The sequence below is a fragment of the Oncorhynchus keta genome, chromosome 23, assembly GCF_023373465.1.
Source record: "Oncorhynchus keta strain PuntledgeMale-10-30-2019 chromosome 23, Oket_V2, whole genome shotgun sequence".
Taxonomy (NCBI): domain Eukaryota; kingdom Metazoa; phylum Chordata; class Actinopteri; order Salmoniformes; family Salmonidae; genus Oncorhynchus; species Oncorhynchus keta.
The window spans coordinates 27,160,183-27,304,361 of record NC_068443.1 but is presented as its reverse complement, the minus strand read 5'-3'; the positions used below and the strand labels follow the sequence as shown (position 1 = coordinate 27,304,361).

Genomic DNA, 144,179 nt, shown 5'->3' with positions numbered 1-144,179 from the left:
AATTGGATCTCTCTGGCCTGATTGTGCTGGTAAATGGAAGAGTGTGAGTTAGGTTTGTGTGTGGGAATTTGCTGTGTGTGTCTTCTGTATGTGTGTGTGTTCAGTGTGTGTTCAGTGTGTATTCTGACTGTCTGAAGGGATGGTAGTAGCCTGCAGTTAGAATAATTCATCCAGTTTCAATTTAAATTGTACAGAAACTTTTTCATTTCTTTTTTTGTTGTTTTTAATTTACTTTACAATGATCTTATAGCAGCTCCAGATTTCTATGAGACTTTCAATATAGAGAGAATGATCAAAACTATTCTGGATAAATGTTTCCTAGAAAGAAATATTTTTTTTAACCCTTTATTTAACTAGGCAAGTCAGTTAAGAACAAAATCTTATTTTCAATGATGGCTTGTTCAGGGGCAGAACAACAGATTTTTACCTTGTCAGCTTGGGGGTTTGAACTTGCAACCTTCCGGTCACTAGTCCAATGCTCTAACCACTAGGCTACCCTGCCTAGTTATTGGTCAAAGTCTTGTTAGATCTTCACTTATGAGACAGTACTGCAAAGAATGACTGCAATAGCCCTTGACTGTGACACTTTCTCTAACTTGCCAAATTAGTAAACGGTACACTCTTAGAAAAAAAAGGTACTATCTTGAACTAAACAGGTTCTTTGGTTGTCCCCACAGGAGAACCTTCTGAAGAACCCATTTTGGTTCCAGGTAGAACCCTTTTTCGTTCAAGGTAGAACTCTTTTGGGATCCATGTAGAACCCTCTGTGGTTCTACATGGATCCCAAAAGGGTTCTACCTAGAACCAAAAAGGGTTCTCCTATGAGAACAGCCAAAGAACCCTTTTGGAACCCCTTTTTCTGTACACTTTTTTTTGTATTTTCTTCTTTAGAATGAATGGACTGCTTGAGCTGAACAGTATTGAAATGATAAGCGATCCTTGAATTACAGAAAAACCAACATGAATCAAGAAAAAAGAGAAGAAAATCTGTAGGAAAATGCATGATGCAATGAAATACAGTATGTATGGACGGGTGAGCTCTCCAGAAATGGCCCAGCTTTAGGGAGCCTATGTCGGATTGGCAGAATCCCCCGATTATGCCATTGTGGTGGCCTGGGCCAGCACAGTCTCTGTCACCGAGCTATTATTATGAATAGTGAGCATAATGCATTGCTATGAATAGGATTGTCGGCCTGATTGTGATGTATAGTTTTTCATTACTGTTCCCCAGCCCCTGCCATTAGGCATGTGGAAAATTCTATTTATCCCCTAATTTGTAAAAATCCCCTCCCTGTCTGATAGCAATCAGAGGGCTGTAATTGTCTGTGCAGCTTTGACGGCTGGGGGCTGATGAAGAGCTATGTGCCGGAGCCTGGCCGCGGAGACCGGCCGCCCTGTCGCCCTGCTGCCGCCACCGTCACCGCCCAGCCCGCCCGCCCGCCCGCCACCCCACACTTCATCCCGCCATGCAATTAATAACCATTTGCAAATGGCAGACATGTAACAGCTATCCCTATCCTGCATCCTCCTCCTGCACACCACCACGGCCACCCCTTCACAGGCTCACAGATACCCATTTACCTGTGTGCAGGGGTAGGGACAGGGATTGAGATAGGGATGGAGATGGGGAGGAGGTATGGGTGTTTTGGTGTTCAGGTTGGACCTAGACAGGCAGGGTAAATAAAGATTTAAGGGGTGCAATGAATGAAGGCGTGTGTCCTCTGGATTCTGTGAAAGAGATTGTTAATTGTGGGTACATTAAAAAATATATGTGAGGAGAGAACAAAAACGGTAGAGCTCCCTATAGAGAATTTGTGTATTTTATTGAAATCAAGTGTTCTTTTTTAGGTTGTGGCAATTAACTGAATATATACAGTACTTCTCTCCTCTTAGCTTATAAAGGTAAAAGCATAGGAAATAAAATACATTAAGTACATCTTCCTAGCTCATCATTCCTCTCATCTAGATCTATGTATGTACTGTATTCTGAGAGCTTTGCCCGTTAATTCAGTTACTGTAATTTATGATACAACATTATGCAAAACAATACTGAATTACTTCTTGATTGAGGACCACTAATAACACTCCTTACCAACCCCCCCAAATCTTAGCTACAGAGCTGTTTTTCTTCTACCCCTGTTTACAGTGACGTGGCTCAGCATTTTAGTGGATCCTTTCTAAGTGGACATTGTCTGTCTTGATAAACACTTTATGCATATCAGCCTCCACTTGTAGCCTGGCAGTGAGAATAATGGCTGTCTAATTGTCTCATTTGGATGTTTTTTTTGCCTACAGGAAGGAGGACTTTGGATTAACTGTTTGATCGGCCTAATTTCCAAGCATATCATTAGGTCCAGCTCGCTCTCCTCTCTTAATAAGGACTTTATGAGCCTCTCTGCTTTAAAAGTCTTTGTCTCTTAACGCCAGTTCCGGGACCATAATTAAGTCAAATATTTCAAAATATGGTAATGCCGGACCTGTTTGAATAAGTGTCTACCATTTCCATAATTTCATTATCACGTAAAACACACTAATTGTGTGAGAGTGTGGGGCAGTGCTTTGGCAGAAATGTTGTACTAATTACAATGAGTGGCTGGCCTAGCTGCACTCCAAGCCAGTAAGCAGCCAGACACCATTGAGACATGTTTGGACACAGTGTCTTGATCAACCATTATTCTATCTTCCATTATTTGGATAAAGGACAGACTCAGAGCTTGTTTATGTTGATCATTATTCATAAATTGACTTCCTTAAAGGTCAATATTATTGTATCCAGTATGAGAGAACAATTGAAAACAGTTAGATTAGAATATCCAAGACCGCTAATTAAAAAATGTTTTAATCTGAACATAAATATACACCTCTAGTATTATTTTATCATGACAAAATACAGTATCTATCATTTTCAATGGATCTGTCTTGGTTGTTGGCCATGTGTACTCAGTTCTTTCCTCCACTTCCGCCAGTGAGGGAATGCTGCTGACAACCTGCCTTCCTCGATCCGTAGGATTATTTTTGCACAGCCCACAGCTGTGACTATTGGTTCAAGTAGAACGTCACCATACTTCCCCTATACCCAAATGACTTGGACAAAAATAATCTGCTTTTTGTTCAGTTTCCTTATTTACTAACTGCCTGGAAGTCTGCTGGAAACATCTTTATATGACTAAATGGAACTGGCCATAATTCTCAAGCTTAAAATGATATGAAAATGGTTCATTTGATGTCGGTATCTCAATTGGTATTCTAAAGAAAAGCAAATGTAATTTTTTATGAAATTGTGAAATATTTGAATGTTTAGTATAAAGGTTCAGTCAGATGTTTGAAAAAAGGAGCTAAAATGGTGTGTTTCCATTCATGGAAATGTCACCTATTCAGAAATCTTAAAGCTTTCACTATTATCAAATTTAGTGACCAGGGTTTAAAAACATGGGAGGAAAATGTCATTCTTGAGTGGGGTTTCAAATAAATTAGCTTTTAGCCGTTCAGGGTTAGGCTAACCGATTATAATTTCCCATCTGCTCCACCTAAATCATCTCTGACTCTGCTTAGCACAAAGGGCATGCTTCTCATCTCTCACTGCTGGACAGATTGCATTACAGAGCAATATATACCTTCAATTTAATCCTTACCATGTAATGGAGGAGTGCAAACTCCAGTAATAAGCCACAACAACCAAATGTAATTTTTAATCAGTCGCCTGGGCGATTAACTTGGTACTGTTTACCCAGTGCATTGTGTTACAGAGACCGTGTCAAAACATTCTCGGTGAGGGGGAGACAAACAGTTAAAAAACACCTCCTGCACCGCCACCTACGGCTTCTGCATCTGTAATCAACCTTGATGCTTAGTGCTGTTGTTTCCATTGAGTTTTCTGTTTCACATGTGGGTGAAAATTGCACTTTAAGTTACCCTGAGTGTTAAATTAATAATGAAACCGCAAGAGTGCCCTCCTCTGACTTTCAATTAAAATGATCAGGGTTGGAGGAGGCAGAGGCGAGGAGAGCCTAGTGGAAGAGAACAGACTACTCGGTCCAGTAGAAGAGATTTAACTTGTAGGCCCAGTGGAAGAGATCAGGCAGGTAGGCCCAGTAGAAGAGATCAGGCTGGTAGGCCTAGTAGAAGAGATCAGACTAATAGGCCCAGTAGAAGACATCAGCCTAATAGGCCCAGTAGAAGAGATCAGACTAATAGGCCCAGTGGAAGACATCCGACTGGTAGGGATGGAGGGGGGAGAGGACTGGAGAATCCAGTGGAAGAGAACAGAATAATAGGTCCAGTAGAAGAGATCAGACTAATAGGCCCAGTGGAAGACATCAGCCTAATAGGCCCAGTAGAAGAGATCAGACTAATAGGCCCAGTGGAAGACATCAGCCTAATAGGCCCAGTGGAAGAGATCAGCCTAATAGGCCCAGTGGAAGACATCAGCCTAATAGGCCCAGTGGAAGACATCAGCCTAATAGGCCCAGTAGAAGAGATCAGCCTAATAGGCCCAGTGGAAGACATCAGCCTAATAGGCCCAGTGGAAGACATCTGACTGGTAGGGATGGAGGGGGGAGAGGACTGGAGAATCCAGTGGAAGAGAACAGAATAATAGGTCCAGTAGAATAGATCAGACTAATAGGCCCAGTAAGACATCAGACTAGCAGGCCCAGTAGAAAATATTAGTATTGCATTCCCATATGAAGAAACAGACTAGTAGGCTCAGTAGAAGAGATTGGATTAGTATTGATATACCCAGTAGAACAGATCAGACTAGTAGTGATAGGCCCATTTGAAGAGATCAGATTACTAGGCCCAGTAGAACATATGAGACTATTAAGCCCAGTAAAGGAGATGAGACTTGTAGGCCCAGTGGAATAGATCAGTCTGGTATGTCCAGTAGAAGAGGTCGGGCTGGTAGTGATAGGACTAGTAGAAAATATTAGACTAGGAGGCCCAGTAGAAGAGATCAGACTAGAAGGCACAGAAGAAGCGATCAGACTAGTAGTGATAGGCCCATTAGAAGAGATTAGCCTAGTAGGCTCAGTAGATAAAATCAGATTTCTAGGCCCATTAGAAAGAGATCATTTTAGTAGGTCTAGAAGAAGATATGAGACTATTAGGCCCAGTGGAAGATATCAGCCTAGTAGGTGTCACGTTCTGACCTTTATTTCCTTTGTTTTTTCTGTATTTAGTATGGTCAGGGCGTGAGTTGGGGTGGGCAGTCTATGTTTGTTTTTCTATGATTTGGGTATTTCTATGTTTCGGCCTAGTATGGTTCTCAATCAGAGGCAGGTGTCATTAGTTGTCTCTGATTGAGAATCATACTTAGGTAGCCTGGGTTTCACTGTGTGTTTGTGGGTGATTGTTCCTGTCTTTGTGTTTGCACCAGATGGGACTGTTTTAGGTTTTCTCACGTTTGTTGTTTTTGTTAGTTATCTCATGTGTAGTGTCTTTATAAATTAATGAACATGAATAACCACCACGCTGCGCTTTGGTCCGCCTCTCCGTCAATGGAAGAAATCCCTTACAGAATAATCCACCACAACAGGACCAAGCGGCGTGGTAACGGGCAACAGAAGCAGGAGCAGCAGCAGCAGCAGCAGCAGTGGGAGAGGCTGCACTATTTGGAGGAATGGACATGGGAGGAAGAATTGGAAGGTAAAGGACCCTGGGCACAGCCTGGAGAATATCTCCGCCCCAAAGAAGAGCTGGAGGCGGCGAAGGCGGAGAGGCGCTGGTATGAGGAGGCAGCACGGCGGCGTGGATGGAAGTTCGAGAGTCAGCCCTAAAAATGTATTGGGGGGGAACACAGGAAGTGTGGTGAAGCCAGGTAGGAGACCTGCGCCAACTTCCTGTGCTTACCGGGGGGCTGGAGAGACCGGGCAGGCACCGTGTTATGCTGTGAAGCGCACGGTGTCCCCAGTGCAGGTGCATAGCCTGGTGCGGTACATTCCAGCTCCGCGTATCGGCCGGGCTAGAGTGGGCATCGAGCCAAGTGCCATGAAGCCGGCTTTACGCATCTGGTCTCCAGTGCGTCTCCTTGGGCCGGCTTACATGGCACCAGCCTTGCGCACGGTGTCCCCGGTTCGCCTGCATAGCCCAGTGCGGGCTATTCCACCTCGCCGCACTGGCAGGGCGACCGGGACCATTCAACCGGGTAAGGTTGGGCAGGCTCGGTGCTCAAGAGCTCCAGTGCGCCTGCACGGTCCGGTCTATCCGTCACCACCTCCACGCACCAGCCCTCCAGTGGCAGCCCCCCGCACCAGGCTGTCTCTCCGGCTCATCCTTACAGAGGCTCCCGCCTCTCCAGCGCTGCCGGAGCCTTCCTCCTCTCCAGCGCTGCCAGAGTCTCCCGCCTCTCCAGCGCTGCCAGAGCCTTCCTCCTCTCCAGCACAGCCGGAGTCTCCCGCTTGTTCGGCGCTACCAGAGCTCCCGCCCCTCAGTCCAGAGGCGCCAGAGCTACTCAGTCCAGCGCTGTCAGAGCCTTCCTCTCCAGCGTTGCCGGAGCTTCCCGTCTGCCCAGCGTTGCCGGAGCTTCCCGTCTGCCCAGCGTTGCAGGAGCTTCCCGTCTGCCCAGCGTTGCAGGAGCTTCCCGTCTGCCCAGCGTTGCAGGAGCTTCCCGTCTGCCCAGCGCCGCCTGAGCCACCCGTCTGCAAGGGGCCGCCAGTGCCGCCAGTCAGCCAGGGGCCGCCAGTCAGCCAGGGGCCGCCAGGGGCCGCCAGTGCCGCCAGTCAGCCAGGGGCCGCCAGAGCCCCTCAGCCCAGATCCGCCAGAGCCCCTCAGCCCAGAGGCGCCAGAGCCCCTCAGCCAAGAGCCCCTGCCCCTCAGCCAAGAGCCCCTGCCCCTCAGCCAAGAGCCCCTGCCCCTCAGCCAAGAGCCCCTGCCCCTCAGCCAAGAGCTTCCGCCCCTCTGTCCAGCGCTTCCGCCCCTCTGTCCAGCGCTTCCGCCCCTCTGTCCAGCGCTTCCGCCCCTCTGTCCAGAGCTTCCGCCCCTCTGTCCAGAGCTTCCGCCCCTCTGTCCAGAGCTTCCGCCCCTCTGTCCAGAGCTTCCACCCCTCTGTCCCGAGCTGCCCCTCAGTCCAGTGGGGTCATTTAGAGGGGTCGCCGTGGTTAGGAGGCCACGGAAGCAGACAATAAGGCGAACTAAGACAATGGTGAAGTGGGGGCCACGTCCAGCACCAGAGCCGCCACCGCGGACAGATGCCCACCCAGACCCTCCCCAATAGGTTCAGGTTTTGCGGGGGGGCATTCTATGTTGGATGTCTTGTTTGTCTATTTCTATGTCTGGCCTGATATGGTTCTCAATCAAGGCAGGTGTTAGTCATTGTCTCTGATTGGGAACCATATTTAGGTAGCCTGGGTTTCACTGTGTGTTTGTGGGTGATTGTTCCTGTCTCTGTGTTTTGCACCAGATAGGGCTGTTTTTGGTTTTCCACGTTGATTGTTTTTGTTAGTTTATTCATGTCTAGTGTCTTTATTGAAAAACATGAATAACCACCACGCTGCGTTTTGGATATGAGACTATTAGGCCCAGTGGAAGATATGAGACTAGTAGGCCCAGTGGAAGATATGAGACTAGTAGGCCCAGTGGAAGAGATCAGGCTGGTAGTGATAGGACTAGTAGAAAATATTTGACAAGTCGGACCAGTAGAATAGAGTAGACTTGTATGTTCAGTAGATAAGATCAGACTAGTAGGCCCAGTATAACAGATCAGACTAGTAGGCCCAGTAAAAGAGATCAGACTAGAAGGCACAGTAGAAGCGATCAGACTAGTAGTGATAGGCCCATTAGAAGAGATTAGCCTAATAGGCCCAGTAGAAGAGATCATTTTAGTAGGCCCAGTAGAAGAGGTGAGACTATTAGGCCCAGTAAAAGAGATCAGCACCCAGGCCCAGTAATGTAGACGAGACCAGTAAGCACATTAGAAGAGATCAGATTCTAGGCCCAGTTGAAGAAACAGACTAGTAGGCCCAGTAGAAGAGATTAGACTTGTATGCTCAGATGAATAAAGAGACTAGTAGGCCCAGTAGAAGATATCATATTAGTAGTAGTGGTAGGCCCTTCAGATGAGCCTCTACAGGGCTAGACAGCTGGGTCCCGTGACTACAGGAAGCCGGCCAGAGCCAACAGGCCAACAGGGATACAAACAACAGTGTTCCAGAGGAAACAGGTGCCTGCTGCTGCCTTGTAGCAGGGGCTCTGGAGCATGGTGGTTCAGTCCGGTCACAACTTCCTAATTAGACTGCTCTTCAGCCAGGTGCTTCCGCAACGGAGGAGTGCCAGGGTCCACGCTGGCAGTCCGGCATGAGCACGCACATTGCAGGAGAGAGAGTGTCCTATTGTCATTGGTCAGTGTCAGTCAGGAAAAGAACATTGTCAGCATTGCCATGTGGTCACTCTCTGACAGTCAGCCCAAACATGAGTCAAGCACATGTAGACAATAGACATGCGACTCATACAGTGTAGGACACTGCCACAGTCGTGGAATTAGTGAGCGACTACACACAAAGGCAGAGATCTTGTGTAGCACCACGTTAAAAGAGATGTCTTCTGGAAAGCCCTCTGGTGAGTCACTCCCTCGGTGTGGGTGTGCAGGTGAAGGGAGAGTGTTGTCATGACATGATGAGCTAAAAGTCCATCATGTGGTCAATAGACTGAGAGTCAGGCTAATGTCTTCCTCTTCCTGTTGCCCTGGTGCGTCCTGGTGTGTCCTGCTTCCTGGTCCAAGCAGCGTCCACCCTCTGGGCCACGTGGAGCTATGCCCATAAAAACACACAGACAGACCCCCCTCTCCCCCCACACATTCCCCCCATCCGGCTCAAACAGTCAGGGAGAAGGTAGCAGGAGGGCTGGATGGAACAGAGTGGAAGTGTGTGTGTGTGTGTGTGTGTGTGTGTGTGTGTGTGTGTGTGTGTGTGTGTGTGTGTGTGTGTGTGTGTGTGTGTGTGTGTGTGTGTGTGTGTGTGGTTTGGAAGTCATTTCAGAGTTGTTTGATGATGAGACATCACATGGGAGGATGTTTGTGTCTAATGTAGCCTCCTCTCGTCTCATTAAAGCGCAGTGTGGTCAAGGGAAATGACATCACAGTGAGGTAATGCTGCTTCCTGTGTGATTGATACGATGTTGACGCTGGTCAAAGGGAATGAGGTCTACTGTACGTACATAGAGGGAATTCATATTCAGTATGATGAGCATGCGTAAAACAGGGTTGTATTATCTATCACTTACTTACAAGAAAGCAGTGTTCATTGTTTATTTGGTCTATAATTTACTTTACTCAACCTTTAGAAATGTTTGTGTATGATCTGTTGTATTTTGCTGTTTGTGCCTTCTCAGTAGTGAGAAGGTAGGTCTTCCCTCCTGTCATGGGCTGATGGCTGAAAGGACCATAGCTGTATAAATTGCCTGGCACATTTGCTTATGGGTGAGTGACATCTGCTGGGGACTTTTATGAGGGAGCCTTATCACTCTCCCTGACACACTTTGAGTTTAGAGAACCACATCTGGGTCTGGATTGTTCAAACCAAGAGGACGAAACCAAAAAAATATAGTTATTTTGGCCCGGTAAGGAGATGGGAGATGTGCAGGGTGGTGGGGATGATGAAAACATTTATCTAATTAAGTGTAAAAATATTTGGTTATTTATGCATGTGTACCATTAACGACAGGTTAGTTACTGTATCAACAGTGGGAAATGTATTTCGAACAGCCAAGTCCTTCCCCTGCCCTGTAGGAAGGAAAACTTCCCATTTCTCTTATTCCTACATCATCAGGCACTCTATCATTACAATCTGGCTAAGACTAGTGTGCATTTGAATGTTCCCTCATAAGAAGTTGTGGGGAGTGGATTATAGGGTTCCACAGCCTATAGCCTGCCTGAGTGTCCCGGCTAGCCCGGCAGTTATTAAGCACAGTTAAATATCACTCACTAAATGAAATCCACTCTCAACACTGTCATATAAAAAACTGATGGAGGGGAGCAGGGAGGGTGCATTGCGTGTGTGCAGACAGAATCGTGGTGAGGAGAGGTGGAGGGGTCTCTCATGACATACACGCTGAACACAAATATCATTCATTAACAGTAATCTGCTATTTTAACACTGATGTATGGCCCCCTGGTAGCTGAGCCACTGATTCACATCCCAGGCTACAATTTCAATATGGACCTGCTATGCTGGGGCTGACTGGCTATCCGTCTCCCGACCCCCATCCTGCTCTCCCCCCTCCGTCACTACCCCAGAGTCTCAGGTGCCACGCCAGCGCGCCGCAAATGAACACATTTCCAGCAGCCGGCACCTTTGATGGCTCTATGATTCCTAGTGGGTCAATAGCTGGCAGGCAGTGGGAGAGGAGAGGAGACAGCAGCACTGGAGTGGCTGGCCGACAGCATGGTGATGATACAGAGACACTGGAGGGGAGAGGAGGCAGGCAATAGAAACCACAAAGCTGTAGTGGGCCCCAGGGAGTAAAGGCAGAATATGTCTATGTCTAGGTTCAGTTTGAGTTTGAGAACACAGCAATGCGGTAGCTAAAGTAGTGTTTATACTCCATTACACTTTATGCTGGAATGCAAACAATGTATTTAGCTACATTTGTTCAGGCATAGAGATTACATAAACAGTACCGCTATTACTCTACTATTTTCAGTAACTATACTGTAACCATACTCTATGAATAAAAACAATATTGTCAGTAAAAGCTCAATTTGGCTGCCATTTTCATCTATCTACTCAGTCCACTTTACAGCTTCCGTTGGTCTTTAACTTTGTCTCACATTTCAATTCACACACTCTAGTCAGCGGCATTAATCAGAAAGCAGAATAACACTCCTGCCGGTCCCCAGGTGACTTATATGAATACCTTGGAGATGTATTCCTACAACAAGCCTGAAGTCCCAGAGACCCCTGGACAGACAGACAGACAGTAGATAACCAAGCTGTCTCTTCCCTACAGGCCTTGTCTGCTATATTGTTGTACAGCCGTGGCTCTTCCCCTGTCAAGCCCAGTAAAAACTCTCCCCCCACTACACACCCAGCTTGTCAGCTGAAATGAATTAGTAGACATCTTAATTATCTTACCGGTCAGGTATTCGAGGTTCCAAATAAATATTTCTATAATGTGATCCATGGCTGTGTTTCCCATCAGGCCCGACTAGCTATTAAACTGATTATATTAGAGAAGTGATAGTTTGAGAGATGGCTACTGCCATGTTTATGTGCCAATGGGCCTCAACCACCATCCACCAGGCCATTATAACACCTCAAGTAATTCGGCGAGACGCGTGTGGTAATATGAGAATTTATGCAGTCAGCTGACCTCTTTGTCCTCTCATTTCAATGCTGCCATTTTGTCGTGAGGATGGTGAGGATCCATCGTGGTGTCATGGTGGTAGTTTGTCCTCATTAGAACCGCCTCTGAATAGGAGAATAGAATAGGACTAGTCTACGTGTTGTCGGACACATCTGATAACACAGCGCTGTGCAGAGTGAAAAATCTATCTGCAGAGGCTCTGACAGCGGAAATGTGTGGAGAAATTGCTTTCGCGTTGCGGGATGAGTCAGGAATGTATGTCCTCTTCTTGTAGAGAGAGAGAGAGAGAGAGAGAGAGAGAGAGAGAGAGAGAGAGAGAGAGAGAGAGAGAGAGAGAGAGAGAGAGAGAGAGAGAGAGAGAGAGAGAGAGAGAGAGAGAGAGAGAGAGAGAGAGAGAGAGAGAGAGAGAGAGAGAGAGAGAGAGAGAGAGAGAGAGAGAGAGAGAGAGAGAGAGAGAGAGAGAGAGAGAGAGAGAGAGAGAGAGAGAGAGAGAGAGAGAGAGAGAGAGAGAGAGAGAGAGAGAGAGAGAGAGAGAGAGAGAGAGAGAGAGAGAGAGAGAGAGAGAGAGAGAGAGAGAGAGAGAGAGAGAGAGAGAGAGAGAGAGAGAGAGAGAGAGAGAGAGAGAGAGAGAGAGAGAGAGAGAGAGAGAGAGAGAGAGAGAGAGAGAGAGAGAGAGAGAGAGAGAGAGAGAGAGAGAGAGAGAGAGAGAGAGAGAGAGAGAGAGAGAGAGAGAGAGAGAGAGAGAGAGAGAGAGAGAGAGAGAGAGAGAGAGAGAGAGAGAGAGAGAGAGAGAGAGAGAGAGAGAGAGAGAGAGAGAGAGAGAGAGAGAGAGAGAGAGAGAGAGAGAAGGGAGAGTACAACATGAGAGAGAGAATGAGATAGGGAACGCGAGAGAGCTGTGAATCATCTCTCTCCATAGTGAATACTGAGGTTATCACGACACCACATCAGTGATATGTAGCCGCTATGAGCATTATCATACAGAGCCGTATCCTGATATACATAAGTTCACGTCGTCTTGCAGTCGTTATTGTTATTGATTGGGCACATTTCATAAATGCGGAATACATAACGTAGGATATATAGAGTTTATCACTGTAGATGAATTCATGTTAGAAAAGGGGTTAGCGAAACTGTTAATCATTGACTCTGGTAGATATCCTCTTCATTCTCTCCAATACTTATTGCGTAGAGATCTGCAACAAAATATGCTTGGCCAAGCGTTGCAAATAATTCAAGAGTGTGTTTTGCCCAATACTGTTGTAGGCTATGTGAAGTGGATTTTTTTTTTATTCCACTACCCACCCTTCTGTCTTTTCTCCTTTTATTCTCCCTGTGGACTCAACCCTGTTTGATGTATAGACAGGAGAACACAATCGTAGTGTGGCTTTTTGAAGATCTAGTCATGTGCAATGTGGTCCACTGCGTCTTCAATATGCCTGTCAAGGGTTATTTGAGAGCACTGGACACACACACATGCACACACACACACACACACACACACACACACACACACACACACACACACACACACACACACACACACACACACACACACACAGTAGATATTGGTCAGTGACAAGTGGTGACAGATTGATTTAGTGAGCATGCAGTCTGTGATAACCCCCACAAACATCATATGGAGTCCTGCTGTTTTGTTTAGGTTCCCCCCCCTGAAGGAAATACAGCCATCTCCATGTGGATAGAAATGTATGAAAATGAAATACAGCCATCTCCATGTGGATAGAAATGTATGAAAATTAAATACAGCCATCTCCATGTGGATAGAAATGTATGAAAATGAAATACAGCCATCTCCATGTGGATAGAAATGTATGAAAATTAAATACAGCTATCTCCATGTGGATAGAAATGTATGAAAATGAAATACAGCCATCTCCATGTGGATAGAAATGTATGAAAATGAAATACAGCCATCTCCATGTGGATAGAAATGTATGAAAATGAAATACAGTCATCTCCATGTGGATAGAAATGTTTGAAAATGAAATACAGCCATCTCCATGTGGATAGAAATGTATGAAAATGAAATACAGCCATCTCCGTGTGGATAGAAATGTATGAAAATGAAATACAGCCATCTCCATGTGGATAGAAATGTATGAAAATGAAATACAGCCATCTCCGTGTGGATAGAAATGTATGAAAATGAAATACAGTCATCTCCATGTGGATAGAAATGTATGAAAATGAAATACAGCCATCTCCATGTGGATAGAAATGTATGAAAATGAAATACAGCCATCTCCATGTGGATAGAAATGTATGAAAATGAAATACAGCCATCTCCATGTGGATAGAAATGTATGAAAATGAAATACAGCCATCTCCGTGTGGATAGAAATGTATGAAAATTGCGTTTCTAATATTCACCAAGCCCTGCCCATGTGATGGCCCTATTAAATCAATTGGGGATGATTACATTGAGAGGAAGAAATCAATGCCACCCTGTAATTGCATATTACAACGTTATTTTCTGCATAGATATTGATAATACGTGTGTTTACATTTCATATGATTAAAATCAATGTAGTAAAGTGAGTTATGACAGCTGCCCCTGATGATACATATTTATGGAGCAGGCTTAATGGGGTTGTTGATGCTTGCCATGGATTGCCTTCATCCATCTCCATACAGAATGCTTCCGGGGGTCCTAGCCATCCAGGGTGCTCTACAGCTAAATCCTGCTGCCTGTATCGCACATGTACACCACTTTAACAATGCATTGTCTCTGGGGCCTGGTTATCAAAGCTGCCCTGGTAAATCTTTGGCCTGCTCTGACTGTAAATATTAGATATGGATCATCTAAATATGAGTATGGATTTTGGCTTATTTTTGTTGTTGTAAAATTACTGTCAATACCCAAATTTCCCGACATTTTATTATATTATATTTTTTTACCTACCCGGAGCCATGTTCGACCCTCAAATTTGATTTGATGATATGTCCATCACTGAAATTAGATTGAGTTCCATTTTAAGATGGATTCCACTTTCTGAATGTTTTTTTCTCCCTTAAATAGCTGTCATTTCACACCAGGACCACTGATCCAGTCAGCCTGGTTCTCAGCAACTAGCTAACAGCTCCTCTACTTAATAGTGTTATGTGGCTCTTTGGATGATGCATTTTACTTTGGGAGCCAATGTTTGCAGCATGTTCCTGGTATCAGGTGCCTGGGCCCTGTAGTGTGTGTGAAACCAGATCCACCTCAGGGAGACAGTTGCAGTTGAACATCATAAGAGGCACACACTCATCCTCAGCCGCGGTGTCTTTAACCACCCCCCGGCCCTCCCAGCTCTCCAGCACATCACAGAGAACCATTGACAGCCACAGGGCTATCGGATAGCAGCCACGCTCAAAGGACATTTGGATTCGGTGTGTAAAATGCTTTTAGGTAAGATGACTGTTTGCCTGTGTAAAATTGTTTTCCCTCCAGAGTAGACGATGTACACAATTGATGCTTAATGACTCATAACTAGAGAACACTATGGACCCAGACAGGATTATACATTACCTTGCCACAAACATGGTTAAGCTTCCACAAACAAGCAAGACCACTGTACATATCATTGTGTCAGCCGCACGGGGGTCGGGGGGGCAGAGATAGACATTTACCAAGTGGATAGGTGGAGGTTTGGGGAGGTGAAAAGCACTCTCACTTTCGCCGTTATCAATCCATTGTTGGTTATTAAGGACATAACCTCGTCCATTAGGTAAAATTCATGGAAATTACCTCCTCTCTTCCGTGATGTTAGGGCCCAGATTGGGTAGAGGAGGTTAGCGGAGGGGGGCAGTGGCACAACTAACCCCTATCCATTCTACCTCCGGTCTCGTCCCGAGGTTTCAAACCGCTGCTGAAGCTTTAAGTTTAATTAAAAGTTTATTTCCTTCTAGGTGACTTATGTTCTCTGCCAAGGTGAGTGAGAGTCAGGAGAGTTGACAGAACTGATTAAAGAAGAGGGACGGGAGGAAATGAATGAAAAGAGTGAAAGCGAAGGATGGTTGGATAGGCAGGCGTTCTGCAGGGACTACTTATTTTGTAATAAATAAATGTTTTTGTACATTTGGATGTTTGAGTCCACCAGCTTCTACAGTGAGTCTCCAAAAGTATTGGGACAGTGACAACTTTGTTGTTTTTTTGGCTCTGTACTTTTGTACTTTTTGGCTCTGTACCATTTTAGGGGGCCAAAAGTATTGAGACAAATTCACTTATAAGTGTATTAAAGTAGTAAAAAGTTAAGTATTTGGACCCATATTCATAATACACAATGACTACATTAAGCTTGTTGGATGCATTTGCTTTACGTTTGGTTGTGTTTCATTTTGGAGTCTCTTATTGTAAATAAGAATAGAATATGTTTCTAATATAGTTACAGACGCACAAATATCATACCCACAAGACATCCTACCCTCTCATGCCCCATCATTTCTTTGGAGGGGGTATGATATTTGTGCGCCTGTAACATTCTCACTCATCATTATTCACGATTCATTCACAGTTATCCATAATCATGGTACAATCCACATTCATATAGAATTGTTTAGAGACATATTCAATTCTTATTTACAATAAAAGTGACTCCAAAATGACACTACATTATTTGAACCACTTTAACCTCAGTCGTTGTATAATTTCAAATCCAAAGTGCGGTGTACAGAGCCAAAACAAACAAAAATTGTCACGAACCCAATACTTTTGGAGTTCACTGTATTTCCTGCATGAATAAAGAAACTATAGTGCAGTTGAAGTACATGCATGTGACATAAAATCACACAGTTTATAACCGTGTTGAAGATTTACATTTCACATTGCAGTTTGACCCTATGTTAAAATCAAACAGACATACAGTGGGGAGAAACAAGTATTTGATACACTGCCAATTTTGCAGGTTTTCCTACTTACAAAGCATGTAGAGGTCTGTAATTGTTATCATAGATACAATTCAACTGTGAGAGACGGAATCTAAAACAAAAATCCAGAAAATCACATTGTATGATTTTTAAGTAATTAATTAGAATTAGGGATCAGCCCAGAACTACACGGCAGGACCTGGTCAATGACCTGAAGAGAGCTGGGACCACAGTCTCAAAGATAACCATTATTAACACATTATGCCGTCATGGATTAAAATCCTGCAGCACACGCAAGGTCCCCTTGCTCAAGCCAGCGCATGCCCAGGCCCGTCTGAAGTTTGCCAATGACCATCTGGATGAACCAGAGGAGGAATGGGAGAAGGTCATGTGGTCTGATGAGACAAAAATATAGCTTTTTGGTCTAAACTCCACTCGCTGTGTTTGGAGGAAGAAGAAGGATGAGTACAACCCCAAGAACACCATCCCAACCGTGAAGCATGGAGGTGGAAACACCATTCGTTTGTGGATGCTTTCCTGCAAAGGGGACAGGACGACTGCACCGCATTGAGGGGAGGATGGATGGGGCCATGTATTGTGAGATCTTGGCCAACAACCTCCTTCCCTCAGTAAGAGCATTGAAGATGGGTCGTGGCTGGTTCTTCCAGCATGACAACGACCCAAAACACACAGCCAGGGCAATTAAGGAGTGGCTCCGTACGAAGCATCTCAAGGTCCTGGAGTGGCCTAACCAGTCTCCAGGCCTGAACCCAATAGAAAATCTTTCGAGGGAGCTGAAAGTCTGTATTGCCCAGCGACAGCCCCAAAACCTGAAGGATCTGGAGAAGGTCTGTATGGAGGAGTGGGCCAAAATCCCTGCTGCAGTGTGTGCAAACCTGGTCAAGAACTACAGGAAATGTATGATCTCTGTAATTGTAAACAAAGGTTTCTGTACCAAATATTATGTTCTGCTTTTCTGATGTATCAAATACTTATGTCATGCAATAAAATGCAAATGAATTACTTAAACGATGTGCCTCATTATGTGAGGCTAGTTGTGCGTTTCTCTGTTTATGAATTTGGCCAACAATCAACTACAATCATTCCTTTGATATGCATTCTTATGCCTACATACATTATAGATGTGACCATCCCATCCTGCTAAGCTAAGGGACTATCCTGAAACGTAACATCCTCAACTGATGTACACAGCCCAGGCCTGAACAGCAGGGAGATCCAACCCGGTTTGGGAAGGGAGTAAGGGGTGCAGGGGTGGAGGAGGAAAGGGGGACCCTCTGTTTCACTTAGTGTCTGTCTCTTCCCTCGCTCCCAGCTGAGCCCTCCCTGTGACTTGACTTTATCTGTGTTCAATCACGCTGCAGCTCCAGCAGGCCAAATCGTTCGCCACCCGGGCTCCCGGACAGTGAAATATGGCCACAATTAGCCCCGGACACAGTTCAATGATGATAAAGAGTATTCACACCTTTTAGACCCTGATTAAAAGGCCTGCCTAGTCTGCCATTGATAGAGAGAACTAATTTCACATTACTATTATTATCACCATCTCTTGATTATAATGCACTCATTCTCCTTCCCTCTTTTCTTTTTCCTCTGCTCTTCCTTTCCTCTCTTGGCCGCAGATAGATGCCGTGGCTCCTTTATCATTTACACATCAGTGGCAATGACTTGCCCCATTTATTTTGACTCCTTTTTTTCCCATTTATACCTATGCTAGTCTGTTTCTATTCACATCCTCCAGTCTGCATAGAGGGTAGCCCATCTCCCTCCTCCAGCCCATCACCCATACCAGCAACCCATCACCCCCCCTCACCCCCACTGCCAGTCAGATAGTCACACCATCACAGTCCCCCCTAAATTGTGCATGGGGAAAGTCACTCCCTAAAAGAAAGAAAAAAATTGGTTGATAAATGGAGGGGCAGTAATAAAATGGAGACATCAAGGAGCATGAAAAGAAGAGGAGAAAAGGTGAGAGGGAGGGGAGGCTGCAGTAAACCGGCAGGAACGGAGCTGTCCATAGAAAGAGAAAGGGAGCGAGAGAAATGGAGAGGGTGAGGGAGAGAGAAGGAGAGAGAAAGAGGCAGAGGAATAAGAATGATCGGCTCTCGCCTGTGTTCCATCAAGGGAGAAATTACACATTTACTAAGGTTTTTTCTTAAGACGACGGCCTCATAGATCAAACCACTGGATGTACGAGCCAATTTTCAACATGAAATATAGACACCAGGAATCAATTTCACATGTGTTCCCTATCACCCTCTGTCACAGAATAATACTCCTGGCTCTTTTAGGGAATGTATCTACCTATGACTTTCACTGACAGTTACTGTACGTTATGCGATGTACTGATGTATTATATTGTTAAAGATTATGTGAGCATTAAAATAGTCTTTAATAGTTTTATATATCTGTAAAATTGATAAGTCAAACCAGCACCTGTGAGGATAACAATATATATATTTGTTCTAGGAGATTAATGCATACCCTCATGAAACACATTTCATTAGACAAGAAAAAAACATTCAATATATTTCACTGATTTTAATAGGGTGAGTAATGTTGTTTTAATGAAACAAGAAAAGTATTACCATTGTATACTTCAATAGAATTCAGTTAGATAATACATTATGTTTGTGTTACAGTAATTAGACATTTGCTTCCACACCTACTACAAATCATTTCAAATAGAAGGATTTTACAGTAAAAGAATCTGACATCACATTCATTGTTTCCTTGTCCCAGGGAGTTTGACATGTTGTCATGTTTGTGCTTATAACGGCAATAGTCTTATTGTCGTTGAATAAATAGAATAGACTACATAGAATGCCATGATACAGCAGGTGTCTCCTGCACCGGGTTGGCAGGAAGTGAGTCATCGTCACTTCCTGTCTGCTCGTAGACGGGAAACGCCACTGTGCAAACAGCTCCATCCCGTATGGAGCAGGAGCAGGAGGGCAGCTGGCTAGTTCTCTGTCTGACTGCAGACACCTTAGAAAGTCACGGTCAGCAGCATCGTAGACGACTAGGACAGGAATATGGGCTGAAATCCTCTGGGATATAGGAGAGGGGGACAGATGTCAGGGGGAAAATAAGATCATCAATGTAAGGATATTTAGGCCTGTAAACAAAAGTCTATGTCATCATATTATTCAAATGAATCAAGACGTGTGTGTTTTTCTTCATTTTGTACTATTTCACTCTCTTATTTGACTATAGTTGACCCTTTCTTTGTCATTTTGGACGATATGACGGTCTCCTCAGTATGTATTTTTTTAAACTTCTGAACCACGGCCGTCTATGAACATAGCATTAATTCAGCTCACCCCCAGCCCCAGTCATCCTCTGTGTCACAACGCAATTACTGCACAACCAGTCAGGGCCCGCCGTGGATAAGCAGTGGGTGGATCTTCATGTATATTCACTTAGGTGCCATATTTTTCCTCCTGGACAAGATTAATTGCATTATAACTCGTTTTGGGAAGAATAATGGCAGTGCTGGCGTGCTGCTCAAACACCCTGTCTCATAGCGATTTCTTAATACATCCCACCAAATGGAGGTTAAGAGGGGATATTCTGGAGGTTATCTGGATCTCCTGCACGAGGCGGAGGAGATTGATGGGCTAAAAAGACTAGTGTTCTCTGGGCCACATTCATATGGTAATGTTCTATTGTAAAAGAGGAGCTGGGGCTTTTCTTAATCTGGGCTGGAGGGAAATGGAGCTAGCTGTGCTAAGCAATTTGTCTCCAAACCTTGATGATGCTGTATGAGTGTTGTGACAAAACAACATATTTTGTCAATTAAAGTTACAAAATAATAATTAAAGTTTTGATAGAAAAGAAATGTCATGTGGAAAATGACAACTATTTTCTGATTGAGTTATATTAACAGCTACTGTAGGTCTGGTACTACAATTTATCCAGAGCGATTTACAGGAGCAATTAGGGTTAAGTGTTTTGCTCAAGAACATTTTTTTTAAACTTATCGTCTCAAGGATTCCAACCAGAAACGTACACATTTGTAGTCCAACGCTCTGAACTGCTTGGCTACCTGGCATACTTATCTTAGATCAAATGGCATACAGGTTCAATGTATGGATGTGTGCAAAAATACTAAATGTATGCATGTCTGCAAAAACGATTGTATATTTTCATTAAAGAAAAAATAACTATTATGATATAAGCTGCAGTGTTAAATAGACAGCCCTTTCACTTTGAATGATACCTGCACCCTCTATGGATCACACATAACTGATCTATAACTAATCTATACACATGGAACACACCACTCGGTCAGCATCCCAAATAGCACCCTATTCCTCATATGGCTCTGCTCAAAAGTAGTGCACTATATAGGGCATAGTGTGTCATGTGGTACACATTCTATATCTAGACAGTATAGATACCCCTACTGAGAACCAGCATGGCTCGGAGCAGCTTTGATTAAGTTGGACGCAGTGTTTTTGACTACTGGTCACTCTTTAAGTGCCCATTGGATGTTTGTATCCTAGTGCTTGTGCATTCATTTTTCTCCATATTATCCACACACGTTCCAGGCCCTGATCAATAGGCATATTAATCATTTGGAAGAAAAAAAAGGGTGACAAACCAATTATTAATCTGCCCTGTCAAGTCCAATACAGTAATGAATTTGCAAAAAATGGTCTTAACTTCATCCATTCATTAACTGCTGAAGGGTGGCAGACTTCACAATGTCACAGGATTTTCTCTGGTATTGACGCCACCTCTGGCAGCTAATTTACAACCCTGTCTCCTGTGCAGAGCTCCACCATGCGCTAATAAAACGTACAGGGGAGCTTGAAATACAGCACCTTCCATCTGACTCCATGTCCAAAATAGCCCGGTTTCTGTAAGTTGGAGTTCACCTTTAAAATGAACTTTCCTTAGCTGTAGTATGTGTGTGGCCCACTTCTTCCTCTGTAGGCCACATCAATACAGTCTTTATTCCTCATATCTTGCCCCTGCTTGGCAAATTTGAAATGAACTGCCTTTATGTGTTCAACATTTAGCAACAGCTTTAGCTTATCCTGAACCAAATGCACATGAGCATCAATTTTATAAAAAGAAAAGCTTTACAACTATGCACTCAAATCAAACTGTCTATTGTGCTGTCTGCCGATTCCCAGTCAACACCAGTAGAGGGCGTACCACTGTAGCTCTCCGCCATGTCTTCTCTTCACCGCTACTTATTGATGAGACTGCTTTACGCTCCACTAAGCCTGTACTCAACAGAAAAATCCCAAAGCAGGATGATGCATCGGGAAATCATTTACTGGGACCACCCCACTTCAGTAACCACAATTTATGATAATTTGATGAATTGATGAGCTCATGTTTCAGACAGTAAGCAAGGCTGCTTGCTGAGCAGATTTTTACTAAATGAGCGCCAGCAGCAGGAGACTAACTCATTTTATATCTTCTTAAATGTTGAAACATGATGCATTCTTTGAGTTTGCTAGTGATAACATCCAAGTTTCTCTAGCCCAGCCATGCAACCCAGTCTAAGATCATGTTCTATTTATACAATGTAATGTTGTTGAGTGGTGAACCCCTCTCCTTCCCCATAACCCTACATTTGCATACAAATGAAGTTCTAAATGGGCTCAATGACATAATTGACTTGCAATTAGAAATATTCTCGAGCTGGTCACTTTGCAGTGGACAGAGCAAGTGCAAAATGAGGGGAAAAGGCCTGTTTAGCATTTTAATGAAGCTCATTAGCTGTCACTTCACTAGGCTGACAAGAGGACTTATTTATGCAATGGCCTTACAGCTTCATTTGAAACGTGAGTTCTCAGCAGTAATTGTTTTTGAGCATGTTGTCCCTTGATCATCATCGAAATTAGGCCCATTTGACTGAACTTAGCCAACATGTAGAAAGTGTAGCCTACCATGTCTAACTTGGGTGTAGCTTTATCATTCTGATTTGTTCCAAGGTAAGCAAGTTCAAGAAAAAAAGGAGTGAAAACAATCAGACATGCTTCAAATACGTCCAAACCTTTTTAAGGTTCAACATAGCTTTGTAAGAGTTCAAAAACCTATTTGAACTATATAGCGACCCCACTGCTTTGACATTCACAAAGGCTGAACTGATTTGAACAGAGAAGGGCACGGCACACCTTACTTTGTATCTGAGGCACCTCTGTTTTATCCGAGGTACTCCGAGGAGAAACATTCAGATGCTTTGCTTGCCGGCACCCTAATTATCCTGCGATGCAGCTCTTTTTCTAGGTGTGTTCGTGCCAGGCAGGGGGGAGGGAGGCAGCGCTACACATGGAGGTGTTAGGTTTGGGGGTGGGGGGGGGGGGGTTATCTCCTATCTCCCAGACAGGTTTAGCACCCCCAGATTGTAAACAAGGGCCCCAGTCGCTTCCTCCAGCTTGTTAACATCATCTCCGTCATTCAGCGCACCGTTACTGTCAGGTCCTCGCTGCGCCCTACGCAATCAGCATTAACCATGTCAGGCCCTTAATGGGAGCGCTGTAAAACCCGCTGACAGGCCCCGCACTGTGGATTCACATGGAAGACAAACTGCCTCCTCCACCACACAGTACTCATACGCCGTACTCAGAGACACACACACATAGCATGCACACACACACTGAAGGCTGTAATATAGAAGTACTGTAAAAATGAGCAGAATAGATAAACATCTTTCTCTCAACAAGTAGCATCATAGTGTTTGTAAATCTTTGTGTTATTTCCTTATTAGTACCTCAGCACTGACTGTGTCAGTTACAGTCTGATAAAGAATATTGTGTGACACCTGTGAATAGTGCATTATGAAAGCATATGCTGTAAAGGGCCATGGGCTGTGTATTTATACATTATCGACTGTTATGAAGTACACTACATGACCAACAGTATGTGGACACCTGCTCCCCGAACATCTCATTCCAAAATCACGGGCATTAATATGGAGTTGGTCCCCCCTTTGCTGCTATAACAGCCTCCAACCTTTTGGGAAGCCTTTCTACGAGATGTTGGAACATTGCTGCAAGGATTTGCTTCCATTCAGCCACAAGAGCATTAGTGAAGTCAGGCACTGATGTTGGGTGATTAGGCCTGGCTCGCAGTCTGCGTTTAAATTATTTCCAAAGGTGTTCGATGAGGATGAGGTCAGGGCTCTGTGTAGGCCAGTCAAGTTTTTCCACACCGATCTTGACGAACCATTTCGTTATGGACCTCGCTTTGTGCACGGGGACATTCTCATGCTGAAACAGGAAAGGGCCTCCCCCAATCTGTTGCCATAAAGTTGGATGCACAAAATAGTCTAGAATGTCTGTGTATGCTGTACTGTAGCTTTAATATTTCCCTACACTGGAACTAAGGGGCCTAGCCCAAACCAGACCATTATTCCTCCTACCCTAAACTTTACAGTTGGCACTATGCATTTGGGCAGGTTGTGTTCTCCTGGCATCCACCAAACCCAGACTTGTCCGTTGGACTAGCAGATGGTGACGCGTGATTCATCACTTCAGAGAATGCGTTTCCACTGCTCCAGAGTCCAATTGCACCACGCTTTACATCACTCCAGCCGACGCTTAGCATTGCACATGGTGATCTTAGGCTTGTGTGCAGCTGATCAGCCATGGAAACCTAACAAACAGTTATTGTCCTGACGTTGCTTCCAGAGGCAGTTGAAATCAAATCAAAGTTTATTTGTCACGTGCGCCAAATACAACAGGTACAGATCTTACAGTGAAATGCTTACTTACAGGCTCTAACCAAAAGCGCAAAAAAGGTATTAGGTGAACAATAGGTTAAGTAAAGAAATAAAACAACAGTAAAAAGTCAGGCTATATACATTAGCGAGGCTATAAATGTGGCGAGGCTACATACAGACACCGGTTAGTCAGGCTGATTGAGGTAGTATGTAAAGGGATGTATAGTTAGTGTCTATGCATATATGATAAACAGAGAGTAGCAGCAGCGTAAAATAGGGGATGGGGGGAGTTGGGGGGGGCACACAATGCAAATTGTCCAGGTAGCCATTTGATTACCTGTTCAGGAGTCTTATGGCTTGGGGGTAAAAACTGTTAAGAAGCCTTTTTGTCCTAGACTTGGCACTCCGGTACCACTTGCCATGCGATAGTAGTTTGGAACTCGATAGTGAGTGTTGCAACCGAGGACAGACCATTTTTACAAGCTTCAGCACCCGGCGATCCCATTCTGTGAGCTTGTGTGGCCTACCAATGCGCTGCTGAGACATTGTTGCTCCTAGACATTCCAATTCACAATAACAGCACTTATAGTTGACCGGGGTAGCACTAGCAGGGCAGAAATTTGACAAACTGACTTGATGGAAAGATGACATCCTATGATGGTGCCACGTTGAAAGTCACTGGGCTCTTCAAGAAGGCAATTGTACTGCCAGTGTTTCCTATGGACATTGCATGGCTGTGTGCTTAATTTTATATACCTGTCAACAACGGGTGTGGCAGAAATAGCTGAATCCACCAATTTGAAGGGGTGTCCACATACTGTTGTATATATTGTGTACCAATGAACTGTTATAAATTATAATTTAATACACTACGATTTGATAGAAGGCATTATGCATGCATTGCACATTATGCATCATGTTTATATTAATATCCTCCATTAGCGCTGTGTCAGATTTCGTACAATTACAAAGAAGTTGTAGGCTACAGATAATTAATGCATGTTTATGACATTGCTACAAAGACAAACTAAGAGACATGCCAAAGAGGTGTGTGAGAGAGACATCTGTCTGAAAGTGAGTGAGCAGAGGTAAAGTCAGAGTTAATGTGGTCTGTGCTGTGGCGACTGATTGCATCATCCCCCTTCACAGCCACTGACTGCATCCCAAATGGCACCCTATTCCCTGCATGGTGCACTACTTTTGTCCAGGGTCCATAGGGCTCTGGTCAGAAAGTGCCACTATAGGGAATGGGGTGCCATTTGGGATACAAGCACTGTCTACTGCCTCTGCCCTTCATTTAGATTAAAGCCATTCTCCATCTCTCCCGTCCCACGATTAGTGCCCCACAGCAATTTACAGGTTATATGTGACTTCATTTTGGAGTAAAAGGGACACTCGAGAGGTGTAAGAGGGATGAATATAATGGAATGACATGTAATTTAAAGTCCAGTGGTAGCAGGGTACAATCATGGCAGAAAGGCTTGAGGTGATGGGGAGACAGACAACGTGATAAGGTTTGAGGATAGTCAACACCTGGTTCATTCTATAGAATTGAATAACGCCATTTTCTAAGCCCATTAATAGAAACAGAGAAACCAAGACAAATATTCTTAGAGGGAATCACTGAGGTTGAAGATGTTCTCAGCCAGGTATCCATTTGGGACATAAAAAAGGACATGCGAATCATGTCATGATCTTGCCCTTTATGTAAACGGCTCTTGGGGCCACAAAGGCTAACTGCCCCATCGCTTGGAGCCAATAGGTGCTTTCCGGGATGCCACTTTGAAACAAGCTCTACATGGTCGAGCCGAACAGCCACAACTGTGAATGCGCTTGACCTTTCCCTCCCTGGACTAATCTGATTGTGCCTTCTTTATGAAATCAGCCGGTAAAGGTCAAAGAGCTATTTAACATAGGAACCCTTTAGCTATGGAATTTGCCTTGCAGTAAATTACCTTTATTATGTTTCATTCACATGTCACCCATGCAGAAGACTACTTAACTCCTTGAGTGTCAAAAGCCAAGAGAGTCTACAGCAATGGTGTTTATGGTTAATTGTTAATGTAACTGTCTTATTTGACCGTAAATCATGTGACGGATCGGGAAATGCCAAACATGTAGGCTATGGGGTTCATGTTTTTAGGAGCAAAACCCTGAAAATGATCATACAAGCATTGCTCTCCTCTATAAAAAAAAATCCACAGTGAAAGGATACGTGGTCGCTATGACTCCCAGACCTAAGAGAGCTTTCTGAATACGACCAAAAACATCAATGTCCGACTTGAATATTCCCAACCATTCATCGTGAGTGTTGTTAGAGATCTGTTAGAGAGAATCAGAAAGGATAGACCTTCAACAAATATCAAATCCATACTGGAGAAAGACTGTCTCGGAATTACGAAGCAAAATGTCAAGCCTTCGTTTTGGAGCAGATGTCAAAGCAGGAACTAATAATGGGCTTGTCATTTGAACTGTTGAGCCATCATTCAGTAGCTCATGACCCTTTGCTTTCATAGATACTGTATGTCAGATATTCTCGACCCCAGTTCCACTGTATGTCACTCATGGACAACTGGATTACTGTCTTATTGGTGACATCAGACTTTCTGTCGTTGCCTAGGAGGGGGATAAATAATAGGATGCATCTCAGAGCTGCAGACCTAGGTTGAGTCCCAAACAGTGGCGTCGTAATGGCGTCGTAAGGCCTGGATGTTTTTGGTCCAACCCTGAACCTTTTGATGGTCCAATAAAATAAATATTTGTATATTTATTTAAATTTCAGGCTGTAAGTCTGATATAAGTATCCATAACCGTACATCAGTTGAGCTATGCAGCATTTACATTTTTTTTTACTGACAAATTTTTATGACAAAAATTAACAATACAATATACTGCACGAGGTAGTAGCAGGCACCGTAAAAAGCCCCTGGAGTGACGATCTGGTACCTGCTGTGATTGGTTGAGATTTCACAACGCAGTTGCCCACTCACGTCTATTGACCCCTCCCCACTCCTACAGAGAGGTTCACATTTCTAGCCAGCACTAAGATAAACGACTGTCACTCAGTCAGAGTCTGCAGCAGGATATGCAGGATATTCGGGAACTTCTTCCGAAAGAGAGGCAAAACAAGCAAGGAAATTGAGCGTGAGCAGGCAGCAGGGAATGAGGTGGAGATGGCGGAAACAGACAGAAAGTTAAAGTGTAATAGCAGCAGAGTTAGCCACAGGGTTGTGCAGGGTTGGTGGTAGCCAACTAGCTAACTAGCTAGTCTCCCTCAGCATAAGGGTTGGCTAATGCTAATAAGTTAGCGCTTAGCATCCATAAGCTATTGGTTGTCAGTCAGAGTTATTTAATGGTAGGTGTTGACATAAGGATGTTGACATAAGTTATGATATTAGGAAAATATATGTATTTTTATGGGTTTCGTTTCTGTAGCTAGTTTAGCTGGCTAGTCACTTCAGTAGCTACTGACCGAAGAAACTTCAGAAAACATTTTTCTGACTGAAGCACATATCTTCTGACAGTGACACAGTGCCCCCCCTTTGGACTGAAGCTGAACTTTACTACAACTACATATTCAACCATGTTTAAAATGGGCAATGTTGAGGTGGTAGGACTGATTAAATTAATCATAGTGGTCTTATAACCCATTCCATTCTACAGGTAAACATTTTTGGCTCATCCCTTAAAACTTCTTTGGGATCGGTGTCCCATTCACAGGACCGTTGAGCTAATGTAGGCTAATGCAATTAGCATGAGGTTGTAAGTAACAAGAGAATTTCCCAGGACATAGACATATCTGATATTGGCAGAAAGCTTAAATTCTTGTTAATCTTACTGCACTGTCCAATTTACAGTAGCTATTACAGTGAAAGAATACCATGCTATTGTTTGAGGAGAGTGCACAGTTAGAGCGTCTGCTAAATGACTTAAATGTAAATGTAAATGATCATGAAACGTTATTAATAAACAATTTAGGCACATTTGGGCAGTCTTGATACAGCATTTTGAACAGAAATCCTATGATTCATTGGATCAGTCTAAAACTTTGCATCTAAATTGCATCTGGGCTGGAATAATGCAAACAGTTAATTTTTTTTCTTTGTATTATCTTTTACCAAATCTATTGTGTTATATTCTCCTACATTCCTTTCACATTTCCACGGACTTCAAAGTGTTTCCTTTCAAAGGGTACCAAGAAAATGCATATCCTTGCTTCGTTTTAGGCTAAAATTGAAAAAAAGGGGCGGATCCTTAAGAGGTTTATATTCAAATAAGTTATGTAGCTTCTTATCTGTCATATTCGGAGCTGTGTGAGTCTTAATGGACACTTACATTTTTCTTTACAGTTGAGTTGCCCTGGTCGTGTACAGTAACTTTAAAACTAACTCATGATTTGTTGCACCTCTTACCTTGCTACCTTGCAGAAGCCAAGGAGAAGGACAGATGAGAACAGCAGGCCAGTGGAGCACTTTGAACAGCAGCAGCCAGGGGCAACTGGTAGGGAAGAGGATGGTTTTGGTGACCCAGACACAGGCTGAAAACAAGTTAAGCTACCCCAGTATCCCTTCGACTGGATTGCAAAAGAGGGCCTTTCAACACAAGTCATTTGAAACCTTTGATTAGTTAGAATACTCAATTGAGAGAAATGCAGCCTTCTGGCTTTCCTGTAGACCAGGGCTCTCCAACCCTGTTCCTGGAGAGCTACCCTCCTGTAGGTTTTCAATCCAACCCCAATTGTAACTAAACTGATTCAGTTTATTAACCAGAGTCAGGTGTGCTAGATTAGGATTGGAGTTACAGGACGGTAGCTCTCCAGGAACAGGGTTGGAGAGCTCTGCTGTAGACTATGGAAGACAACACAGCAGAAACAATAAGGATACATTGATCAGCACAGGGTACACAAATTGGAAGACAGCTCTGGACTCATTCCATGACCATGAGAAAACCGCTATGCACAACGCTACAGTGGTGTCCTAGAAAAGTTATAGGAGTAATGTAGAGCAGTGTTTCCCAACTCCAGTCCTCAAGTACCCCTAACAGTACTAATGCTACAACAAATATGTGTTCTGTTGGGTGTACGGGACGACGGGAGTTGGGGAAACACTGGTGTAGAGCATCGAGACGTTGTAGAGCAACTGCAAGCTGCAAGTGTGTGTGAGAAAGAAATTAAGGCAGACAAAATGTATTCTGTAATAGAAGGTCATGCCAGGGATAGGCATACTGAACAGTTGGCAGTGGGTGCAGTATGTTACAAGAGCGGGGAAGTTGGTGTATAGGCACGTTTCCATGCCAATCACACAGAAGCAATATATGTCCACTGTTATGCGAAGGGGGCTTAACGTGCTACACCTGCAAGGCAGTCTCAGAAGCCAGCAACATCTTTGACACAGAGTGTGTACTCTTTTTCCAGTGTAGAGAGACCCACAGTAACTACTGAAATTGAGTACTGGCAATGTCTTCTGTGCAGTGGTGTGAAGTACTTAAGTAAAACTACTTTAAAGTACTACTTAAGTAGTTTTTTGTGGTATCTGTACTTTACTATTTTTTTCTACTTTTACTTTGCTATACATTCCTAAAGAAAATAATGTACTTTTTACTACATACATTTTCCATGACACCCAAAAGTACTCGTTACATTTTGAATGCTTAGCAGGACAGGAAAATGGTCCAATTCACACACTTATCCCTGGTCACCGTGACAGCCTCTGATCTGGCGGTCTCACTAAACAAACATGCTACGTTCATAAATTATGTCTGAGTGTTGGAGTGTGCTCATGGCTATCCGTAAATGTAAAAAACAAGAAAATGATTCCATCTGGTTTGCTTTATATAAGGATTTAGAAATGATTTATACTTTTACTTTTGATACTTAAGTATATTTAAAACCAAATACTTTTAGACTTTTACTCGAGTAGTATTTTACTGGGTGACTTTCACTTTTAGTAATTCTCTGTTAAGGTATCTTTACTTATACTCAAGTATTACAATTGGGTACTTTTTTCCACCACAGCTGCTGTGGCAGGTGTATTTGTATTTATTTTGTACAAAATTGTTAGTAGATCAACAAAAATATATATGTGAAAATATGAACAGAAAATATGATAACTGAATATATTAATTGATATTAGTCTGAATATTATATATGTACCTGTGTAACCCCCCCATTCAAAAAATTCCAAACTAAATAAGAAGTTTGTCACAAAAAAAAAATCTTATTAGATCTAATCTCTCAATGTTCTTCTAAAAGTGTACCAAATTCATGCACTTAGCGGTTGATATTTAGGATGCCCCCGGGCCCCCTACTTGCTTTGGGCTAAGCTCCAAATTGAGTATCACAGTATGAGTCATAATTCCCATAAAATCTAGCGGTAAACCTGGAAATAGTTCAAATTGTTTTTCCACCATTCATTTTTCCGTAGGGGATTTGAGAACTTCTTATAAGGTCTGTGTTTCATGTAGGCTGGCATGAAGTTTTGATAACCGCGCAAATCTCTATCAGACAAGGTAGCTTTTACCAATATATTCTCCTGTAATTCCCCCCCCCCCCACAAAAAAAATGAAGCGCTAATTAGCCTCTAATGTGGCTATCATACAGAAGTACAAATCCTGTCGCAAGCTTTGACGTAATCACTCAAGGCCCAGGGTGGGAAAAACCTCCACATTTCTACATGCAAACTCTCATCAGCCTTGATGTCCTCCTCTTTGTTATCTGTGCCCCACTTTACAGATAACACCCTATCCAACAACTGATAGAGTAACGCGCTTGGCCCTAACCGCTGCTCCAAAATTGCTGGCCGTCAACTTCCCTCTCCTCGTGGTGTGCCAGTTTGGGTTGCTGCCGTATAGCCTCCTGCTGCTCTAACAACAGCACCATGCCAGCATGACCCAGGTGCCCTTGTTTTTTAACAATGTCCAGTACAGACAGGGAGGGTAGCGGTTGTTCTGGATCAGGTTCAAGAAGACATGCCATTCCACTGAACCTGCCCCAGAGACGGTTCCTTACCCACTGAAGATCCTCCTCTGTGGGCTCTAGGGACAGAGGGTTGTAGTTTTTGGTTGTGTACAGGCCCTCCACTGCCTGCACCTGATTGGGTACGGCTGGCTTCCTCCACTCACATTCCACATACGTATGGACGATATTGTGAACCGCCAAAATAGGCTGCATGGGTACACTTATGAGCTCCACGGAGGCATTCCCATGTGGTAGAGAATCCTCTGGTCACCTATAGAGACCTGCCAAGAGGAAGGATGTTAACCTGTTATGGCTGCCATCCCATTAAGTACCACATGCCTTTCAATGCATGACTTTGAACACCTTGAAATGCATTTGTTGTAAGAAATGTGCTATATAAATACATTTTGAATTGATTGATGACATTACAGCTGTAGAATATTTAATAAACTAATTTTCACATGAGGACAAGTGCAGTTTTCCCATAAACTTTGAATTGATAACTGGGGATTTTATCACTTGACATATCAATCCTACAGTGGGAAGGATCCTATAAATCAAGACTGTGTGAATGCATGTAGCACTCTGAATAAATAAATACTGTGCCTTTGAAGATTTGTCTCTAGTCATGAAACTACAATACAGGCTGGATTTCTAAACAAAGTCAATTCTGAATGTCAATAGATTTTTGGATTCATTCTCATCAATGACAACATTCTTGAACTGAGTTATCAGTCATCTAAGTCTGGTATCCAGGGTAATCTGGTTAATGATTATATAATTGATTAAGTGTCTCTTTCCTTGTAGAATGTTGACAGCAGTATATGACACATTGTATTGCTAAGATGCTCAAACTTAACTTAATAGCTACACTCACCGACACAGGATAAAATTCATCCCAATGCCACGAGGTCTGAAATAGATACCAGACTTGAAATACTGTACAAACAATTATCTAGGCTAAGTACTACAATATGATTTATTTATTTACTGCTCTGCTAAATAGCTAGCTAAAGTGTAGTCAGTGACTAGCTAAAACGGAGAAAAGGGACGGTAGAAATTCAACACTATTCATTTAATGTCTATACAGCAGATGGATTGATCATGGATTGGGCAAAGGTCTCTATCGTGCTGGTGAACGGTAGCTGACAGTATCGGCTAGAGATGACGTGCAGGAATTTGTAGTCGTTATCAAACGTCATGCTAAGGTAAGCCTACACATAACACGTACTTAGTTTGAAGTGTTTGTAAAATTCATTCTGTGAAAAAACGATTGGAACCAAAACCGCTAGTTTTAATGTTTATAATGACGTGTCCACTGTGCCAGACTATGTCTTCAAATCCTAGAAATGCATCTGGTCCCAAATGGCACCCTGTTCACTATGCCCGGTTCTGGTCAAAAGTAATGCATCATCATGGGAATATGGTGCCATTTAGGAATTTTTATTTATTTTTTTTTTTTACCTTTATTTAACCAGGCAAGTCAGTTAAGAACATATTCTTATTTTCAATGACGGCCTGGGAACAGTGGGTTAACTGCCTGTTCAGCTCGGGGGTTTGAACTCGCAACCCTCAGGTTACTAGTCCAATGCTCTAACCACTAGGCTACGCTGCCGCCCCATAACCACATAACCATATACAGTACCTGTCAAAAGTTTGGACACACCTACTCATTCAAGGGTTTTTATTTGGACTATTTTCTACATTATAGAATAATTGTGAAGACAAAACTATGAAATTACACACATGGAATCATGTAATAACCAAAAAAGTAGGAGGATCCGGTCTGTAGACTGTTGCCGGACGCTCTGGACTGGGTACTGTTGCCGGACGCTCTGGACTGGGTACTATTGCCGGACGCTCTGGACTGGCGAGGCGCACTGTAGGCCTGGTGCGTGGTGCCGGCACTGGTGGTACTGGGCCGAGGAAACGCACCTCAGGGCGAGTGTGGGGAGGAGGAACAGGGCGTACTGGACTGCGAGGCGCACTATAGGGCCTGGTGCGTAGTGCCGGCACTGGTGGTACCGGGCTGGGGACACACACCTCAGGGCGAGTGCGAGGAGCAGGAACAGGGAGTACTGGACCCTGGAGGCGCACTGGTGGCCTGGTGCGTGGTGCTGGCACTGGTGGTACCGGGATGGAGACACACACCTCAGGGCGAGTGCGGGGAGAAGAAACAGGGCATACTGGACTGCCGAGTCTCACTATAGGCCTGGTGCGTGGTGCCGGCACTGGAGGTACCGGGCTGGGGACACGCACCTCAGGGCGAGTGCGAGGAGCAGGAACGGAGTACTAGGCTCTGGAGACGCACAGGAAGCGTGGTGCGGGGGGCTGCCACCGGAGGGCTGGTGCATGGAGATCTGGAGCCCGAGCCTGCCCAACCTTACCTGGTTGAATGCTCCCCATAGCCAGGCCAGTGCGGCGAGGTGGAATAGCCCGCACTGGTCTGTGCTGGCGAACCGGGGACACCATGCGTAAGGCTGGTGTCATGTATGCTGACCCGAGGAGACGCACTGGAGACCAGATGCGTAGAGCTAGCTTCATGGCACCTGGCTCGATGCCCACTCTAGCCCGGCCGATACGAGGAGCTGGACCGCACCAGGCTATGCACACGCACCGGGGACACCGTGCGCGCCACAGCGTAAAATGGTGCCTGCCCGGTACAACACCCTCTCTCTCCACGGTAAGCACGGGCAGCTGGCGCAGGTCTCAAATTTTTGGGGCTGCCACTCAGGCTTTCAGCCGCGCTGCCGTCTCATACTTTCGCCATTCCTCCTGTGCTCTCTCCACCTGCTTCCATGGCAGAGTCTTGTCCCCTGCCATTACCTCCTCCCAGGTCCAGGAGGTTTTACCGTCCAGTATTTCGTCCCGAGTCCTTGATTCCACAAAGCACTGTTCCTCCTTATCACGCTGCTTGGTCCTTTCATGGTGGGTTATTCTGTCACGATCGCCGTAAAGAGGAGACCAAAGCGCAGCGTGATAAGAATACATTCTTCCTTTAATGAATGAAGAAAATGAAGAACACTTAAACGAACCGAACGTGACGCTATGACAACGAGTGCAGACACAGGCAACTACACATAGACAATAACCCACGAAATACCCAAAGAGGATGGCGGCCTAAATATGGTTCCCAATCAGAGACAACAATAAATAGCTGCCTCTAATTGAGAACCAATCTAGGCTACCATAGACATACATAAACACCTAGATAGTACAAAAACACATACATCACCCATGTCATCACACCCTGATCTAACCAAAATAATTTTAAAAAAGCAAAGAATACTAAGGTCAGGGCGTGACAGGTGGCCAAATCTTTATTTTATATTTTTATATGCACAATACATAAGTTCATATGATTTAATAGGTAGCTCGCATTCATCTGTGGGCTGCCAATCAAAAATAAGAAAAACACAAATATTAATTATTGGTCACCATGATAATAACACAGAGCCAAAAAGTAACAATAATACTGTAGTATGTAAAAAGAGAAAAAAAAGAGAAAAGAAGTGAGCCAAGGTCATGTTTGTCCATATTCTGTTCCAGTTAAAGGGTTGTTCATATTCACTTAGATCTGTGGACCTTACTTTTTTAATGGCTAGCTTAGATTATGAACTTTCCAAAGGTTGTTTATATATTATAGAGATCAGTCCTTTTGGGAGCCCAGATAATTTATTTATAAATCCCATCATTGGATGGCTCGGTAGTTGGTTTTCCCAAGGGACTCCATAGGCAAGCACAGCTGACATAAGTTGTTAATATAGAAAAAATGAGTTTTGGAATGTTCTCAAACCATTACTGTCCATGATATCGGCAAGGGTACGGATTCCTCATTTGGACCATTGGGGGGGGATGCAAAAGGCCGCCCTCCAGATCACAGGGCGTTATTGTGAAATATTGGAGATTGGACATGCCGTTTTGATACTCAGTTACATTGTTTTTCAATTTTGCGCCAAATAGAGATTGTGTGAGACATAATAGGACCAAAGCGTAGTTTACATTGTTTAAGTGATATATCAGTCAAGACCACCTCTCCCAGGGCAATGGGATACATCATATTTCTCTCTAATTATATCTAAATCAATTTAGGATGGGACAAAATGCTAGTGCCTGGAAATACAATTTAAAGTTTAGTATGGATAGCAAACTTATTCGTTTACCTTTTGTTAATAAAATAGTTTTTCTGCTAACAGATCCCTCAGTATGTATTCAATTGTAGTTATTAATTCCTGCGCTGAGTTAATGTGTAGCAGCTAATTGTTTAGCTAATAGGCTATGTGTTTGTAGATTGACTGAGGATAAGTTAGAGCAACCAATGTGGTAATGGCTGGAGTCATTTTTGCTTGTTTTTACTGTTCTCCAAATAACATTTAAGCGTTTTTAAACTGTGTAGAAATGCAGTAAATCAGCTTCAACTGTCTAAACATTTCTTAGATGAAGGCAGACCCTGGCTAAGGCCCTGGCAACAAGACTTAAATAGTGATTAGTAAATTGTTTATAAGGACCTATATTAATCATCTGGTGAATGGAGTAATGATTAATAAACTATTTACTAATACATGTTTTATTACCTGGAGTTATTATAAAGTGCTACCACATATATATTAAAGGTCACCGTGGAGAATGTACTGTACTTGATTAAGATTCAGAAAAAAAGAAAAGAAAAGAAAAACATGTGACATACAAGTACACAGAGACACAGTCAGTCAACTCCTTTTGAAATACGTTCTACATATAAGACGCCGCAACAAAGTAACACATACACTCCATTCCAGATGAACAATAGTCTGTTCATAACAAAACATGGCCGAGAATTGATGTATTTCTACAGAACTTCCCTTTGACATTGGGAGCATGCTTGTATTCAAGCAGATAGATTCATGTGCGCCACAACAGCAGAACTTATAAAAGGTCACATCAAAGGTTATTATAGTTTTGTGTTTATATTTCTATTAGAAATTCAGTTTTTTTTCACTTAGTTTTCAGAACAGATTTGCTAGTTTGTATTTAGTTTGAATTGTGTCAAAATATTTCCTTTTTGTTTTTATATGATTTAGTTTCAGTTTTAGTGTTACGGACAGAAAGCATGCGGGAGGCTGGGAGCCACTTTTTTGTGTGCGTGTTTTTTGGGACATCACTTCTTGCAATGGCGATCAGTAATATATAGGGTGATGGGTTAGGTTAGGTTTCAATTATAAAGTCAATCTCAATGTGACTTGAATTTAAAAGGAATTGTGCAAAGACTGTTGCAAAAAATATGGCCAGATGAAACCCTCTTTCGCCCAAGTTTACACCTTGGCTGTGGATCCGTAGTTATCTGTAGGCTGTTTCGAAGTAGCCCACAGTGTTGTTTTGAATGATGTGCAGTGAGTGAATATTAGATCAGAGGCTGTTAACTGTAGCATAACCTACCTGTGTTTAGTTTCAATCAAAGCATATATTTTGCCTAGTAGCGCCACACGAGAGAAAAAATTGACCATTTGCACAATCATCCTGAAATTTCATAAGGTGGTGTTTTTTGTCTTATAGTAACATTATACCATGCTATTATATTTGGTTCTGTTATTAGTAATTCTAACATTATGTGATCTTTAGCCTACATTGATTCAGCTTTGATCTAACTTCATTAAACACGCAACATTCTCCAGTGTAGCCTTTTTTCTATGAGTAGAGAAGAGACTGTGCTTAAAGTAGAGAATCATACATTTTCACAGATGCTTTGCACAAATTGGATCCGCAGGCACTCCGTTTTAACTTCAGTAGTACATGTAAGAAGATTCAAGTTAGCTAACCAGGCAGTTTTTTCTTTCTGTTAGCTAGTGATAGCTAGTGATAGTGATACACAAGCTAGGCTTATTTGAAACATCGCCATCTCCTGGTCGCATTTATCCTCCAGATTCAGTAGATGGATAAACACATTGAAAACCCCAGATTTTTGACCAAAATTTAGAAAAAAACTTTAACATAATTCATGATGGATTTTATTTTATTATGGAGTCAAAGATAATAGTTTCAATATAGTTTTTTAAACATGTTTGTTGATTATTTTATTTCAATTTACTGAATTGTTTTTTCATGATTAGTTTTAGTTTCCGTTTACTATAATAACCTTGATCTACCCTCCCCCTGAAAACAGTCCAAATAGAATTATTCATGTCTGTTTTATGTAAATGAAAAAAGCAACACTTTTCTAATAGATTCATGTCATCATACTAAAAGCCTCTCTTCGGGAACAATTAAAGATAACAAATTAATATTGCCTATTATTTCAAACAGATTCCCAGATGCAGAATCCATAATTCTAAACCAATTGTAAAATTACTCCTTATGAATGTGCTGCAAAGTGTAATTTAATGGGGGGGTTTTCAGACTAAAATCATTTATTTCATTAATCAAAGGTTAGAGTTTATGTGATGGGAGGCCGGTGCACTCACTCTGAAAACTAAACTTTTCTTTACTGTATAGGATGATATGGCTTCTGTAGGGAAACAAAGCAAAAGTTTAGAGAGTGTAAAATAGTATTTTACACCCACACTAGCTTCCCTAGCAAGCCTTAATTTTTAAATTAATGTTAAATCTATTTGTTACTAGGCTTAATGACTATAATCCCCAATTTAAGCATACATCATAAATAAGACCATTGTGTTGCTGTCATGTATACTCCCTCTTATCCAGCACACTTGTCACCATCTTCTCACGCACCTGCGCCTCATGACACTCACCTGGACTCCATCACCTCCTTGATTATCTTCCCTATATCTGTCACTCCCCTTGGCTCTTTCCTTAGGTGTTATTGACTCTGTTGTCATGTCGGTGCGTTGTTTGTGTTTCGTGTTCATAGTTTTTATTTTTTATTAAAACACTCCCTCCCTGAACTTGCTTCCCGTGTCACGGTTTTCATATGGTGAAGGAGAGTCGGACCAAACTGCAGCGTGTCGATTGCGATTCATGTTTATTTAGACAAAGTAAACACGAATAAACACAAACTCTACAAAACAATAAACGTAGTGAAAACCGAAACAGCCTTAACTGGTGCAAACTAACACAGACTAAGGACATCAAGACACTCGGGACAATCACCCACAATACAACCAAAGAATATGGCTGCCTAAATATGGCTCCCAATCAGAGACAACGATAAACACCTGCCTCTGATTGAGAACCACTTCAGACAGCCATAGACTCTCCTAGAACACCCCACTAAGCTACAATCCCACTAAACTACACACCACATACAAAAACCCATGTCACACCCTGGCCTGACCAAATACATAAAGAAAAACACAAAATACTTCGACCAGGGCGTGACATCCCGACTCTCAGCGTTTTCGTTACAGTTGCGTCGTTAAAAATGTTATGTGCATATAGTGCTCACGTGTAAACAGATATTCTCTCTCAAATTAACTGCAGAACTACTAGTAATTACAGGATTATGTACAATATCTAACAGAGCACAGTATCTCCACATCGTTCTCTCTCCACCAGTCCTTTGTTATGCGTCTGTGGGGAAAATGCTTGATGAGGGATTCATACAATCATTGCAATTTCATTATATGTTTTTGCCACCCTCAAATTGGAAAGGTTGTATTTCACTCCTCCTGAATTCACTTGTAGGTTCAGAGAGGAAGTGTCCAAATCTCCTGAATTTGCTATTGTAGCCAGGGACTAAACAGAATATCAAACAACATAAATTAAAATGTCCCATCTATTTCTATACACAACAATGCATTCCAAATGGCTGCATAAGGCCTGGTTGGATCATCAAGAGTAGGTTCCAGCAGTGGCAGCAGCCACACTGACTGTATTACATCTGTACTACATAGTAGAGAGGATGGCTAAGGGTCAGGTAAATAGTGTCTAGATCAGGTAAAGGAGCTGTAATATTTTCCAGATAAGGTTTCTATTATTTAATGACATTGTAGCAGGAAGGAAGGAACCATGCTGGCCTGGCTGTCCTGGCACATACACAGCAGACGGGAGGAACAAGATGATTTCATGTAATGGGGGAAATAAAGCATCATTAGCGCAAATTAACTTTTGTCAGCCGAGGTGATCTTGTTGGGTGCTAATGCCACTGGCAACCATGGAGATATCAATTTATGTGCAGGGGGGTAGGGTCAAGTGAAGTGCACTTCGTGATGCATTTAGCCCTGAATGGCAGCGGCGGTCACCGGCGTTCCATATTGTTTTTCCTCCCTGAGTTTGCAGTGCCAAGACGAAGGATGCACCATGTTTAATTCATACCGTTGGTTTAATTCTCGGCCAGGAATGGACCCTAGTCCATTAATTAGTACCAAACGGCCATTCAAAACAAGATCTGCCTTGTATAGGTCACCAATTTTGCAGCGCTCCAGTGTTGCCTTTCTCATTTGGCTGGAGTGGAGTGGACATCCAAGGCTTAGAGCAGGAGTCCTGCTGACTGCATGCCCACTGTAGCTGGAATGTATCACATCAATACAGTTTCTCCTAATGCAGATTATAGCTGCCTAAATGATGCCATTTATGAGAAAGCAGTTATTTGAACCGTCAGTTTGTCGTTATAATTATTGAGCTGCTGATGCTGCTATGGATTATGTGATTGTTTGATATTATCATGGATCATGGAGCAACAAGATGTACTGTGGACTTGTGGTTTGTCTCTTGGCTGCTGTGTAGCTACTCCTGAGTACGTGGGCTTGTTCATTTGGCTAGTTCATTTAATATTATAGTATTGTTCAAAAGGGACACATGAAAATATTTAATTTATTTAAAAGCCACTGATGAAACAGGAATACGAGAAAATATTGATGCTAAGAAAACTGTATTGCCCATTTTAAAGTGGCAATTAGGTGACAACAGAAGTGGAGGACCTAAAATATCCTACCTCTATTATCACTAATTTTGTAAGCAGCATAAATGTAAAGAACTAAGTACAATTATTAATTAAAAAGACTAAAGAACAGTGTTGACAAATTCAGATGGACCCTGGTGACAGGATTCTCCTTTCCTGGGGAATGAAGCCAAATTGATCTACCCCACAGTGTCATTTCCTCTCCAAAGACAGTCTTTTTCCCACCAACTTTTCATGCCATGAAACCAGTTATTACTGCAGAGGTCACAGGCATCTCCCTTCTACAGTTTATCTTTGTTTCAATTCATTTTTCAATGTTATTTATTGGTTGTGCTGCTTTCTGTTAACCTGTATTTTTTTCTCCATTAGATTATAATGATGGAAATTTTAAAAACCATTCTTCTATTTTTATGTAGATTTTTTTTTTTTGGAATAAGAACTAACCAGATTATATGTATTAGTAGTATAATATTAGTATTATTTAGCATCGCTACAATGGGAAAAGAGGAGAGCAGCGATGACTAAAAGCATGATCTGAATCTTTGGTGGAGTAGCTGAGAGACTAGGAGCACCATGTTAGATGGGAGGGAGATTAAAGCCTTATATGTTAATCAAGCCATGATGAATAGACCATACTCACACAAACACAGGCACCTCACGAGTCCCTTGTGCATTCTCCACATAACTGGGATGGGGGACGGGGAGAGAGAATTAATTCTATTAAGTGAGCTTGTAAGGATGCACTGTATGCAGATAAGTGGTGTGTGTCAGGGAAAATTGCGGGGGTGGGGGTCACTGGAAAGTTAAGTTCATGTAATGCACTTCTGAGGTGGGGCTGTCATCGCTGTGACATATCTAAATCTTCTTAGTTAGTGGGGTCTAGCTAACGGATTATCAGACACATTTGAGTAATAGACTCCTCATTTAGATTTAATGCATTTTGCATAGAGAGCAACCTCCCCTCATCACTCTTAAAGATGAATCGGCTTCCTAGGCAAAATTCTAAAGATATTAGTCTGCCGGCAACTGCATAAATCATAACATTTTACTAATGGGAGCAAAGTTAAACACTCCTCCCACCCTTTTAAGCACACATGGAGGAGGATTATGATGATGCTGCCTTGGCCATTTGTTCTCCCATGCAGGCAGGCAAAGGTCCTCTTTATTTACATGAAGCTTGTGCCCAAACGACACCCTATTCCCTTTAAAGAACACTACTTTTTACTAGAGCACTATGGGCCGTGGTCAATAGTAGTACAATACAAAGGGAATAGGTTGCCCCTTTATTTACATGGAGTTTTGTGTCCACACAGCCCACAGGGAAGCTGACTTTACATAAGCATAAAGCCATTAATCATTGATATTTATTTCAATTAACTACTACATTATCATAGTGTAATTCATACTGTTTGCCTCTGCATAGGACACATACTAATGGTAGAGTGTTGACCTACTGTGTGTTCACCTCTCATGAAAAGATTACATAGAGAGATGGCGAGAATAGTGTGAAAATGTGGATTATTAAAGGTGCGCTGGAGTCAAAAACTTGATTTTGCTGTATTATATATATAAATATTCACACAGTACCTGTCACACCCTGACCTTAGAGATCCTTATTATTCTCTATGTTTGGTTAGGTCAGGGTGTGATTTGGGTGGGAAATTCTATGTTTTCTGTTTCTTTGTTTTTGGCCAAGTGTGGTTTCCAATCAGAGGAAGCTGTCTATCGTTGTCTCTGATTGGGAATCATACTTAGGCAGCCTGTTTTCCACCTTTTGTGGGATCTTGTGTTCTGTTCAGTTACTGTTGCCTGACAGAACTGTGTGCTTTTGTTTTTGATTTTGTTATTTTATTTGAGTGTTTTTAAAAATTAAAATCATGAACACTTTCCATGCTGCGCTTTGGTCTACTCTTTCTACCACCAACGAGAGCTGTTACAGAAGATCCCACCAAAAACGGACCAAGCAGCATGGCCAGGAGGAGTGGACATGGGAGGACATCCTGGATGGAGAAGGACCCTGGACGCAGGCCGGAAAGAGCATCGCCGTCCAAGGGAGCAGATGGAGGCAGCGAGAGAGGAACGGCGATGATACGAGGAGTTAAGTCAACAACGGAAGCCCGAGAGGCACGTCCAAAAATGTTTTGGGGGAGATTAGCGGAGTCAGGGTTTAGACCTGAGCCAACTCCCCTTGCTTACCGTGGGGAATGTGTGACCGGTCAGGCACCGTGTTATGCGGTGATGCGCACTGTGTCTCCGGTACACATCCACAGCCCGGTGTGCTCTGTGCCAGCTCCCCGCATTTGCCATGCTAGAGTGGGCATCCAGCCAGGATGGATTGTGCTGGCTCAGCGCACCTGGTTTACCGGTGCGTCTCTTCGGCCCCGGATATCCTGCACCGGCTTTACGCACCGTGTCTCCGGTGCGCCCTCACAGCCCAGTGCGTCCTGTGCCAGCGCCCCACAGTTGCCGGGCTAGGGTGAGCATCCAGCCAGGATGCCTTGTGCCAGCTCTACTCTCCAGACCTCCAGTGCGCCTCCTCGTCCCAGGGTATCCTGTGCCGGCTCCACACATCAGGCCTCCAGTGCATCTCTCCAGCCCGGTGCGTCCTGTGCCAGCTCTACGCACCCGGCTTCCAGTGATGATCCATGGCACGAAGCCTCCAGTGATGATCCATGGCCCGGAGCCTCCAGTGATGATCCATGGCACGAAGCCTCCAGTGATGATCCATGGCCTGGAGCCTCCAGTGATGATCCATGGCACGAAGCCTCCAGTGATGATCCATGGCACGAAGCCTCCAGTGATGATCCATGGCACCGAGCCTGCAGTAATGATCCATGGCACAAAGCCTCCAGTGATGATCCGCGGTCTGGAGTCCCCAGCGACGGTCTGGAGCCTGCAGCGACGGTCTGGAGCCTACAGCGACGGTCCGGAGCCTCAAGCGACGGTCCCCGGTCCGGAGCCTCAAGCGACGGTCCCCGGTCCGGAGCCTCAAGCGACGGTCCCCGGTCCGGAGCCTCAAGCGACGGTCCCCGGTCCGGAGCCTCAAGCGACGGTCCCCAGTCCGGAGCCTCAAGCGACGGTCCCCAGTCCGGAGCCTCAAGCGACGGTCCCCAGTCCGGAGCCTCAAGCGACGGTCCCCAGTCCGGAGCCTCCAGCGACGGTCCCCAGTCCGGAGCTTACAGGGGGGGTTCCTAGCCTGGAGTCCCTGACAACGATCTACGGTCCGGAGGCCCCGGCGACGATCTCTGCACCAGAGGCGCCACCATAGTGGCCTCAAGCGGAGCAGAGTCTGCGTCCCGCACCGGAGCCCCCACCGAGAGTAGATGCCCACCTAGACCCTCCCCTATAGGTTCAGGTTTGCAGCCGGAGTCCGCACCTTTGGGGGGGGGGTGTACTGTCACGCCCTGACCTTAGAGATCCTTATTATTCTCTATGTTTACTTAGGTCAGAGTGTGTCTCGGATGGGAAATTCTGTTTTCTGTTTTCTGTTTCCTTGTTTTTGGCCGAGTGTGGTTCCCAATCAGAGGCAGCTGTCTATCGTTGTCTCTGATTGGGAATCATACTTAGGCAGCCTGAGTTTGTGGGATCTTGTTTTCTGTTTAGTTACTGTTGCCTGATAGAACTGTGCACTTTCGTTTTAGATTTTGTTATTTTGTTTGAGTGTTTTTTGAATTAAAATCATGAACACTTTCCACGCTGCGCTTTGGTTTACTCTTTCTACCACCAACGAGAGCTGTTACAGTACCAGACAAAAGTTTGGAAACCGACTCATTCAAGGGTTTTAATTTTAATGTTATTTATTTTATCTTTATTTGACTATTTTCTACATTGTAGAATAATAGTAAAGACATAAACTATGAAAGAACTCATATGGATCATGTAGTAACGGGAAAGAGGTATATCAAAATATTTTTATTTATTTGAGATTCTTCAAATAGCCACCCTATGCCTTGATGACAGCTTTGCACACTCTTGGCATTCTCTCAACTAGCTTCATGAGGTAGTCACCTGAAATGCATTTCAATTAACAGGTGTGTCTTGATAAAAGTGGAATTTCTTTCCTTAATGCATTTGAGTCAATCAGTTGTTGTCACAAGGTAGGGGTTGTATACAAAAGATAGCCCTATTTGGTAAAATACCAAGTCCATATTATGGCAAGAACAGCTCAAATAAGCATTCTGCAGGGATACACCAAGACTGTTGCAAAAGCATTCCAGGTGAAGCTGGTTGAGAGAATGCCAAGTGTATGCAAAGCTGTCATCAAGGCATAGGGTGGCTACTTTGAAGAAGAAAAAATAATAATTAATATTTGTTTATCAATTGTTTTGGTTACTACATTGTTACATATGTTTTATTTCATATTTGTCTTCGCTATTATTCTACAATCTAGAAAATTGTAAAATAAAAAATAAAATAAAAAACCTTGAATGAGTAGGTGTGTCCAAACTTTTGACTGGTACTGTATATATATCATTTCCAAACTATGAGGTTGGAATGATACTGTGAAAATAATGATAACCCAGTGGGCACAGACTTCAGTTCAACGTGTAGTTTTGAGTTATATTTGGTAGAGTTGTCAACTAAAAAGAATTCAACTCGAAATCACCAACAACATTTTTGGTTAGAAGTTTGGCAAAAAAATATGAAATGCCCTTTTGTTGATGACTTTTTGCAAATCCAATCGGTTTCCCATGTTGATTCAACGTCATCACATAGATTTGAGGGTGGAAATGATGTGGAAACCCAGTGGGAATATCCTTTTTAGTGTGAGAGCTGTTTAAAAAGACCCCCTGAAATTTCAGCCTGTTTTGGAGGGATGGAGTTTTGGGCTGCCCGGTGACATCACCAGGTGGTAAATGAGTTAATAGACTAATAAGAGTTCCAAACCTCTGCCAACAACAGCTAGTTTTCAGTTTTCACCTCCCCACTCAGACCACTCCCAGACTGTCCTAGCAAAACCCTTCATTGAGAAATTGCTCTTTGCTAAGAAGCTATTTTTGTTTCTTTTTGGAACATCTTAATTGAAAATAATCACAGTAAGGTAAATTAATTGTTCTCCAGAAATGAGTTGATATTGAGATAAAAAGGGCTGCGTTGGACCTGACTATTAAAATAAACTTAAAAGGGAGAGATTATACATTTATTTTATAACCTACAAATACACTATGAAACTGCATGAAATTCAAAGGAAACCCCAGATTGTATACATACTGTACAAAATAGAGGTTAATTACTCACCATTGATAATTATCGAATTCATTTAACAAGGATAACTGTATTTTGTGGCCCTGTATTTGAAACCGTATAAAACCTATAACCTAGAGGTTTCTTGGAATAAACAAAAACACACAAAGACAGTTCATGTCGACAGGAGGCTTGACGACAAGGCGTGAGACAGTATCAAAAGGCTGCTAGCTTGTGCCTGGTCCTGTGTGTGTCTGGCTCGTGGCTTTTGAGAGTCCCACAGTGGTGGCCTGTCAGACGCAGGCACTGCTCTCCCCCTCATTAGACACCCTTCCCCACTGCCACTCCCCGTGTGCCTCTCGCACTCCGAGCCAAATTAAACACACACATAAGCAAGAGCACACACACACAGCCCAGTACACCGTCACTGCCATCACACCGGCGATGCCTAGCTGACACACAGTTTGTTTTGTACATTTAATTTGACAGTGCTTTAACTAGAGAGCCTGCATCTTGTCAAATGTGCCGGCTGCACACAGCTGAGCTGGAGGTGTTCTGTTGAAGGGCATCTGTGAAGCAGCAGAGTCACTTTTGAACAGGCCGCGCTGGCTGCTGCTCGCCCTGTGTGCTGAGAGGTGCTGTGGGCTGAGGGCTTCCGTGTCTATCTCTTTCTTTATTTCCCTGAAGGGCGGATGGGAGACGGTGATTCTGATGATGACAGTTGGTTCCATGTCTAGTCCAGCTCAAACCCCCACACACACTCTCTTCATTCTTCAATCCAAGCACCAGTAAAACATTTGAAAGTGTCTCTAAGCAGCGCCAACTTTGGTCCGTATAGCTTCCTGGCTTTGAAACAGAGAGGGTGGGTGTCGTGCTGTCACCCCCAGCATGTTCCACAGGACACTTTGCTCATTAGTGAAGAGGGGACTGGTTTGTGGCTCCCTGCTCAACTTGATCACAAGTCAGTCAGCCAAAACAGGTGCTGAGGAAAGGGTAGGACCAGGAAGTAGGAACAACCCTGAGTGTGTTTTCGGTAAACGCCAGTGTTCTGTGCCAGAGTAGTGTGAGGGCAGTAGAGACGGAAAGACAAAACAGGGATGCTGTCTGGTGTGTTTCCTGACTCCAGACAGTCAAGGATGGAAAACAAATGCCTACGAGCTTAGACAGCCAGACACAAAAGGAACAAGATGACCAGACATATCTGTTCACATTAAACCTTTATGACCGAGACACTTTTTAAATATAAGTATCATGTAGTGGGATGAATAGGGAGGTTGGCCCTGAATGTGGGTAGAGGAGCAGTTTTATACTACCTTTATTATTATTTATTTAAAAATATATATATTTAACCTTTATTCAACTATATATAACACTTTGCTATTTGCATGGTTTTACTGTAATTGATTTGGTCAGAATTACAACATATATAACATACCGAATGTTGAATGTGAATAAAATTCAGTGAACTTAAATTTGTTCAATATTGCATCCAAATGTCATAAGGATAGTTATGCCTCATCATATCCGCCCGCGCACATCATATGAGGAGAGTAGACAGCCAACTGGGCACAGACGTCAACTCAATGTCTATTCCACACTGGTTCAACAAAGTTCAGTCAACCAGTGTGTGCATAGTGAGAGATGTGAGCGATCTAAACTTGGTTAATAGCAGTACTTGGATAATACATTGGCCTATTGCCTGCAAACTGTAATAAATCAAAATACAGTTTTCCACCTCAAAATCCCTCAGCTTAAATCACACACATAGCTTGACATTAAACTCAGAGCAAAAGCAGCCTAGTGAAAGAGAGATCATTCTCTCTTGTAGGGTTGGTGCTACTGTACAAGGTTGATGGTCTACACACCAGGCAGTATACTGGTGACACATCCATCCATATTTAAGACGGCCATTTACTTAAGGGACATTATACTGACTGATGCCTACAGAAAACTTTGGAAATCCATTAGCTCCTTTGACCAGCATTGATTCACATCATCCAATCTCATGTTGTTAGGCAGGCACTGCCCCCTGAAGAGCAAGACTCGAAATGCTCGAGACGTATATGAGACTATCAGATTAAACTGAGAAAATGTTGCTCAATTACCAAATGCTACCACTTAACACCATTCATCTTAGTGCTTGCCTTGCTTGCTGTACGAACGCTGAGCGTCCTCTAATGTAAGGAGCTTGACAGTTACCATTTTCTATGGAAGAGGAGGCTAAAGAGGCCCATTGACCCCTCCTCACTACAATTTTCCCTCATCGTGTCGAGAGACTTCATTAACTTTTAGGGCAGTTTCAGCACATTTTCAGATCAGAGCAACCTCCTTAGAGCTTCTACTGTCAGTTACACAGTCCTACTACTGGTACATCAATGAAAGCATATCCTATAATAAAGTGTTTGGCATTGCGGTTATTTGAAGGCCATTGAATGGTAAAATTGTGTAAATAATATACTAGAAAATACACAGTAAATTGTGAGCAATTACACCTTTAATATTTGAAGAGCAATGAGAAAGGGTACCGTGCTTAACAACATTTGAAGAAAAACATTGCGTGTGTAGGTATACAGTATATTGTGATGAGATGCAGAATGACTGATAACAATAGGTTGTTGAGAATAATGGGTAAATGCTGCCCTCCACAGGCATAGGCATGTTACTGTGGTCACAATACACGCTCACCTACTGTAGGCCTATGTGAACACATGGATCTTAGACCTAGAGTTTTCGAACGTTTGACTCACAACAATAGTGCCATAATAGTCACTATAGACCTGTTAGAAAGAAGATTGAATAGTTCATTGGATTGATATTGGATGAGTTCATGAAAAAAATCCAGACATTTTGGGGAGGTATTTTTTACACTTCAGTGATCTGGACCTTGTTGTGGGGGAAAGCCTAAAAAAGAGTGGCAATTTGTTACACTTTTTTTTAAGTGAACAAAATAAAGAATGAGGCAGGTTAAGAAAATTACAAAGTTAACATTTTTATTACAGATGACAAGATTATTATTGATTACAAGCTGTTTTGGGCCATCTACCACCCCACCGGAGGACAAAAATAACTTTGTTTTACGGTGTTTCTACAGCTATTTTGTTACCCCCTCCAAAAAGTGATTAAAAGGTTTTTTGCAATTAAAATGTTTACTAAAAAATGTAATTTTGCCAACACTAGGGCCTTCTACAGTAAATAATAATGGATCTGGATGCACACTCAGACAAAATGGAGATATGGTGAGGAGACCACATAATTAGCCTACTGGTGAATAGAACCAATGTTCTTTTGTTTTAAATGATAATAGATACAAGAACACATTTTTAAAGAGGGTACTTTTACCTTTTTAGACTTAGTGTTCACATTTTAACAGTCTTATGTTGAGTAAAACAATGTAAATAAATAAATACAGTAGCACAACTGGTGGATTACAGGATCAATTCTGTGTTGTACAAGATGGGACGTAATGGGGGAGATTTTCAAAAGGACAAGATTGTTACAGGACTGTGACAGTATAGAAGAAAATTACAGACTGAGGGTATCTCGTTTAGCCAATCAGACCAGGGGTAAAAAAACGGAATGCTCCAACCTGATTGGCTTGAACATGATACGCATCTGGTACTAGCATTAGGCACTGCAGCGTGGTGGAAAATTGTGTTTCATAAGACAGCATGCCTATCTTCCCCATTTTTTTCTGCCTTCTCACCATTAAATTGAGTAAAGGAGGAAATCGATGCCTTTGAAGCCTGAATGGAGAATATTTTATGTACGAACTGGTCCACGGGGGTACAAGTGGGTTTAGCCAGCTGTATAGATTCCCTTTGGATGGTAAGATTAAACGTCTCAATATCGTCATCTGCCTGCCTTTGGGCTACATCGTAGCACCATCGGTTCTCGGCTCTGAACTCTCTAATCAAATCTCTGCATTAATAATTTTAAAAATTATTCTAGAAAATTATATAAAGTAATATTATCAAAACCTTTTTCGAAATACTATTTGTGTTGCAGCAATGTTTTCCGATATTTTTATTATTGATTGCAAAGAATAAAAAAATGTAGTATAGTTTGTGGTTGGAATGCCAGATATTATCCCATAGTTTCATCATCCTGTTTGTTGTTATTGTTGATGTTATTATAATATATTTTGTACAGTTTCACCAACTTATTCCTCAACTGTTAATAAAAGCCCATTCTGAGAAATTGCACCTGACCGTCCTTGTCTTACCCATTATCCCCTGGGTACTTATACCTGTGTTCTCTGTTTGTCTGTTGCCAGTTCATCTTGTTTGTTCAAGTCAACCACCGTTTTGTGTCAGCTCCTGCTTTTCCCCATTATCTCTTTTTCTCATCCTCTTGGTTTTGACCCTTGCTTGTCCTGACTCTGAGCCTGCCTGCCGTCCTGTGCCTTTTCCCCTACTCCAGATTACCAACCCCTGTAACAAGGGCGTTGGGACAAAAATAGTTGAATTGCGTTAGCATAACAGTGATAAGAGCGATGAGGATGTGACAGAACCAATTTGTGACTTTGTTTACAGAGAGGACCAAAGGGGACCTAGCACTGAGACCTAGGGGAGACCAGTAAGTGAGAGGGTGAGATTCAGACACTAACCTTTCTACAGTGGATTCGGAAAGTATTCAGGCCCCTTGACTTTTTCACATTTTGTTACATTACAGCCTTATTCTAAAATGTATTGAATTGTTTCCCTCATCAATCTACACACAATACCCCATAATGACAAAGAGCAGGTTTTTCATATTGAATGCTCCAAACCCAACAATGCATTAATCAATATAAATGTAGCACAAAAACTAAGATACGATATAACAAAAACACACAATAAATAAAAAGAAGAAATAAGTAGAAGAAGAGAATGTAAGAAGCTGTATACAGGGTCAGTTCCAATACCATATTTACAATGTGCAGGAATGCTGGAGTGATAAAGGTAGATATGTATAGGTGTAAGGTGACTAGGCATCAGGATATATGAAAAACATAATTTACACAAATAGTAGTTGTGTAAATTATGATTGTATGTGTGCGTGTGTGTAGAGTCAGTATAAATGTGAGTGCATGTTGTGCATAGAGACAGTGCAAAAATCTAATACAGTCGTGGCCAAACGTTTTGAGAATGAAAATATTAATTTTCACAAAGTCTGCTGCCTCACTTTGTATGATGGCAATTTGCATATACTCCAGAATGTCATGAAGAGTGATCAGATGAATTGCAATTAATTGCAAAATCCCTCTTTGCCATGCAAATGAACTGAATACCCCAAAACATTTACACTGCATGTCAGCCCTGCCACAAAAGGACCAGCTGACATTATGTCAGTGATTCTCTCGTTAACACAGGTGTGAGTGTTGACCAGGACAAGGCTGGAGATCACTCTGTCACGCTGATTGAGTTCGAATAACAGACTGGAAGCTTCAAAAGAAGGGTGGTGCTTGGAATCATTGTTCTTCCTCTGTCAATCGTGGTTACCTGCGAGGAAACACGTACCGTCATCATTGCTCTGCACAATAAAAGGCTTCACAGGCAAGGATATTGCTTGCCAGTAAGATTGCACCTAAATCAACCATTTATCATATCATCAAGAACTTCAAGGAGAGCAGTTCAATTGTTGTGAAGAAGGCTTCAGGGCGCCCAAGAATGTCCAGCAAGCGCCAGGACCATCTCCTAAAGTTGATTCAGCTGCGGGATCGGGGCACCACCAGTACAGAGCTTGCTTAAGAATGGCAGCAGGCAGGTGTGAGAGCATCTGCATGCACAGTGAGGTGAAGACTTTTGGAGGGTGGCCTGGTATCAGGAAGGGCAGCAAAGAAGCCACTTCTCTCCAGGAAAAACATCAGGGACAGACTGATATTCTGTGAAAGGTACAGGGATTGGACTGCTGAGGACTGGGGTAAAGTCATTTTCTCTGATGAATCCCCTTTCTGATTGTTTGGGGCATCCGGAAAAAAAGCTTGTCCCGAGAAGACAAGGTGAGTGCTACCATCAGTCCTGTGTCATGCCAACAGTAAAGCATCATGAGACCATTCTTGTGTGGGGTTGCTTCTCAGCCAAGGGAGTGGTCTCACTCACAATTTTGCCTAAGAACACAGCCATGAATAAAGAATGGTACCAACACATTCTCAGAGAGAAACTTCTCCCAACCATCCAGGAACAGTTTGGTGACGAACAATGCCGTTTCCAGCATGATGGAGCACCTTGCCATAAGGCAAAAGTGATAACTAAGTGGCTTGGGGAACATATCGATATTTCAGGTCCATGGCCAGGAAACTAACCCAGACCTTAATCCCACTGAGAACTTGTGGTCAATCCTCAAGAGGCGGGTGGAGAAACAAAACCCCACAAATTCTGACAAACTCCAAGCATTGATTATGCAAGAATGGGCTGCCGTCAGTCTGGATGTGGCCGAGAAGTTAATTGACATTATGCCAGGGCGGATTGCAGAGGTCTTGAAAAAGAAGGGTCAACACTGCAAATTTTCTTTGCATCAACTTCATGTAATTGTCAATTAAAGCCTTTGACACTTATGAAATGCTTGTAATTATACTTCAGTATTCCATAGTAACATCTGACAAAAATATCTAAAGACACTGAAGCAGTAAACTTTGTGGAAATTAATATTTGTGTCATTCTCAAAACATTTGGCGTCAACTCTACAAGGGTCAACCCTGTAGCCATTCTGTTAGCTACACTGAGCGAAAATATATACGCAATATGTAAAGTGTTGGTCCCATGTTTCATGACCTGAAATAAAATATCCCAAAAATGTTCCTACATATCTGGCTTCTTCACCTGCAGGATCATCTGAGACCAGCCACCTGGACAGCTGATGAAACTGTGGGTTTACACAACCGAAGAATTCCTGCACAAACTGTCAGAAACCGTCTCAGGGAAGCTCATCTGTATGCTCGTGGTCCTCACCAGGGTCTTGACATGACTGCAGTTCGGCGTCGCAATCATCTTCAGTGGACAAATGCTCACCTTCGATGGCCACTGAATCCTTTCAACTGTACCGGGCAGATGGCAGACGTATGACGTTATGTGGTTGAGCAGTTTGCTGATGTCAACATTGTGAACAGAGTGCCCCATTGTGGTGGTGGGGTTTTCGTATGAGCAGGCATAACTTGTTATGGCTGCAATCCCACTAACAGGATCGATATGACAACTACCAGTGAAAATAGAGGGCGCCAAATTCAAACCGCAGAAATCTCATAATTACAATTCCTAAAACGTACATGTGTCTTATATAATTTTAAAGGTAATCTTGTTCTTAATCCCACCAAAGTGTCCGATGTCAAATATGCTTTTCAGCAAAAGCACTACAAACAATTATGTTAGGTCTCCACCAAACCACAATAAGCACAGCCATTTTCCATCGAAATATAGCATTCACAAAAAGCAGAAATAGAGATAAAAGGAATCACTAACCTTGAATTATCTTCATCAGATGACACTCATAGGACTTCATGTTACACAATACATGCATGTTTTGTTTGATAAAGTTCATATTTATATAAAACAAATCGGAGTTTACATTGGCGTATTAGATTCACTAGTTCCAAAAACATCAAGTGATTTTGCATAGCCACATCGTTTCAACAGAAATACTCATCATAAATGTAGATGATAATACAAGTTATACACATGGAATTATAGATATAACTCTCCTTAATGCAACGGCTGTGTCAGATTTAAAAAAAAGTTTACGGAAAAAGCACACCATGCAATAATCTGAGACGGAGCTCAGAACAGTAGCCAAATTAGCCTCCATGTTGGAGTCAACAGAAACTAGAAAATACATGATAAATGTTTCCTTACCTTTGATGAACTTTATCAGAATGCAGTCCTAGGAATCCCAGGTCCGCAATAAATGCTTGATTTGTTCGAAAATGTCCGTTATTTATGTCCAATTAGCTACTTTGGTTAGAGCGTTTGGTAAACAATTCCAAAGTCACAAAGCGCGTCCACTATAACGTGACGAAATGTCCAAAAGTTCCGTAACTTTCAGTAGAAACATGTCAGACGATGTACTGAATCAATCTTTAGAATGTTGTTTACATATATCTTGAATAACATTCCAACCGGAGAATTAGAATGACTTCAGATGACCGGTGGAACACAGGTCCTTCCCCTGTGAATGCACATGGTGAAAGCATGGTCAACTCGTGGCAGTGGTGATTATTTCCTGTCTCATTCAACCCCCCTTCACATTGGAGTCATCAGATGAAGTTCTATTGACTGTTGACATCTAGTGGAAGGTGTATGAAGTGAAAACTCATCCATATGAAAACTCATCTATATCTCGCTGTAATTTTAATGATAGCTTGGTTGAAGATCTGCCACCCCCAGAAAAAATCCAAACAGGAAGTGGAATTTCTCAGATTTTTGCCTGCAGTATGAGTTCTGTTATACTCACAGACATAATTCAAACAGTTTTAGAAACTTCAGAGTGTTTTCTATCTGATATTAAGAATAATATGCATATATTAGCAACTGAGACTGAGGAAATGGCCATTTACAATGGGCACCTTTTCATCCAAGCTACTCAATACTGCCCCTGCAGCCATAAAAAGATAAGCTACAAACACAATTGCATTTTATTGACGGCAATTTGAATGCACAGAGATACCGTGACGAGATCCTGAGGTCCATTCTCATGCCATTCTTCCTACGCCATCATGTTTCAGCATGATAATGCACAAGCCCCATGTCGCAACGATCTGTACACAATTCCTGGAAGCTGAAAATGTCCCAGTTCTTCCATGGCCTGCACACTCACCAGACATGTCACCCATTGAGCATGTTTGGGATGCTCTGCATCGATGTGTACTATAGCATGTTCCAGTTCCTGCCAATATCCAGAAACTTCGTGCAGCCATTGAAGAGGAGTGGTACAATATTCCACAAGTCACAATCAACAGCCTGATCAAATCTATGTGAAGGAGATGTCGCGCTGCATGAAGCAAATGGTGGTCCCAACAGATACGGGCTGGTTTTCTGATCCACGGCCCTACTTTTTTTTAAGGTATCTGTGACCAACAGATGCATATCCATATTCCCAGTCATGTGGAATCCATAGATTAGGGCCGAATGAATTTATTTGAATTTACCGATTTTCTTATATGAACTGTAACTCAGTAAAGTCTTTTCCCGGGCTTTCCTTTTACACCGGCTGATATAGAGGCCCTGGATGGCCGGGAGCTTGGCCCCATTGATATACTGGGCTCTCTGCACCAACCTTTGTTGGATTTACTCTGTTAATACAGCAACCAGTTTGATTGAACAGACCCTACCTGTTCCGTTTTAAATAATGGAGGACCAGATTGGGCATTGACTTGACCAACCCCCAAAAACAACTCTAACATGACCCTAACTTTGCTTTTTTATCTGTTAAATATTGAGATGCAGGCCAATGCACTTCAGCCACTTTGTGATTGAATATTGACCAGACCTGTAAGAGCAAGAACAAGTTCTGAAATACATTTGTATAAATGCACACTGGAATGTCCTGCGTTTCTAGTATAATTGGTTTGAATGCTTTGTCCTAACATTGGAATAACCACGGTTTGTTTTGCTGTAGTAATAAATAAAAGCAAACTAAACAAAATAGGTGTATAAACAGGTTAATTAAAACTTCAGTGGGTCCCCTGGGTCCCCTGTGGGATGGTTGAGCTAACGTTAATGCGATTAGCATAAGGTTAGAAGTAACAAGAAGATTTCCCAGGACATAGACATAACTGTTATTGGCAGAAAGCTTAAATTCTTGTTAAACGAACTGCACTGTCCAATTTACAGTAGCTATTACAGTGAAATAATACCCTGCTAGAGTATTATGTGAGTGCACAGTTTTGAACATGAAAAGTTATTAATAAACAAATTAGGCACATTTGGGCAGACATTTTGAACAGAAATGCAAATGGTTCATTGGATCAGTCTGAAATGTTTCACATACACTGCTGCCATCTAGTATCCAAAGTCTAAATTGCACCTGGGCTGGAATAATACATTATGTCCTTTCTCTTGCATTTCAAAGATGATGGTACAAAAAAAATGTTTGTTTTTTCTTTGTATTATCTTTCACCAGATCTAAGATCTAATGTGTTAAATTCTCCAACATCCCTTTCACATTTCGGAGACACCAAACCCCACCTCTTTAAGGAATACCTAGGATAGGATAAGTAATCCTTCTCACCCCCCTTTAAGATTTAGATGCACTATTGTAAAGTGACTATTCTACTGGATGTCATAAGGTGAATGCACCAATTTGTAAGTCGCTCTGGATAAGAGCGTCTGCTAAATGACTTAAATGTAAATGTAAATGTAAATGGTATCAAGAATATGCATATCCTTGCTTCAGGTCCTGAGCTACAGGCAGTTAGATTTGGGTATGTCATTTTAGGCGAAAATTGAAAAAAAGGTTCTGATCCTGTATCAAAAGTAAAAGTATAAATATTTTCAAATTCCTTATATAAAGCAAAACAGGTGGCACCATTTTCTTGTATTTTAAATGTACGGTTAGCCAGGGGCATGCTCCAACACTCAGACATAATTTACAAACGAGGCATGTGTTTAGTGAGTCTGCCAGATCAGAGGCAGTAGGGATGTTTCTGTCCTGCTAACCATTGAAAATGGAGCGAGTACTGTTGTGTGTCAGGGAAAATGCATGAAGTGAAAAGTACCACATTTTCTTTAGGAATGTAGTGAAGTAAAAGTAAAAGTAAAGAAAAATATAAATAAATTAAAGCACAGATACCCCAGAAAACTACTTAAGTAGTACTTTCAAGTACTTTACACCACTGAATCTAGGTACAGTAGGAACACATCATGTGATGTGTGTTATGACGGTGAAGAGACTGCTGCTCACTGGTTGAACAGGGCCCCTGCATGCCTAACATTTCTGCAGTGGGCTAGCAACGGGAAGATGGCTGAAGTGGATGCTGAGTTCGAATTAAGCACATCGAGTGAATTTGGTGAAGTCGAATGTTCTAAATGGACAACAGTACTATCGAAAACTGGAACAAACAAAAGGAAGTTGTCTAAAATTGGAGTGGAGAATACATGTATGAATGATAATGAATTGTTTCTTGTTGGGATGCGCTTGTTGAGTACATCCCATATTTATGCAGCAGTAGTTTGTGTCGGAGGGCTAGGGTTATATCTGGAGTATTTCTCCTGTCTTATCCGGTTTGTGAATTTAAGTGTGCTCTCTCTCTTTCTCTTTCTTTCTTTCTTTCTTTCTTTCTTTCTTTCTTTCTTTCTTTCTTTCTTTCTTTCTCTCTCTCTCTCTTTCTCTCTCTCTCTCTCTCTCTCTCTCTCTCTCTCTCTCTCTCTCTCTCTCTCTCTCTCTCTCTCTCTCGGAGGACCTGAGCCCTAGGACCATGCCTCAGGACTACCTGGCCTGATGACTCCTTGCTGTCCCCAGTCCACCTGGCCATGCTGCTGCTCCAGTTTTAACTGTTCTGCCTGCAGCTATAGAACCCTGACCTGTTCACCGGACGTGCTACCTGTCCCAGACCTGCTGTTTTCAACTCTCTAGAGACAGCAGGAGAGGTAGAGATACTCTCAATGATCGGCTATGAAAAGCCAACTGACATTTCCTCCTGAGGTGCTGACCTGTTGCACCCTCAACAACTACTGTGATTATTATTATTTGATCCTGCTGGTCATCTATGAACATCTTGGCCATGTTCTGTTATAATCTCCACCTGGCACAGCCAGAAGAGGACTGGCCACCCCTCATAGCCTGGTTCCTCTCTAGGTTTCTTCCTAGGTTCTGGCCTTTCTAGGGAGTTTTTCCTAACCACCGTGCTTCTACACCTGCATTGCTTGCAGTTTGGGGTTTTAGTCTGGGTTTCTGTACAGCACTTTGAGATATCAGCTGATGTAAGAAGTACTTTATAAATAAATTTGATTTGAGTAATGATGCATATGTGGGAAACCTGTTTGAGGTGTGGAAAATGTGTGGAAAATGGTGGGAAATGGTGGAAAAGTGGAGTCTGTCAGAGTGACCAGGAGTGGTCTTATTTTGATTCATTGTGTTTTCTGAAAAGCAGAGGAAGATTGCAATGGACCTCAAAAGAATCTGGACGACATAAGTTGTTTTGATCTTCGGAGTAGAGCACCCGTCAAAGGAGTCATCTCAGGGGTGACGACGGATGTTCAGGTTGAATACCTGAAGAAAATTCCTGGTGTGGTTGGTGCCCAGCGTCTAATCTGCTGGGAGAATGGAGAACAATAAGAAAGTCAGTCAGCCCTGTTGTTTTATGATAAAGAGCAAATACCTAGATATGTGAAGCTTGGTTATGTAAGAGCTTTCGTCCCCAAACCACTGGAGTGTAAGAATGTAAACGATTGGGCCATGTTTCAAGTGTGTGCAGATGAACAGAGTATACTGAAGAACGATGAGTAGAAGGACAACGGTGTTGCAATTGTGGTGGGGATCATGATCCTGAGTTCCTGGAGTTCCCTGTAAGGGTGAAGGAAATTGAGGAGCTAAAAGTTAGAGTGGTCAATTGAATGTCCTATGCAGAGGCGATCATTTTTGGGGGAGAAAATAAGTGATGCTAGTGAAAATAATGGTAGTGGATACACCAGAGCCTGTCGTAAATGTCTGCTGCCAGACAAAAAAGAATCTGTGTGTTTAAAAAAAAGTATTGTTGCGTTCATCGCCACAGTTATAAACTGCAGAGCACAAGTCTCAAAGAAGTCGAAGAAACTGGACATTATTGTGGCTGCGGAAGAAAAGTTTTTGGGACTCAAGGATTTTACATCTGAAGACTTTGCAAGGGGTACTGTCACCAGAAGACTCTTCTTCTTCTATGATATAATGGAATTCCACAAACCGATGTTAAAGGTGCATGCCACCACCTCCTGTGCTGGAGTGTGTGGTAATCACAGTTTACAGCATTTCTAAATCCTCCTATTGTAAGGGGTGCGAACTGGCGGCAGAGAAGTCAGACGCAGGAGAGTAATAACTGTGTTTCCAACGGCGCAGTTTATTAACAAAACCCACAGGAAAACAGAACAATAAAATAAATGGGTACATCACCCAAACGCACACCAGGACAGACGTTCACAAGCACTTACAAAAAACAATCACCGACAAGGACATGAGGGGGAACAGAGGGTTAAATACACAACATGTAATTGTTGGGATTGGAACCAGGTATGATGGAAGACAAGACCAAACCAAAGGAAAATGAAAAGAGGATCAGCGATGGCTAGAAAGTCGGTGACTCGGCCGGACGCCGCTCGAACAAGGAGAGGGACCAACTTCGGCAGAAGTCGTGACACCTATGTAACTGAGTACTTCTGGGAAAATAAAAAAAGAACCCTACTAACTTCTACTGGACCCTCCCCCATCCCCAAAATCCCTTCCAAACCCTGTCCAACCTCAATGACCATACACTTCAATCGTTCCCTCTCCTCAACATACTTGCAACAATATAACAACACATGCTCGACAGTTTCATTGACCATACACTCCAGACAAATCCTTAATGTGCTTGCCAACCAGACGTAATGACGACTTCAATGTATAATGTCCTAAGTGCAATCAAGCAAACATCACCTCTCCTTCCTAATCTGACGTTTGAATCTTGGTCCACCGACCTTCCTTTTGAGGGGATATAAATACCGTTCCTTGGGCTCAGAGTCCCATCTCTTCTGCCACACATCTATCAAAATGGCTCTGATCTTACATGTTGCCTCACCTCTACCCAGTGGGACATTAATATCAATTATATCTTGTGTCAAAGCTCTTTTAGCTAACTGGTGTATAATGTCATTCCCTTCCACACCTGAATGTGCTGGGACCCAGCAGAATCTCTGTGTCCTTGGATCCATCTGTGAAAAGCAGTAAAAAAGCATAAAAACTTCTACCAATGTAATTGTCAACCAGTTTCCTTTTATCACTGACTTCTAGTGGGTCAATTTCTGCAACAACTTTTTGGTCCTGTAGGTACCACGTTGTAGCAGTGTGAAGCACACTCGTGCACATGCATTGGTCACCGCCTTTCAAGGGTGTTGCATTCTGGGGATTAAAAATAGTCTGACTTGTAGGAGCATTACAAAAATCATGTGATCAAAGGTCAAGAAGTTTTGACTGCAGTCAACTGCAAGTTTCTGCAATTGCCCTTCACCAACTTCATCCTGCAGTCATCGCCTGCATTGTGAGAGGCTCTTTTGTCAACCAATCATATGGTTGTTTTTGTTTGACCCACACAAATGTGACCAAAGACATGACTGAAACAGGAACCAATTTGTCGTGATTAATATGTACAGTGGATATATACAAATACATTTGATATTTGAGGCTCTCTCTCAGTAACTGATTGTACAACGTGTACACACCTAATATTATATTATGATTTCAGTTTGTGAGTTTGTGATATGGGGTTAGATACAGGTAACTGCCAAAATAATGGAAACACTTGAGTAAATGAAGGATAAAAAGTGTATTGAAAGCAGGTGCTTCCACACAGGTGTGGTTCCTGAGTTCATTAATTAATATCTGTTCATGCTTAGAGTCATGTATAAAAATGCTGGGCAGGCCATTATTTTGGCTACCATGGCTATGCCCCCATAGAATGACAATGCCCCCATCCACAGGGCTTGAGTTGTCATCGACTGGTTTGATGAGCATAAAAATGATGTAAACCATATTCCATGGCTCTCAGTCACCAGATCTTAACCCAATTTAACATTTATGAGAGATTCTGAATCGGTGCCTAGACAGCTTTTCTTGTGGAAGAATGGTGGGGCATCCCTCCAAAAGAGGTCCAGACACTTGCAGAATCTATGCAAAGATGGATTGAAGCTGTTCTGGCTCGTGGAGGCCCAACGCCCTATTAAGACACTTTATGTTGGTGTTTACTTTATTTTGGTAGCTACCTGTCCATATTTATTTCAACATTATAAAAAAACATGTATTGTATTTCATTTCACCTTTATTTATACAGTTAAGTCAATTATGAACAAATTCTTATTTAGAATGATGACCTGCCATGTTGATGTGGGCTGTTAGAAAACCAGTGTCCGACTTTCGGGTGTCGCAGATGCACCTCCCCCTGTTTCACTCCTCGACTTTTATCTACAGTCGGTTGCTTTAGTCTTACCACTCAGACACGCCTTTTGTCTGCGGTGCTGCTCGTGGCAACGTCAACCTGCTGAATCTACCTGTGAATGATAAAGTCAATCTCAATGTGACCCGTCAGATTCAGAATCTTGAAAACCCTATTAGAAAGATAAGCTTGAAAACCCCTTTTCATATTGGCTCCCCAAAAAACTAAAACCTGAGCTGACCTGGGGGGCTCTGATGTTCCAGAACGAAAAGATTATAACCTTTATAATAAAGTTTGCATGCATTAGCGTCACTTCTGCGTACTGGCATAGAGCAGTAGAGGAGAGGTGTGCACACATGGGTAAAAAGGTTTGTAGCCTATGGTCCAGGCAAATTTAGGCTTTTTATAAACGCATTTCATGCAATTCTACATCCTTTTAGATGACTGGAGACTTTAGACGCATTTCTTTTTAAATACCTCACAAATTATGGAAATTACAGGCAATTGTACACTGACACACTGAGAATCTGTGATCAATAAAAAATGACCTTGTCTTGAATCCATTAATAGCCTAGACCTACAGTAGGTGTGTGTGGAGACACATATTGTACAATACGAGGAGGAAATTATAGTGTAAAAAAGCTTCCCAGTTACACTGACTCACCCAATGATGCGCAGCTCATTCACCTGCAATGGCTGATGCCCTTGTGTCAAAAAACCTCTGTCTTGTTTTACTATGGAAAACAATGCTGTTCACTCAATAGGCCTATTTGGAAGTTGATAACATATTTGGTAGCCTACAGGCAGATTTGTTTTCTCTTTTCAGCAGGAGCCATTTGCTTTCCAATCTGTGTTTTCCCGCGATTGCATTTAAAATATTGGCCTGTTTTGGCTGCATGCTGTTTGTTCACTGACAGATTTGCAGTGTGTGCCCAACTGTAAGCATGCCTTGTGATTGGGCTACACAGAATCAACAGCTACAATATTTGTTTTTACAAGTTATTGATCCTCTGTGGTTAAATTATAGGCCTACGGCTGGTGTAGTCTTCTGAATTATTTCCTTTATTACTGAACAGACTTAACTTTGGTAAATGTATTTACATTTTTCAGGGGTGCTGCGGCACCTCCAGCAATCTTCTCGCAGCTATGATTCTATTTAAGCAATAAGGTCTGAGGGGGTGTGGTATATGGCCAATATACCACGGCTAAGGGCTGTTCTTATCCGCAACACGGAGTGCCTGGACACAGCCTTTAGCAGTGGTATATTGGATATATACCACAAGCCCCCAAGGTGCCTTATTGCGATCATAAACTGGTTACCAATTTTATATTTTGTCTTGCCCATGGTATACATTCTGATATACCACGGCTGTCAGCCAATCAGCATTCAGGGCTCGAACCACCCAGTTTATAAAAGGAAAAAAAATGAAGTGAAATGCTGGAGAAATTAGAGCTGCAGGCTCATATCTATCAGAGCAGAGCGAGAAAGGGAATGTCATTCTAGTTCTGTGAGAGATACAGACGAGCACCTCTCTCACCACACCTCTATCTCACCACCGCAATAGCCACATGTTGGTCTATAGGCTACAATGTTGTGCGAACCATAAGCCCGGGCCGGCACAACTCAAATGCATTTTTTTGAATATCAGGCATCTGCCATAGTTCCTGCCCTTGGCATAGAAAGAACATTGCTTACTAACTTCAACCTTCTGCAGAGGCAATAAAGGCAGCAGTATCACTCCATAGGCAACAAAACAATTGTATAACTCCTCTTCCAATGCAGCACAGTTCTAATCATGTGTCATTCCACCAATTGAGTACCTTTTTGGGTAGTGCAACTTGGTATTTCACCAAATTTTAACATTCTGTCATAAAGATTACATGGTAATCTTACAAGATTACAATTTAATAAAGAAATATGTTTTCCAATCTCAAGAGGTTAAATACAAAAAAGGGTTGACTGTAAAGGGGGAATGGAAGCTTGTTGTGTGCAACAGGGAGGGGCAATTGAATGCAAATTTGAAAAATTGTCTACCTATCGGTAAAAGGGTTGATGTTATGCTCGACCCGCTCAGTTTTCCACCATAAAACACCAGAAAATGAACAAAGATTAGAACCAGCTCACCTGCTTTTACACTAGATGTTCAATGTTTCTTTTGACAAAAAATAAAAGCAATAGTTTCACCATATTAAAACGAGAGTTCAGTTCACGTAACTGTGTTGACCTTGTCATGAGGGACATATGTAAATAAATCACATTAAATAAATCATTGTCACGCTCGCTGTCCTCAAACTCCCTGTCAATAATCTACCAAGGCGCAGCGTGCATGTAGTTCCACATCTTTTAATGAAAGTGAAACAACCGAAAAACAAACAGGTAAACATCAATGACCGTGGCGCAACCGAGGTGCCCACAAACACACACGGAAAAATAATTACCCACAAAACACAGGTGGGAAAAGGCTACCTAAGTATGGTTCTCAATCAGAGACAACGACAGACAGCTGTCCCTCATTGAGAACCATACCCAGCCAAAAACAAAGAAATACAAAATATAGAAAAAATAACATAGAATGCCCGACCTAGTCACACCCTGGCCTAACCAAAATAGAGAATAAAAAGCCTCTCTATGGCCAGGGCGTGACGATAATAATAATCTTAACTGGGGTTCAGTGGGTTAAAATCTTCCTAGAAATCACAGAGTGTGCACTGAGGGACGTAAGCAAGTCTTTATTCATATATATAATCAGATGTATTGAATTTGACATGTGGTTTATATTAAAGATAGAATCCGCAGTAGGGGAAATAGAGCCACTGTCAGTCCCACCGCCATTGTTATTGTTGACGAAGTGGAGGTGAGCGTTGTGCAACGTGGTGTTCTATCGCTCGTGCAATGATGTCTGAGGGGAAAAACTGTTTGTTGATGCAGTAACATCTTTGTTGTTGTTCTATTGCAAAACGGATGAGGAATTCTCACCGTTAAGGATTCCAACTTCAAAGGAAACTTCATTTAATATAACAGGCTTTTAAAACTCAATATTGGTGCACATGACAGTCATGTGACAGTATTTACATATATGTGTGGAGATACTCAAATGGTGTCCTAGCCTGTGGAATAGGGAGTGTGTATTGCGGGCGAATCTGCCTGACACTTGTCCTCTGTAGGCAGGTAACCAGTCTCTGAAGGAGGACTTGAACAAGGAGACTGCAAAGTCCAGGCACAGTGAGAGCAGTGAAAAGAGGAAGTAACAAACTGCACACACGGTAGTAAAATGTTAATGTGTATTAACAGAAATGCTGAGAAATGGACTGGTGAAGCAAGAGTGGGCAGATTTACATCAAGGCTAACACAAGCAAAGATCTTTAGCGCGTTGCCCGGCTCTCACCCAACCTAGGGCTCTATTCAATCCGTATCACAGAAATTCAGAGTTACAGAGATGTTGTGGTAGAATTGGTAATGGCTGTTGTAACTTCTCAAGGGTTATGCTATTGCTCTGTGTTAGACTGTGATGCATTTCATAGACTCCTATTATCACTGCACCCTAACAAAATGTCATTGTGTTCTGGAATGGTTGCCTGTATAAAATAACTGTTGTGTAACAATATGATTATATTATCACCTCCCACTATATAAGGAACATGTAACCATTTACTGTTCAAGCTCCTTCCCTGACTGCGATCAGAGATGGATCTACCTGCCAGCTGCTCGTATGCATTAAAATGTTTCTATTATACAATTAAACAGTCTCTGCCTTAATCTTTGGATCTAATTATCAACAACATTTGGTGTCGTAACACGGATGAGAGCGACTTGACTTTTTGGTCCGTTTCACTCAGCTGGGACCCAGACATACCTCTGGCCACAATTAAAGAAGGTAAGAGGGACTGTTTTCCAGCCAAGCCTTAATGGTGAAAGATCTCTTGCCCTCTTCATCCACAAAATGTTAGGGTTCAATACTTTTCTATATTTTCCTATAATAATTCATCTGGCCAGTTAACATTGATCAATGGGAGCACAGGGGTGTCTACTAGTAAGGATTGGTTTTCCTACAATCACGTGAAAATACTGTTGGGGCAGTATTTAAATAGGGATTGGTTTCTCTACACGTGCAGGTGAAGACTGTTGGATCAGTGTAAATACTTTTGGATCAGTTTAAAATACTGTTAGTTCAGTGTAAAATATTGTTTGATCAGTATAAATTACTGTTGGACACAGACACAGCAGGTGTTCAAACTGTAGAACCCAGTTTATTTATTTATTTTTATTTAACCTTTATATAACTAGGCAAGTCAGTTTAGAACTAATTCTTATTTACAATGACGGCCTACCAAAAGGCCTCCTGTGGGGACGGGGATTGGGTTTGGATTCTCTACACTTGCAGGTGAATACTGTTGTATCAGTGTTAATACTGTTGGGTCAGTATGAATACTGTTGTATCAGTGTGAATACTGTATGAATACTGTTAGGTCAGTGTGAATACTGTATGAATACTGTTGGGTCAGTATGAATACTGTTGTATCAGTGTGAATACTGTATGAATAGTGTTAGGTCAGTGTGAATACTGTATGAATACTGTTGGGTCAGTATGAATACTGTTGTGGCAGTATGAATAATGTTGGATCAGTGTAAATACTTTTGGATCAGTTTAAAATACTGTTAGTTCAGTGTAAAATATTGTTTGATCACTATAAAATACTTTTGGATCAGTATAAAGTACTGTTGGACACAGACACAGCAGGTGTTCAAACTGTAGAACCCAGTGTATTTATTTATTTTTATTTAACCTTTATTTAACTAGGCAAGTCAGTTTAGACCTAATGCTTATTTACAATGACGGCCTACCAAAAGGCCTCCTGTGGGGACGGGGATTGGGTTTGGATTCTCTACACTTGCAGGTGAATACTGTTGTCAGTAGGAATACTGTTGGGTCAGTAGGAATACTGTTGTATCAGAATGAATACTGTTGGGTCAGTATGAATACTGTTGGGTCAGTATGAATACTGTTGTATCAGAATGGATACTGTTGGGTCAGTGTGAATACTGTTGGGTCAGTGTTAATACTGTTGTATCAGTATGAATACTGTTGTGTCAGTATGAATAATGCTGTATCAGTATGAATACTGTTGTATCAGTGTGAATACTGTTGTATCAGTGTGAATACTGTTGGGTCAGTATGAATACTGTTGTGTCAGAAGAATACTGTTGTGTCAGTAAGAATACTGTTGTATCAGTAGGAATACTGTTGTATCAGTGTGAATACTGTTGTATCAGTGTGAATACTGTTGTATCAGTATGAATACTGTTGGGTCAGTATGAATACTGGGGTCAGTATGAATACTGTTGGGTCAGTATGAATACTGTTGGGTCAGTATGAATACTGTTGTGTCAGTATGAATACTGTTGTGTCAGTATGAATACTGTTGTGTCAGTATGAATACTGTTGTGTCAGTATGAATACTGTTGTCAGTGTGAATACTGTTGTATCAGTGTGAATACTGTATGAATACTGTTGTGTCAGTGTGAATACTGTATGAATACTGTTGGGTCAGTATGAATACTGTTGTGTCAGTGTGAATACTGTTGTATCAGTATGAATACTGTTGTGTCAGTATGAATACTGTTGTGTCAGTATGAATACTGTTGTCAGTGTGAATACTGTTGTATCAGTGTGAATACTGTATGAATACTGTTGTGTCAGTGTGAATACTGTATGAATACTGTTGTGTCAGTGTGAATACTGTATGAATACTGTTGTGTCAGTGTGAATACTGTATGAATACTGTTGTGTCAGTGTGAATACTGTATGAATACTGTTGTGTCAGTGTGAATACTGTTGTATCAGTGTGAATACTGTTGTATCAGAATGAATACTGTTAGGTCAGTATGAATACTGTTGTATCAGTGTGAATACTGTTGTATCAGAATGAATACTGTTAGGTCAGTATGAATACTGTTGTATCAGTGTGAATACTGTTAGGTCAGTATGAATACTGTTGTATCAGTGTGAATACTGTATGAATACTGTTGTGTCAGTGTGAATACTGTATGAATACTGTTGTGTCCGTGTGAATACTGTATGAATACTGTTGTGTCAGTGTGAATACTGTATGAATACTGTTGTGTCAGTATGAATACTGTTAGGTCAGTGCATTCGGAAAGTGTTTAGACCCTTTACTTTTTCCAAATGTTATTACATTACAGCCTTATTATAAAATTGATTAAATTAAGTTTTTCCTTATCAATCTACACACAATACAGCATAATGACAAAGCAAAAACTGTTTTTTAGAAAAACAGAAATACCTCATTTACATAAGTATTCAGAGCCTTTGCTACGAGACTCGAAAATGAGCTCAGGTGCAGCCTGTTTTCATTGTTCATCCTCAAGATGTTTCTACAACTTTATTGGAGTCCAGCTGTGGTAAATTCAATTGATTGGACATGATTTGGAAAGGTACACAGTAAAGCAAATCGTAGCCTACTATAGGAAACAAAATGCTACATCTGCAGTAACCAAGCTTTCCAGCCACTATCTTCCTATGAGCCAGTTTCTATTAATACGAGTCTATTGATGCATCCTCATAAAAATCTGTCAGTTTTAGCTAGAGATACATTTTTTTGTTGTTGCATGGGCTGCATCTCAATCCACCGGATCCGCCTATCAAATCAAATCAAATGTTATTGATCACATACATATTTAGCAGATGTTATTGCGGGCGCAGTGAAATGCTTGTGTTCCAACAGTGCAGTAGTATTTAACAATACACAACAATACATACAAAGCTAAAATTAAAAGAATGGAATTAAGAAATACTAGGACAAGCAATGTCAGAGTGGCATTTTTATTTTACTAGGCAAGTCAGTTAAGAACAAATTCTTATTTTCAATGACGGCCTAGGAACAGTGGGTTAACTGCCTGTTCAGGGGCAGAACGACAGATGTTGTACCTTGTCAGCTCTGGGATTTGAACTTGCAACCTTTCGGTTACTAGTCCAATGCTCTAACCACTAGGCTACCCTGCCGCCCCATTGACTAAAATAGAATACAGTTTATAAATATGAGATAAGTAAAGCAGTATATAACATTATTAAAGTGCCTAGTATTCCATTATTAAAGTGGCATGTGATTCCATGTCTATGTATATAGGACAGCAGCCTCTAAGGTGCAGGGTTGAGTAACCAGGTGGTAGCCGGCTAGTGATGGCTGTTTAACAGTCTGATGGCCTTGAGATAGAAGCTGTTTTTCAGTCTCTCGGTCCCAGCTTTGATGTATCTATGTAGGCCTTCCGCATCTGCTGTAGAAGGTGGCCGAGCTACAGTGGTGTTTGTCAGACCATGAGACATCCCGAAAATCGGTCTTCTCATGAAAACATCTTTGAGTGTCCAAACGTTTTGGCCTACAAATGAATATGACCACTCTATGAAAGATGAGATTTTTATGAACAGATTTTTGCAGTTTTGCTACATCCCCCACAAGTGTCATGGGACTCCTCTGAAGGTAACCCCGAACTGGTAGAAAGAAAAAAAATGAATGGAAGTATGGAGGTAGTTTGGTGCCAACAAATAAAAGAGTGTTAAATATGTGTCCAAAAGAACTTCTGAGCTTTCTTATATATCCTAGATATAGGACAGACACATCAACGTCTTATTCCTTATGAAACACTTTTTGACTGTCTGTTTTGCCATTCATGAATCCATCATTCAATGCGTTTCTATGGGCAATAGTAGTAAAGGCCAAAATCAAAGTCAAATAGAATGTTTTGGGACAGAAAACCTGCAGCTAGGGTAGGATTATAGGCTAACCTGCGCTGGCTCCTCTCTTCCAAGATGGTCAGGAACAGTCAGTGGAGGGGGCTGTGGATCCATTATCCTGGCAGCACTTGTTGAAGGGGGGGTAAGCTTAACACGTGGAGCTAGCTGCTGGGCTTGGCATCACTAGCCGGCTACCACCTGGTTACTCAACCCTGCACCTTAGAGGCTGCTGCCCTATATACATAGACATGGAATCACATGGGCTTGCTGCGGCTGCTCATCGCTCTCCTTCTCCCTTTGGCCTTGTTTGGGTACTTTGTCAAAGCCAATTTCTGATTGAGATTATTGAAGTAAGCATATTGTTAGCTTAGCACAATTACTGGAAGTCTCCCACAGACATTCTAACTACTACAAAGCTGGGTGGGGTGGTTAGTCATTTATAGTCTTACAAGGCAATACATAGTCATCTAGATTGTATATATTTGTTTATTTTACTGATAATCATAAGAAACAAGATTTTATCCAATTTGTCATTCACTTTGCCGTTGGCGTCACAACATTGTGTTTGTTTCATTATGGCGTCTGTAAGCGCACCATTGAGACAGATGCGATCTGCTGGCTACTGTACCAGGAGACTTCCAACAATTGTGCTAAGCTAACGATATGCTAACTCCAATAATCTCCAAACTGCACACAGAGAAATAAAAATGGTATTCATGAGTTCATTTGACTCTGGGTAAGTAGAAAAACAACCTAAATCTCGCAGAATCCCAAATAGTGTTATTTGACCTGTGTCTTTTTTGACACGCAAAATACACAAACGGCGTTCCATGAATTTTCTAGCTAACATAAGCTGACTCCTGACCTTCTTCTGCTTCAAAAAGTCCTGTGGTTGATGACGTTTCCCATTTCAACCAAGCTATTGTTTATTTATTTTTAAACACATTTTAGTGTCAACTTAACCCCATTAGCATCAGCTGATTGATGCTAGAGACAAAACCATTTGAACCAAAACACTTAATCAAAGATTTTAGATTTCATTAGAATAAATCCCTCCATAAGGCAGACATATTCAGGTCATACAAGCTAAAGGAAATAAACATCCACAAAGAAGATAAAGAACACAGATCACACACACTCCTTTTCATGTTTGTGTATTTGGCACATCCTTGCTATTAGGGGACAGTGTGTATGAGTCTGTATTGTCACAACGTAGGCCAATAGTTTATCCACAAATCCCCTCAGTAATTCATTATTTTCTGTCTTTTGTAATATTGCTATTCAGACTTTCATTAATTGGGCACATCATCCAAATGGTTATTCATGTTTGCTCTTCATCTCTTAAAGTCAGGAGGCAGTTAGGTTTAAATTAGATCAGCAGGAAGAGTCTGCATCTCTGGAAAACATTCCCAAAACAACCATTTGGCAATGTGAGCCATGCAGCCACCAAAATAACAAAAATGATCTAGTATGTACTCCAATAAGCTTTGTTCATCTGTGTCTGCAGATGTGTAAACTTTTCCCTTCTCCTTTGAGTGGATATAAATGATGTTTGATGTGCCAGGGTGAGCTTTCTGTAGAGACAAATGCCCATGCCTCTCTCCAAAATGTGAAATTTGACATTCAGAATAATTCAATAATCATCTCTACCTGACCAACTTAGAGCACTGCTCTTCAAACTATCACTGATGTCTGGCAAGGCAAAGGCTGAGTTTAGACAAGGCCAAAGGTAGTCATGCACAATCTGCAGTGCTGGGTTGAGTGGAACGGGTCCTTCCCCAATCGCATCATCATACAGATCGTCACATCAGAAATCATATTTTTTTTAAATGACCTTTTGTGTGATGCAATATTTACAGTATAGGCAATAAGAATGCTGCACTGCTTTACTACAACTGCAAAATGTTATTGAATTGTAATCATGTGTTCAACCCTATAATTTCACAAGAAACTTAATTCATGTAATGGCCATTGCTAACTGTAATAGTTCATCTTCCAGAATAATCCAAGGTTCCACATTTTCAAACAAGTAGACCAAAAGAAATGCAAATGTTGACATAACGCTTCTTTAATTTAGAGAAGGCACAATAGTTAAACACGTGTTTAGTAAGTACATACATTCTTAGTCAATCACATTCTTTTGAAATATCAACCACTGGATTAAAGATTCACAAATAGTACCAATCAAAATTCACAGCACTGGCACTTTGGTTATCACTTGTCTATTTTTGCTTAATTGTCTTCGACTCTTAAAACTTAAGCATTTGAAATAATATGTGCAGTGGAGCTGCAGATTTCCAAGTACAGAATTATACATGTGTAACATTACAGTAGAATCACAAAAACATAAGTGCCACAGACTTTTGAGAAACATTAATTAGTGTGCTTTCAATGCTGGATCAAATGTCGCTTTTTTATTTGCACTGTTGAATCCTTCATGCAGTTGGTCAGGAAATCCAGGCATCTCTTGGAGTACTCCTCTGGAAAGTCACGGAAATGGCTCACGTGGGCAGGGGTTTTGAAGTCAAAACTTTCCACAGACACCCCTTTCTCCTTTAGAGTCTTGACCATGAGCTCAACATCGCAGTACCGAATCACTCGATCAGCTCTGGAGTACAGGTACAGCTGGGGCCAGGTAGGAGGGTGCTCCCGGATGGCATCGTAGTGGTTCTTGTGGATGTACTTGGTTATGGGGTACAGAACCACCCTAAGCAGGAAAACAGTTACAGCAAACAGTGCCAAGAGAACACACCTCAACATGACATTGATTTTGGGTCCCAGAGTGGCTGTAAGAGCCCGTAATGCCCCCCTCACATTTCCACTGCCTGGGGCACTGTCCACCACAGTCCCAACTATACATAGGGTACTGAACTGTTTATGACTGTGCAAGAGCTCAACAATGTAGCGGTACAGCATGAATCCCCCGTTGCTGAACACGTGGAAAAATATAGGGCTGTTTTCCACCTCGTAATCATAGAGTATCTCAAGTAGTTTGTGGGCAGTATTACTCAGCTCCTTGTAGCCAAATGATTCAGAGACGAATACTGTCTTCAAGGGCGCAGTATAGCAAATAGTGACACAACCCTGGAACAAAGAGAGGGGGAAAGGTAAGTCACACATGAATAATGAAGTAGAATAATAATTTATTGAAATGACAGGAGACATTTACCACCACAATAATAGTTTTTACGCCAACCTGTTCGTTATAAATGGAGCTGTACTTGGCAAGATGTTTGTCTCTGCAACCAGCCCATCCCAGCAGTATGACAACTGGTTCCTTTGTTCCATGCCAGTGTCTTTCTAAAAGGAGAAAAACAAATCAGTTGTCTGTTAAGTAAACTAACTGCAAAACCAGGAAAACGAATTTAGCTAGCTAGCAAGCAGTCTTCGAGTCAGTCCAATTCAGCTATAATTGAATTATGGATAAACCTGCCAGTGCCCACATTAACGTTGTCTAAATAGCTCATGGGTCTGTCTGACAGCTAACGTTAGCTAGATTAGTGTTGTTAGCTAGCCTAAGCAAGGCTAGATAAAGTGCTCACCCGAGATCAATGCATCTGGAAACACAATGTTATAGTCCATGCCATCATCTTCCATTCTGTAGCCGATTATATTACAGAACAATGAGCCCTTTTGCTATACGATTCATTTGGCTGATGCGCTGAACCTCAACGTTCTCGCAGGTTCGCCAGTCGCTACGGAAGTCAAGAGTTGTTCGTTCATTGTTTCTGATTGGTTCGTTTTCCCTTCACTATTACATTCCAGTTCCATGTTCCTCCACGAGATGACAGCCAATGTCCATATTTGAGTTTTCAAGCAACAGTAGAAAACGAGTCGAATATTTCATTCAGAATAACATGGGAATTATTTGACAACATTATGCAATCTGTGGAATAACAATTTTGTAATTTATTTCGTTTGACCAAAATATATTTAGAGGTGTACCCTGTACCACATTATGTGATGAGTGTTGTAAATTAGTAGTGTGAAATGTGAAATAACTGTAGACTTCTAGAGTCAATGCATAGTAGAGGTAAATTAGTATTCACAGCTGGTGAAATTATTATATACGTTCAAACTACCATCAATATTCGAGTTAACAGTCAAATATTGAACATTACACACACCCCATCAAAAACAAAAACATTCGTGTGTTGCATTCTTGTCCCTGAATGGAAGCCTCAGCTGTCAATCTGGACGTGAAAAAGGGGATCGCAGTTTAGAGGGAGTGTTAAAGGCGGTACATGGTCAATCGGCTGTCTGCACTGACCGTGCAGCATTACGGTGATATGGCCATTCATACCTCTTGCGCTTCGCAGATAGGCGCAGAGCTGTTGTGAAGGAAGTTGTCAAGAAAGTGAGTTTATGTTTAGGTTATACAGGACCTCCCGCCTTCACCGACCGTCAACCAATCATGTCAATGCGGAGCCATCCACAATGTTAAAACATTTAAGAGGCGCACAGCGATGCGGCACAGAGCTCAATATGTGCTTCTGTGTGTCTCTGGGTGCTCCGCAAAATTGCGTCACATCATCCGACCACATTTTCGGATCAAGCATAAATTGGCTCTTAGGGGAGCCAGTCAACACTGCGTAGCAGAGCTGTCAAACGACTGAACTGTCTTGAACCACTGCGATTGTGTTTTAATGAGAAAACAAATGCCACATAAGGTGTACCGCGAGTTTACATTTCGATTTGAGGTAAGCTATAATTCGTGTAGTTAAGAGTTACTTCGGCGTTGGCTGCGTAACTTCTCGTTTGTTAGCAAAGTGGAGTGGCTACCGTTAACTAGCTCCTCATCTTCTCTTGTTGACAAACTAAACTAACGTTACCGAGACCAGCTAACGACAAGCAAGTTAGCCAGCTGGCCGCTACTAGCTCGTGCATGGTGAGTAGACCGACTGGCCTGCAAACTATTGCAATGAGATGGAAGTAACTGGGTTTGGCCTGTCAATTCATCAAGTTGTTGTTGAAGAGTCCAACATCTCACCATCTTCATGACAAACGACAAGGTAAGAACTCTGGCTAGCTCTGCCAGCATGCGCAGTTGCTAGGTAACGTTAACGTTGGCGGATGAAGCCTGCCACTCAGTATGTGTCCGTTTCGTAACTAATGTTAACGTGAGCTAGTTAGTCAGCTAGTTTAGCAAGCTAAAATAAGCTAACTAACGTAATCACGGAAAGTGAAACGCGTGGGGTAAACAGACCAACATTTGTTGCAAGTAGTAGCTAGGTACCAGTAACAACAAAGTTACTTTAATTAAATAGTTTCAACGTTGTAGCTAATGCAGTAACTCATTGTTTATAATGGAATATTGCACTGAACTAATCAAACGGCAAGTGTTCAGATAATGCTGGCCAGGTATTTGATTAACGTATTGTATCCGAACTCGTATTGTAGGTTATAAACAGATGTTATCAGATCAGAATAAACTGGTCCCTCCCCTATGAACAAGACTGGGTCATTATTTAAAATGTCAGGTATGCCGTTGCTGCCTCGGATACCCATCCTTTACAGCTGACTGGGCTCTGATAGTGATCATAAAAAAATACATTTTATTGAATAGAATCCATTGACTATTTCACAGCAGAATAGAAACCTAATTAAATGTTCTACCCTCAAACACTCTGATCATCCCTCTTTTCATGGTGATTCTTGGTCTTGCGTTTCATCATAACCAGATGACACTCCCTTTGGCGATTTAACATTTAACATATTTTATTGTAGCACATTTGAACAGCTGGATAGAGCACAAATACCTGGTGTCAGGCGACCACAGGGATGTCTAGGGCTTGACATTCAGGTAAAGATGCCAATGGCACACCGGACAAGTGCCAACCGAAAGCTACTGGCCCAAATAAAATGAACAAAATATTGTCCTAGGTCAGGATCTGTCAGGGAAGCAAATGATGCGCGCATAATTTCAATTGCAGGTTATTTTCTTTCATTTGGGCTTACCATGTAGCATACAAATTCAAGGTCTTTCAAATACTTTTTCATGCACTTAATTGTCATTTTTATTTGACTACATTTTATATCTAATTGTTATAATAGCCAATATAAAAAACATCTGCATTAACACTTAGAGAATAATGCATGTTTTACCGCAACAGACTAGCGCAACACCCGAAACAAATGAAAGCGGCTACATCTCATAAACATTTATCAGAAATTAAATCACAGAATAATTATTTTGATCAGTAGAACTTCTAAATCGGTTACCATAACTTCAAGGGCTTTAAGGACCAAATAGCCTCGAGGAAATGTAAAGTTAAGCTATTCCATGACGAGTGAATTGCGCATGGCAAATATTCAACCATCAACTAAAACTGAACTTTTTATAGCTGGTTTGCATGCCCATTCTTGATTATTGCCTTAGTATTTACTAGTATATATCATAACTTGGAACATCTTTCCCACCGCTGTTGGTGTCCTATCGAGTTGCTGCCATCTCAAATTAATTTATTTGTGCGGCGCTCGTGTGATAAATCATCGACATGACGAACTAACAGTTTCATGAATTAATCCGTTTTTTTAATCAGTTATATAGCCTAGATTAAAAAAAGAGCATTATTACAATATTTTGTCCAAGCGGGCCACTGACAGGGAGCCCTGATGTCCCATGGGCATTTCCATCAAAAAGGACCCATGAGCACAAACGTGACGTTCATAGGACCATATATCAAATTGGGTGTCAAATGGAAGCTTAGTCTATGTTTTTGGGAAATGAAGGCATAAAGATATTTTTCAACCATTTTCCATAAAATTAAAATAAAATAAGTAAACTCTTTGATTTCTGGATTAACAGATGAAAAAGGTGTTTTAGCAAGAATCTACTAGAAAGCTCTGAAAAGGTATTCATCAAAACACAATGTTTACATAGTCCCCTGCCAACTAACATCAACACTTCCAATGCATTCGGAAAGTATTCAGACCCCTTCCCCTTTTCTGCATTTTGTTACATTTTGATTTATTTCTTTACATTACAGCCTTACTGTAAAATGGATTAAAAAATATAATACTAGTCAATCTACACACACTACCCCATAATGACAAAGCGAAAACAGGGTTTTAGAAATGTTGATCCTATTTACTTAAGTATTCAGACCCTTTGATATGAGACTCGACATTTTTTATTTTTATTTTATTTATTTCACCTTTATTTAACCAGGTAGGCTAGTTGAGAACAAGTTCTCATTTGCAACTGCGACCTGGCCAAGATAAAGCATAGCAGTGTGAACAGACAACACAGAGTTACACATGGAGTAAACAATTAACAAGTCAATAACACAGTAGAAAAAAAGGGGAGTCTATATACAATGTGTGCAAAAGGAGGTAGGCGAATAATTACAATATTGCAGATTAACACTGGAGTGATAAATGATCAGATGATCATGTACAGGTAGAGATATTGGTGTGCAAAAGAGCAGAAAAGTAAATAAATAAAAACTGTGGGGATGAGGTAGGTGAAAATGGGTGGGCTATTTACCAATAGATTATGTACAGCTGCAGCGATCGGTTAGCTGCTCAGATAGCTGATGTTTGAAGTTGGTGAGGGCGATAAGTCTCCAACTTCAGCGATTTTTGCAATTCGTTCCAGTCACAGGCAGCAGAGTACTGGAACGAAAGTCGGCCGAATGAGGTGTTGGCTTTAGGGATGATCAGTGAGATACACCTGCTGGAGCGCGTCCTACGGATGGGTGTTGCCATCGTGACCAGTGATCTGAGATAAGGCGGAGCTTTACCTAGCATGGCCTTGTAGATGACCTGGAGCCAGTGGGTCTGGCGACGAATATGTAGCGAGGGCCAGCCGACTAGAGCATACAAGTCGCAGTGGTGGGTAGTATAAGGTGCTTTAGTGACAAAACGGATGGCACTGTGATAAACTGCATCCAGTTTGCTGAGTAGAGTGTTGGAAGCGATTTTGTAGATGACATCGCCGAAGTCGAGGATCGGTAGGATAGTCAGTTTTACTAGGGTAAGCTTGGCAGCGTGAGTGAAGGAGGCTTTGTTGCGGAATAGAAAGCCGACTCTTGATTTGATTTTCGATTGGAGATGTTTGATATGGGTCTGGAAGGAGAGTTTGCAGTCTAGCCAGACACCTAGGTACTTATAGGTGTCCACATATTCAAGGTCGGAACCATCCAGTGTGGTGATGCTAGTCGGGCATGCGGGTGCAGGCATCGATCGGTTGAAAAGCATGCATTTGGTTTTACTAGCGTTTAAGAGCAGTTGGAGGCCACGGAAGGAGTGTTGTATGGCATTGAAGCTCGTTTGGAGGTTAGATAGCACAGTGTCCAATGACGGGCCGAAAGTATATAGAATGGTGTCGTCTGCGTAGAGGTGGATCAGGGAATCGCCCGCAGCAAGACCAACATCATTGATATATACAGAGAAAAGAGTCGGCCCGAGAATTGAACCCTGTGGCACCCCCATATAGACTGCCAGAGGACCGGACAGCATGCCCTCCGATTTGACACACTGAACTCTGTCTGCAAAGTAATTGGTGAACCAGGCAAGGCAGTCATCCGAAAAACCGAGGCTACTGAGTCTGCCGATAAGAATCTGGTGATTGACAGAGTCGAAAGCCTTGGCAAGGTCTATGAAGACGGCTGCACAGTACTGTCTTTTATCGATGGAGGTTATGATGTCGTTTAGTACCTTGAGTGTGGCTGAGGTGCACCCGTGACCGGCTCGGAAACCAGATTGCATACCTGTTTGTTGACTTGGCTTTCGAAGACCTTAGATAGGCAGGGCAGAATGGATATAGGTCTGTAACAGTTTGGGTCCAGGGTGTCTCCCCCTTTTTAATTTTTTAATATTTTTTATTTAATCTTTATTTAACCAGGTAGGCTAGTTGAGAACAAGTTCTCATTTGCAACTGCGACCTGGCCAAGATAAAGCATAGCAGTGTGAACAGACAACACAGAGTTACACATGTTGTAAACAATTAACAAATTGAGCTCCGGTGCATCTGTTTCCATTGATAATCATTGAGATGTTTCTACAACTTGATTGAAGTCCACCTGTGGTAAATTAAATTGATTGGACGTGCTTTGGAATGACAAACCTATATAAGGTCCCATAGTTGACGGTGCATGTCAGAGCAAAAACCAAGCCATGAGGTCAAAGGAAAAGACTGTAAAGCTCCAAGACAGGATTGTTTCGAGGCACAGATCTGGGGAAAGATACCAAAATATTTCTACAGCATTGAAGGTCCCCAAGAACACAGTGGCCTCCATCATTCTTAAATGGAACAAGTTTGGAACCACCAAGACTCTTCCTAGAGCTGGCCGCATGACCAAGCTGAGCAATCGGGGGAGAGGTGACAAAGAACCTGATTGTCACTCTGACAGAGCTCTAGAGTTCCTCTGTGGAGATGGGTGAACTTCCCAGAAGGACAACCATCTCTGCAGCACTCCACCAATCAGGCCTTTATGGTAGAGTGGCTCGACAGAAGCCACTCCTCGGTAAAAGGCACATTACAGCCCACTTGGGTCTCTGGTCTGATGAAACCAAGATTGAACTATTTGGCCTGAATGCCAAGCGTCATGTCTGGAGACAATCTGGCAATATCCTTACCATGAAGCATGGTGGTGGCAGCCTCCTGCTATGGGGGTGTTTTTCAGCGGCAAGGACTCTGAGACTAGTCAGGATCGAGGGAAAGATGAACTGAGCAAAGTACAGAGAGATCCTTGAAGAACCTGTTCAGGACCTCAGATTGGGGCAGGTTCACCTTCCAACAGGACAATGTCCCTAAGCACAAAGCCAAGACAATGCACGAGTGGGTTCAGGACAAGTCTCTGAATGTCTTTGTGGCCTGGACTTGAACCTGATCGAACATCTCTGGAGAGACCTGAAAATAGCTGTGCAGTGAGGCTCCCCATCCAACCTGACAGAGCTTGAGAAAATCTGCAGAGATGAATGTGAGAAACTCCCCAAATACAGGTGTGCCAAGTATTCAGACCCTTTGATATGAGACTCGAAATTGAGCTCATTTTCGCATCGTACCCAACAAGACTCGAAGCTGTAATCGCTGCCAAAGGTGCTTCACCAAAGTACTGAGTAAAGGGTCTGAATACTTATGTAAAATGTGATATTAGTGTTTGTTTTTTTCTAAACCTGTTTTTGCTTTGTCATTATGGGGTATTGTATGTAGATTGAGGATGTTTTAAAATTAAATTATATATATTAGTCTTGTGCCTTGTAATTCCATTACCAAAAGCATACACATCTTTAAGATCTTTAATCATTTCGCTCCCTGATGTGGAGGGAGGATAACACATGTTCACAGAAGTAACAAGTAATGGTAGACCTGATTTAGTTACTGATTTTACTGATATCAATTTTGTTTATGAATTATTAAGTGATTTAAAACAAATTGGTAACAGAATTACCAAAATATCTGTAATGGAATCAAATCAAATTTATTTATATAGCCCTTCGTACATCAGCTGATATCTCAAAATGCTGTACAGAAACCCAGCCTAAAACCCCAAACAGCAAGCAATGCAGGTGTAGAAGCACGGTGGCTAGGAAAAACTCCCTAGAAAGGCCAAAACCTAGGAAGAAACCTAGAGAGGAACCAGGCTATGTGGGGTGGCCAGTCCTCTTCTGGCTGTGCTGGGTGGAGATTATAACAGAACATGGCCAAGATGTTCAAATGTTCATAAATGACCAGCATGGTCTAATAATAATATTATTATTATTATTATTATTATTAAGGCAGAACACTTGAAACTGGAGCAGCAGCACGGTCAGGTGGACTGGGGACAGCAAGGAGTCATCATGTCAGGTAGTCCTGGGGCATGGTCCTAGGGCTCAGGTCCTCCGAGAGTGAAAGAAAGAGTGGAGGAGAGAATTAGAGAATGCACACTTAGATTCACACAGGACACCGAATAGGACAGGAGAAGTACTCCAGATAAAACAAACTGACCCTAGCCCCCCGACACAAACTACTGCAGCATAAATACTGGAGGCTGAGACAGGAGGGGTTAGGAGACACTGTGGCCCCATCCGAGGACACTTACACTTACACTTACAATTACTGCAACTGAATTGGCTACAATGGGAAATCATAGTCACAAACCACAGTTGGGTCACCTGCTACTCTCCTCCCTTCCACTGGCATACTGTGACGTTCAGCTTGTTACTGTTTTCTTTCTTTCTATTGTTTGGTGGTCAAACTACGATTCACCGCACACAGTCGGAGTCTGGACAACCCTTCCCTCTACCTCTCTCTTTCCAGTTAATGTCAACTCTCACAGCTCTTAGTGACACCTACCCATGAGCCCCCTCTCTTTCCAGTTACTGTAACCAGCATCCTCACCCACTGAGAACCGGACGTCCATGGATGTTGACATTTGTTCGGTCCACCCTGGCCTTGACGTTAGTGACCACAGACGGACCGGACTGGACCGAATCTGAACCTATTATAGAAGTATGTTTCACAAGTTTGGATAGCACAGTAGAGTACAGTCAGTAAAGCAGAGTGCAGTAGTACAGTATATTGTACTGATATATACAGTACTGAACTCTGCTCTGCTGTATTGTACTGTGCTGTGATGTCCAAACTTGTGAAACATGAGGAGAATGACATTCATATCCACACTTATGCATATCTGTGTAGAATAGATCAGGTAAACATGATGTAATTCTGTTACCGGGTGTAAATCCACTTCACTTACTGTAGTTCAATAACCAAACTATATATTTTAAACTCAAGGTGCCATGTCATAGTTGGCATCCCATTCTCTCTGCAGACGTACACTACATGGCCAAAAGTATGTGAACACATGCTGGTCGAATATCTCATTCCAGAATCATGGGCTTTAATATGGAGTTGGTCCCCCCCCCCTTTTGCTACTATGACAGCCTCCACTCTTCTGGGAAGGATTTCCACTAGATGTTGGAACATTGCCGTGGGGACTTGCTTCAATTAAGCCACAAGCATTAGTGAGGTCAGGCACTGATGTTGGGTGATTAGGTCTGGCTCACAGTTGGCGTACCAATTCATCCTAAAGGTGTTTGATGTGTTTTTGAGGTCAGAGCTTTGTGCAGGCCAGTCAAGTTCTTTGGAGATTGCATGGTTGTGTGCTTTATTTTATACACCTGTTGGTGACATGTGGTTGAAATATTTGAATTGGCTGTCCACATACTTTATAGCAAATATTTATGTTTTTGTAAAATGTGGTTGCGTAAAAGCAATAGGGTCCAGCTGCGACCTCATCTCTCAGGGCAGTCATCCACAGGGTCTCTATGCTTCCACCTACTGTAGGTGACATTATAGATACCCTGAGGGATGACTGCTCTGAGAGGTTGTAGCTGGACCCTTCTCATTAAAAGGGAGATGTTACCAAAGTTTGCATCTGCACAGTTCTATTGTTATCAAGATGCCAGTATTGTGATAATAAATGCCATTTAGCAGACACTTTCATCCAATCATGCTTGCATACATGTTACATATGGGTGGTCCCGGGAATCAAACCCACTATCCTGTCGTTACAAGCGCCATGCTCCACCGAGTTACAAAGGACCACTGCGATACCAGACTTTCCGCTTCGTGTTTTGCTTCCTTTCTTCCTAGTATTGTGATACTGGTATTGTGACTACACAATACCATTCATCCACAAAAATAGTTTTTGTATATATATATTTTTCAGTGGAAATCATTATGTAGTCCTTGTGCATGGAGTTGTATGATTTGTTAAACTTTGAAATTAATGTGTTTTTTTTTTTTTTTTTGCATACATTTTAAATTGAAAAACTGATTTCAAAGTTTAAATCCGTTACTGTGGAATTGCCCTCATCTGTAATTTTGTCATTAGTGGCCCATTGTAAAATTCCTCTATTTCCTCCAGTTCATTATCATTGAGACTGATTTATCGCTTTGGAAAAATGCATTGTGTCCACACAAGCCTACAGTGCCTTCAAAGTATTCATACCCCTTGACTTATTCCACAATATGTGACCAGTTTGAATTCAAAATGGTTTCAGTTGAGAAAAGAAACCAGAAAATCTCACCCATCTACACTCAATATCCCATAATGACAAAGTGCAAATGTATTGAACATTAAATACAGAAATCTCATTTGCATAAGTATTCACACCCCTGAATCAATTCTTTGTGACCTGTTAAGCACATTTTACTCCTGAACTTATTTAGGCTGACCATAACCATAACCATAAAAGGTGTATGCACCAATTTGTAAGTCACTCTGGATAAGAGCGTCTGCTAAATGACTTAAATGTAAATGTAAATAACAAAGGGTTTGAATACTTATTGACTCAAGACATTTCAGTTTTTCATTTAACTTTTTTATTCTCTCAAAAAAATACAATTCCACTTTGACATTATGGGCTATTGTGTATAGGCCAGTGACAAATCTAAATGTCATCCATTTCAAATTCAAGCTATAACACAACAAAATGTGCAAAAAGTCCAGGGGTGTGAATATGTTCTGAAGGCACTGTAGTTGTATTCTCACCAGCTACAAAATGTAGGTTGCTGCTGAGATGCTAGGGAGGGAGGGAGTGAGGGAAGAAATGGTTCAGACTGGAGAAGTCATGAATTCACCATCTGCATTATTGATATGACGCTGTTAAGTGTTTCTGCTTTGAATGAAGGGCAATGTATAATTTTAGTGACATTTATGACTTGTTCTTGTGAACCCAGACGACTAGGCCTAGCAGCAATTGAAATGGAAAAACAGCCCTCATATGTTATACATCCGTTCTGCTTCTGAAAAGCAGATTTACTAAAATAGCTGCTTTAAACATTCTTGGCAGACTGAGTCTGATCATTGTCATACACTTGCAAAATGGCAAAAAAATGCCTTTAGTAATGGAGGAGGATAACATCCTTTTAAGGGTACGGCTGGAGCAGCAAAAAGATCCCAGAACTAGTCCAGTAACTTTGGATGATTTGATTTCAGTTGTTTTCATTTGGGATTGGATGGGGGATGGGAATCACACGAGTTTGAATTAAGAATAGCATTCTTCTCCCAGAGTTTTGAATAGCTTCTCTCTAGTCTCTAACACAAGGAAAGGGGAGGACAGTAGAATAACCCAGAGACCTCGCCTAGTTACAACCAGCCCATCGAGTAAAGCTCAATAGACCTGTGCATCCTGGGGAAATCAGGGGTCCTTAACAAGTGCTGGATGCTTCAAAGTACTAGTGCCATGTGAAAGGTCATCCTCGCCCTCACTCAGTCATTTAAATCAAAGGACTTCTTCCTATGGTCATTACTCTGGGGTTATTATGTCTCCTTGTGTTCCTGTACATGCTCCCTTGTTCGTTTAGGATCCCAGTCTTGGGCTTTGGCTTTATCTTGGCTTAATCTCGTATAATTGGACAATCTATCCCTATTAGAGCCATTATTTGCAGGCTTGTCAGACCAGAGGCGGGTTAGGACTCCTGTCATGTGTGTCTAAGTAGATTGATCTTGTGTGAAGTAATGCTTTTGTCTTAGTATTTGAAAAAAGTTGGAGGAAATGTCAGAGGAATGTGATAAAATAGATTAGGCTCATTATCCCCCTCATGACAACACAGCTGTGTTCTGTTTTAAATGCACGGAATGGTGATTTTAAAAAAACACACACACTGATTTATTATACTTCAGGGGTACATAAAACACCATGTTTTCCATACAGATACTAGCTGAAACGATCAGTGTTTTCTGGCTTGTTATTTGTGTCCTGTGAACCATAAGCTTGTACTGTACATTCTAAACTACAGGAAAGTACAAATATTATTAGCTGGCACCAAAGCACACAATTTTCTCAGTCTGCCTGCTGAGAATGGATTTTGGTGTTTCCTTCCTCTTAGGGCTGTAAAGGGTTGCCAAGCAGTTATCGAAAATGTGAAACCTTCATGGAGAAGTCCCCCACAGAGTTACCAGTGAAGAGACAATGATGGATCGGAACAAGCGCAACTCCATTGCCGGCTTCCCCTCCATGAGGCCAGACCGTCTTGATGACCTGGATGGTGGAGGGGAGTGGGCCCCGTCTCAGGTGGGAAGAGTGTGCCCCTCATCCTACCGCGCCCTCATCAGTGCCTTCTCCTGCCTGACGCGCCTTGATGACTTCATCTGCGAGTGGATTGGCTCCGGCTTCTTCTCAGAGGTCTACAAGGTGGGTTTATGTTATGATGACCTGAAATGCAAGAGTTTTATGGTAGGTAGGTGGTACTGGTAGGTAAATAGTAGATTGTGTGAGGACTGCTTATTCATTCATATCAACGTATGGTTTAGGCTAGGCTAGCAGAAAAGCTATGGTATGTCATCACCAGGATTACTTAAATATATAATCTCACACCCTGAGATGTCTCAGCCCTCATTATGTTATTAAACCTCAGTGTGTGGTGCAGAATACAGTTAGCTAATACATTGAGCGAGTGACAAGGAGACGGCAACCGACCAAGAGGACTTTTTATTTTTTAAATTTAACTAGGCAAGTCAGTTAATTTGTTCTTATTTTTTACAATGACCGCCTAGGAACAGTGGGTTAACGGTCTCGTTCAGGTGCAGAACGTCAGATATTTACCCTGTCAGCTCGGGGATTCGATCTGGAAACCTTTTGGTTACTGGCCAACACTCTAACCACTAGGCTACCTGCCGCCCCTATCGCCATAGTAGACTAATAGCTACCATAGTAGACTAATAGCTACCATAGTAGACTAATAGCTACCATAGTAGACTAATAGCTACCATAGCGAGGTTGATGACGTAGTACCTATCTTGACTATATAAAACTGGGAGAAGCTAGTTAAGCTAATGTGAGCTAGCTAGGCTAATTGAGGCTGCAAAGCGTTTTTTAAAATTGCAAGCACATTCTCATCCTACAGTTACAAATAACAATCCGTTCAGAATATTAAGTAGTACTCTGCTTGTTGGCGTCTTAGTCGTTGTAGCCTATCGTTCTCCTTTAACTTTTAATTCTGTCACTTCCATTGATTAGATACTTTTGGTCATATAGTGTATATGGACACCTGTTTGTCGAATATCTCTTTCCAAAATCATGGGTATTAATATGTAGTTGGTCCCCCCCCTTTGCTGCTATAACAGCCTCCACTCTTCTGGGAAGGATTTCCACTAGATGTTGGAGCATCGCTGCTGGGACTTGCTTCCATTCAGCCACAAGCATTAGTGAAGTCGGGCATTGATGTTGGGTGATTAGGCCTGGTTTGCAGTTGGTGTACCAATTAATTCTGAAGGTATTCGATAGGGTTGAGGTCAGGGCTCTGTGCAGGCCAGTCAAGTTCTTCCATGCCGATCTCGACGAGCAATTTCTGTATGGACATCGCTTTGTGCACGCGGCTGTTGTCATGCTGAAACAAGAAAGGACCTCCCCCAATCTGTTGCCATACAGTTGGAAGCACAGAATCGTCTACTCTAGAATGTCATTGTATGCTGTAGTGTTAAGATTGCCCTTCACTGGAACTAAGGGGCCTCGCCCGAACCATGGAAAAACAGCCCTAGACCATTGTTCCTCCTCCACCAAACTTTACAGTTGGCACTATGCATTCCGTCAGGTAGCGTTCTCCTGCATCTGCCAAACCCAGATTAATCCATCAAATTTCCAGATGGTGATTCATCACTTCAGAGAACGTGTTTCCACTGCTCCGGAGTACAATGGCGGCAAGCTTTAGACCACTCCGCCCGACGCCTGGCGTTGCGATCTTAGGCTTGTGTACGGCTGCTCGGCCATGGAAACCCATTTTATGAAGCGCCCAACGAATAGTTATTGTGCTGACGTTGCTTCCAGAGGTGGTTTAGAACTCGGTAGTGAGGGTTGTAATCAAGGACAGGTGATTTTTACTCGCTTCAGCACTCGGCAGTCCTGTTCTGTGAGCTTTTGTGGCCTAGCACTCGGCATCTGAGCCGTTATTACTTCTAGACGTTTCCACTTCACAATAACAGCACTGAGTTGGCCCGGGGCAGCTCTAGCATGGTATAATTTTGACGAATTAACTTGTTGGAAAGGTGACATCCTATGACTGTACCATGTTGAAAGTCACTAAGCTCTTCAGGAAGGCCATTCTACTACCAATGTTTGTCTATAAAGATTGCATGACTGTGTGCTTGACTCTATACACCTGATAGCAACAGTGTACGGAAATAGCCGAATCCATTCATTTGAAGCTGTGTCCACATACTGTGTTTTTATTTATACATACTCACTCACTACCGTTCAAAAGTTTGGGGTCACTTAGAAATGTCCTTGATTTTGAAAGGAAAGCACATTTTGTTTTCGTCCATTTTTAAAATAACATCAAATTGATCAGAAATACAGTGTAGACATTGTTAATGTTGTAAATTACCATTGTAGCTGAAACGGATTATTTTATTAATAATAATTATTATCGGTAACCATCACTCCTGTGTTCCAATGGCACATTGTGTTAGCTAATCCAAGTTTTTATAATTTTAACAGACAAATTGATCATTAGAAAACACTTTTGCAGTTATGTTAGCACAGCTGTAAACTGTTGTGCTGATTTAAAGAAGCAATAAAACTGGCCTTTAGACTAGTTGAGTATCTGGAGCATCAAATCAAATGTTATTTGTTACATGCACCGAATACAACCGGTGTAGACCTTACAGTGAAATGCTTACTCATGAGCCCCTAACCGACAGTGCAGTTTAAAAAAATACAGATAAGAATAAGAGAAATGAAGCTGGCAGCTTCAATAAATAGTACCCGCAAAACACCAGTCTCAACAGTGAAGAGGCGACTCCGGAATGCTGTCCTTCTAGGCAGAGTTCCTCTGTTCAGCGTCTTGTTCTTTTGCCCATATGAATCTTTATTTTTATTGGCCAGTCTGAGATATCTGGGCGGCAGGGTGTTCTAGTGGTTAGAGCGTTGGACTAGTAACCGGAAGGTTGCAAGTTCAAACCCCCGAGTTGACAAGGTACAAATCTGTCGTTCTGCCCCTGAACAGGCAGTTAACCCACTGTTCCTAGGCCGTCATTGAAAATAAGAATTTGTTCTTAACTGACTTGCCTAGTTAAATAAAGGTGAAAAAAAAATATGGCTTTTTCTTTGCAACTCTGCCAGCATCCCGGAGTTGCCTTTTCTCTGTTGACGTTGAGACTGGTGTTTTGCGGGTACTATTTAATGAAACTGTCAGTTGAGGACTTGTGAGTCGTCTGTTTCTCAAACTAGACACTCTTATGTACTTGTCATCTTGCTCAGTTGTGCACTGGGGCCTCCCACTCCTCTTTCTATTCTGGTTAGTGCCAGCTTGCGCTGTTCTGTGAAGGGAGTAGTACAGTGCTGTACGAGATATTCAGTTTCTTGGCAATTTCTCGCATGGAATAGTCTTCATTTCTCGGAACAAGAATAGACTGACGAGTTTCAGAAGAAAGGTCTCTGTTTTCGGACATTTTGAGTCTGTAATCAAACCCACTGATGCTCCAGATACTCAACTAGTCTGAAGGCCAGTTTTATTGCTTCTTTAATTAGGACAACAGTTTTTAGCTGTGCTAACATAATTGCAAAATGATCAACTTGGATTAGCTAACACACCGTGCCATTGGATTACAGGAGTGATGATTGCTGATAATGGGCCTTTGTATGCCTATGTAGATATTCCACAAAAATCTGCCGTTTCCAGCTACAATAGTTATTTCCAACATAAACAATGTATTTCTGATCAATTTTATGTTAATAGACAAAAAATGTGCTTGTCTTTCAAAAACCAGGACATTTCTAAGTGACCCCAAACCTTTGATCGGTAGTGTAACATACATACATACAGTACCAGTGAAAAGTTTGGACACAGCTACTCATTCAAAGGTTTTTCTTTATTTTTACTATTTTCTACATTGTAGAATAATAGTGAATACATCACAACTATGAAATAACACATGGAATCATGTAGTAACCAAAAAAGTGTTCAACAAATCAAAATGTATTTTCGATTCCTTAAAGTAGCCACCCTTTGCCTTGACAGCTTTGCACATTCTTGGCATTCTCTCAACCAGCTTCACCTGGAATGCTTTTCCAACAGTCTTGAAGGAGTTCCCACATATGCTGAGTACTTGTTGGCTGCTTTTCCTTCACTCTGCGGTCCAACTCATCCTAAGCCATCTCAATTGGGTTGAGGTCAGGTGATTGTGGAGGCAAGGTCATCTAAAGCAGCACTCCATTACTCTGTGGTCAAGTAGCCCTTACATAGCCTGGAGGTGTGTTGGGTCATTGTCCTGTTGAGAAACAAATGATAGTCCCACTAAGCGCAAACCAGATGGGATGGTTTATCGCTGCAGAATGCTGTGGTAGCCATGCTGGTTAAGTGTAGCTTGAATTCTAAATAAATCACTGACAAGGTCACCAGCAAAGCACCCCAACACCATCACATCTCCTCTATGCTTCACGGTGGGAACGACGCATGCAGAGATCATCCATTCACCTTCTCTGCGTCTCACAAAGACAGTGGTTGGAACCAAAAATCTCAAATTTGAATTCATCAGACCAAAGGACAGATTTCCACCGGTCTAATGTCCATTGATCATGTTTCTTGGCCCAAGCAAGTCTCGTCTTCTTATTGGTGTCCTTTTAGTAGTGGTTTCTTTGCAGCAATTCAACCAACAAGGGCTGATTCACATAGTCTCCTCTGAGCAGTTGATGTCTGTTACTTGAACTCTGAAGAATTTATTTGGGCTGCAATCTGAGGTGCAGTTAACTCTAACAGAGGTAATTCTGGGTCTTTCTTGTGATAGTCCTCATGAGAGACCGTTTCATCAGCTTATGGTTATTGCGACTGCATTTTAAGAAACTTTCAAATTGATTGAAATGTTCTGTATTGACTGACCTTCATGTCTTAAAATAATGGACTGTTGTGCCATATTATGGACTTGGTCTTTTCCCAAATAGGGCTGTCTTCAGTATACCTTGTCACAACACAACTGATTGAACTTTTAACACGGCATACCTGTCAATTGAAATTAATTCCAGGTGACTACCTCATGAAGCTGGTTGAGAGAAAGCAAAGAGTGTGCAAAGCTATCATCAAGGCGAAGGCTGGCTACTTAACACTTTCTTTTTCTTTTGGTTACTACGTGATTTAAATTTGTATTTTACTATTTTTGATGTCTTCACTATTCTCCAATGTCGAAAATAGTAAAAATAAAGAGAAACCCTTGAATGAGTAGGTGTCCAAACATTTGTGTGTGTGCGCATGCATGTATACATATCTCTTTTTAAACGCGCAGAGGCTCTGACTGTAGCCTATTGTCGCTTTGAGGACTTATGATTGGGCAACAAAAACCAGCTAAATGCACCACTCTCCGCTTTCGTGAAAATCAAGAGCAGCGGCATAAATGATCCAATTTCTCCCTCGCGCACGCACAGCAGCCGCGCGTTCTGATATGTACAGGCCCTTCCGGATAAGTCAGTTAAAATGACACATACCCGTATCAATCAAATCCAACCCAAACCTGTGACATTATTTAGAATTCTGGATTGGGTCTCAGGTATTCGGGTACAGGTGAATCCGTGAACACCTCTAGCACACAGATACTGTGGCCGCTCCTTATTACATTGATCTAGGCTATTGTCTCACAATCTACTGATATGGGACGTGCGAAAAGCACTTTATTTCCACGTCGCTCTGGTTACGATATGAAAATATAGAAGGGCTGAAGAGGTTTATGATGGCGACTAGACGTTAGGCTACAATGGCTGTCTAAGTGCTATATCGTCCATTACACTAACAACCTGACAGGGTTGGTACTTCAACAGATATGGCTGTTGAGGTTAGATGTTCAACTCCTTTACTGACATTTTGAGGTCATGTTAGCTACGTTCACTTTTGGTGTAAGCCACAATGTAATTTCCTCCAACCAGCGTCAGCGCTCATGAAAGTCACTTTTTTACTTTCAATGAGGGACTTTCAATTAGTTATAGGCTATAGACTTCAGCTTCACCTACTGAAAAGTCGGAGTCAGGGCATTCTATATTGATGTTGTCACAACCACCACAATGTCAGCACTTTCTATCTCATGCCTCTATTACATTTATATTTACATTTAAGTCATTTAGCAGACGCTCTTATCCAGAGCGACTTACATCTTAGTCATACTATTTCCTTTCCATCTGTATGTATGAGTCAATGCATACTGATGGACTGGAAATAGAATTCAGATTTCGTTTCTTAGCTCAAACAGGAAACTAGCCTAATTACAGAAAGGAATAGAAGTGTTGCTATGTCTGGAGCTGTGATGCACAGTAATCTAATGGCCGCTTCAGAGCATGGCCACAGTAGTCTGCCTTAGAACGACTCAATCACTGCTCATTGGAGTCAAAGGGTTAATGCAAAGGACCCAGTGCTGACTTGGTGGGGGAAGGGCAGCGTGTAGGGTCCTGCCCCAGGCTGCCTGAGGGGGCTGTCATCACACCATGGATTTTAGGGAGGGAATGCCCATCCACCCTGAATATGACTGGGGCCTTTACAAATAGTCCTTGTTGAACAAACCTTAGGAAAAAGCTTCCTTTATTCACACTCACATGTTCAACCATGTTTTAAAAGGTGCTGTTTAATCCTTGGGGCCATAATATTGTTATATTGCAGCTGTTTCCTCTCAAGTCAAAATTATGACTTCAGCTTTATTAGTACAACAATATTTACCCTCGTTGCCTCAGACTTGCTTCTCTAAATGCTTAACGGACACAAATGTTTCCTGTGTAATGAGTTCCATATTTGTCTAAGCAAGGGGACAATGGATCTACATAAAATAGAATGATCTGTTTGTCTTCGACTGTGTGTCCTGTCTACAGGGCTAGGTATTGAGGCGGCTAGCTGGATTGATGGAACAGATTGGAGGTGCAGGGTCTTGCTGGGGCAACATTATGGGTCTTTGTTTGAGCCAGGCTGCACTCTCTCTCCTGGTGGGCAGAGGATGGGAGTGGGGGAGGTGGTCTAGAGGAGGCCATCTGCTGCCTGCTCCTCTCCTACAGGGAAGACTAGCTGCACCTTTTGTAGTAGAACTTCAAGAGCGGCTAAAGAAGCACTATGAACTGGATACTCATCCAAGTGCTATGTAAATAAGGCCTAGATCGGCCTGCCTCCCTTTTCTGTACCTCAAACTTCCTTTTATCTCCGCTCTCCAACAAATGTAACCTGTAAACTAGCTATACAATGCCTATCTGGTTATATCTGTTACTGTGCTCGCAGACCGACCTGAGTTGAGACTTTAACTTCTTATTCACTGGTTTCAGTGTCTTAATATTTCATCTGGAGGAAGTGAGCAGTAGCAGATACAGCTTATTTTTCTCACCCTGACTCATAACTTCCTGTGGTTGTTATGGCTTTGAGGAAGCAAATAAAACTATTTCCCAACGATCAGATTGATGTTTGTATTGTTGTAGTTAGATAAGTGTTCTAAAGAAAAGGGTTACATTGTAGGTAGTTGTGGTAGGCTAACACCTAGGTTACATATCACAACATTCATGTTCTTGGCCTCGGCTCAGTATTCTTTCTAGTGCACCAATGTGTGGATGAAAGCCAGCCACTCATCTTTGATCACATTGGAGTTAATGCTGCAAGGAAGGCCAGTGACTGATCTAATTCACAGGAGAAATGAACTGTTTTACTTCCCGTTGTTATGGTTCTGAATGTGGAAGGACATTCATTTTGCTGCAGAAAGAGAACCTTTCTCCATGATCTTGGAATAACGATAACAGAGAAGTGTCCCCACGATAAGGGAATATTGATAAGGGAACGGTAGTGTTAAAGAGAAGCATTCCGATAATGCCAAATTGACCGGATTGTTGTGTTCGTTGCAGGTACGCCACAGAGTGTCGGGCCAGGTGATGGCTCTGAAGATGAACAAACTGAGCAGTAACCGCGCCAACATGCTGAGAGAAGTCCAACTGATGAACAGACTGTCCCATCCCAACATCCTCAGGTGACCTCCAGGAAACAAAACATCTGTTCCACTACAGTTGATTTTTTTTTGGGGGGGGCACGGCACCATCCTCAATATTTTGTGTAGTTTGAATATCAATCTGTCCTTTTGGAGAAACGGAACTAAAATGCCTTCTGCGATATTATACAATTATTTTTCATTCTTGGTCAGTTACTGATTAAATTATCCCAGCTTTTTAATAACAATCTCAAGGGGCTACTCAAAAAATGGGTACAATACAGGGCTGGAAAAGTTCAGTTATGGTACCATATTCAGAAATGGTGTCATTTTCTTACTGACTAATGGTCTAATTGCCTTTTTTTCTAGAAAGTGACTCTTAAGTCATTTGTGAATCCTTCATCTTTGAAAGATACTTTGATCTGTAGCTTTCTGTCAAAATGGCGTTAGCCTCCCCTTTAATGGAATCAGTGGGGTAATAAATGATATGATGAAGTGGGTGGTTCGAGCCCTGAATGCTGATTGGCTGAAATCCGTGGTATATCAGAACGTATACCACAGGTATGACAAAACATGTATTTTTACTGTTCTAATTATGTTTGTAATCACTTTTTATAATAGCAATAAGGCACCTCGGGGGTTTGTGGTATATGGCCAATATTCCACGGCTAAGGGCTGTCTCCAGACACTGTTGCGTCGTACATAAGAACAGCCCTTAACCGTGGTATATTGGCCATATACCACACCCCCTCATGCCTTATTGCTTAAAAATATGCCATTTAGCAGACTCTTTTATCCAAAGCAAATTACAGTAATACGTGCATACATTTTACGTATGGGGTGTGACCTTGATCTCTGCTGTTCCACAGTATTTAACAATGGATTTTCTGGAACAACATCCTGAGTTTGAATTTCATTGACATGAATTCCCTTATGAGGAACAACCTTTCCCTTTTCACTTCTCACCAAAGCTGTTTATTTTCATATTAAGTTGGGAGCCTGCAAAATCGGCACACATACATATTTGACCAAACTCCTCATGATAGAACAAATAGTTTGGGATTTATTATTGTATGACAATGTTTTATGTTGTCATGGACAATAAAATGGAACAATCTGAATTTCCTATCCTCAAATGGATTAGGCTGACCTAGGCTTTGCATGATACACTACAGAGCTCACATTCTGCTGTCGGTGGTGGGTAGGAAAGAGATGGTCTGTGTGTGCTGTGGTTGGCTGACGAGAATTCTGAGGGGTTCTTTGTCTGAGAAACCCTTCGAAGAACCATCTGTCTTGCATTTATTGGGTCATAACTCAGGGGAGCCAACACTCGCTGTGTGTGTACAGCCTGGCTCGTGTGTTAGGATATTCATACAACCAGTTTGTCATTTCCAAAAACAGACGGCCTTGACTGTGACTCCAGCCTCTTAAGATTTGGATGCAGTGGCTCCAAAAAAAGAGGGAGAAAAAGAGCTGGAATGTGGGTCAGGAGAGTGAGCCTAGTTTCCCCCTAGAAATGACTTTCTTGTTTGCACTGCTCTTGTTGGGTCTTTTCTTCCAGTGCAGAAGTATTTAACCACCAAGAGATTTGTCATTTTGCTCTCGAAAGGACTATGCTTTCGTCCTTGGGCCAGATAATTAACTTTTTTGAGCTACATATAGACCCACTCAAATCTTAAACTCTAGACCCCATAGCTTAGCTTTGTCATGTCAACATGAGAAGAGCATAACAGGAGAGCCATAAATATGCATCCACCACATGTCTCATGGTATTTTGTGGTAAATCTACTGAACAACAATATAAACGCAACCATTTCAATGATGTTACGGAGTTCTAGTTTATATAAGGAAATGAGTCCATTTTAAAATAAATTAATTAGGCCCAAATATATGGCTTTCCCATGACTGGGCAGTGGTGCAGCCAAGGGGGTTGAAACTGTAGAACCCAATTCCTACATTTGAATTTTAAAATGTGTTTTATCAAACAAAACTATGCTACATTTTATCTTTGTAAATTGGACAGTGCAGTTAGATTTAACAATAATTTAAGCTTTCTGCCCGTATAAGACATGTCTATGTCCTGGGAAATGTTATTGTTATTTACAATGTCATGCTAATCACATTAGTGCACGTTAGCTCAACCGTCCTGTGGGGGGGGGGGACCGATCCCATAGAAGTTAATTAAAGACCAAAATAATTGTCAGTTTCATTAGCTGTCCGGGTGGCTGGTCTCAGCCGATTCCGCAAGTGAACAAGCCGGAAGTGGAGGTCCTGGGCTGGCGTGGTTACACGTGGTCTGCGGTTGTGAAGTCGGTTGGATGTAATGCCAAATTCTCTCAAGCGACGTTGGAGGCAGCTTATGGTAGAGAAATAAATATTTGATTCTCTGTCAACAGCTCTGGTGGACATTGTTGTGTGGCAACTGCACATTTTAGTGGCTTTGTATTGTCCCCAGTACAAGGTGCACCTGTGTAATGATCATGCTGTTTCTTCATCTTCTTGATATGCCAGACCTGTCAGGTGGCTGGATTATCATGGCAAAGGAACAATTCTCACTAACAGGGATGTAAACACATTTGTGTGCACAATTTGACAGAAATAAGCTTTTTGTTCGTATGGAAAATGTCTGGGCTTTTTTCTTTTATTTCAGCTCATGAAATGTTCATTATACATAGAAACAATAACTGACTGATGTCTTTGTCTTCCTCTAGGTTCATGGGTGTGTGTGTTCAGGAAGGCCAGCTCCATGCTCTGACTGAGGTAAGAGGAACCACTGTTTTGTCTTTGTGACTTAGAGCCTTGTATAGATGGCCTACACCTCAGAAACATGACTGTACCGCTTGCTGTCGTGTTTCAGGTCGGGATGTTGGCACACTGTCTTATTCTGTTTTTCCATCCACTCTATCATGGAATGTGATTCTAGAAACATGATGGGTTTTCTAGCATCAGTATAGGCCTAAATGCTTTTTACTTGTAATGTAGCTAATACTGTCATATTGCTCATTGAGTCCTGTTGCGGTATGGTCAGCTTGTTATGTAATGTAAGTCTCATAAGTATAACCCACTGAAAGGTAACCTCATAGCCATGATTATAATGAAAAGGTATTGTGAATTTTTATCCAGGGTTTTTCTTCAGGTGAACACCAAACAGTGCTGCTTTGCCCAGAAGGACAGCAACCTGTAATTGAAAGAACCTTGTGTTTCCCTGCATAGTTTACATGTGAGCAAATAAAGCTGTGTTGATGTTCTCAATGAAAAGCCAGGGGATGGGTTCCATTAGAGCTAAGGGTTATGTTTTATATTTCTGTCAAAATTGTGCACAAAATAGCTTGACCTATCTGTGTGACTGAGTCGGTGTGTCCATGTAATCCAAATAGATAGCCCTGTGCTAATGATAAGGGTCGATTAGTAAGGGGAGTAGCTTTACGACTGACTGCCCCATCTGAGCCCAAGCACTCGTGTGAAGTGAATGATAGCAGGAAGTTATCCAATATGTGGATCCATGGAGATGAAGACTGGGAGAGAGGGGAACCTTCTCACACTCCAGTCTCCTGGGGCTGTGGTGTCAGCAGCCTCAAGCGAGGCTGTGAATACTGAACACATGGCATCATGGGGTTATGTTTTGCTGCTACTGCTGTATAAACAGAACTAGCTGCTAGCTACCAGCACTGTCTGCTCTGGCTGGATCCTGGCCTTAGCAACGGGCCTGACGAGTCTCCATGGTAGGAAATGAAGAGTCAAGTTACCGTGCAGCCACAGGCTTAGAGATGCAATCACTCATCAGGGCTCTACAGTGTGACCATTTTATTCCCACATATGCCTAAATATTTTGCTGTGTGACCTAGAATCTTAATTTAAGAGGACCAGTGCTCCTAGAAAAATGAAGGATTCTAGCTTTATTACCTCATCATTTTTCATTGTGTTTGTACATTTCTTAGTGTGCCTACATTTTTCCATTTAGAATTACTTGCTCCTTGTAAAGCCCTGCTCTTTGTAAAAGCCCTGCTTCTTATAAAGCCCTGCTTCTTCGATCAAAACACCCTTTGACTCATCGGGTTGGCACAGTAACCTCTGCTCTGCTTCCCACTGTCTGACAGACCTCGTTTACACATTAGGCAAAGACCGATTAGGAGCATTATAATCTGGGTAATCCATGAGCCACTGGGGGGATTAGACCATTATTTGAAGCTGCTCGCAGTGGTCACAAGAGACAATTAATTCCCATTTCCTTTCTGGCTTTCTTAGCTTTAATTCAGGAAGGTTCAGGGAAAGCCTTGTCTTCAGCAAAGTGTATCAGCTAATGATTTCTAAGAGTTGCACCTGCCTAGAACAGTGTTTTATGCATGTTAGTTGTTTTGGATATTGTCCAGGCCTAGGCTACGATCTTCTAAGTAATATGACCTTTTTCAACATTAAACCGGTCTTCTCTTGAGATTCAAGTCATGTTTAGTTTTACTGCAAGATATGAATTACCACAATGTTTGTTAAAATGATGTATTTTAGTGCCTCTGCTGCTATGGATACTTAGGGTAATATGGATGATCTATCCCATTAACTTTTTTTCTGTCAATCAATCACTGTGGGTGAGTCATTGATGGAAGGCAGTAGATTACTAATCTAGACAGAAAAAATAGTCTAGTCTACCCTTTCAATGTAGTTTATTGTGGTTAAAATCTAAGAAAAAAGGTTGTGTTCTGTCAAGTAACATATTGTTTCTCAATAGGGAATCTATTTAAGAAAATAAAATTATGCAAACATTTTCTGATTTTGTGCACCTCCGCTTTTATACAAAGTCAGGTGCCCATGAATAGACCGACAGATATGATTTGAACAATAAAACGGGTGTTAAACATGGGATTTTCTACACAGAACAAACTCAATCATCAACTTTTCTGACGACAAAACAGTGGTAGGCCTGTTTACCAACAATGATGACAACCTATATGGTGTAGGTGAGAGCCCTGGTCGAAAGCCCTGGGAGTGGTGCTAGGAAAATAACCTCTCCCTCAACGTCAACAGCAGAGAGCGCACGCCCCCACCACATCGAGTGGAGAGGGTCAAAAGCTTCAAGTTCCTCAGCATGCACATCACGGAGGACCTGAAATGGTCCTTCCACAGCGCCTCTTCAACCTCAGGAGACTAAAGAAATGTGGCTTGACCCATAAAGACCCTCACAAACTTCTGTCGGGCTGTATCTCCGCCTGGTACGACAACTACACTGCCCACAACTGCAGGGCTCTCCAGAGGGTGGTACGGTCAGCCCAACACATCACCAGGGGTACCCTGCGTTCCTTCCAGGACATCTACAGCACCTGGTGTCACAGGAAAGCCAAGAAGAGCCGAGGAAGGCCAAGAAGACCCGAGCCACGACCTGTTCATCCATCTAGAAGGAGGAGGAGAGACTGTACAGGTGCATCAAAGCTGAGACCTGATAAACAGATTCTGTCTCCAGGCCATCAAACAGTTAAATAGTCACCACTAGCCGCCCAGCACCCTGCCCTGAACCTTAATCACTGTTCTAGCCAGCTACCACCCAGTACCCTGCCCTGAACCTTAATCACTGTTCTAGCCAGCTACCACCCAGTACTCTGCCCTGAACCTTAATCACTGTTCTAGCCAGCTACCACCCAGTACCCTGCCCTGAACCTTAATCACTGTTCTAGCCAGCTACCACCAAGTACCCTGCCCTGAACCTTAATCACTGTTCTAGCCAGCTACCACCCAGTACTCTGCCCTGAACCTTAATCACTGTTCTAGCCAGCTACCACCCAGTACCCTGCCCTGAACCTTAATCACTGTTCTAGCCAGCTACCACCCAGTACTCTGCCCTGAACCTTAATCACTGTTCTAGTCAGCTACCACCCAGTACTCTGCCCTGCACATTAGAGACTGCTTTGTTCTATGTACATAGTCATTGGACACTGGTCCCTTTAATCATGTTTACATACTGTTTTACCCACTTTATATGTATAAACTATATTCTAGTTATGGCTCATCCTAAATAACTACTGCTGTACACCTTTCCTATTAATATACTGTCTACACACCATTATACACTCAGTGGCCAGTTAAGTCACTTAGCAATGACTTGCTATATAAAGCTAGCAAAAAGGCATCCGGGCATTCAGTTACTGTACGATTGAACGTTAGAATGGGCAAAACAAATGCCGTCAGTTCACAAACAACCCATCACTAGGCTACACCAGTGACTGTATGGGGCTACGCTGACGAGTCACTTTAGCAGTCACCGGCAGGTCTCGACGTGGGCTTAGACTCCTAGGAAAATACAAACAAGATCTTTGGTTTACAATGTCCTGATGCCATGGACATATACAGTGCCTTGCGAAAGTATTCGGCCCCCTTGAACTTTGCGACCTTTTGCCACATTTCAGGCTTCAAACATAAAGATATAAAACTGTATTTTTTTGTGAAGAATCAACAAGTGGGACACAATCATGAAGTGGAACGACATTTGGATATTTAAAACTTTTTTTAACAAATCAAAAACTGAAATATTGGGCGTGCAAAATTATTCAGCTCCCTTAAGTTAATACTTTGTAGCGCCACCTTTTGCTGCGATTTCAGCTGTAAGTCGCTTGGGGTATGTCTATCAGTTTTGCACATCGAGAGACTGAATTTTTTTCCCCATTCCTCCTTGCAAAACAGCTCGAGCTCAGTGAGGTTGGATGGAGAGCATTTGTGAACAGCAGTTTTCAGTTCTTTCCACAGATTCTCGATTGGATTCAGGTCTGGACTTTGACTTGGCCATTCTAACACCTGGATATGTTTATTTTTGAACCATTCCATTGTAGATTTTGCTTTATGTTTTGGATCATTGTCTTGTTGGAAGACAAATCTCCATCCCAGTCTCAGGTCTTTTGCAGACTCCATCAGGTTTTCTTCCAGAATGGTCCTGTATTTGGCTCCATCCATCTTCCCATCAAGTTTAACCATCTTCCCTGTCCCTGCTGAAGAAAAGCAGGCCCAAACCATGATGCTGCCACCACCATGTTTGACAGTGGGGTTGGTGTGTTCAGAGTGATGAGCTGTGTTGCTTTTACGCCAAACATAACGTTTTGCATTGTTGCCAAAAAGTTCAATTTTGGTTTCATCTGACCAGAGCAGTAGTTCATTCAGAGTGATCATGGGCCTCTTGGCTGCATCTCTGATCAGTCTTCTTGTATGAGCTGAACGTTTAGAGGGATGGCCAGGTCTTGGTAGATTTGCAGTGGTCTGATACTCCTTCCATTTCAATATTATCGCTTGCACAGTGCTCCTTGGGATGTTTAAAGCTTGGGAAATCTTTTTGTATCCAAATCCGGCTTTAAACTTCTTCACAACAGTATCTCGGACCTGCCTGGTGTGTTCCTTGTTCTTCATGATGCTCTCTGCGCTTTTAACGGACCTCTGAGACTATCACAGTGCAGGTGCATTTATACGGAGACTTGATTACACACAGGTGGATTGTATGTATCATCATTAGTCATTTAGGTCAACATTGGATCATTCAGAGATCCTCACTGAACTTCTGGAGAGAGTTTGCTGCACTGAAAGTAAAGGGGCTGAATAATTTTGCACGCCCAATTTTTCAGTTTTTGATGTGTTAAAAAAGTTTGAAATATCCAATAAATGTCGTTCCACTTCATGATTGTGTCCCACTTGTTGTTGATTCTTCACAAAAAAAAAAGTTTTATCTTTATGTTTGAAGCCTGAAATGTGGTAAAAGGTCGCAAATTTCAAGGGGGCCGAAAACTTTCGCACGGCACTGTAACTATGTTTGTATGATTCATGAATTGAAAAGCAGGATATAGGAGATTTGACTTTATTCAGTCTGTTTGACACCTTTTATGAACTACTCAGCACAAGCTGTTTGGTCTTCCAATCAAATAACAGTAATAGCCTATATGACCACCGATTCTGTGGCTGGCTAAACACGCAAAAGAGAATGTAAGTGAATGTGCCATAAAACCAATAATTACGTGGATTCCAACTCATCTTTACCACTTACATTACATGGGACATAAATTCACTCACAGGAGACGACGAACAAGCATCATGCTCTCCCTCCTCTGTGAAAAGAAATGTTACCGCAGCCAACCACAGCGCACAAAAATAACACCGGTACTGAGCGGCAGGTGAGACAGCAGACTGGCAAACCAGAAGTTTGGCTTTGACTGAAAGGGGCCTGTCATCGCTGGCTGTGACTGACAGGGGCCTGTGCTATCAATAGATCACTACAAGATGCATATTGTTCATTCGAGTGGAAAAAGGCTATACAGACTTTTCTGACTAGCTAATTTAAACATTTTAAATGAAAAGAAGCCGAGTTTAATGAAGTGGGGGAAACGTAGCCAGCTGACAATGTGTTTGTTATCGTCCATTTAGCCGACAGCCGGCGCTTGTGGAAAACATTGCTAGATTTGTTTCTCCATCAACATATCCTGTTTAGTCACATTTTCACTGCCTGGGTTCTGCCCTTTTTATCCTCCAGTCCGCTACTCTTGCTCTCTGTGATCATGTGTTAATGGCCTTCCCTTCTCCAGGTTACCTTGTCAGGGTTTAGGGTGGAGGTGAGTTGATGTGGCCTTGTAACCTTGTGTGCCTAACTTTTGGCCTTGGCTCATTCATCTGATCTGGAGACTGTCGCCTCAACCCACAGGGTGCATGGAGTGGATCATGTCCGCACTGACCGACTGGCAGCAGGATTTGTCTGGGCTTTACCCCTGTGAAGTGGAGCGCTAGGCTGGCAGACGACAGATGCGGGGGGCTACAGAGGAATTTGTAAGGCAAACAAGCTGTAATCCTCTCCTGCGTCTGGGATTGGTTTGGGGATGGGCTGCAGGGCAGGGGGAGAGAGTATTACAGCGCGGGGGCCTTTCAGCGCATAAGACCAAATGACACACACACATACGTTGGTGTGTTTCTAGGTTGACTTATTATTAGGCCTACTTCCAACATTCTACCTGAACAAAGGTAGAAGACTGCAGCACAAGTCAAATGTGTGTGATGCTTTAACCTCCGCTTTGGGCGGGCTAAATTCCATTGAAAGGTTAAGCTGTTAAAGGTACAGGCTAAGGGAGTTTAGTCTTCGTTCACATACATCATTTATTTACAGTTCCAACTGGGTGAAGACAGACGCGTTTTGACGAATATTCTCTTTTCTAGAAGTCCTCAATGTATTCATTGACAGTTTGCCAAGAAACCTAAAACACACCAGTCTAGAATCACAAGGGAGGCCCAGAGAAGTCTGGTCAGTCCAGGGACCCCAGTCTCTCTTTTCGTGACCCTTATCTACTTTAATTTCTCTCCGTAGTTATTTTCCAAATTTTTGTTTTGTGGAATCATTCTACATGATATAGGTTAGGCTAGTTCTGTGTGGGACAGCCAAGCCTCTTCCCGAGCCGACAGAGCTACTTTTAAAACTACTGAGTGGATTTCCAATTCACTTAGCTTTTTCTGCAAGCAGGCAGTCTTGTCTGTCATTGTCCTCAGCTGTGCTTGGCATTAGCATCAATCTATGTTTAGAGCGCTCAGAGTAAGTCGATTGACTTTGACCGGTCTTCCTGAATGGGGCGGGGCATAGCCCCAAATGACCAACGGGATGCTGTAACAATGTCTGTACAGAACATTACTTCATATCTCAATAACTCATGTAGAGTATGTACACGATAGTCATTGAATTCAATAGTGTACATTTACTGATAATGTGTACTTTTTTCCTACCCAGCTTTTGCTCACATCAAGGTGAAAGCCTGTGACAGAGGACAACTTTCTCCTGAACTTTCATTTGAAACCTTCCTAAATTGTTCTGTTTTCCCTCTCGACCTTTCTGCAGTACATCAACGGTGGGAACCTGGAGCAGCTGTTGGACAGCAACAAGCCTCTGAGCTGGGCTGCCAGGATAAAGCTGGCCTGTGAGATCGCCAATGGCCTGGGCTACCTGCACTCCAAAGGCATCTTCCACCGGGACCTCACCTCCAAAGTGGGTGGCAGTTGACTGTGGATGGATGCGTCCGAAATGTGGTGCACGGTTTCCTTTCCGAAACAGAGATAATAGATCTAGTCAGCATTTATATACAGTAACGTGTGTTTCAGTGCATTTTCTTCAAACCATAGGAGTTGGGACCTGGTTTCCATGCAATAGTACTTGACGTTATTGTGATTCTCTGGCTGTATCGGTTTCTTGTATTGCGGGTTGAAACTGAGCCACGTGGTGCTTTGACTCGTGCAGGGTGTAAACCTCTTTGAATTGAATCTAATCAACCAACATGTAGTACATCAAGTTAATTTGTGATTCAGTTCAAGTATGACTGACTGAGCATTCACTGACACTTTCCCTTCGTAAACGTCAGTCATTTTAGAAGCTCATAATGGAATTTGTGCTCACTGTTTGTCCTCAGAACTGCCTGATCAAGTCCGATGAGAACTGCTACACTGCAGTGGTTGGAGACTTTGGTCTCGCTGAGAAGATTCCCAACTATGAGTAAGTCATTTCCACGGTAACGGTTATATATTAAACAGGGGCCAGTGCTATACAAACACAATGTTGGTTTACATTCATTGCTTAAAACAGTTTTTAGCACGATACATAAGATTTAAGATCAGGACTGAAATTGAATCCCACAGTTGAATTATTATTATTATTATTTTATTTTTTACTCTAAAAAGAAAATCAAGATTTGCTCCTTTGAGTCCAGTGAAATGTCTCTAGTAAATGAATGTGGGGCTGGGAGGTAAAGGGATGGACAAGTGCCAGTAGGGGGGAGGGTCATTTGATTAGGCAGGAACATGAAGTACTGTTTTGGAATAAACTGGTGCTCTAGGCTAATAATACCAGAGCAGGTTAAGAAGGCCGCTCTCTTTCTCTCTCCAGGCTATGACTTCATTATTACATATTAATCTGATGAAGAATCGACCTGCTTTCATAACAAATATTTTGGCTTGTCTGATAATTGTTGTGATAAATATTGCAAAAATAGTCAAATTGTGTTTTGTTTTTTAATCTTTTATTTAACTAGGCAAGTCAGTTAAGAACTAATTCTTGTTTTCAATGACTGCCTAGGAACAGTGGGTGAAACTGCCTTGTTCAGGGGCAGAACGACAGATGTTTACCTTGTCAGCTCGGGGATTCTATCTTGCAACCTTTCGGTTACTAGTCCAATGCTCTAACCACTAGGCTACCTGCCACCCCGATCTACTGTAATGAATTGCATTATTCCCTCACCCAAAAGGCTTGTAACCTCCAGTCTAATGTTTATCTTCCTGTACTTGTTGTGCCTGCAGTGGTGAGGGGGAGAAGCTGGCTGTGGTGGGCTCTCCCTTCTGGATGGCCCCTGAGGTGCTGCGAGATGAACCCTACAATGAGAAGGTATTGGTATTTTATTAAGATCCCCATTGGCTGTTGCAAAAGCAGCAGCAGCTTTTCCTGGGGTCCACACAAAACATGACATAATACAGAACATCATTAGACAAGAACAGCTCAAGGACAGAACTACATACATTTTTAAAAACGCACACGTAGCCTGCATATCAATGCATACACACACACTATCTAGGTCAAATAGGGGAGAGGCGTTGTGCCGTAAGGTGTTGCTTTATCTGTTTTTTGAAACCAGGTTTGCTGTTTATTTGAGCAATATGAGATGGAAGGATGTTCCATGCAATAAGGGCTCTTTATAATACTGTATGTTTTCTTGAAATTGTTCTGGATTGGGGGACTATGAAAAGATCCCTGGAGCGATAAGTGTGTGTCAGAGCTGTCTGTAAGTTGACTATACAAACAATTTGGTATTCTCAACACATTGTTTCTTATAAAAAGAAGTGATTACAGTCCGTCTCTCCTCAACTCTTAGCCGAGAGAGACTGGCATGCATAGGATTTATATCAGCCCTATGATTACAATTAAGATGAAAATGTGTCGTTCTGTTCTGGGCTGCAGCTTAACTCGGTCTTTCCTAGCAGCACCGGACCACATGACTGGACAATAATCAAGATTAGACAACTAGAGCCTGTAGAGCTTTGTGTAGTGTGGTGTCAAAAAAGCAGAGCATCTCTTTATTACGGCTAAACCTCTCCACATCTTTACCATTGAATCTATATGTTTTGACCATGACAGTTTACAATCTAAGGTAACGCCAAGTCATATTTCTTTTCTCCTCAACTTGTCCAACAGCCACACCATTCATTAGCAGATTCAGCTGAGGTCAAGAATTTAGGGAATGATTTGTACCAAATATAATGCTCTTAGTTTTAGAGATGTGCACTACCAGTTTATTACTGGCCACCCATTGCAAAACAGACTGCAACTCTTAAAGGGTTTCAGTGACTTCATTAGGTGTGGTTGCTGATCCATTATATGGTTGAATCATCAGCATGCATGGACACACATGCTTTGTTTAATGCCAATGGCAGGTCATTGGTAAAAATAGAAAAGAGTAGAGGGCCTAGAGAGCTGCCCTGCGGTAAACCAAACAGATCCACAGATGATGCAATCTCTATTGCACTTCACACTACCATTTCCCACCTGGACAAAAGGAACACTTATGTGAGAATGCTATTAATTGACTACAGTTCAGCGTTCAACACCATAGTACCCTCAAAGCTCATCACTAAGCTAAGGATCCTGGGACTAAACACCTCCCTCTGCAACTGGATCCTGGACTTCCTAATGGGCCACCCCAGGTGGTGAGGGTAGGTAGCAACACATCTACCACACTGATCCTCAACACTGGAGCTCCCCAGGGGTGTGTGCTCAGTCCCCTCCTGTACTCCCTGTTCACGCACGACTGCATGGCCAGGCACAACTCCAACACAATCATTAAGTTTGCAGACGACACAACAGTGGTAGGCCTGATCACCGACGACGATGAGACAGCCTATAGGGAGGAGGTCAGAGTCCTGGCCGGGTGGTGCCAAAATAACAACCTATCCCTCAACGTAACCAAGAATAAGGAGATGATTGTGGACTACAGGAAAAGGGAGATCGAGCACGTCCCCATTCTCATCGACGGGGCTGTAGTGGAGCGAGTTGAGAGCTTCAAGTTCCTTGGTGTCCACATCAACAACAAACTAGAATGGTCCAAACAACAAACTAGAATGGTCCAAACACACCAAGACAGTTGTGAAGAGGGCACAACAAAGCCTATTCCCCCTCAGGAAACAAAGGATTTGGCATGGGCCCTGAGATCCTCAACAGGTTCTACAACTGCAACATCGAGAGCATCCTGACTGGTTGCATCACTGCCTGGTATGGCAATTGCTCGGCCTCTGACCCCAAGGCACTACAGAGGGTAGTGCGTACGGCCCAGTACACCACGGGGCTAAGCTGCCTGCCATCCAGGACCTCTACACCAGGCGGTGTCAGAGGAATGCCCTAAAAATTGTCAAAGACCCTAGCCACCCCAGTCATAGACTGTTCTCTCTACTACCGCATGGCAAGCAGTACCAGAGTGCCAAGTCTAGGACAAAAAGGATTCTCAACAGTTTTTACCCCCAAACCGTAAGACTCCTGAACAAGTAATCAAATAGCTACCCGGACTATTTGCATTGTGTGCCCCCCAACCCCTATTTTTACGCTGCTGCTACTCTGTTTTTCATATATGCATAGTCACTTTAACTGCACACTCATGTACATACTACCTCAATTGGGCCGACCAACCAGTGCTCCCGCACATTGGCTAACCTGGCTATCTGCATTGTGTCCTACCATCCGCCAAACCCTCTTTTATGCTACTACTGCGCTCTGTTCATCATATATGCATAGTCACTTTAACCATATCTACATGTGTATATACTGCCTCAATCAGCCTGACTAACCGGTGTCTGTATGTAGCCTCGCTACTGTATATAGCCTGTCTTTTTTTTCTGTTTCATTTCTTTACCTACCTTTTTTTGCACTATTGGTTAGAGCCTGGAAGTAAGCATTTCACTGTACCTGTTGTATTTGGCGCACGTGACAAACTTTGTTTTGAGATGCTTCCATTAAAGAAAACCCCTTTGAATTCTATTAGATAGCCATATTGTGGATTCAGAGCAGAGGTTGAAAAGCCATAGCACTTAAAGTTTTTTCAACAACCAGTTATGGTCAATAATATCAAAGGCTGCACTGACATCTAACAGCACAGCTCCCACAATCTTCTTATCAATTTCTTTCAACTAATCAGTCATTTGTGTCAGTGCAGTACATGTTGAGTGCCCTTCTCTATAAGCATGCTGAAAGTCTGTTGTTAATTTGTTTACAGAGAAATAGCATTGTATTTGGTCAAACACACATTATTTTCAATAGTTTGCTAAGTGCTGGCAGCAGGCTGATAGGTCTGCTGTTAGAACCAGTAAAGGCCACTTTACCACTCTTGGGTAGCGGAATTACTTTAGCTTCCCTCCAGGCCTGAGGACAAAGACTTTCCTCTAGGCTCAGATTAAAGATATGCCAGATAGGAGTGGCTATAGATTCAGCTACCATCCTCAGGAGCTTTCCATCTATGTTGTCAATGCCAGGAGGTTTGTCATTTTTCATGGTTAACAATTATTTTTCCACCTCTTCCACAATAACTTTACAAAATTCAAACTTGCACTGCTTTTCTTTCATTATTTGTTTTTTATACATTAATATAATTACTCACTGTTTGTCGTGGGCATTTCCTGCCTAAGTTTGCTCACTTTGCCAATTAAATAATTGGCAACATCAAATGGTTTTGTGATGAATAAGCAATCTGATTCGTTGAAAAACGGTTTTGAATTTGTCTTTCTGCCCATAATTGAATTTAAAGTACTCAAGTTTTTTTCCCCATTCAATCTTTATATCATTGATCTTGGCTTCTAATAAAGATTCTTATTATTTTTGTTTAGTCACATCATTTCTACATTTGCAGTAAGTAAGCCATTCAGATGTACGGCCAGACTTACTCCTTTTGCCCCATCTCTTTCAACTATACAGCTTTTCAATTCCTCATCAATCCATGGAGCCTTAAGGTAGGTCCCTGATCTCTAACCCTTGACCTCTACTCTTGACAGGACTGGACAGGACTACTGGTCTGATAAACATCAACCCCTCAAGCTAAGAACTCATCTCAAACGCCTGTCTCTTTGTTTTCTTCCGTTTCCAGGCAGATGTGTTCTCCTACGGTATTGTCCTCTGTGAGATTATTGCCCGAATACAGGCCGACCCCGATTACCTTCCTCGCACTGAAGTGAGTATTGCTCCATTTCCTCAGTCCTCCTCATCCCCTTGATACATCACATTACATAAGACTCATATCTGGGATTTAGTTGAAATTAATTTCCTGCCTGACCTCTCTCTCTCTCCCCACTCCCTCCATGATAGAACTTTGGCCTGGATTATCATGCCTTCCAGCACATGGTAGGAGACTGTCCTCCTGACTTCCTGCAGCTGGCCTTCAACTGCTGCAATGTAAGTAGGCCCTCAATCTCTCCGTTTTCCCAAAACACAACTGCTTCCAAAATCTTTATTCCCTTGTGTGGAATAGAAACTAGAAACACAATCTGATCGAACAGTACCCCTGATCTTGTTTGACCTGGCTGCTGTATCCCCCCACTCCTCACCATGTCCGTGTCCACTTTCTCCAGATGGACCCCAAGCTGCGACCCTCGTTCCCTGAGCTGGTAAAGAGGCTGGAGGAGATCCTGTGTCGGCTAAAGGCCGAGGAGTCTGAACGAGAGAGGATCCCCCTCTGTGGGGACAACGATAAGAAAACCATCCCTAAAGGTGATGCCTCCAACCTCCTATCTAACCCCTACAGAAGCCTGACTGCCATGGCAGTGACTCTGTTTTATGAAATAGCATATCATATGCACGATCAAAACTATAAACATCACCACCTAACAAACTCCATAAAACAATACAAACTGTGTAAAGATGCCCTCCATTTCCCTTCAATGTACATTTCTACAGCCAATGAAAGCTTGCCTCGCATGCCTGCCATGTTAGCCCGCAGTCCTGCACCCCGCAGTCATTGACACGTAATAGCTGCACGGTGCAGACCAATGGTTTCTTGGAACCAGGAAGAAGCCGGTGTGCCTCCCAAATGGCACCCTATTCCCTTTTGTAGTGTAATACCTTTGACCACAACCCACACTATGTAGGGAATGGGGCGCCATTTTGGATGTACCCCAGGTCTACTCTAAATAGGTCCAGTTGCAAGCCAGGGATGTCCTTTCCCTCCCAAGCCCTGTCCCAAATAGTCCCCTGAGTCATTTCCTCTACTTTTAATGACGCACAGTGTCTGCTTGCAGGTTCAAGTTGCCTTACAATTTAGCACGAGGTAAATCTCTAACCTCTTGAGTGTTTCGCAATCACCTGATTCTGTGAAGTAAAGAATAAGATACATTACGGTTATTTGTTGTTAGGTGGAAACCACCATGTATCCTTTGAGTAGGTTGTAAATAATTTGTATTTTCTCAGATCCTATTTCAATTCTAATTTGGTTCAGGGGCCATTTGGAATGTTAGGGCATGGCTTTGTTTTTGTTTAGCTGGCTTTCATTCCTTGGCCAGTCATTCCCTCTTCACTGTTTGTTTACCTTCTGGATCTACTTTCTCTGAGGCCCAGTCCACTTTAGTATTTCTACTTTATCTTAATTATTTGCATGTATTTCCCATAATGTTTTGCCCTATGCCATTTACTTCAATGTAAGAATTTGACTGTGCCTCGTTTATTTTTATATCTTTGCATATATTGCCCCCTGGTGGCTACATTGGGAACGAACACTTCAAAACAATCATGTGTTGTGCAGTAGAGATTTGACTTGTCTCGCTCTTTGTCTCTCTCTCTCTGTCTCTCTCTGTCCAGGTGACAAGGTCCAGGGGATTAAGAGGTTGAACCCATTGGATCTGGAGGATGATAAGATCTCTACCAAGTCACCTCGTCCTCGCCGCAACATCTGGCTGTCCCGCAGCCAGTCAGACATCTTCTCCCGCAAGCCCAGCCGGAAGGTCAATGTCCACGACCCCTACTACAACCCGGGCCCCAGGGCTGTACCAGGGGCCCGCAAGATCAACCCCTTCAATGCCCGCGAGGACCTGTGCGGAGGCAAGATCAAGTTCTTCGACGTGCCCAGCAAGTCTGTGTTCTCCCTGATGTTCGACCTGCACTCTCCCCAGGATAATGTGTTCTCCTCTGGGACCCAGATCCACTCTGGAGCCCACATCCACCCAGGTATGTGGCAGGAGACCTGGTTTACTGGCAGACAGTGCCGCTCTCTGCCCGCCTCCCCCCAGCTGGCCCTCTTGGATGGCTGCTGCCCCCTTTCTGCCACTTTCTCCAAGTGTGACCCGGCACAGCTGGGCCAAGAGGTCCGACAGAAGGTGCTCAGCGCCTGGGCCGGGAAATATGCTGTGATGGAGATCCCTCCATACTGTGGAGGGAAAGAAACAATGGAGGAGAACAGATTAGATGAGAGCGGGTCTCTCTCTCCCATGCCCAGTGACCGTACAGAGGCTATGGACTGTTCTAGCAGCCAAGGGAGTCCAGAGGAGGACAACGTCAAAGACAAACATGTCTGCTGCCCCATGCAGGCCCAGAATGGAGGTCCAGTGAAGGACAGTAGGAATGCTGTGTCTGAGGAGATGGAGGCTGAAGACCAGGAGGACATGCAGCTGCAGAGCACTCCCTATCCAACTGTCACTATCAGCCCAGCCACAAACCAAGACCATCTGAATCCCATCATACTGGTGCCTTGTACGGCCCCACACTCCTCCACAGAACTGCCCTCAAAGTGTGACATCATCTAGGCCTTTAAACAGGTCAAGAAGAAAGGGAGCCTTGTTGTGAACTCGTTTTTAACCTAGAGACACTACTCAGATAGGAATGATGATGTGTGATGATGATGATCAATGCTCTGCATATATTCTTTATTTTTTAAAGATTTCTATTTAATATTCAGAAAAATGTGTATTTTATTTCTTAAAAAGGCACCCCTAAACCAGGGGTCTCATAATTCGTTGAGGTTCTGTGTGTATGCTGGTTTTAAATTACTGCCTTCTCCTTGATATTCAATGGTATGGTGTTTATCTTCTGCCCCATGTGGAAATGTAGGAGAGTAGATGCATATGATATAAAAGTAACACTTCTAACACTTACCAGGGAGAAAGGGTTGAATTCTGAATGGAAAACGGCATACTCATTGTCTTTCCAACATTAAGACCCCCACCCCTGCATCATCTTGATTAGTGGTATTTCTGTACTATACAATGGTGCCTGCCAGAAAGGAGAGCCAGAGCGAGACCATATCAAGGCTAGTAAAATTAGTGTGGTTCACCAGACTACAGAGATATCTTATGGAGACTAAAAATAAACTGCTCTTAAATTTGCGGTAAAACCAAATACTGTTTGTGTAAATGTGCACGCCCACGTGCACTGGAAATGGTTTGTATGTACCTTTTTAACATTTCTATGATTTAAGCGTTTGGTTTAACCTGAGTGTCCAAACATTGGGAACTGCTGTTTCCATGACAGACTGACCAGTTGAAAGCTATGTCACCTGTTAAATCCACTTCAGTATAGATGAAGGGGAGACAGGTTAAATAAGGATTTTTAAACCTTTAGACGTGTGTGTGTGTGTGTCATTCAGAGGGTGAATGGACAAGACAAAATATTCAAGTGCCTTTTAACGGGGAATGGTAGTAATTGCCAGGTGTACCAGTTGAGTTTGAGTGAACTGCAACGCTGCTGGGTTTTTCACGCGTGTATCAGAATGGTCCACCACCCAAAGGACATCCAGCCAACTTGACACAACTGTGGGAAGCATTGGAGTCAACATTGGCCAGCATCCCTGTCGAAGGCTTTCGACACCTTCTAGAGTCCATGCCCTGACAAACTGAGGGTGGGGTAGGGGGGTTATTTTATGTCCGTCCTCCATCATGAAAAATGATGGCTTCATGATTGATATGTGTTAACTTGTGGAATTAGTTGTGGCTTGAATGTGGGATCACATGTTGAGGTGGGTCCTATTTTGGCCTTAAATTGAAAACTCTGTTGGGTATAAGGAACACTAGTTGGCATGGATGCATCACTCTCGCATACACACACCAGTTGGCATGGATGGATCACTCACACACTTTGGTTCACTACTCTCTTGGCACATGTTTTGGTCTACTGAAATATTCCTGTCTAACCACTAATAGGAAATTGCACTTGAAAGGAAAACATTTGAACTTTATCACAATTTCTATGCAATAAATGTATCTATTTTGATGTAAAAATCAATATTCCTTTAGGTCTTACTGTGTGAGGTGTGTGTGGATGCCATGGTGTGATAGAGATGTTAGAACTATCCTTTGTTGTTTCCTCAGTCTTGGCTGATGTATGAACATGTAACAGGATCTTTCAGGCAATGCTGAAGAGCTTACAATTCAATAGTTTTTTACGTTGATAAAGAACATGTGTCCGCAATCGTTTTCTAAAATAAATGGCTAACTTTAGCTTCTTATGCTTATTTCAGTGTGATCCTATGAACATAGTCATACCGAGTGCACTACAGGCTGATGGGGACGAATGTGAAATCGGCTCACTTTTCCTGCCAAACCTCACATCAAGTTGTTTAAGACACAAATTACCATGTTTGTCATAACCAAGGAAAAGCCTTTTTATTGAAACCTACTGTATCAACAAACATTTAAGATGTGCAACAGCATGTCTAACTAAAAAGGCTTTATAAATGAAGAATACATTTGGTTCCATTGAATGTTTATACAGTTCCCTCTGCTTTGCTTGCCACACTGCTAGAAAAGCTTTTTCCCCACACAATATCCATCTTGTGCATGTGAGCTTTGGAGGACTTGGAGAAGGTGCTTTTGACAATATGCATCGGGACAGATTTGCCACTGAGGTAAACTTTGTTCAGGCACTCAGGGAGCCAGGACTCTGAACACGGTGGCTCACCCACTCTCTCTGTCAGAGTGGCAGCATAGGAGAAGATGTAGCCGGTCATGAATGCATCGAACCCTGCCCGGTGGGAACCTCCTTCCAGCTTCTTCCTCTTGGACTTTTCTTTCTTCGCTGCATCAGATGTGGCCAGAGGCTCTGACACATCATTGCCTTCCACCTTTTCTTTGTCAGTCTTAATTTCTTCATCTGCAGACACAGCCTGTGGCTCTGCGACTCCGTTGCCTTCCACCTTTTCTTTGTCAGTCTTAATTTCTTCATCTGCAGACACAGCCTGTGGCTTTGCGACTCCGTTGCCTTCCTCTACCTTCTCGGTTACCATTTTCTCACCGCTCTCTGACCCCTGTACCGGAGTCCCATCTACCTGCTCTGTGGCAGGGGGAGGTTTGCTGTCAGGGATCAACTGGTCCGGGCCCTGCTCTCCATCCTTCAGCTCCATATGGACCTGCTTATTCTCAGAGGCACCTTCAATGTCCACGTTTCCCTGAGAAGAGTTTTTTCTTTTCCTCTTCCGTTTCTTTTTCTTTTCCACCTGGTTTTTTTCATCGTGCTGGATGATGAGGTCAGTGTCATGTGACAAGGGACACTGTGACCCATTGGGGCACCAACCGTAAGCCTGCAAAATACAGAATGTTAAGTTAACAAAATAGAGAACTTGGACTTATTATTTGTATGGCACCACAGCCCCTGAAGTGACTTCTTATCAACTGTATAAAAGCATTCTCTTATCTTGCCAACCCACATTGTCACACCTGAGGAGCAGAGGTTCTGTTGTCTTTACAGGTCTGATATCTGATTGGAGGTTACCTTTTGAATCCAAACAACTCAGATGCTTATGAAAGGGTCTTTCACTTTTTTGTTCCTGAACTGATGTGCTGCGATACCTACACTTTCCCATGAGCCATGGTGCACCTCTCTCACTCAACATGCTTTGTAACTTAGGCTTTGCCTTGTATGTGAACCCATTCAAGTTATTAAATAATACTTGCTTTGATATTTGCTCCTCATTACCATTCTTTGATCTTAGTCGGCCAAATGCATAATACTTGGGTGCACAAGGTTTACATAGTGTCTTGCATATGGCTAGTTATCTTATGTAGGCAGATAATTAATTGAATGGGATAATTGCTTAGTCTTATTATGAGCTGCATGTGTAAAAATAAAATACTTAAATATTACCCCATTACACGTGTGTCAGCTGAAGTGTAACAGGGTCATAATGCAGGGTCAAGACACTGCATTGTTCAGATTCAGTTTTATTATTATTAGAAAAATAGCTTGGTTATTGCATAAGAGTCCATGAAGTGCCCCAGTTCTGATCATTTTTGGGATCCTTTAAAACAGAATCTGGGGATGCCTACAAGTTTAAGAAGTGATGTACTTACAGAGAAACGCTGGCAGACATTCAGCGGTCCCTCCAGGCTAGACCCGGCCAGGCAGGGCCTGAAGTCCACATAGCTGGACAGGTGGCCTGAGTATTTGCAGAACTCCAGGAACAGATGGTGCCCTTTACCACCAACCTCAAGAGACTTCATGTTGTCCAATTTACTGTGGGGGAAAAAAAGAGCACCAAAAATACTGACTACTTCCTTGAATGTGTAGTATGGGTATGTGTCATGTTTAGTTTACTAACCATTTCTTGTAGGCATACTCCAGGTAAGAGGCAGCAAAGCGCAGCTCATACTCTGTGGTGTACTTGGTGTCATATATCCCAGCTGGGAACATCTGGGACAGGTCAGCAGTGAAAGTGCCAAGTTTATCTGGCAGGTGGGCATAGAAGCACTGATACAGGAACACCATGTCGATCAAGCCATTGTGTAGAACCAATGGCTTGCGAGCACGCAGGAGTTCCACAAACAGCATCCGCATGTTTATTCCATTGGAATCCCCTCCCTGGATACAAGGAAGGAACAGAACTCTGGATCACTTCACCACTTAAATGTAAAAATAAGGAATAGTCCAGGATCTATGATCACAACTTTATCTCACCTTGTCATTGCCCTTGAGATAAGGGACACCCTCAGCATATTGTTTGTTGAAGTCAAATCCATGTTGCACCAGGAACTGCACAGATTGTGGTTCAATTACATACTCCTCACTGCAGAGCAACGTCAGGTTGTACACCTGCACAAGGTACGTATCATCATCCTGCAAAGAGATATAATACATCAAATAAAACAATGTAACATTTTATGTTAAGCTTTCTGAATGTCAGAATGCAAAGGATACATTTACCTTGTTTTCAAGTTTCTTAAAGCAAGCAAACCCAAGGGAGAGAATGGAGCGTGTGCGAGCTGCATTGCATATGGCTTTGTAACGGTCCTCTATGCATCTTAAAATTAAAACAGAGATCTAATGTAAAACTTGAGATAGCATAGTGAAAGTACATTGGATAAACCCAATTGAATTAAATCCCTTTTTGACCACATCCCTTTAGACTTAAACAAAAACTTTTCATACATGTTTGCCTGTGGAAGAAGTGGTCAGAAAGTGCATTTTTGGACCTGAATGACAAAACATTATCTTTCTTCATCACCGGAAAAGATTAATCGTTGAGTTTGATCATTTAATCAAAATAGTATAAAAATGTTATTTGCATATGTTTGGATCCTATTTCACATCGGAAGTTTTTGTGTTGTGCCCGCCATCAGCTGAGACAGCATGCTCTTGAATACAGGGTGGCTGTCATTTCAATCCTATAAATATATTTCATAGAATGGACCTATCCCTTCAGACCACAGCAACTTAGCTGGTATACCATAGAAATGTAAATTGAATTGAAATTTGAACATCTAATTAGTACAACAAAGATCACTGCCACTGTCGAATGTCAACTTAAATCATGTATTTCTATGATCTATATTTCAAAGGGTTTCCTATGGAGGTTTGATAGTATAATTTAAAGGAACAGATATGCCCATTCAAGTCAACATTCTCTGATGTATGGACCTCCATCTTTGTAGTACCATTTTAAAGTTGACATTTCAATGTTATTCCCATTTTAGTTCATTTATCAGCCAAAACATGACACCCACCCTGTATCCAAGAGCATGTTGTGTCTGAACTGATACTGGACACAATAAAACCCTTAGATGATGTCAAATAGGGTATAAGCTACAACATATGCAAATATGAAGAAAAATAGGAATGTACATGTCTTTTGTAAATAGACTTGGAAGTTAATGAAAAAAGAAAATACTTATAGAAAATAGTTTGACAACCCTGTGTATACGTTTTTAAATTATATAAATCTCAAGCCTATTGAAAAGATGGATGTCTCATGGTCAACTTTGAGCACCTTTATCTCTTGAATGTGTTGGCACTCAGGTCCAGAGTCGCTTTCTAAAAACTTCTACAATTGGCAAAATGCATGGGAGGTTTCGTTTAAATCAAAAGGGGTTCTGTCAAAAAGTGACTGAATTCAAATGGATTTACCACATTAGCTACATTAAATAATGAAGAAAACCCCAGAATCAACCATACTCACTCTGCCAGCAGAGCTTTTCTGCTTCCAAGCCCACTCAATTCCTGAAACAAAACATGCAGACATTATATGACATTAGTGTCAATGGGCTTACATAGAGACGTAAAACCATCAATGTACCCACAGTTGTTTGTCTGCAAAGCTCGCTGTAACACTTACTGTATCCAGTGCAATGAAGGAGGCTGTCTTGATTGCAAGGATCATAGCAGGCCACAGTTCTTTGAAATTATCATTTTGCACATCAATAACAGGGACTATCATGGAGGATGTCATAGCTAACTAGTTAATATATGGAACACAACCAAAATGTTCAACTCAGTGTAAGCTAGTTAGCTAACTGAACACGGGGAATGATTAAGACTTATTGAATGATCAGGGAGCTCATTGCAGGAGGTTTTCGGTTGTCCAGTGAACGCTTCCTGTTCACTACTATGCGTTATTCTTCGTCTGTTGAGAAACGAATCAATGCAATCCGACAATCGTTTTCAGGGAGGAAGAGCCAAATTCTTGGCAAGAATTAAGCGCAGCTGTAAACATCCAACCGTTTAACGTGGTCTGAATGGGTCCTTACAGATTGTACACCAGCAACACACAAAGGACCCCAGAAGGAGTGGACAAAGTTTTCCAATTTAAAATGTTAAACATTCGTTTTTACCATCCTTTCAATATGGGGACGATATTGACTAAATGTATATTGTATATTTTGTTAGTCTGCATAAATCGAACTTTAATGGAGGATACTTTATAGTTATCTGGAAGAAATATTTGAAACATGCAGTCACATGGGCAGCTCAAACCCGTGACGTTATCAAACAACCGTTGAGGGCAGGTGCGCCATTTTGGCTCAAACAAAGTCGGAAATTATTTACTTTGCAATTTCATATTATTTGGCATGCTAACATCGCTTAATACTTTTGTGATGATAAAATATCTTATGTGAGCTCATGGTTCAACCATGTTCTATTTAGTTTTGTTTCCTATGAGAACACGTGTAAAGTTCTGGTAGTCTTCGCTAGCTACAAGCTAGCTCTGTTTGATTGGAATGCAAGTAACTGGGGCTATAGTTCGCTTGCTAGTTAGCTGCATGCAGCAGTTTTGACTTGTTAGCGCGATAGGTATGGGTGGGTGTTCCGCTCCAAATTGCTCAAACTCAACAACCATTGGGAAGCAACTATTTCGTTTTCCAAAAGAGCCTATACGCAAGAATAAATGGCTTGTAAACTGCCGGCGTAATTTTGTACCAACTCCACATTCCAGACTGTGCCAGGCAAGTTTATGGGTGACTAATGTTAACCTTTACTGGCTAGCTAACGTTAGCTAGTTTGGTCCACCAGTCAACAATTCCCAACTCCAAATTAGAACAAAACACGTTGACATGTTTGTCTACACTTTGAATATTATAACTTATTTGACTTAATGCAATATATAATGCACCAAGAGAAAATACATCGATATTTAGCCAGCTAATCCTACAGCTATGTCTTCTTGCAGGACCATTTTGAGCTGAGTCAGTTTGAAGAAATAGCCAGGTCGCCAGCAGGGGGAAAGAAGCTGAAACCAAACGCTATCCCCACTCTTTTCAGTGTGAAAAATCCACCTTATCCCATCACCCCACAGATAGTGCTACCTTTCAAACCAGAGCCAGGTAACTACTTTTTTCTTTATTTCTCAAAATCAGAACATCTGTCAAAATAGATATTGACACATTATCAGATTGTTGAATACTGGTAGGCCTAATGCAAATGTTGGTCCAGTTGTGCTAACAACTTTTTTTTAAACTGTTAGTTCCTGATTGTAACAGTGGATCAAGTGAGTGATTCAGCTGTGTTGTTAATGTTCTCTGTATACCTAGTAGAGAGAGATCTGAATGTGGGGGATCATGGCTATGCACGGCGGCAACCAACTCTGGGCATGGAGGAAGATGCTGATGAACTACACAAGGCAGAGGAACGTCCCTGCACCCATTGTCAACCTTACAAAACCCTGCTGGAACAAGAAATGCAACACACTGCCAGACTTCAGAAAGAGGTTTGTTGGTAGCTCCCTTTTCCCAACTAATTTCAAACGATTGCCTCATATTTCCTAAAAACACATTTCTCTAGTCAAATCTTTTCAGTGTAAATTATGTTATGTGAAATTATACAATGGACCCTTTACACTTTCAGTCATTAGAATTTTCTCACAGAAGAAAAACATAGCATTTTGTGAGAATCTTGGAAAAGATAACACCTCCTCAACATGTTAACTTGTGTGCAGGCTGAGGAAATGAAGAAGAGGATGTTCAAACTGGACAGAATAGAGAGGGGCCTCCAGACATTTCTGTATGAAGACCAGATCCGTGCCCTGACCCTGACCAAGCGTTCCCGGAGAGCTGTGTGGTCCCACGAGACAGTGCTGAAGGCTCGTAAAATCCGATGTGCAGTCGGTGCCAAGGGTTATGAATTCCTTCGGGAGTTAGGCTACCCTTTGCCCTCTTATAGAACTTTATGCAACCGCCTGGAGGAAAAAATCATGGTGACGACAGCCATGGGCTGTGATGAGCTTGCAGAGCTTGGTCTAGGAATCATATCTACATGTGACAGTCCAGAGGGAGATGGGGACAATGAGGAGGCTTTCATTGGAGTGATGTCATGACTCATGAATGAGAGATTTTTGATCAATTTGTTTGACTTTGTGTTTCATTTTGAAGAATGCAAGGCAGAATGACAGGACAATATAACAGAGACTGACGACAGCTAGTAGCCCTATGCGGTGAAGAACATGTGGAACCATATGTACAGTGGGAGATGTTAGTGTTAAAGCGTTTTTGCTTCTGGACTTGGTTTCACAAAAGTTTTTTTTTTTTTTAGAATGGTTTACTCATGCTAAAGAATTTGGTGTTTTATTTTGGGAATGAAACATAAGCTCCTTCAAAACAATAAAGAGCAGCAGTCATCTGCCTTAAAGCGGCAATCGGCAGTAGAAACAATAACAAAGCGTCCTCCCCGCCCCTGGCTCAGTAAAAAGCTGAGCGATGGGGCTGGAGAAATTTAATCACTCAAATTCATAGACCTATAGATGCAAGGATTGACCATCCATGATATCAAAATTATAGTTTTAACAATGTTTTGAGGCTATATAGTGTTTGTTACATTTTCTTTGTCTACAAATATTGGAGTAAAACAAGCTTATATTTGGAGTTCTAATGGGGTTTGACAGTTGAACTAAGTTCATGAGACATAAGTGATTCTTGAAGAATATAAATGAGTACACATCATTAATTTCTAAGTCCAAAAATGGATGTAGCAACTGCTGATTGCTCCTTTAAGCTTTGAAGCTGCAATTTCAAATCACCTTTGTGCTCGAAGTGAGGTCATAATTCAGAAGCTACGCTAAATAATATGTTGTGCACCTTTTTTCTTCAGAATGTTTGACAAATGCAAAGGAAGAGCAGAATTTTTACCCCTGTTTGCAGAGTTTTTAGTCACTCTTTATTGTCACTTATGTTAAGTGGACAAATAGGAGGATTCGTTTGTATTTTCTAATGGGAATCTGTTTAGCTGCATTTGGAAACTGCAATGCAGTATGCAGCCTTTGGAGAACTGTGGTAGCTGCATTGTATACTGACTGGTCCCCCTGATCTTAGGCTGAATAACCTGAGGCTTCTTTTGTTACAATCACTAATGGGATATTAGCCAGCAAGCAGAATCTCTGGGTGGGAGGAGGGTTGTAGAAAACACTAAAGAGGCAGGAGAGTATGCAGTACCCTGATCAAAACAATGGTACTGTAAAATAATAAAGAGATCTATCTAGTAGGGCTGGGAATTGCCAGGGACCTCATGATACAATATTATCACAGTACTTTGGTGCCGATTCGATGTTTGGTATTTTATTAGAATCCCTTTAGCTGTTGCAGCAGATACTCTTCCTGTGGTCAACACAAAACATGAAATGTGAAATAATACAGAACATTAATAGACACAAAAAAAATGCATACGTAGCCTACATATCAATACATACACACAAACCCTCTAGGTCAAACAGGGTAGAGGCGCTGCTTTATCTGGGTTTTTCTTTTAGATTTGCTGTTCATTTGAGCAATATTTTACATTTAAGTCATTTAGCAGACGCTCTTATCCAGAGCGACTTACAAATTGGTGCATATGAGATGGAACGGAGCTCCATGCAATAATGGCTCTATATAATACTGAAACGCTTTCTTGAATTCATTCAAGATTTGGGCACTGAAAAGACCCCTGGTGGCAATGTTTCTTATAAAAAGAAGTGATGCATTCAGTCTCCAACTCTTGGTCAAGTGTTCCAAACATATCACTCATATGTCTTCTGCAAAGGGACAAGAAAGAGACTTGAGAAAACAAGTTTTGATCAGTCATGGAAATAAAAGTGCTGAAAACAAATTGGCTCCCTATTTAAAAAGAAGATGGAGAACAAGCTATGAATAAGAAATACTAGAGTTTTGGTGCAGGTACAGTCAACCAGCGCAAATATAGTATTGCAATATTGTCTAAATGATACATCGTCAAAAAAATATACCAATATGTAACTCGATTTTTTTTTTATCACTACTATCAAGTAGGCTGCCTATGTTTGTGGCTTTTGTTTTTTGTGATGTTGAAGTGTTCACTTTTATCAACAGTGTGAAACATTGTTTTGCAAAGGAGACCATACCTTACTCAGTACTATAACTATACTGAACAAAAATATAAATGCAACATGTAAAGTGTTGGTCCCATGTTTCATGAACTGAAATTAAAGATCCCAGAAATGTTCCATATGCACAAAAAGCTTCTTCCTCTCAAATTTTGTGCACAAATTTGTTTATATCTGTGTTATTGAGCATTTCTCCTTTGCCCAGATAATCCATCCACCTGACATGTGTGACATCAAGAAGCTGATTAAACAGCATGTTCATTACACAGGTGCACCTTGTGCTGGGGACATTAAAAGGCCACTCTAAAATGTGCAGTTTTGTCACACAACACAACGCCACATGTCTCAAGTTTTGAGGGAGCATCCAATTGGCATGATGACTGCAGGAATGTCCACCAGAGCTGCTGCCAGAGAATTGAATGTTCATTTCTCTACCATAAGCTGCCTCCAACGTCGTTTTAGAGAATTTGGCAGTACGTCCACCCGGCCTCACAACCGCATATCACATGTAACCCTCCAGCCCAGGATGCCACATCCGGCTTCTTCACCTGCGGGATCTTCTGAGACCAGCCACCCGGACAGCTGATGAAACTAAGTAGTTCTGTCTGTAATGAAGACCTTTTGTGGGGTAAAACTCCTTCTTATTGGTTGGTTCCTAAGTGGGTGGGCCAATGCCCTCCCAGGCCCACCCATGGCTGAGCCCCTGTCCAGTTATGTGAAATCCATAGATTAGGGCCTAATGAATTTATTTAAATTGACTGATTTCCTTGTATGAACTGTAAATCAGTAACTGCATGTTGCATTGATATTTTTGTTCAGTATAGATACTATGAAACTGATTCATGAAACAGGAACTATTCTGTTGACATATTTATCATATTTGGATTAGTATTAATATAGCGCTCTTCTGGAATGTTTTGACCTTTGAAAAGCCATGCCCATCACCCTGTAGATGTACTTTTAGCTTGTACTGTACTTTGACCTAATCATTCAGGGTAGAAAGAGCGTTGCTATGGTCAAAATCAATTGCAGTGTTTTTCCAAAATTCTGAGAGCCAAAAGAAGTGCAGAAAAGACACTTCTGATTTTTGTTACTCCAAATATGAAAAGACCTTTGGTGCTGAAGTTATTTGGAGTTCTCAGAATCAGACGTGCTACTTGTAGACGTGTTTGTATGTTACACATTTATTCTACTCCCACACAGTTGGACCCCTGACCCACTTCTTGGTAAACCTTGCTGAATTGTGATCAATGATTCCGCATTGTGGATAATGTTGTTTTTGAAGATTTACACAACCCTTTTTGTTCTATAGTTTCCCTGTTTTGGCATTATTTGTCAGCCATCACACACAGTATATGAGCATGGAATCAGCATGGAATGAGCATGGAATTCAGTGCCTTGGATCTGGTGTCTATAGCATTCATTAGAATACAATACCATTTGACAAATTTTCCTGACCATTAATTACATTATCCAAAAATGTAGCCTCATAGAGAAGAAAACATATCTGGAATTGACAGGTTAGTGTTGGGTTTCACAACCCTCTTACCCTAAAGTAAACACTGGCTTACTTTGTTTGTTTTGGGGGCAGTGCTTACCTGAGATAAGGGCTTAAAAACAGCAATGTAACATTGTATTGCTTAGTTGTGTGAAGCAGAAGATAGGCTCAACGAGGACAGAGGTCAGTCCAGGTATCATGTCATTCAGTAGTCCATATTTTGCATACTGTATGTAGCAGAGACTATGGCTATGTTCCTTGCTAGTGATACATACGGAGAGTTGTAATGACCATCACAACTGAAAATGAACTTCTGACATCGGCCTCTCTCTTGGAACTCTTTTTAGGTGAGGTTTGGAGGACATGATGCAGGGTCTCTTGACTCTGTGGCTGTGTGCTGCTCTGCCAGGACTCCTATGCGCATCGCCTCTGCTAGTAGAAGGGGACAATGATGCCTCCAAGATCTGCAAGCCTGCACCGCACTGGGAGATCAAGGGCCATGGGGCCCCCATGAAGGAGCTGCTGGGAAATGTAGTTGTTCTGGCTCTGCTGAAAGCAAGCTGACACTTCTGCCGCACACAGGCCTCCAAGTAAGAGAGAAGTCTTCAGAATCTGTCTTGCATAACATTACTGTAAACCTACTGCAACATACTGTTATTATACCCCTGTGCAAAGATTTGGTATAGAAATCAGTAAGATGTAATAATAATGTATTTACAAACAAATGTATGTAAAGTTGTTGATGTAATGCTGCTGGTGATCCATTTCAGATTTATTGGGAGCAGCCTTCCCAAACAGTAGAGAGAAATGATCTGAATTATGAAAGAATGGGAAATGAGTAAATAACGCCATCTAGTGGCAATCAAGTGGCACCTCGTCATGACTGATCTGCCATTGTCCTGTTGCTGCTGAGTAGACTAGGAAGCCTGCGTGACAAGCTGCTCCGCAGCAACCTGACAGACGTGTCGTTCCTCATCGTGAACGAGAGGGAGGCCCAGTCCAGAGCCATGTACTGGGAGCTGAAGAGGAGGGCCCCCCCGGGCATCCCTGTCTACCAACAGGCCCCGCTACAGGACGACGTCTGGGAGGCCTTGGATGGAGACAAGGACGACTTCCTGGTATATGACAGGTAATAATGGAAGGTAACACTCCCGCTATTACCTCGCTTTCCAACCAAGGTGCAAGAATTGAGGCGCAAAAACCCCGATGGACCATGATAATGGTGAAATGCCTTGGTTTTACTTAAAGGTCCAATGTAGCAGTTTTTTTCTCAATATCAAATGATTTCTGGGTAACAATTAAGTAGACCTACCTCATGGTGATTGTTTTCCATTAAAATGTTAACTTGAAAAAATAGCTTCTTAGCAAAGATACATTTCTCCAGGAAGAATTTTGCTAGGACTGTCTGGGAGTGGCCTTGAGTGGGGAGGGGAAAACTGAAAACAAACTGTTACTGGCAGAGGTTTGTAACTCTCTATCTTATTGGTCTATTAACTAATTTACAGACCAAAACACCATCCCACCAAAACATACTGACATTTCAGTCTGTCTTTTTAAACAGCTCTTACACTAACAGGGCATTATCATCATTTTCACAATTTCACTATTTTGGGTCTTAAACAATAAATAAGTCATTTTTTTCAACTTCCACTGTCCTCCAAGAGTAACTGAATTAATTCTTCACTTCAATATGACTGGTAAGAGCCATCAAAGAGGGCCAAAATACTGTCATGTTGTTTCTCAAAATGATACATCTCTCATGAATAAGGAATGGGCTTGTATTGATGGAAGGAAACCCGTCAGCCCTAATCTAAAGCTTACCACTGCTCTTTGACTTTAATGGTATGAAGTATCTATCAGGTTGTATTGAGACATTTTCTGTCTACAGAGATCATTAGAACTGGTGTGACACCTCATTCGTGTGGCCATGTAATGTATCTCTCTCCTATCCCCTCCACTCTCTGACAGATGTGGGAGACTGACGTTCCACATAGTCCTACCCTACAGCTTCCTCCACTACCCCTACATAGAGGCAGCGGTCAGAGCCACCTACCACAAGGACATCTGTGGCAACTGCACCGTAAGTGAAAGCACAATTATTAAGGGAACTGTAGACATTTTATTTTCAGTTTGGCTCCTCAAATGAAAACACTACTGTCTGCAGAAGTGCTCCATAGAAATACAATTACTAGAACAGGAAAAAACCCACAGACTCTTCTCTTTCTAGTAATTCTCTCTCTATGATTTGGCCTTGTAGCGTAATAAAGGTTCTGATTAGTAAACCAAATAATAGAGATCTCTCTGCGGATCTCCTAGGTGTATTTTTAGCTTGTACCTATTTTGTTAACTTTAGTTTGTTCTACTCTTTTACAGGTGGACTCCAACACAACCTCCTCAGCTGGGTGGAACAGCACTCAGAGAAACGAGACACTGAGCAGTTCAGAGATGCGTGTTAACGAGACAGACACTACAGTGAGGTCTATTGATGTCGATACCGTGAGCCACCCAGTTCCAAGTGATGGACCCCAGATGTCGTCTGAGGGGGTGGTAACATGTCACACATACATCAAACAGGATCATCAGTACCCCCACCACCACCAGCAGCAGCAGCATCAGCACCACCACAATCATGGGCCAGATGCAGATAAAAAAGACTCCGATTAACATTGTCTGCATCGTTTCTTAGACGAGTAATTGTTAATTCGCATGGTGGTGGTGGTAGCTTGTGTTAGTGACTTGACAGTCCGATAAATAGTTTTGTATGAATTAAATTTGGTTTTGTCTGCGCCTGTCAATTGTGTCTGATAAGGCAAACCTGTACAGTAAACTGGAATTATTTAGGCCCTTGAAATACAGTATGTCTTCCCTACATGTAGTCTGGTGACAGGTCCTGCTCTCCTCTGCAGTTTATGAAGTCTGCAGGTCAAACCCTACGGAGGTGTCTGTAGATAGATGCTGTGCTAAGGAAAGTTGGATTGACAATCACCGAACCCATGCAGGGCAGTGTGCTGGACTTCAGGGTATACTTGTCAACGTCTTGACTATATTTCCTATTCATTTTGCAACTTTCATTTCATGTATGTTTTCATGGAAAACAAGGACATTTCTAAGGGACCCCAAACTTTTGAACGGTAGTGTATATATATATACATGATATATACGTTCCGGACTCCGACATAAGATTTATGTTCCAGGTTTCTGGTTGTTCACAATTAAAAGTATGATTATGTTGTTGTATGAATGTAATCAAAATCATTTCAAAATGTGGTGTTTATGTTCATAAAGGGTGGGGCAGGGTAATTTTATTTTGCTTGTCTGGAGCAGTGTTGGGGAAAGTACCCAATTGTCATACTTGAGTAACAGTAAAGATACCTTAACAGAAAATAACTCAAGTAAAAGTCACCCAATAAAAGTCTAAACGTATTTGGTTTAAAAAGAAAACTTAAGTATCAAAAGTAAATGTAATTGCTAAAGTATACTTAAGTACCAAAAGTAAAAGTATAAATCATTTCAAATTCCTTGTATTAAGCAAACCAGGCAGCACCATTTTCAAATGTTTTAAAGTTATGTATAGCCAGGGGCACGCTCCAACTCAGACATAATTTACAAACAAACATGTGTTTAGTGGGTCCGCCAGATCAGAGGCAGTAGGGATGACCAGGAATGTTCTCTTTAGAAGTGTGTGAATTAGACAATTGTCCTGTCCTGCTAAGCATTCAAAATGTGTACTTTTGGGTGTCAGGGAAAATGTATGGAGTAGAAAGTACATAATTTTATTTAGGAATGTGGTGAAGTAAAAGTAAAAGTTGTTTTAAATATAAATAGTAAAGTAAAGTACAGATACAGTACCAAAAAAAAATGACTTAAGTAGTACTTTCAAGTATTTTTACTTAAGTACTTTACACCACTGGTCTGGAGTTACTGACAGTGGATACAGGGAGGAAACTGAATATGAATACATCAGCAAAACTTAAAAAGTAGAACAAATAACTGGTACATAAAGTGATCTAAGACAAGCACCCAGGGCAGACAGTGGGGAGGGGGCAGACAGGAGTAGGGAATTCGTAATGCAGTTTGGATCTAGTTGTCACGGTCGTCATATGGAGGAGACCAAGGCGCAGCGTGGTAAGCGTACACACTTCTTTATTAAAGAAAAAACACTGAACAAACTATACAAAACAACAAAATTAACCGTGAAGCTAATATGAAAAGTGCAGAACAGGCAACTTAACATAGAATAAGAATCCACAAACTAAGGAATATGGCTGCCTAAATATGGTCCCTAATCAGAGACAACGATAAACAGCTGCCTCTGATTGGGAATCAATTCAGGCCACCATAGACCTACATAAACATACACTTACAAAACCCCCTAGGCAACACAAAAACTAACAAACCACCCTCGTCACACCCTGACCTAACCAAAATAATAAAGAAAACAAAATAACTAAAGATCAAACCTAACCTTGTCTGGGTGGGCATCTCACCTCGGTGGCGGCTCTGTTTCTGGATGCCGCTCCCCTTCTTTATACTGATCCCTCCGCCTTTGTAGCACTGACCCGTAGATCATTGCTTGAGGCTCTGGACTGCGGATCATCGCCGGAGACCCCGGGATGGGGACCGTCGCTGGAGACCCCGGGATGGGGACCGTCGCTGGAGACCCCGGGATGGGGACCGTCGCTGGAGACCCCGGGATGGGGACCGTCGCTGGAGACCCCGGGATGGGGACCGTCGCTGGAGACCCCGGGATGGGGACCGTCGCCGGAGACCCCGGGATGGGGACCGTCGCCGGAGACCCCGGGATGGGGACCGTCGCCGGAGACCCCGGGATGGGGACCGTCGCCGGAGACCCCGGGATGGGGATCGTCGCCGGAGGCCCCGGGATGGAGCCCGTCGTTGGAGGTTCCGGACTGTGGCCCGTCGTTGGAGGTTCCGGACTGGGTACTGTCGCCGGACGCTCTGGACTGGGTACTGTCGCCGGACGCTCTGGACTGGGTACTGTCGCCGGACGCTCTGGACTGGGTACTGTCGCCGGACGCTCTGGACTGGGTACTGTCGCCGGACGCTCTGGACTGGGTACTGTCGCCGGACGCTCTGGACTGGGTACTGTCGCCGGACGCTCTGGACTGGGTACTGTCGCCGGACGCTCTGGACTGGGTACTGTCGCCGGACGCTCTGGACTGGGTACTGTCGCCGGACGCTCTGGACTGGGTACTGTCGCCGGACGCTCTGGACTGGGTACTGTCGCCGGACGCTCTGGACTGGGTACTGTCGCCGGACGCTCTGGACTGGGTACTGTCGCCGGACGCTCTGGACTGGGTACTGTCGCCGGACGCTCTGGACTGGGTACTGTCGCCGGACGCTCTGGACTGGGTACTGTCGCCGGATGCTCTGGACTGCCGAGGTGCACTATAGGCCTGGTGCGTGGTGCCGGCACTGGTGGTACCGGGCTGGGGACACACACCTCAGGGCGAGTGCGAGGAGCAGGAACAGGGCGTACTGGACCCTGGAGGCGCACTGGAGGCCTGGTGCGTGGTGCCGGCACTGGTGGTACTGGGCTGGTGACACGCAACTCAGGGCGATTGCAGGGAGCAGGCACAGGATGTACTGGACTATGAAGGCGCACTGGAGGTCTGGAGTGTAGAGCTGACACAACCAGTCCTGGCTGGATGTTTATTTTCGGGCGCTGGCACAGGACGCACTCGGCTGTGCAGACTCACCGGAGACACAGTGCGCAGAGCCGGCCCACGGGGGTATACTGGAGACCAGGAGCACTGTGTCGGCACTTTCCTTCTTGGCTGGATGCCCATTCTAGCCCGGCCAATGTGAAGAGCTGGAATAGAGCGCGCCGGGCTATGAATGCGAACTGGAGACACCATGCGCATCTCTGCATAACACAAGGAGTTGGCTCAGGTCTCCAACCTGACTTAGGCAATCTCCTCGTGTGCCCCCCCCAAAAAATTATTGGGGCTGCCTCTCAGGCTTCCGTGCTAGCCGTGTACCCTCATATCGTTGCCGTTCCTCCATTCTCCGGTATTTCTCCTCGCAGTATCACCGTTCCGCTTTCGCTTCCTCTATCTCCTCCTTAGGACGGCGATACTCCCCCGGATGCGTCCAGGGTCCTGCTCCATCTAGTATCTCCTCCCATGTCCATTACCCCAATAAACTCTGCTCCTCCTTTTCACGCTGCTTGGTCCTTATTTGGTGGGTTCTTCTGTCATGGTCGTCATATGGAGGAGACCAAGGCGCAGCGTGGTAAGCGTACATACTTCTTTATTAAAGAAAAAACACTGAACAAACTATACAAAACAACAAAATGAACCGTGAAGCTAATATGAGAAGTGCAGAACAGGCAACTAAACATAGAATAAGAACCCACAAACTACCCAAGGAATATGGCTACCTAAATATGGTCCCCAATCAGAGACAACGATAAACAGCTGCCTCTGATTGGGAATCAATTCAGGCCACCAAAGACATACATAAACCTTACAAAAACCTCTAGACATACAAAATCCCCTAGACAATACAAAAACTAACAAACCACCCTCGTCACACCCTGACCTAACCAAAATAATAAAGAAAACAGAGATAACTAAGGTCAGGGCATGACACTAGTCTGACTCTGAGCTGATGAACAACTCTGTTGCTCTATCACTGATGTGCCAGAGAAGCGGTTGGTGAGCTGAATTAGTTGAATGAGTCCTACCTTGCTCCTACTGACCTGTGAGCCATACATTGTTAATGAGCAGTAGGGCTACATCTCAGTGTCATTAAGTGTTTGACTTGGACTGAAAAGGGTGCCAGTACTGGTGTTACTGACCTGTGAGCCATACATTTAACAATGTAGGGCTACATCTCTGTGTCATTAAGTGTTTGACTTGGACTGAAATAGGTGCCAGTACTGGTGTTGGGTGCCGGTACTGTTTATATTTAGGTGCAGGAGCTCCACAATACTTTTGAGCTAATATTCTATGAAGAACTGGAGCTCAAGCATTAGAACATTTGTGGTGCCGGAGTACTGGTGAGCTCCTGTCTAAATCAAGCACTGAGCGTCAATATTGTTTCACCTTTATGTAAACTCATAGGCTATTTCCTAACGAATAATAGGTCAATGTTACTGTTTGTGGTTGGACCTAGGCCTATATCTATTCACTATTCTTTGAAACCATACATTTATTCAAGTTAAATAGCTTCTCACAAGTGGGCAAGGCATGAAATAGATAGCCTAGGGCTCGGCTATAGGCTAAAATACCATGCACAGCAGGTGGATTACCTCATTGCCGCGGGGGGTGATGGTAAACGACAATTCAGCTCCCTCATATCGCCATCAACACTCAGAGAGAATGCTTCGTTGGATGGCGGACAAATTCAACCATGGTTAGATGGTTTGCGACCATCAGATCTGCAATTTGTGCATTCCGGTCGATGAGTGCAGCCTACGAAGTAAGTTCTGTTAATCTCGCACCTGAATATAGACAATTACAGCCTATTATAAATTACTTTCGTATGACAAAATCAGTTAGGCCTAGCCTAAATAGTTATTTTGTCATTTCTAAAATGAATGTCCCTCTAGTCTAGACTGTAGTGGTATAACCAAGGGAAATAACTTAATCATTTGATCATCACCATTATCATCATCTGCACTATTCATGCCGACACCTTGTAATTTCATAAAGAGCTATACACACTTCTGTGAGAGAGAGAAAAATCATAAAAGTGTAACTCTTGTAGGCGACAGAGTTAAAATACAGAAGAGGTTATCCGAGATTCAATATGCTGTGCCGTTGTGTAAGGGATTTCCTAAATCCTCCTGAAGCAGGAAGCTAAACCTGCTTTAGCTTATCCAGCTGGCCGACTGATTTGAGTAGCCTATCAACAAAACATCTCAGATACAGTATTTCTGTGCGTGTTTTGCAATTGCAATTGTGACCCTTTTCATAATTGACCAATCTGACGTTAGGTGGCAGTACTGTCGCTTTCATAGACATCCTTCTGAAATCTGCTGTATGAGTTATAAAATGTCAACTTCTAGGAGCAAATAATTCACACCAACTATTTGGATGGCTTCATCAGAGTGAATATTTACTTCATATAATGTAAAGTGATAAAATGCATTTAACTCATCATATAATGCATTTTTTGCAGCGTTTAGGGATGGCCACAACATGGCAGAAAATCCTACTGTTCTACCAAGGGGTGCTAGATAATGGAGGTAACTGTGCCCAGCTTCTAAAACCAGACCGTGCTGACTGAAGTTACCAGTAGAAGACCAACATACGCAAATCATTGCTTCACCTATCCATTTTCTTATCCTATAGTAATGCTGTCTCTGTGTGCTTTCAGACAAAAGAACTGACAGCTGGTTGCTGGTGTACTCACCTGTGCCAATCACTTGCATCTTCCTGTCCTACCTGCTCCTCATATGGGTGGGCCCCAAGCTGATGGCTCAGAGACAGCCAGTCAACCTCAAGCCTGTGCTCATCATGTACAACTTTGCTATGGTCTGCCTGTCTGCCTATATGTTCTATGAGGTATGGAAACACTGGAAAGCATGGATAGCTTGTAGCTATTTTACTCATATCGGATGTGCTGTGGATCTATTGTACACATTACAGTACCTATCCATGTCCTTGTTATATAGTGTATGTCTAAATAAGTGATGATGAGTAGCTATTTCTCTACCTGTAAGCATATAGTATTTTAATGCATTTTACTCTCTCCTCAGTTCACAGCGTCATCCTGGTTGGCAAACTATAGTATATTATGTCAGCCTGTGGACTACAACACCAGCCCACTGGCAATGCGGGTAACTCATATCCACTGCAATGCTTTGCAATTGCCTTAATGTACATATACTGTGTGTAAATGATTTCTAATCTTAACCTACTGCTGAAATGTATCTTCTATGTGTTCTGAACAGATGGCCAAGGTCTGCTGGTGGTTCTACTTCTCCAAAGTCATCGAGCTCAGTGATACTGTAAGTACACTTCAGGGATTCTACTATCCCAGGTTGAAGCAAAAACGGTTTGCTCTTATTACATCTCTTCTATCAAGGCATCTTTAATGCGCTGTCTTCTGTCCATGTGACTGTAGATAATTGTGTTTCTTGTCATATTCTTGTATATCTGTCAGGTTTGATAAATAAATGAAATATGACACGTCTCTTCCAGCTTTTCTTCATCCTGAGGAAGAAGAACAGTCAGCTGACGTTCCTGCATGTCTACCACCACGGCACCATGATCTTCAACTGGTGGGCTGGGGTCAAATACGTGGCAGGAGGCCAGTGTAAGGGTTGTCACATTACTACAGCCGAGACGGTGATTCATTTACCCGGTGCTAGACCCAGACAATTATTTCCTATATGTAACAGTATGGCACTGCACAATCTATTTCTTGTGTCTGCTTCCTGCTCAGTCTTGGTTGAAATAATGATTGGGCTATGCATACAGAACTTGTTCTGTAGGAGACATACAGTGCACACACCCACACATTGAAATGCACCTGACATTTCAATGACTCTGGAACACATGCCGTGATACCTACAGTGTCCTGGGAACTGTTCCACGCCCCTGCTATTTGAAAAAGACATTTGCAGTGGTCAAAGGAGTGATCAAAATAGACCAGCTAGGAACAGAACGGCAGGACTAAGACAAGTTTTTGGCACTAAGATGCTGTATAATTTGTTTAAAACGGCGGTGAGTTTGCAGAAAACAGCTGGCGAAGCATCTTAGTGCAGCATTTGCCCTCCTTTAGGTTTAAAGATAGTCAACACAGCCTGGCTATTTATTTTCACATTGCATGTACTTAGATGGGCAGATGGTTAGTTACGCCTTGAGATAAAATAAAGGATGAATCAAAGCCTTGTCATTCAAATAAAGAACCCAGCTTTAGAAACAAATGATAAACAACTGACCTTGTAATAAATGAAGAACTGCTGTAAACGGATAACGGAATGAATCGCCCATTCTCTGTGTATTGTGTGTTCTCCTCCCTCCAGCCTTCCTTATAGGCCTTATCAACTCATTGGTGCACGTGGTGATGTATCTATACTATGGGCTGGCAGCGATGGGGCCTCACATGCAGCAGTATCTGTGGTGGAAGCGCTACCTCACTTCCCTGCAGCTGGTGAGTAGAGTGGCCTTGATGCAGAACCTCTGCTACAGTATGGCCTCCAAAATAGCACCCATACAGTACATTCACTAGAGTCGAGATAATACAAATGTACATGTACGTTATATCCTGTAGGGGATTTTACCCTAAGAACCTCAAAGTGCTTTAAAACCCCTTTAATGTTAAGTCCCCTATATTACCAGTTCTGGGCTGGTTCTGACTGACATGTTGGTATGCAAAGCACTATGTGAAATTCACAGGGTCCAGTGTCTTATATTGGCAGAAAGCCCCATCCCGTCTTGTCTCCACTACCACTCTGTCAGCAGGGCCTGACTTGAAGTATACGTTTTCATACCCCACATTAGCATAGGGAGTGAGTGACATGTCACATTTTGTGGCTTATCCAGACAAATAATAGATTTGCTCTCCCTCTGAGCAACTGAGACAACATATTAAAGGTGAGAGTTGAGCGATTTCAGGTATCGTGGTTTTATCTCACTGTGATATTCTGAGCCGGATTTAGAACTCTCAACATGAAAACATTGTAAATGATTTCATAGAATTGAAACACGACCACTTTCTTTTGGTCACTGAGGGACAACATCACTTTGTGTGTAAAGCTGAAGTTGTAACGAGTCTGCAGCAATTCGAATGGCGTTGCTCAGAGGAGGCTTGGCAGAAAATGCTCTGTCTTCAGTTACTGTACATGAAATGGGGTCACATTTGTACTGTCACTAAATATGATCATATTTATTTTACAGTTAAAATAAATATTAAATCTCATAGTAAGTTGTTTCTAATTGTTTCTTATTTATTTATTTAGAAAGCATTTCAGTCATTTCAAGAGCTATTCCACTTGTTGAATATACAGTACCAGTTTGGACAAATGAAAATATATTTTCGATTTTCGATTCTTCAAAGTAGCCACCCTTTGCCTTGATGACAGCTTTATACACTCTTGGCATTCTCTCAACCAGCTTCACCAGGAATTATTTTCCAACAGTCTTGAAGGAGTTCCCACATATGCTGAGCACTTGTTGGCTGCTTGATGGTTTGTGCGACTGACCTTCATGTCTTAAAGTAAAATGGACTGTCGTTTCTCTTTGCTTATTTCATCTGTTCTTGCCATAATATGGACTTGATATTTTACCAAATAGGGCTATCTTCTGTATACCACCCCTACCTTGTTACAACACAAATGATTGGGTCAAACGCTTAAAGAAGGAAAGAAATTCCACAAATTAACTTTTAACAAGGCACACCTTTTAATTGAAATGCATTCCAGGTGACTACCTCATGAAGCTGGCTGAGAGAATGCCAAAAGTGTGCAAAGCTGTCATCAAGGCAAAGGGTGGTTACTTTGAAGATCTCAAATATAAAAATATATTTTCATGTCTTTAACACTTTCTTGATTACTGCATGATTCCATATGTGTTATTTCATAGTTTTGATGTCTTCACTACTTTATGTATAAAATAAGAAAAATAAGAAAAACACTGGAATGAGTAGGTGTGTCTAAACTTTTGACTGGTACTTTATATATTTTTAATATTTACTTGAGCTTGTGTCCTCAAAAGAAAGTACACTTCAGCAATGTATAACTATGTTTAACCAGACTTTCCTAGAACTATGCAGCAATTAACTAGTTATTGTTTATGGCCATCTCATAAAAAATAATTACTTTTGGGTATGTCTATTTCGGCAGAAATCTACATTTTGCATTATCAGCTGGAATCCTTAATTGAAACAATAACAAAGCTGTCTTCCCACCTGTGTTTTGGTGAAAAGTTGAGGGATGGGCCTGGAGAACAGGAACCACTCTCATATTCAAAGCAAGAGCTATGTATGCAAAGACTGACTATCCATGATATCAAAAACATAGTTTTAGCCATGTTTTGAGATCATCACTGACCTTATTAACCCTGAAGCCTTACTGTAAGACCCCCGCTAATAACGGTTGTGTGAAGACAATAGGATCATACTGCATGTACTGTATGAAGCTGCATCGGTGCTGAATACGTGAAATGTTTTTATGGGCTCTACAACTATGTACTTTCAATGTTGTCACACTAGAAGCCCACAACTGAGCTTTCTTCTTATTGTCACTGGTTATGTTGATCCTCTGTGACCCCAGCTCCAGTTCTTCATAGTGACCATCCACACCAGCTACAACCTGTTCACTGACTGCGACTTCCCAGACTCCATGAATGCTGTGGTGTTTGCCTACTCCCTCAGCCTCATCGTACTCTTCAGAAACTTCTACTATCAGAGCTACCTCACCAAGAAGAGCAAACAGACATGAGACACGGATGTAGAGGCAATTATTACTTTTATTAAATTGATCATGTATGTTTTTTAAATATTTATTGACCCTTCACGTTTAAGTAAAGCAGGTCTCTATCCACTGGACATAAGCTTCTGTTTGTTTCTGTTCCAGCCTCCCCTCCAACCATTAGGGTAACACACACACACACACACACACACACACACACACACACACACACACACACACACACACACACACACACACACACACACACACACACACACACACACACACACACTCAGAGAGAGCTAGCCCTCTCCCATTCCCTCCCATCCCCCCTTAGGTCATTAGGGATGAAGTCCCAGACACGCTCTGGCGACTCTGCCAAATTGAAATAAACCTGAGCAGGCCTCCTACTCTTCACTCCACTTATTTATCTAATCTCTCTCTGTGACACTTCATTTGTCTTTGGAGTCATTGGCTGAGAGGTTAGCCAATCGCAAGTCAGCTGGCAGTCTAAAACCGCACCCTGTGCCCCTCCTACTCTCTCCCTCTCTGACTCTGTTCTGTTAGTCCCAATAACTCAACTAGGTGAACCGAACAAGTGTGCTCGCATACTCCCTTAGAAGACTTTTGCTTGAAAAGAAAAAAAAGTGGCAATAGTACTGTTTGTCCACCTTGAGATGCCGTAGCCAGTATACACTTCCTCAAATTAGTCCGAATTGATCTAAGATAACTCAAAAAATCTGTCATTCATTTAGATGTTTTTCATTTAGAAGTCGTGAAGATGTTTGGTGCAGTATTTGTCAAAGGAACTATTTTTTGCATGAAAACAAGTAATCTATCGTTGTGAATGACAACATTCTGACCAATGAGGAGTAGACTTCAGCTACCGAAATTCTGCTTGCCTCAATAATTTTTTTGGTTCTTATGAACAGCCGAAGAACCCTTGCTAAAGAACAAAACGAACAAAAACGTCACAAAATGTCTTTATAATATATGCACAAACTGTTTCGGATGCAAAGCCTGCAGACGCCTTTAGCTGATCCTGTTTCCAATGTCTATTTGAACCATTCAAGTGAGGATAACTCTGAGGGGGTTTCCATCTTATGTCACTACTTTATGACTTGTGAACAGTAAAGCCTAATTTCATTACTGAAACTGATAAGCCTGTTTCCATTCCTTCTTTGAAAGTCCTTAAAGTCGAGTGACAATTAGTGCCTGTCCGTATAGTGTCACCATTGACTGACTGTTCTAGTTTTCCATCCTGGGTGTGTAACTCTCGCTATTCATGAGTTCTGGAAAATGACGTAGCTTGTATTGCAGTGCATGTGCTCAGTCTGTTGTGTTGAATTGCATGACAGCTGTCTTTTAAAAAAGCAACAACAATCACTAAGAGTTCAGTCATGCAGGCACTGTGACTCGTGTCATGACCAAGGACTGAGGGGCTTTGTGGCCCCATATAAAGTAGCTGGTTTGAAATGTCTCTGGTACACACTTAGCCAGCAGCATACCACCCTGTATCCCACTGCTGGCTTGGTTCTGAAGCTAAGCAGGGTTGGTCCTGATTGGTCCTTAGATGGGAGACCAGATGCTGCTGGAAGTGGTGTTGGAGGACACGTAAGAGGCACTCTTTCCTCTGGACAAAAAATATCCCAATGCCCCAGGGCAGTGATTGGGGACATTGCCCTGTGTAGGGTGCCGTCTTTTGGACGGGATGTTAAACGGGTGTCCTGAATCTCTGTGGTCACTAAAGATCCCATGGCACTTATCGTAAGAGTAGTGGTGTTAACCCCGGTGTCCTGGCTAAATTCCCAATCTGGTCCTCATACGGTCACCTAATCATCCCCAGTTTACAATTGGCTCATTCATCACCCCTGTAACTATTCCCCAGGTTGTTGCTATAAATGAGAATGTGTTCTCAGTCAATTTACCTGGTAAAATAACAGTTGAATAAAAATAAAATAGAAAAAAAGTTGCTATCTAGAACCTAAAAGGGTTCTTTGGCTGTCCCCATAGGAGAATCCTTTTTGGGTTCCATGTAGAATTATTTTTGTGTTCCATGTAGAACCTTTTTGTGTTCCATGTAGAATCCTTTTTGTATTCCATGTAGAACCTTTTTGTGTTACATATAGAACCTTTTTGTGTTCCATGTAGAATCCTTTTTGTGTTCCATGTAGAACCCTTTCCACAGAGGGTTTCCACAGAGGGTTCTACATGGAACACAAGGGGGTACTACCTGGAACCCGAAGGGTTCTACCAGGAACCAAAAAGGTTTCTCCTATTGGGACAGCAAAAGAACCCTTTTGGAACCCTTTTTTCTAATAGTGGAGATACAGCTGTGTAGAGTTACAGACCATATCCTGCTGGTGAGATGGCTGCTGTTTTCCTCGCAAGTATGAGTGTCACATCTCATACCCCACAGCTTATTGCCAGATGCACATTTGGACATATTTGTCACTGGAATCAGCTTGCAGTATTGCTCTGGGGGCATGTGTCCTCTCCCAGCAATATATTGCTGTCAGTCTTCAATCCCAGCCATCCAACACCACATGCCTGTGCTGATGTGTTTGAAAACAAACCCTTGAGTCTCCTTACTCCTAAGAGCACATTTTCATGTCTGTACGTTGTGTTCACACAAATGCCAGATAAATAAATGATAGCCAGTATTTTCCACCACTCTCATTTTAATCAAAGTTTGACACAGCCGACACTCCTCCTTGGCTCTCTAAGCTTGTCACATAATATCTGACAAGATGTCCTCCTGGAACTTGTCTTTTAATGTGACTCGTCTGGGAGAATGCAGTGGTCTACAGCCACGTTGATTTACAGTAGGGGGGCCTCCCCTCCTCAACGTTCATCCACTGACTGTCTTGAGCAATAAACAAGTGACAGGTTCCTGGGTGTGTAGTTAAATGTCACTTTCCCCGTGAGACAGGAGATGAAGACCATCCTTTAATGCCACTGTCACTTTAAGTATCGGAGGCTTCCTCTGCTGCTGCCATTTGATAAGGGGAATTGAAAGTGGATGAAAGCACATTCATTTGTGGTGAGAGAGAGGTTGGAGGGAATGATAATCTCTCCCCTAACTCCCCTCTGTTTCTTCCTTTCTTTAGTTTAGCATGTCGTGGTTGTGGCTGATATTAAGGGATCCATTTTACCTTCAGTGGCTGGTGCCAAATGTTTTGGGATTGAGCAAGGGGTCATTTGAATCACCTGTGTCCAGTCCTCAGCTACTCTATGCTGTTCTAGGTATACTGACAAACACCCATACCCACTCTTCCACATGAAAAAAATACAAGTTAGTTGTCGAAACGCTTAAACTCTAATCAAGATGCGAACTCATGTTCACAAGTCTCTCACATCTAGACATGGCAACATTATCTTCTAAAAATGTCTCACAGATCAACAAAGGTACACCACTTATGGCAGCGAGAAGGAAACACAACACAACCACTGATAACAAGAGAAAGTGATGATGTAGAGTCATTTATAAGTTAGTTTGGTAGTCTCCCCAGTAACAGCAAGTAGCACCTTGTCTGTACACTGTCATTTGCAATCCCTTAAAGTGGGGGTGAGCCCTCCTTAGCCGGGCCAGGCGGTAATCACAGAGTCAGTGAGAGGGGCTGGGGAACGAGCGGCTGATGATGGTGCTTGAGGTGAGCGACTGGTTTCAGACAAAGAGGGTTAACAAGAGGGTGAGCAATCTCAGCTAGTGCTTTCATTTAAGCCTCTTGTTTCAGCCAATCAACCAGCTAGCACTCATAAAGGGGTCAGTACAGGGCGTAAGGTATGTATGAGAGTTCTGAAGAGGTTTATACAGACATGGAAGGAAAGGATGGGAAATTGTTTTGTTGAAACAAGAGTTAATCATTTGGTTCCTAATGGAAGCAGCCTAATGTGTGTGGATATCCCTACGCTCGCACGCACACACAGTCTTGTTTAACTAACCTTGTCATGACACTCAATTTATAAACATTCTAAATCCTATTTTCCCTAACCCTAACCCCATAACCTAAACCTAACCCTAACCCCATAACCTAACCCTAACCCCATAACCTAACCCTAACCCCATAACCTAACCCTAACCCTAACCCCATAACCTAACCCTAACCCCATAACCTAACCCTAACCCCATAACCTAACCCTAACCCCATAACCTAAACCTAACCCCATAACCTAACCTTAACCCTAACTCTAATTATATCTTAACCCTCTAATTCTATCTATCCCTAAACCCCTTCGAAATAGCATTTGACTTGTGGGGACCAACAAAATGTCCCCAGTTTTTTGTTTCCAGGTAGACCCATTTTAGACCCATTTTAGGTTCTATGTAGGACCCTCTGTGGAAAGGGTTCTACAAGGAACTCCAAAGGGTTCTACCTGGAACCAAAAATGGATCTTCATATGGTTCTCCTATGGGGGCAGCTGACAAACCCTTTTAGGTTCTAGATAGCACCTTTTTTCTAAGAGTGCAGAATAATTAATCTGGCAAGAATGGCCACTTTCATCAGGAAACATGAAAACCTTATCAACATTTGTGTTAATACACTGTGTAGCTGCCAGGCTGTACCTTTTATGGGTGTCTGATGAACAATACAAAATGGCTGCCAAAGGGCTACAAAGGCTCCTAGTCTAGCATTGTTTACCTTTTGTATAACCCTCATAGAAGAGTGAGACTATTAACCTTCAGCCACCATCAGTCTCCAGCGACCTAATATCTGGTTTGAATAGGAATCTAGCCTGCGCTGAATGGATGGTTTGTCTGTGACTGATGTTCTCTAGCTCTCTGGTCTCATATAGAGATGACTTGACCTTTATCAGTAGTGCTGTAATGCAGCACACTGCCTGGCCTCCCTCTGTGTTCAAATTGTAATCAGCAGCTGTGCTGTCAGGTTCAATTCCAATGTGCAGACAGCCTACCTGTCACATACACTCCCACACATATACAGACACACATACACAGACATAGCAAACACGCACACACAAACACACACTCACAGTTCTTAAAGTGGGCCCTTATGTACCCTGTAGACTTAGCAAATCATCGTAAGATGGACACAGCTACTTTGTGGTTTACTGACACAACCGTGATGCAGAGCCTCCTACCACAGACACAGTGGGCCCTCTTTGATATTAACACTATATTTGGTTAAAATATTCCTCAAATGCATCTCGCCACTGCCCTCTAGTGAGATCAGAGGCCATATCAAGCTCATTGGAATTGGTCTAGTGGTCTATACCTGCTTATAAACTAGTCTTATAAACTCACTCATATCATTGTGACTGTACATCAAATCGTTCTTTTACAACATATTCTGAGGGGAATACTATCTCCTTGCAAGGTCATTCTAAGGTCAGTCCGAAGGCTTGATAGCTTTACATGACATCTTTAGAGCACTAAGTGTGTGTGTGTGTGTGTGTGTGTGTGTGTGTGTGTGTGTGTGTGTGTGTGTGTGTGTGTGTGTGTGTGTGTGTGTGTGTGTGTGTGTGTGTGTGTGTGTGTGTGTGTGTGTGTGTGTGTGTGTGCGCATGTAAGGGAGCTGTGACATTCACTTCATTTTCAGTGGAATCACACAGAGTCAGTTAGTTGGGGTCACTGTCCCTCTTATGTGTGATAGATCTGAGAAAACATTTGTTTTGATTGGATGTCTGAAATAAGCACTTACATTTCCACTATCCAGTAACCATCTAGCCATCAAATTATCAGTTGATTACTCAATAATGTGTATAAAGTTATACTAAGAATAGATATGAGGATTTCATTGATGTACAGAGACCCTGGCTGTAAGTTCCTACTTGCACTTACACATGACCTTTTGCAAATTTGCACTTGATGCTCAGTCATGTCAACCCATGCCAAAGGTTGTTGCATATTTCATCACGAAAAAACAGTAAGTGTTCAGTTGGCCTCTCTGGTTGTAGGGCAGATTTTCTGTGTTAAACTGGCCCTCTTTGCCTACCTACTCACCACCCCACCTCGGGTCCGGCTGTCCTTCTCTACATTATTCAGAGCCACAACGCCAAGTTACAGGGCTGCATTTCCCATGTCTTCCATTTCAAATGATTTTCCAAGCATATTTCACTTGACACAAAGACAAAGGACCCGGCACATTTGTTTCTCTCCTTTTCCTCGTAATATTAAATATTAATGCCAGCATAATTTCGCAGACTCCCGAGTACCAAGGAGCGGGAGAGTACAGCCCTGTAGTCATCAGTGACTTCAGTTTTTTTTCCTAGAGGTAAGAAGTTTGTCAAAATACATTTTGAGATGCCCCAGCAACAGCACAGTATTTACATTTACATGTCACATTTTGTTCATACTGTATATGGGGGGCTATTTAATATGAAGCTCTAGTCTGTTCTATAACATTTGCCTGGGTGTTTATGTTTATCTTTGTTTGTGTGTATTGCCCAGTCCTTACCTGGACCAGAACAACACAGAGAGATGGCAGGAGAGTTTGCTGGTGCATGAGTGCAGTCACAGTGCATTGCAGTGGCAACATTTATACAAACCATTATTCATGCATTGTGGAGACCCCGCTCCCCACAATACGCCAAGACATTTTAACATCAAAGGCACCACACATAGTCGCCTGGCTCCCGTAGGAGCGTACTCTTTTGATTCTCTTCCCCCCTCTCCCTCCACTGTCTGCTGAGCGGTTCCCCCTGGCCCCCTGCTCTCCCCAGCCCCCTGTTCTCCTGCTCCCTGGGTCACCCAGCGCTTAAAATAACCGCGCCAAGGACCCGCTACGTCTTCTCCTCAGCCCACTCCTCCAGTGAATTACACAGCCGTTCCACGTTATTAAACATGACACTCAACCAAGATAATGAAGCCTTTCTTCATCTCATTTGGAATCCTAATCTAATTTCTTTGATTAATGGGCACTGATCTGCATATCAAGGGCTCTTGTTAATTTCTCCGGCAAATCCCTTTTTATGATGCGCTCGCAAAACAAAATAAGTATCTGTCTTAAGAATCTCTCTTTCCCTACCCCTTCTTTTCCACATGAGAGGCTTAATGGGGAAAGGGAATGGGGCTGGGTAGCAGGCTGATTAGATGATGGCTCCAACCACCATCCCCTCCTCCCACTCAAGACAAGACAGGAGAAGAGAGAATCTGCCATGTGTTTTGTTCAAGTTCAAGTTTATTTGTCTGATGTACAGGATACGCATGGTATACACTATTGAACGAAATGCGACAACAATAACAAATAAAATATATGATTTTTTGTTGTTGAATGGTCTTGGCCTCATTTGTCCTCTCTGTGCGGTAGTACTGCTCTGCTGCATTGACCATTATATCAAGGCACAAGGCGAGACCCAAATGCAGACACAGGAGGCAGATGGTTGGAGTCTTACAATGTTTATTAATCCAAAGGGGTAGGCAAGAGAATGGTCGTGGACAGGCAAATAGGTCAAAACCAGATCAGAGACCAGGCGGTACAGAGTGGCAGACAGGCTCGTGGTCAAGGCAGGCAGAATGGTCAGACAGGCGGATACAAAGTCCAGAAACAGGCAATGGTCAAAACCAGGACGACTAGAAAAAGGAGAGATCCAGGTATAAATATTTACAACTTTCTTCGCATCGCATACATTTTTTATATAGATTTTTTATTTTCTTTTATCTTCAAAAACACTCCTGCAACCTATCCCAGAAGCTAATTCAGAAGCTAGCCAGAAGCTAACCAGAAGCTAATCAGAAGCTAGTTAGCTTCTTTACTGGCTAATCGTTAGTATTCAGCTAACCACGGTTTGTGGTCATCAGCTATCCTTTAGCTCGAAAATCTATCGCCAGTTTTGTATGGCGCGGCTCAGACCGGAACATACCGGACCTATTTTTCTCTCCATGTCCCCGGATTTCAACCGCTAACTCTGGACATTTATACCTGGATCTCGCAGCTAGCTAGCTGCTATCCGTGTGACTATCGGCTTACGTCGGTTCCGGAGCAAACATCAATTATTCCGGAGCTAGCCAGCTGAAGAGTTCCATCAGTCACTCCTGGGCTACAATCACCTATCCGGACCCGTTTTACTGCCAACGCGGAGCCCCACCGGGCCTTCACAACTGGACTACCGACGTTATCTACCCGAGGGAGTTATCCGGCTGGCTCCTCCGCCGCGACGTTACCTTGGCCTTATTGGCTGCTATCTGAATAGACCTATCGGACAATTTATTTATTTTTGTTTAAATTTTTCTTGGGCCTCTATAACTATATCTGTTTTTTTTTGCGAATTGGATTGATCCCCTCTACCACACGGAACCCCACTAATCCTACCGACGGAAATGCACGAGGTGGCTAAAAACAGACCTCCATCCTATGCTAGCTTGCTACCGATAGCCCGGCTAGCAGTCTGAATCGCCGTGACCCTAACCAACCTCACTACTCACTGGAACCTTTTGATCACTCGACTAAGCATGCCTCTCCTTAATGTAAATATGCCTTGTTGTTCTGGTTAGTGTTTATTGGCTTATTTCACTGTAGAGCCTCTAGTCCTGCTCACTATACCTTATCCAACCTTAGTAGTTCCACCACCCACACATGCGATGACATCGCCTGGTTTCAATGATGTTTCTAGAGATAATATCTCTCTCATCATCACTCAATACCTAGGTTTACCTCCACTGTATTCACATCCTACCATACCTTTGTCTGTACATTATACCTTGAAGCTATTTTATCACCCCCAGAAACCTCCTTTTACTCTCTGTTCCAGACGTTCTAGACAACCAATTCTTATTGCTTTTAGCCGTACCCTTATTGTCACGACTTCTGCCTTGTTCGGGCGGTGCTTGGCGTTCGACGTCACCGGTCTTCTAGCCATCATTGATACTTTTTTCAATTTCCATTGGTTTTGTCTTGTCTTCCCACACACCTGTTTTCAATCCCATTCATTACCTGTTGTGTATTTAACCCTCTGTTTCCCTCATGTCTTTGTCAGAGATTGATTTGTTGTCAGTGTAGTGTTATTGTTTGTATAGGTGCGCGTCGGGTCTTCATACCCATGTTTTGTTTGTTTGTTCATTTATTGTTATGGAGCATACTTGTGGAACTTTATTAAAAGACTCCATATTTACACTCCATTTGACTCCCCTGCGCCTGACTTCCCTGCCACCTATTACACCTATGCATGACAGAATCTCTGACCAATATATATGAAGTCAGCAGGAGAAGACACTATACCCATGGACCTGGAGGAACGCGTTCAGGAACAAGCGAGGGAGCTTGAGTGTATCAGCTCCGTCATGGAGCACATTGTCCAGAAAATGGATCGCTGGGAGAGACAGGGAGTTTCTCCAGCGCCACCACCACCACAACCGGAATCTCCCGTGAACGTTTTTTCTTCTCCGGAATCGAGGATCCATTTATCCCTACCCACGGGATACAACGGAGATACTGCCAGGGTTTCCTCCTCAAGCTAAACTTATATCTAGCCACGGCCTCCCCAGTACCATCTGACCGTGAGAAGAGTTACGCCCTCGTCTCATGCCTCACCGGGAAAGCCCTGGAATGGGCCAGCGCTGTGTGTAGAAGGGAGGATGCGGCGTTGGACCATTTTGAGGAGTTCACCCGCCAGTTCCGGATAGTATTCGATCACCCACCTGAAGGCAAAGCAGCGGGTGAGCTCCTCTATCATCTGAGGCAGGAGACGAGGAGTGCACAGGATTTTGCTTTGGAATTTAGGACCTTGGCTGCCGGCGCTGGATGGAGCGACAGGGCCCTGATCGACCATTACCGTTGTAGTCTACACGAGGACGTCCGTCGGGAGCTGGCCTGTAGAGACTCCACCCTCACCTTCGACCAGCTGGTGGACATGTCCATCAAGCTGGACAACATGCTGGCTACTCGTGGACGTCTAGATCGGGGTCTGGTTGTTCCATCCTCCCGCACCCTCTCTCCCGAACCTATGGAATTGGGAGGGATGGTGCGCAGGGAGACCGGAGCTCGAGCACCATTCATGGTCGCAGAGGGCACACTGCTGGTCGGTGCCGGGTTGGTTCCTCTGGGAATAGAGAGGGCAGGCAGGGCATTCTGGCGTCACCCCAGGTGAGTAGGCACCATTCTCATCCAGAGGCCTCTGCTGCACTAATGTTTGTCTCTGTCTCTTTTCCTGATTGTTCCCTGCATTCCCAGTATAAGGCACTAGTTGATTCAGGTGCGGCTGGGAATTTCATTAATAAAAGTCTAGCTCATAGTTTAGGGATCCCTATTGTTCCTGTGGATATGCCTATCCCTATTCATGCCTTAGATAGTCGACCATTAGGGTCAGGGTTTATCAGGGAGGATACCGCACCTTTGTGTATGATAACGCAGGAGGGTCACAAGGAGAAGATTAGTCTTTTCCTTATTGATTCTCCTGCGTATTCTGTGGTGCTAGGCCTACCCTGGTTACTTTGTCATAACCCCACTGTTTCTTGGCCACAGAGGGCTCTCACGGGGTGGTCGCGAGAATGCTCAGGTAGGTGTTTAGGGGTTTCCGTTGGTGCTACTACGGTGGAAAGTCCAGACCAGGTCTCCACCATGCGCATTCCCCCCAAATATGCCGATTTGTCTCTCGCCTTCTGTAAAAAGAAGGCGACTCAATTACCTACAGAAGGCGACTCAATTACCACCCCATCGACGGGGGGATTGTGCGATAGATCTCCTGGTAGACGCTGCATATCCCAAGAGTCACGTGTATCCCCTGTCGTAAGCGGAGACGGAGGCTATGGAGACATATGTCTCTGAATCCCTGCGTCAGGGGTTCATTCAGCCATCCATTTCACCCGTCTCCTCGAGTTTCTTTTTTGTGAAGAAAAAGGATGGCGGTTTACGCCCGTGCATTGATTATCGAGGTCTTAATAAAATCACAGTGAAATATAGCTACCCGCTACCTCTGATCAATAGGGTTATTGAGTTAATGCACGTTTTTTCACAAAATTGGATCTCAGGAGTGCGTACAATCTGGTGCGTATTAAGAAGGGTGATGAGTGGAAGACGGCATTTAGCACTACCTCAGATCATTATGAGTACCTGGTCATGCCATATGGGTTGATGAATGCTCCATCAGTTTTCCAATCATTTGTAGATGAGATCTTCAGGGACCTGCACGGGCAGGGTGTAGTGGTGTATATCGATGATATTCTGATATACTCTGCTACACGCGCCGAGCATGTGTCCCTGGTGCGCAGGGTGCTTGGTCGCCTGTTGGAGCATGATCTATATGTCAAGGCTGAGAAATGCTTGTTTTTCCAACAATCCATCTCCTTCCTAGGGCATCTGATTTCCACTTCAGGAGTGGAGATGGAGAGCGACCGCATTACAGCCGTGCGTAATTGGCCGACTCCAACCACGGTAAAGGAGTTGCAGCGTTTTTTGGGGTTTTCCAATTACTACCGGAGGTTTATCCTGGGTTTTGGTCAGGTGGCAGCTCCCATTACCTCACTGCTAAAGGGGGGCCTGGTGCGCTTGCAGTGGTCGGCTGAGGCGAACAGGGCTTTTGAGCACCTGAAGACTCTGTTTACCTCGGTGCCTGTGCTGGCTCATCCGGATCCCTCTTTGCCATTCATAGTGGAGGTGGACGCATCCGAAGCTGGGATAGGAGCAGTGCTCTCTCAGCGTTCGGGTATGCCACTGAAGCTTCGCCCCTGTGCTTTCTTTTCGAAGAAGCTCAGCCCAGCGGAGCGAAACTATGATGTGGGGAACCGAGAGCTGTTAGCTGTCATAGAAGCCTTGAAGGTGTGGAGGCATTGGCTTGAG

The 144,179-nt window shown here is 42.6% G+C and overlaps 5 protein-coding genes and 1 pseudogene across 9 annotated transcripts; 4 read left to right on the top strand and 2 right to left on the bottom strand.

Annotated features, from left to right (window-relative positions):
• Positions 1 to 69,714: 69,714 nt before the first annotated feature.
• Positions 69,715 to 71,449, bottom strand: LOC118402101 (transmembrane protein 53-like). Its single transcript, XM_035800006.2, has 3 exons — positions 71,205 to 71,449; positions 70,859 to 70,962; positions 69,715 to 70,746 (listed from the first exon to the last, which is right to left on the bottom strand). The coding sequence occupies exons 1-3, from the start codon at positions 71,257 to 71,259 to the stop codon at positions 70,051 to 70,053; spliced, it is 855 nt and encodes a 284-aa protein (XP_035655899.1). The 5' UTR covers positions 71,260 to 71,449; the 3' UTR covers positions 69,715 to 70,050.
• A 497-nt stretch (positions 71,450 to 71,946) lies between these two features.
• LOC118402098 (dual specificity testis-specific protein kinase 2-like) lies at positions 71,947 to 109,964 on the top strand. The gene is made up of 11 exons (XM_035800001.2): positions 71,947 to 72,674; positions 82,490 to 82,794; positions 90,448 to 90,569; positions 93,239 to 93,287; positions 100,363 to 100,509; positions 100,928 to 101,010; positions 101,811 to 101,895; positions 105,632 to 105,715; positions 105,850 to 105,936; positions 106,113 to 106,251; positions 107,335 to 109,964. The coding sequence occupies exons 2-11, from the start codon at positions 82,573 to 82,575 to the stop codon at positions 108,273 to 108,275; spliced, it is 1,959 nt and encodes a 652-aa protein (XP_035655894.1). The 5' UTR covers positions 71,947 to 72,674; positions 82,490 to 82,572; the 3' UTR covers positions 108,276 to 109,964.
• A 139-nt stretch (positions 109,965 to 110,103) lies between these two features.
• LOC118402099 (target of EGR1 protein 1-like) lies at positions 110,104 to 114,459 on the bottom strand. The gene is made up of 7 exons (XM_035800002.2): positions 114,071 to 114,459; positions 113,915 to 113,955; positions 112,663 to 112,759; positions 112,417 to 112,575; positions 112,061 to 112,320; positions 111,813 to 111,975; positions 110,104 to 111,043 (listed from the first exon to the last, which is right to left on the bottom strand). The coding sequence occupies exons 1-7, from the start codon at positions 114,182 to 114,184 to the stop codon at positions 110,231 to 110,233; spliced, it is 1,647 nt and encodes a 548-aa protein (XP_035655895.1). The 5' UTR covers positions 114,185 to 114,459; the 3' UTR covers positions 110,104 to 110,230.
• A 284-nt stretch (positions 114,460 to 114,743) lies between these two features.
• Positions 114,744 to 118,681, top strand: LOC118402100 (THAP domain-containing protein 2-like). Of its 2 annotated transcripts, none has more exons than XM_035800005.2 (4): positions 114,744 to 115,178; positions 115,403 to 115,556; positions 115,767 to 115,939; positions 116,168 to 118,681. In XM_035800005.2, the coding sequence occupies exons 1-4, from the start codon at positions 115,029 to 115,031 to the stop codon at positions 116,543 to 116,545; spliced, it is 855 nt and encodes a 284-aa protein (XP_035655898.1). In that variant the 5' UTR covers positions 114,744 to 115,028; the 3' UTR covers positions 116,546 to 118,681. The 2 variants fall into 2 exon arrangements, with proteins under 2 accessions (XP_035655898.1, XP_035655896.1); XM_035800003.2 differs by having other exon boundaries at positions 114,747 to 115,178; positions 115,764 to 115,939.
• A 1,455-nt stretch (positions 118,682 to 120,136) lies between these two features.
• LOC118402097 (selenoprotein Pb-like) lies at positions 120,137 to 123,296 on the top strand (annotated as a pseudogene). 2 transcript variants are annotated; one of them, XR_008077419.1, is made up of 5 exons: positions 120,137 to 120,242; positions 120,407 to 120,649; positions 120,976 to 121,188; positions 122,028 to 122,139; positions 122,433 to 123,296. The product of XR_008077419.1 is annotated as a selenoprotein Pb-like, transcript variant X1 (transcript). The 2 variants fall into 2 exon arrangements; XR_008077420.1 differs by having other exon boundaries at positions 120,181 to 120,252.
• A 2,226-nt stretch (positions 123,297 to 125,522) lies between these two features.
• elovl8a (ELOVL fatty acid elongase 8a) lies at positions 125,523 to 132,605 on the top strand. 2 transcript variants are annotated; one of them, XM_052476955.1, is made up of 8 exons: positions 125,523 to 127,505; positions 128,215 to 128,274; positions 128,406 to 128,593; positions 128,788 to 128,868; positions 128,983 to 129,039; positions 129,233 to 129,347; positions 130,060 to 130,187; positions 132,307 to 132,605. In XM_052476955.1, exons 1-8 carry the CDS (start codon positions 127,445 to 127,447, stop codon positions 132,472 to 132,474), a joined length of 858 nt encoding a protein of 285 aa, XP_052332915.1. In that variant the 5' UTR covers positions 125,523 to 127,444; the 3' UTR covers positions 132,475 to 132,605. The 2 variants fall into 2 exon arrangements, with proteins under 2 accessions (XP_052332915.1, XP_035655164.1); XM_035799271.2 differs by having other exon boundaries at positions 126,464 to 127,505; positions 128,208 to 128,274; positions 132,307 to 132,604.
• Positions 132,606 to 144,179: the final 11,574 nt, after the last annotated feature.

What these genes read in the sequence shown, in the direction of transcription:
- elovl8a (XM_035799271.2), top strand. Translation starts at nt 127,437, where the DNA reads ATGGTTAGATGGTTTGCGACCATCAGATCTGCAATTTGTGCATTCCGG. An exon ending in CCAGCCCACTGGCAATGCGG is followed by an intron (nt 128,869 to 128,982) that starts GTAACTCATATC and finishes TGTTCTGAACAG; the next exon opens with ATGGCCAAGGTCTGCTGGTG. An exon ending in TCATCGAGCTCAGTGATACT is followed by an intron (nt 129,040 to 129,232) that starts GTAAGTACACTT and finishes CGTCTCTTCCAG; the next exon opens with CTTTTCTTCATCCTGAGGAA.
- LOC118402100 (XM_035800003.2), top strand. Translation starts at nt 115,029, where the DNA reads ATGGGTGGGTGTTCCGCTCCAAATTGCTCAAACTCAACAACCATTGGG. An exon ending in CACATTCCAGACTGTGCCAG is followed by an intron (nt 115,179 to 115,402) that starts GCAAGTTTATGG and finishes GTCTTCTTGCAG; the next exon opens with GACCATTTTGAGCTGAGTCA. An exon ending in CTGCCAGACTTCAGAAAGAG is followed by an intron (nt 115,940 to 116,167) that starts GTTTGTTGGTAG and finishes ACTTGTGTGCAG; the next exon opens with GCTGAGGAAATGAAGAAGAG.
- LOC118402098 (XM_035800001.2), top strand. Translation starts at nt 82,573, where the DNA reads ATGATGGATCGGAACAAGCGCAACTCCATTGCCGGCTTCCCCTCCATG. An exon ending in ATGAACCCTACAATGAGAAG is followed by an intron (nt 101,896 to 105,631) that starts GTATTGGTATTT and finishes TTCCGTTTCCAG; the next exon opens with GCAGATGTGTTCTCCTACGG. An exon ending in ATTACCTTCCTCGCACTGAA is followed by an intron (nt 105,716 to 105,849) that starts GTGAGTATTGCT and finishes CCTCCATGATAG; the next exon opens with AACTTTGGCCTGGATTATCA.
- LOC118402101 (XM_035800006.2), bottom strand. Translation starts at nt 71,259, where the DNA reads ATGGAAGATGATGGCATGGACTATAACATTGTGTTTCCAGATGCATTG. An exon ending in TCCAGATGCATTGATCTCGG is followed by an intron (nt 70,963 to 71,204) that starts GTGAGCACTTTA and finishes TTCTCCTTTTAG; the next exon opens with AAAGACACTGGCATGGAACA. An exon ending in GCTCCATTTATAACGAACAG is followed by an intron (nt 70,747 to 70,858) that starts GTTGGCGTAAAA and finishes TCTTTGTTCCAG; the next exon opens with GGTTGTGTCACTATTTGCTA.
- LOC118402099 (XM_035800002.2), bottom strand. Translation starts at nt 114,184, where the DNA reads ATGACATCCTCCATGATAGTCCCTGTTATTGATGTGCAAAATGATAAT. An exon ending in CCTTCATTGCACTGGATACA is followed by an intron (nt 113,956 to 114,070) that starts GTAAGTGTTACA and finishes GTTTTGTTTCAG; the next exon opens with GAATTGAGTGGGCTTGGAAG. An exon ending in ATGTCTGCCAGCGTTTCTCT is followed by an intron (nt 111,044 to 111,812) that starts GTAAGTACATCA and finishes TGTATTTTGCAG; the next exon opens with GCTTACGGTTGGTGCCCCAA.